Source organism: Thamnophis sirtalis, unplaced genomic scaffold (genome assembly GCF_051295495.1).
Source record: "Thamnophis sirtalis isolate CommonGarterSnake01/CBP01778 unplaced genomic scaffold, rThaSir2_p1.2 scaffold_5, whole genome shotgun sequence".
Taxonomy (NCBI): Eukaryota; Metazoa; Chordata; class Lepidosauria; order Squamata; family Natricidae; genus Thamnophis; species Thamnophis sirtalis.
The window spans coordinates 104,005,496-104,127,391 of NW_028261385.1; the positions used below are offsets into that span (position 1 = coordinate 104,005,496).

At 39.5% G+C, this 121,896-nt stretch overlaps 1 protein-coding gene across 2 annotated transcripts; it reads left to right on the top strand.

Moving 5' to 3' along the window:
• Nucleotides 1-19,622: 19,622 nt before the first annotated feature.
• TNKS (tankyrase) lies at nt 19,623-118,523 on the top strand. Of its 2 annotated transcripts, XM_087716379.1 has the most exons (27): nt 19,623-20,193; nt 24,084-24,308; nt 29,762-29,857; nt 60,840-60,876; nt 61,483-61,558; nt 74,552-74,646; nt 75,430-75,496; nt 76,522-76,708; nt 79,124-79,245; nt 80,421-80,512; nt 80,603-80,681; nt 86,021-86,192; nt 89,491-89,570; nt 90,833-90,978; nt 91,977-92,142; nt 94,478-94,697; nt 94,842-94,951; nt 95,832-96,020; nt 97,749-97,986; nt 98,811-98,893; nt 99,736-99,856; nt 100,390-100,487; nt 102,670-102,744; nt 111,603-111,708; nt 112,885-113,071; nt 113,783-113,939; nt 115,320-118,523. In XM_087716379.1, exons 1-27 carry the CDS (start codon nt 19,638-19,640, stop codon nt 115,404-115,406), a joined length of 3,867 nt encoding a protein of 1,288 aa, XP_087572505.1. In that variant the 5' UTR covers nt 19,623-19,637; the 3' UTR covers nt 115,407-118,523. The 2 variants fall into 2 exon arrangements, with proteins under 2 accessions (XP_087572505.1, XP_087572506.1); XM_087716380.1 differs by lacking the exons at nt 19,623-20,193; nt 60,840-60,876 and having other exon boundaries at nt 24,282-24,308.
• Nucleotides 118,524-121,896: the final 3,373 nt, after the last annotated feature.

A 121,896-nucleotide genomic window follows, 5' to 3' on the forward strand; every position in this document is an offset into this window, starting at 1 on the left:
CCTCATTGTCAGAATGGAGTTCTGTCTCATATCCATTGCCTCTTGAAATTGCTATAAATTGTTATTGCCTGCTGGCTCTTTAGTCTGAGTGTCTGCGTGGTCTGCCTCTTCAGACTCTGGCTGAAGCATTCAAATGAGATATACTAATGTTCTTCGGTTGCCATATCTTCTGGGTTCATTCAATATGTTGGTTTTCACCAATGAAACTTTATCTGCCTTTGCACCTGCTATTCATCATCTTTCCCACTAGCTTGGCTGATATGTGCATCTTGAGAAGTACTGTTGACAATTCCTAACTTCATGGCCTGAAAAAAATGGGGTTCCCCATATTATGGAGTCAGACCCAGTTTATCTCTGTCTAATGCTATCAAACCCAGATTGACTCTACCTGCTCCCATACAAAGCCTCCTGAAATCCCATCTGAAGCAAAGATTAGAAGTCTCCAGTTCACAGTACAGCTCGGCAGCAGCTCTTACAAGAAATTGCAGGATAGAAACCCCAACATTTATTTATATTGCAATGATCATTGAGTGCCTGCTTTACAAGAAAGAGGGCTTCTGAATAAGAGTAGTTGCAATAAATATGGTTCCTGTCCTCAGTGTTGTCTTCCTTCAGACTGAATTCATAGTATTTCTTTAGACTAAACAATCCAGGGGCAACTTCTAGAAAACTGAATCATAGGAGATATATTAAGAATACAAACAAATTCAGGAAAACTTTCAAAAACATCCTACACATCATGCAGTAAACATTGACTGCTTTTCTTACTCATTTTATTTCTATTGTCGGCATATCAGTATATTCTGCATTTCCTCGTACATTACTATGATTGGGATTAAGAGGTGGAAGATGACAATAACACCAGCTATTGGGAATACAGATAATACAAACCACTTGATACCTTGCAGATTCTGGAGTGATATTCAGTGAACTGAAATGATATTCATTGAGCATTTTATCCAGCAAGGAAAAATAGCATTGGCACAAGAATAGATCAAACACCCCCACCCCCCGACATTCTGGATTCAGAGGAGTGGGTAGGTAGGTGAGAAATCACTCCAGCAATTGGAACGCATCATTATATGATGGCTGCGGTGGCACAGTGGTTAGAGTGCACTACTGCAGGCTTCTTCTGCCGACTACCATCAGCCTGCAATTTAGCAGTTCAAATCCCACCAGGCTCAAGGTTGACTCAGCCTTCCATCCTTCCAAGGTGGGTAAAATGAGGACCCAAATTGTTGGGGGCAATATGCTGACTCTGTAAACTGCTTAGAGAGGGCTGTAAATCACTGTGAAGTAGTATATAAGTCTAAGTACTATTTATTTATTGAATTTATATTGCTGCCTATTTGCCCATGGCGACTCAACGCGGCTTACAGAATATAAAACCACATTTAAAACAACAAAAACTAACAAAAAAAATCAAATAATTGCTATTGCTACATGGAAAATCCTAAATCAGGAGAGGAAAGAACACCTGCCTTATGTGATTCAGGGAAATATATCAGAACATATTTAGGGAAATCTTTGCTTTAATAAAATCTTTCTTATTCTATAGGTTTAGTACCTTTTAAAAACATTTTAATGGGTAGTGTGAGATAGGATTGCAAAAGAGCTCATTGCTTATGAGTAGTCAGTGGAGATAAATTTAAAGAAATTTCAAAAAATGCAATCTAAAATGGAGGAAGTACAATGCAAATATTGCTGTAGACTAAGTATAGTTTCAGGTATTAATATCTGCAGGTTTTTTGTATTGCTACCATAACTTTGTTCACTTCCTGATAAGGATCTATACCAGAGATAACTTTCCAAAATACAAATATAGGCACATGGCCTGTTTTAGAACATGACCAAGAAGAAACCACTAACCAGAGTAGGAAATGCTAGAAAATCTATTAATATAAATTCTGCAGGTTCTTTTGCTGCTGTGTATGAGCAAAGATCATTTTTAATTTCATTTTGCATCAATTAATGTACAAAGGTAGAGTTTATTATTCTTTTGTTCCTCTTCATCTGTTTGAATTTTCTAAGAAATCAATGCAAATCAGCCTGTAAATCCACCCATATAGAATATAATAATCATGGGTGTTTCTTACTCATTTCCTTGGTGTTCCACACATTTTCTAGTGAATTTTACAAGCAGATTTTTCCAGAAAACTTTCACTAGTCATCAGTTTTATTTTTAATTTCTTATTTAGTTTCACAATAGCATTTTTCCTAGTTTGACAGCTTATGCAAGGAAAGTTTATATTCTCCTATCATTGTTCCCCAAATATAACTGACAGTATTATAGCTTTGAAACATCAGAGGGTGGAAACTGTAGTTGTACAAACAGATCAGTTGCAAATTGGAGTTGGGAGAAATGGATTGTTGAGGAGCAGCAATATCAGAAGAATGTATTGCTGTGACCTCTTGAAGTAAAGACAGAAAGTAAACCTAACAAATATGTTTGGGATATGAACAGTGTGTTCCAGAAATAAAGCATTTGTTGCTGTGTTTTTCCTTTGTCAAATGCACACTCTGCCCTGTTCCCAGTTAAAGTTGAACTTACCTTCCTATAATTACTGTCCTGAACATAAATTTTTTTTCTTGTTTATTTGACATTATGGTAGAGCAAACTTTTTCTCCCTTCAGTAATACTTTGAAGTGTTTTGTCTATTGCTTTTGCCCTTACCACATCGTAATTCTCAGCTACTGAGGCACAAGTAAGCTCTTGCTTAAGATCTATTTTAAGCTAAGCTAGAGAAGGTATATAATAGTGATGATGAATCTTTTCGGCACCAAGTACCCAAACCAAAACTTGCATGCATGTATGCGGGCCAGAGCACCGAAAATCCAAAGACCAGCTGGCTGGTGTGCATGCGTGCACCGGCCAGCTGGTGTTTGGGTTACCAGCATGCAATTGCGCGCCGGCCAGGTGGTCTTTGCGCATGCCAGAACACTGGAAACCCGAAGACCAGCTGGCTGCCGTGTGCACATGACTGGTTTTTGGGCATTTTCCAGGCTGTTTTCAGGCTGTTTCCAGGCTGTTTTCCAGCGCTTCGGCACCCGTGAAGATCAGCTTCCAATGCACCGGAAATCAGAAGAGCAACCGGTGGCAGCGCGCGTGCCCACAGGGAGGGCTCTGCGTGCCACCTATGGCATGCATGCCATAGATTCACCATCAGAGGTATATAAGCATGCTTATTAATGAACCTGATTTAAATCTTTTTACTCAAAGGGTACTTATTTTCATTATCTTTATAAATAAATGGAGTTGTGGTGGGGAGGGGAATTATGCAAAGTAATAAAACATATTTCATGATGCAAATTTTGGTCTTGTGTTGTAACAACTTATAGTATGTGAGTACCTTAGGAGCAGAGCTTGCATCATGACATGTTAAATTTGCTCTTGCAAAATTATGAAATATATACAACATAAATGTACTGAAAACATGGATGGAGCACATATTAATAGTTTATTAGTGCATGTACGTCCGTGAGCAGCAGAATTTTCAAGCTGAAGGTCAGCAGGACTGGAAGCATCATAGAGTTGGCTACATACTGGTTGTAGGGGATTGGTGTGCACCTTACAATTACTTGCACCTTTCAATTAAAGTGTCTGGCTCTTTTTCAGGTGTTACACCTTCTGTTGAGAAGTAGACAAAGAGTTTCTTTAAAAACTCTGATCCAAAGACTTGCCAAAAAACAAAGCTCAAAACCCAATATGGGTGGACTATATAGGTGAAACTCAAAAAATTAGAATATTGTGCAAAAGTTCATTTATTTCAGTAATGCAACTTAAAAGGTGAAACTAATATATGAGATGAGACTCATTACATGCAAAGCAAGATAGTTCAAGCTGTGATTTGTCATAATTGTGATGATTATGGCTTACAGCTCATGAAACCCCAAATCCACAATCTCAGAAAATTAGAATATTGTGAAAAGGTGCAATATTCTAGGCTCCAAGTGTCCCACTCTAATCAGCTAATTAATCCATAACATCTGCAAAGGGTTCCTGAGCCTTTAAATGGTCTCTCAGTTTGGTTCAGTAGGAATCACAATCATGGGAAAGACTGCTGACCCGACAGTTGTGCAGAAAACCATCATTGACACCCTCCATAAGGAGGGAAAGCCTCAATAGGTAATTGCAAAAGAAGTTGGATGTTCCCAAAGTGCTGTATCAAAGCACATCAATAGAAAGTTATGTGGAAGGGAAAAGTGTGGAAGAAAAAGGTGCACAAGCAGCAGGGATGACAGCAGTCTGGAGAGGATTGTCAGGAAAAGGCCATTGAAAAGTGTTGGGGACTTCCACAAGGAGTGGACTGAGGCTGGAGTCAGTGCATCAAGAGCCTCCACACACAGACGGATTCTGGACATGGGCTTCAAATGTCGTATTCCTCTTGCCAAGCTGCTCCTGAACAACAAACAACGTCAGCAGCGTCTTACCTGGGCTAAAGAAAAACAAACCTGGTCTGTTACTCAGTAGTCCAAAGTCCTCTTTTCTGAGGAGAGCAACTTTTGCATCTCATTTGGAAACCAAGGACACAGAGTATGGAGGAAGAATGGAGAGGCACACACTGCAAGATACTTGAAGTCCAGTGTGAAGTTTCCACAGTCTGTGTTGATTTGGGAGCCATGTCTTCTGCTGGTGTTAGTCTACTATGCTTCATTAAGTCCAGGGTCAACACAGCTGTCTACCAGGAGATTTTGGAGCACTTCATGCTTCCTTCCACAGACGAGCTTTATGGGGATGCTGACTTTATTTTCCAGCAGGACTTGGCACCTGCCCACACTGCCAAAAGCACCAAAACCATGTTCAATGACCGTGGGATTACTGTGCTTGATTGACAAGAAAACCCACCTGACCTGAACCCCATAGAGAATCTATGAGGCATTGCTAAGTGAAAGATGAGAGACATGAGACCGAACAATGCAGAAGAGCTGAAGGTCGCTATTGAAGCATCCTGGTCTTCCACCTCAGCAGTGCCACAGGCTGATAGCTTCCATGCCACGCCGCATTGAGGCAGTAATTGCTGCAAAAGGGGTCCAAACCAAGTACTGAGTACATATGCATGCTTATTCTTTTCAGAGGTCAGATATTGTTCTATGTACTATCCTTGCTTTATTGATTGCATGCAATATTCTAATTTTCTGAGATGGTGGATGTGGGGTTTTCATGAGCTGTACGCCATAATCATCACAATTATAACAAATCACGGCTTGAACTATCTTGCTTTGCATGTAATGAATCTTATCTTTCACATTTTAAGTTGCATTACTGAAATAAATGAACTTTTGCACAATATTCTAATTTTTTAAGTTTCACCCGTATAATTCTTGAGAGTTAAGATCAATTCAAAGGTCATTTTATTTTGTTCTGTCCTAAGTTTTCCAAAAATTCTTACTGATGTTAGGTCTGGGGCATTTTTTTACATTTACTCCCAAGGGTTTAACTGATGAGAACTAACTTCTCTGATGGACCCATTTTGTACTACATGTCTTCTGTTAATAATGGTTATTTATTTATTTAATTTCTATAGCTGCCCAATTATGCCAGACATCACCTAAAACTGATATTCCTACGATTCAGAGCTCATATCTGGGTGCTACATGGGCTACAAATTGCCTAACTCAGCATATGTACTCACACATACAACACATTCAGACATACAGTACTTTTTATGGTGTGGTTTTCAATGATGAGACACAAGCAAAATAAATATTTAAGTTCCCGTTTCCTAATTCACTGAAATAATTTTTCAAAGTTTCCATGACAAGCATCTATTTTGTAAGTCCAAGATAACAGCAAAAAAAAAAGTTACTAGCATGTACACTGACATGGAGATGTATGAAGCAGATGAACAGTTTGGCTATCTATTCAATGAGCCTTTGGTTCCGAAGGAAAGACTGATGTAGCAAGAGATTAAAAGGCAAGGAGAATAGGAAGTCTGTCTGAGAGACCAAGACAGATGTCACATTTTAGAGTACAGAGGATTCCTCTTTGTAATGAAGTTATCTATTGCTCATTTTCAGAGGGAAAACATAGTAGTCAAAATAGCAATCTTTAGTTTTGAACATGTTTAGACTGCTTTTTTTTGTCCTAAAAATATCATCCCAACTATTGTTTTCAAAAAGAATAGCAATCGAACAAATAAAATCACAAAAGAAATAGTCATTGAATAATGTTCAGCAACTGAGCCTCGGGAAAACAGAAGGATAGAATAAATGTAAAGACAAAAATGGAGATTCAAATACTTTTTCAAAATGAGAATTCATCTTACCCTTTCAGATTATTGGCATTTCACATAACATTGGGATTGTCATGCAACACTGAACATACATAGAAACATAGGGTTTGAAGGGACTTCAGAGATCTTCTAGTCTAACACCTTGCCCATGGCAGGAGATCTTATACAATCCTGGTAAAATGGTGGTTCCCGTCTATTTTTGAAATAGTGCACTCACAACTCCAGGAGGCAAGCTATTTCAATTATTAATTATTCTCATTGTCAGATTTTTTTTTACTTCTTCGTTGGATTGCTCTGACAGTTTCCCACCCATTACTGTAGATTGGGACTGCTAGAGAGAAGCTATCTTAATCCTCTTCCTGTCACCCAAACTTTCAAAAGTCTGCAGACTTTTTGCCTTCTGGAATGCAACTTCTCTATCCTGGAAATCCAGACTACATTCTACCACAGAACGTTATATTCCTATTGTTTCTTTCTATGTCTACTTCTATTTCTCACAGGCTCATGTTGCTAATAGGGCTGTACACATTACCAGAAACATTTGGAGGAGATGCGTCAGCTCAGTTTGATCACTTTTTCTTTATTATAGCAGCTCCTTTTTTTTTTTTGAGATTTCTGTTTTAGATTGAGAAAAAGTGCATTAATTAAAATTAAGAGCAATTCATAGAACAGCTAAAATTCTTTTTCGGGCTCAAACAGAAACAGGAAAAAGTAGGAATTACTTTAACTAAGAGCAGACAGATGAGTGAATTGCCACCAAGTAGTTGTCATAAGTAGAACCTTCCTATTCTGTAATCTCAATTAGAAGGCAAAACTGTGCAGTGGGAACGGTAAGAGTTTCTTAGGTATCATTAATACAGAAGTAGAATCTTAATGTATAGGGGTGCATAAGTTGAAAGTCTACATTCAGCATCTGCCTAAAGTGAACATATAAAGTAAATTTGGGTTTTATCCATTACTTGGTGCACATTTTTTGTGATGTGAGGTTTTTTTCCATTTTAGCAGTTTTTGTGAAATCAGCTCTTTACGCATCACTGCACATTGTACACACACTCAACATGCACACACCCAACCCCCACACACCCAACTCCCACACACGTACACAAAGCTAAATTGCAAAATAATAAAAAGTATTTCAGATCATAAACTGCTGAGAGGTGCATAGGAATCCACTCCCACTAAATAACCTTTTGATCCTGAAGTTCATTGAGATTGATTTCCTTTCTTCAGCTGACACTCAGCTTGGTAAATATTTTTTCTGTGAAAGAAATGGAATAAAATAACTTTCCTTGATAAAAATTGATTGGTACACTGAAAGCCCAGCTTACAATAAGTAAGCAGTTACAATAAGTACCCTTGGTGAGGAGGTTTTTCAACCTATACTAAATATTTTCAAGGAGGCAGGGTTTTCCTCACAAGAAAGTAGAGAGATATAGCAGCCCTTTATTAGAACTGAAAACACTCCTTTATTAAAAAAAAAACTCAATTAAGTGGAGAAAGAAACTACAGATGCTGTCCCTGACTGTAGATTTAATCATCTTAACAAAAACTGATAACATTAGATAACAGGTCTGTAATTAATATTGTTCTAATTACTAGAAGACTGGCCAGCAGATAGGCACATTGCTGCTTGAGTCCAGCAATATCTACCCCATGAATTTTTAAATTGTTTTTCCCCCCCAAAGGAAACAATTCCTTCTCACAAATATGGATTTAAAAATAAACGAATTGCAAGTTTTCTTCTCTGGGTAGATCAGTCATTGTAAGGCCTAGTCTTTGATTAAAAACCCAAAGTTCAGGAGCAAATATTTCTTATAAGCAAAAGTAGGGAAAAAGAAATTGTGTTTTTATCCTGCATTTCAGTTGTTAGAATGGCTTAAAGACCACCTCTTCTTTAAACAATGGAAATGAAAAATTATAGCTCATGGAAGTAACTGCCCCTCTTGTGGACAACTATGGTGATGGATCCCAAGTTACATGGTTATACAGAGAAACTAGGTAAATTTGTAGAGGATTTATTGTTGGCGCCTGCTAGTTTTGATGGCTATTTATAAAATTGATGTGAAACATATCTGATCCAATTTGAATTAATTCAATTTAGAAAATTGTGTTGATTTAATTTAAATGTTGGTTTCATAGAACCAGATAAGTTCAGTTTACCTGACTGATTTGATTTGAAAAATGTTTTTTGTAAATATGCAAATTGTCAAATAGATTGAGAAAGTTAATTTGGAAAATTGATTTAATGTAACAGTTTAGCAACTCAGTTACTAGTACTAGTATAAGCTTGGTTATAGGATGGTCTGAGAAATTAAAAAAACTCTCAGGAGGCAATGGTAAATTACCTGGGTACTATTGCCAAGAAAACTGCATGGATATGTGCATGAAATCAATAGGAACCTAGCTCAACTTTATCTGAATAACAAGAAGCACACCAGAAAAACAGTTGTAAAGTAGCCACAGAAGAAAAAGAGCATCCTCTTGCCCTTATGTATGAATTTCCTAAATTTATTTGGTTAGTCAGAGAAGAATACAGTATGTTGGATGGAGTAAGTGTTATGAATATAATCTAATGGTTGGGTTGGCAATATTTAAATCATGTAACAATGCTATACCTGTTTCTTTAAACTAAGGTGACCAGATGTCCCGATTTTGGTGGGACAGGCACAATTTATAACAATTTGTCCCATGTCCCGGGGCGTTTTTAAAAAGTCCCAATTTTCTGGCTTCATGTTGAAAGCGCAGTGGATTTGCTTAATAAATCATAACCTGGGCAAGACAAAAGACATTCTGTCTAAACCCTCTCTATGTCTCAGTACTTTCATTGAAGATAAAATGTTAAAGCAAGAAAACGGACCCACTCACCCACCCACCCATTTTACTTACTTTTATAAGAAAAGATGACCCAGTACCATAGAGCTCCAGGAAATACTTGGCTAGAGAAGTCACGAGTGTTCCTTCCTGGATTTTCCGGAGGGGAGTGGCACGGAGGTTGGAGGTCAGCTCGTGTGGAAAAAATGGTGGCAAAGTTTCTTTGAAAAATATTTCCCTGACTAATTTCACCATTTTAATTTGCTCAGTTCTTTGTATTAAAATCTACATCATTCTGGATTGACTTGGAGTTCCTGCCTGCTCGTAAGTGAGCTGGGTTTTTTTCTTTTATTTTTTAAATGTATTTTAAAATAATATTTTATTTATTGTGCATAGGATTTTTAAAAATAGTTTTATTCTGTATGGATTCTTTTTTTTTTAATTGTCTTAGACTATTTAAAAAAAGATTCTATCCAAAATAAATTGAAGTGAAACCATTTTTAAAAATTCTATGCACAATACTTTGAAATATATTGTGCATAGAATTTTTAAAAATAGTTTTACATCAATTTATTCTGTGTGGAATAGTTTGAAATGTTTTACTTCAATTTATTCTGTGTGGATTCTTTTTTTAAATTGTCTTAGACTATTTAAAAAAAGATTCTATCCAAAATCCAAAATACCAGCTGCAGTTATTCACTTAAGAACTGTGGCAAGAAAGGTGGTATAATGGGCTTAGTGACCAAAGTTACAATGGCATTGAAAAAAGTGACTGATGACCATTTTTCACACTTAGCAACCATTTTCACACTTAACGGCCGTTGCAGCATCCTCATGGTTACGCAATCAAAATTTTGATGTTTGGCAACGGATTCGTATTTATGATGGTTTCAGTGTCCTGGGATCATTTTAATTGCCTTTTGTGGCCTTTTGACAAAGTCAGATGGGGAAACCAGATTCACTTATGTTACTAACTTATCAACTGCAGTTATTCACTTAAGAACTGTGGCAAGAAAGATGGTATAGTGATCAAAGTTTCAAAGGCATTGAAAAAAGTGACTGATGACCATTTTTCACACTTAGCCACCATTTTCACACTTAGCGACCGTTTCAGCATCCTCATGGTCACGTGATCAAAATTTTGATGTTTGGCAACAGTTACAATTTATATTTGTAAATTGTAGTTATGTTGAAATAAAAAAAAAATTACAATACTATTTTTGCATTGTATGAAAATTTTTGTTGCTCCGTATAAAATTTTTAATCAAGCCCCTCCCCCCCCCAGTCATAAGTGTCCCTCTTTACCAATCTGAAAATCTGGTCACCTTACTTTAAGCCATACTATAAAATGTGATTGGTTACTGTTTTCCTCAATCAGCCATAAGAGGGAGCCAGAATGACTGTTAGCTCTTTGTTCATTAGATGCTGGGCTGATCTGATCTGAGTGCCGTGAGTTATTCTAAGTTTTACAACTGTTAGCAAACTTTGTGTACCGGACTGTTTATATGATACTGGACTATGTTATTTGGATTATCCCTTAACTGAAAGACATTGATGACTGACTGTCTTATCAAACAGACTTGGACTGTTTGATACCTCTATTTCCACAAAAGTAAAAGCCTATTTAAACTGCAGTGTCTCTGTATGCTGGTTTGTGGGTTCTCCAACAGAACTCTCACAACGCTTCGCTGAACGTACTCACTCTCCCAATGGGGAGTTTATCTAACAGTAAGTTAATACCCACCCCTCTCCTAGAAAAATGAAATATCCTAGGAAATATTGAAAAGGCAGAATATTATATTTCCCTGGATAAGAAATGGAGAAACATGTTTTTAGGTAGGCAACAGATTCACTCTTAATAGCCACCTTTCTTTGTCAATGGGCCATTAAAAGGCCTGAGCCAGTCTATTCTATGTAACAAAGAACTCCCCCCTTCAGCTCCAGGGTGATGGGATTAAAGCATGATCGTAATAGCCCTTTACCCATCTCACCACATGGCACCTGGGAAGAAGCAATGCTCAACCAAACTTGGATTCAAAACACAGCCTAGAGAGTTTTCCCTGCACGGCCCATGGGAGTCTGACAACCAATCAAAATACAAGATCAAGATCAAATCCTAGAGAGGACATAAAACCAGGTGTTGTGTATTTGGTTACATGAGAAAGGGCCAGCAACCACTTTGCTGGGCCCTGTTTGGTCAGGAGTCATTGGAGGCTGTTGCTAGCCTCCATGAAATACCTAATCTGCCCTGATTGGCCGAGGTACTGCACCAGCAGTTGCTGTGCAGTACCCGGCCCCTGATTGGTGATTGTATTGTTACATTTCCTATAAATACCTTTGGCGTTCGTTCTGTTCTTTGAATCGCTAACATCTTAATAAACACCTACTTTCTGAATCCATGGCTCTTGCGTGATCCCTCGAACTTAATACATAAAACTGGCGACGAGGATGGGATTCGGCGATTCCACGCAAGCCTAGGTTTAAAGACAGAGAGTTTATTCCAGCTAGCTGCTGTAAGTCGCTGTCCGCGCCAGCACCGAACGCTGAGGAAATTTTTCCTGTCACGACTTCAGTCCATCCGCTCCTCACAAGTCAGTTTAGCCATGAATTCATTGCCGCCTTTCGCTCCTTTCGGCTCCGCCGGCGAATCCTGGGAAGGATTCATGGAGCGCTTTGAAACATATTTAATCGCAACTAAAAATCAGGCTCAAACGGATGAGGAGAAGTGCAGCTTTTTCTTATCATGCTGCGAACCCTCAATGTTTGCCTCAGCCAGAGCCATGGCTGCTCCCAGACCCGCATACAAATTGGGCTGGGACAATTTGATGGCCAAATTAAAGGGGCACTATGCCCCAACGCCATCCAAAATTGCCCGCAGTTTCGCATTCAGGAGGCGGGTACAGAAGCCGGGGGAGACGATCAGTCAATTTTTGGAAGCCCTGCGCACTGTGGCGGCCCAGTGCGATTTTTCGAACCTAGAAGAAAACCTAGTCGAACAGTTTGTGTGCGGTGTGCGGGATGTACACTTAAGAAGCCGCATGTTCCGCCACCATGACATTACGCTGCTCCAAGCAGTCGAGATCGCCAGAGCAGCTGAGCTCTCGGAGCAATCGACCGCCGATTTGGAGCGGCTACAGCTGTCAACTAACCCGGCACCGGCCTCACAAGTGCATGACATAGACTATGATGATATAACCCCTTGTGAGGACCGGGAACCAGACAACATCGATCAAGTCCGCGCACAACCACGGCGGAAGCCACCTGCTCAATCCACAGCCGCACCGCAAAACGCCAGGGTGCCTTGCCTTAGCTGCGGAGGCCGCCACGACCGCCAAACGTGCCAATTCAAAAATGCGATCTGCCGCCGCTGTCAGAGGCAGGGGCACCTCGCCCAAGTGTGCCGAGCCTCCTTGCCGGCCCCTGCCTTCTTCCAAACTTCTGAGAGGACCAAGCAGCAACAGCGCCGCCAGCAGAGACCACCTCGCAGAGGAGATGACTGCCACACTGTTTCCGAGCCGCAGGAAGTGGAAACTTCCATCAACCAGGCCTCCTCAGGCAACCGCAAAATCACGGCCAATGTCCACCTGGCAGGTCAGCCTTGCCAGATGGAGGTGGACTCCGGCTCCTCCCGATCGTTATTATCTTGGGACATGTTCTCAAACCTCTGCCCTACAGTTCCTCAAAATAAGTTAGCCCCATCCCGGGTACTCTTAAGGGACTACCAAGGGAAGTTGATCCCTGTTCTGGGATCCTTTCCTATCCCTGTTAGATATGGCAATTTCAAGGGAGAGCTGCCAATCATAATTGTAAAACACAATTTGCCGGCTCTTCTTGGCCTTGACTGGTTTAAGACACTGGGACTGTCCATCGGGGGGGTCCACCAAGTTAAAACTGCGACAATTGAGGACGTCCTGCAGGAGTTCTCTGATGTGTTTGATGGACAGCTAGGGTGTTATAAGGGAACCCCCATCTCCCTTAGCTTAGATCCTCAGATTGCTCCTATTAGGCTGAAAGCCCGCAGGGTGCCTTTTGCCTTAAGGGCCAAGGTTGACGCCGAACTTGACAAATTATTGGCGCAGGGTGTCATCGAGCCAGTCGATCATGCTCCATGGGAGACTCCCATAGTTCTTCCGGTCAAGCCGGATGGCTCGGTGAGAATCTGCGCCGACTACAAGTCGACGATCAACTTGGCCCTTCAGGCAAACCCCTATCCAGTCCCTGTTGTGCAACACCTGCTCCATTCCCTGGGGCAGGGTTGCATATTTGCCAAACTGGATATGGCGCAAGCCTATCAACAGCTCCCGGTGGATGACGATGCGGCGGCTGCCCAGACCATCGTCACCCATCGTGGGGCTTTTCGTTGTCGCCGCCTACAATTCGGCGTATCCGTGGCCCCGGGGATCTTCCAAAGTCTTATGGAGCGTCTGCTCCATGGACTTCCGGGGGTAGTTCCATATTTCGATGACGTTCTGATCGCTGCAACGAGCCGCTCAGAACTCATCGAAGTATTAAGGAAGGTCCTCTGTCGTTTCAGGGGCGCGGGGTTAAAATTAAAAAGCAGCAAATGCTCATTTGCTGTCCCTAGGGTAGAATTCTTGGGCTTCTTAATAGATGCCCAAGGCATTCACCCTACACCTTCTAAAATTGCCGCCATTAGGAACGCCCCTGCTCCCACCTCCAGGGCGGAGCTACAGGCGTTCCTAGGGCTGCTCAATTTTTACGCCCCCTTCATTCCGCACAAGGCGTCACTAGCCGAGCCGCTGCATCGGTTGCTCGACCGATCCGCGGCCTGGCGCTGGGGAAGCCGCGAAGCGCATGCGTTCGCGGCTGTCAAAGAGACGCTGACGTCATCGGCAGTCCTCATTCAATATCATGATGGGTTGCCTCTGACGTTGGCGTGTGACGCCTCCCCATTTGGAGTAGGGGCTGTCCTGAGCCATATCCTCCCTAATGGCTCAGAAGCCCCTGTGGCCTTTTATTCTCGGACGCTCTCCTCGGCGGAGCGCAATTACAGCCAGATCGACAAGGAGGCTCTGGCTGCAGTGTCCGGGATTAAGAGGTTCCACGATTACCTCTACGGTCGGCATTTTACCCTTGTCACCGACCATAAGCCACTCCTTGGGCTTTTGGCGGGGGACAAGCCGACCCCCTCCATTTTGTCCCCCCGTATGACTCGCTGGACGGAGTTCCTCGCAGCGTATTCTTATACGTTGCTGTACCGTCCAGGCAAACAGCTAGGGCATGCAGATGCCCTCAGCCGTTGCCCACTCCCGGAGACGGACACCGCCCCCGTGCCCTCTCTCTCAGTCCTCTCCATTGCCGCCTCCGGGTTCCCACTCTCTGCCACGGACGTGGCGGCCCACACGAAGGCCGATCCGATCTTGTCCCAGGTCTCTTCCTGGGTTCTAAGGGGATGGCCAGCAGACAAAGTGGCAGAGGGCTTCCAGCCCTTTAAAAATCGCCAGGCTGAGATCTCCCTCCATGGGGGTTGTCTCATCTGGGGGGATCGGGTGCTGATCCCCACCGCACTCCGGCCACTGGTTCTGGATCTGCTCCACAAGGACCACCCGGGCATAGCACGAATGAAGGCATTGGCCCGTAGCTATGTCTGGTGGCCCTTGCTGGACACAGAAATAGCGGCCCATGTGGGCCGCTGCACGACCTGTCAATTATCCAGGCCCAACCCCCCAGCCGGGCCTGCTCGTGAGTGGGAGGCTCCGAGAGGCCCATGGTCTCGCCTCCACATCGATTTCGCCGGTCCCTTCCACGGCCAAAACTTCCTGGTAGTGGTGGACGCCTACTCTCGATGGGTGGAGCTAGTCCTCATGGGCTCCACCACAGCCGAGAGTACGGTCAGGGCCCTGCGGAGGATGTTCGCAACCCACGGGTTGCCGGACTTGGTGGTCTCGGACAATGGGCCACAGTTCACGTCCACCACCTTCCAGGAGTTCTTGGCTGAGCAAGGGATCCGGCATGCGCCCATAGCCCCGTACCACCCGGCCAGCAATGGCCGGGCGGAACGGGCGGTCCGCTCAGCTAAGGAGGCACTGAGCCGCATGGACCGGGGCGACTGGCAGGCGAGGGTGGCGGCTTACCTGCTAAGCCAACATTCCACCCCCTGCCCAACTACCAACAAAAGCCCCGCGGAGCTCTTGATGGGCAGGCGCCTGCGGACTCCCCTGGATAGGCTTCACCCGCTCTATTCAGGGGATCAGCCGAGCAATCTGGGGGTCCTCCCTCCCCGGTCCTTTAAGCTAGGGGATCCAGTGTGGGCTCGGTCGTTTACGGGGGAACCAAAATGGGTGCCGGGTGCTATCGTTGCCCTGACTGGCCCATGTTCTTTCAGGGTCCAGTTGGCTGATGGAACCCAATGGAGACGCCACCTGGATCAATTGAGGAGGCGTCTCCCGTCGCAGGCTGGTGGCCGCGAACCCCTGAGCGACAACACCGCAGCCCCGGGGTTGCAATGCGAAGCCTTCGCCACTCCAGGCCTCAACCTACACCAAGCACAAACCCCTCAATCCGAGAGACCACATCCAGGGGCCTTTGCCACACCAGGCCCCCTCCTGTTTCAACAACAGCGTCCTCAATCCGGCAGTCCGCAACCGAGGGCCTTCGCCACACCAGGCCCTGCTTACCCAAGCGCCGCCCAAGGGGACGCCAATCCAACAACTCAATCCGAGGACGCACAGAGAATTCCCCCCACGACAAGTGACGCGCCCCCACGGCTACACCTACCGTTGCAGTTGAGCCCGCCTTCTGGGCCTTCCCGAAAGGGCGTGCCTCGGAGCTACACTCCCTTCGGGGAGGAGCTACCACGAGGAGGTCCTCCTCCGCCGACGACTTCTCCTGCAATGAGAAGATCTGGGCGGGTCCGGCGCCGCCCAGCATATCTTAAGGACTACGCATGCTCCGTTTCGGGCATGCGCAGAACTGGGGGAAAGGGGTGTTAAATATTGGTTAATTGTTCTGACTGTCAGTAACATCCTCTGAGCTCTCTGATTGGCTGAGAGCTCCAGAGGGTGTTGCCGACGCACTGTTATTGTTGATTGGCCGAGGGACTGACGTCAGCAGTTGCTGTCGCGTCCCCGGCCAGTGATTGGTTAAACAAGAATATAAATACCTTGGCGGGAGTTTGCCGTCCCTTGAATCGCCTTCAACCGAATAAAGAGTTCTTCTTGTTTGAACCCTGGCTGTGCGTTGTCCCTCCGTCAATACACAAAACTGGCGACGAAGGTGGGATCTGGCGATTCCGCAGGGCCTGGAATGAGGAGAGAGCAGTCGCAGCGCAACACCAGAGGCTACCTGATTAAACTACAGTTGGAAGGGCTCGTGAAGGACCGCCGGACCCCACGGCCAGCATGCGCCCAGCTGAAGCAGTTACCAGCACTCGAGAGGCTTCAATTTGCGAAAGCCAGCTGGAACTGTCTGGGCCCGAGGTCGTGGGGCTGCCCCCCATGGCCAGCATGCGCCCAGCTGAAGCAGTTACCAGCACTCGAGAGGCTTCAATCTGCGAAAGCCAGCTGGAACTGTCTGGGCCCGAGGTCGTGGGGCTGCCCGTGCACCTCACGGAGCAAGCCAGCTTTTCTGATCGCCCAAGCCGCGTCGCGATCCAGAAACTTAGCCTGGCTGCGGAAGCTGCCTGCCAGCCAACCATTAAAGCCTCGTTGCATACAAAAAGAACTGCTTGACCCGGAGAGAGAGAGAGAGAAAGAAGGAGGACTGACATCCGTCTCCTGCCTTCCTTCCTCGGCCTCCCGTCGTCTCTCCGCCCTCCCAGAAGGGCCCCGATGTCTCCGCGGCCTCCTCGCCTGCCTCCTCGGCCTCCGCGCCCGCCTCCACGGCCTCCCGTCGTCTCTCCGCCTCCCAGAAGGGCCCCAATGTCTCCGCGCCTGCCTCTTCGGCCTCCTGACGCCTCCACGGCCTCCCGACGCCTCTACGGCCTCCGCGCCCAAGAGCCGCTCCGTTCCGCCGCCTGCGCCCTCCCCGAGCCTCGCCGCTGTGCCTCTCCTCCGGCCAAAGCCTCCCGATGCTGGGAGGGAAGCTGTCATTCCCTCCTGTCCTGCCTGCGAACTCCGTTCTCTGCCTGGAGGGAAAGCCGCCCCTCCCTGCCTCCCCGTGAGCCTGCTTCCCAGCGGGAAGCCACGGAGCCTCTCTCAACGCTCCTCCTAGCCTCCAAGACCTCCGCGCTGTCTTGCCTCAGCTGTTTTAGCTGCCTTCAGGGGCCTGAAATCCCTCCTGCCTGCCTCAACGATCTCCATGCTGCCCGGCCAATCCACACCTTCTGGAAGGCTATCAGCGGGCCGCCAGCCGCCTCCAGGCCCGTTCTGCATGCCAGGACTGAAAAAACTCTTTGGGTCTGTTGGGCATGCGCAGTAAAGGAGGGGGAATTTTAAATAAATAAAAATGTGTGTAAAGCAACTGGAGGGAAAGGGGAGGAATGTGAATTGAGAACTTGGGTAAAGTGAGCTAATAAAGAATAAAGTGTACTTAGCTGGAGGGAAGGAGAAACGTAACGTAATGGGAATAAATTACTGGAGGGAGGAGAAATGCAAATACGAATAAATGAGCTGGAGGGAAGGAGAAAGAAACAGAATGGCTTCTTAAAGTGAACCACACACACACACATGTAATTGTAACACTCAGGGAACTGTTTGAAATTAATTAATAAAAATGGGGAAACTGCTTGAATGAATTAATAAAAATGGGCACTTAACCTGGGGAAAATGCAAATGGAAATTTTACAATGTTCTTGAAATTTCAAAGTTGCTAGTTATGATTTGTGGGTCCACCCCCCCCCATCAACAGATCTGGGGGGAAGGGGTGTTGTGTATTTGGTTACATGAGAAAGGGCCAGCAACCACTTTGCTGGGCCCTGTTTGGTCAGGAGTCATTGGAGGCTGTTGCTAGCCTCCATGAAATACCTAATCTGCCCTGATTGGCCGAGGTACTGCACCAGCAGTTGCTGTGCAGTACCCGGCCCCTGATTGGTGATTGTATTGTTACATTTCCTATAAATACCTTTGGCGTTCGTTCTGTTCTTTGAATCGCTAACATCTTAATAAACACCTACTTTCTGAATCCATGGCTCTTGCGTGATCCCTCGAACTTAATACACAAAACCAGGGACTTTCAGCATCTGTCTCTTTTTCTTCTTCACCCAACATCTGGAAGTATGTGATCCCCCTTTTCTGTTTAGGAGCTCAAGCCATGTGATCCTGTCCACCATTAAACCATCTTTCCAAGCAGCCTCCATGTTTCCAGTGTCTTTTTCCCCACTTGAAACTGAACCCAGAAGGATATTTCTTCCAACAGTATTAAATGGACCTTTATTCTAATTCTGCAGGTTTTAAAAATATGTTTCTAAATCCTACAGTTTAGTAGAAAAGACTCAGAATATATAGTTGAATAAATTTATTTCAAAAATGCACGATTGCCACCTTGTGGTTATTTCAGTAACTTACTATTCTGATAAGGTCTCTTCTATTTACTTGGGAGTAACCACAATTGAGAACAGTTTATTTCTTAATAAGGCACGCAGTCTGAAAGATATTTTAAGGTATTTTTCCAAACAAAAATATTTCAAGACGTTTTTCTTCCCTAGCCTCTTTTGAGTCAGTTAAGACTATGGTACGTAATGCCCCAATACTGAACCAATTGTGAATGCCTCATAGTTTTATGAGATGTAGTGTTTCATGTAGCACCTTATTGTTAAGCAGACTTTGAGGTTTTAGTACAGAACCAAAAAGCAAACAAACGCTTTTCCTTTAGACATGCGAATGGATTCTTTAATGTATTTTAAATGAATTTATTAAATAATAAAACACTGTCAAAATGTGACTGTAACACTGAAGATGCTAATCTAATTGCCATTTCACTTTGAGGTACTTGTATAAACCGTCTTGTCTGGTCTCAAATCCCCGTTTTTGTAATTATGTAGCTCTGGATTATTTAGAATAGTAGAATAAATAGAGCCGGAAAGGACCTTGGAAGTCTTCTAGACTAGCTAGCCATTGTTTCTTGTCTTGCGTTCTAGTGCTTTGGAGAATAGTTTATTATAATTTAAGAATAATTTAATTTAAATAATTTAAAATAATTTTCCTCAATGAACCAATAAATTAGTGTTTTGAACTCCTTTGTTCAACTGTTTTTTTTTAAATCTAGTTTTAGAACTTGGGCGGAGAACAGATCACATTTTCAGTTTTATGTTTATGCAGAAACATTGAAAATTCAAAAGGGTTTACAAAACAAACACCACTGTAAACTGGGCAAGATCTGGTTAATAACACTAGATTAGAATTATGACGAGGAGAGAAAAAAATAACCGCTGAAGAAAGCAGCGACAAACTATTCTCTTGAAAGCCAAACGGAGGACTCAATTGAAAGCACCAGCAATACAACAGTTCACTCCTAAAGAAACAAAACACCGACGCTCCGAGGAAAGAGTTCCGCTTTCGTCTTCCGTCATCTCACTGACCTTACGTCACTTCCGCCCCGCCGTCCCAAGATTGGCTCCACGGAGCCGGATGCGAGGGCGGGCAATCTTTCCCCGTTGCCGCAGTGACAGGACCAGAGCGCTCTCGGAGCGGGGAAATGGCGGCGGCATCATCGTCGTCGCGTCGCTCGCAGCAGCATCATCATCATCACCCCGCTCACCCTCCAAGTCATCACTCAGTCCAGGCGCCCGTGTCTCCGCCTCGCAGCCCCAACCTTTCCCCCACGGGAGTTTCCTCTCAGCAGCGGCCCACTCTGGCCGGAGTTGAGGGCGAGGCCCCCGCCAACAGCGGCCGGGAAGGGACGGCGGGAACGGAGAGGCCTTTTTCTCCAGAGAGCGCCTGCGAAAGCTCCGGGCCTCCGCCGCCGCCGGGCTCCGGGGCCAGCAGCGCCGCCACCACCAGCAGCAGCAGCAGCTCCGGGTCTTCGTCTTCCTCCTCTGCCGCCTCCAGCCCGGCTGCTCCCGACAGCCCCGATCCGCCCCCTCCGCCGTTGCAGCCCCTTCCTCCCCCCGTGGGAAGCGGCGCTTTCCGGGAGCTGCTCGAGGCCTGCCGCAATGGGGACGTAACCCGGGTCAGGCGCTTGGTGGATGCTACCAACGTCAACGCCAAAGACATGGCCGGCCGGAAATCCACCCCTTTACATTTCGCGGCAGGTGAGGGTCCTGTGGGGCGGGCGGGTAGGGAGGGAGCTCCAAAGTATAGCGTCGGACTCCGCCGTTTGGTTGGGACGCTTTGCCACAGCTGAGGTGAAGAAACAGCCGCCCACCGTGCAAGGTCTCTTAAGGCCAATGGCCCCAACTGCCTCGACCAAGAAAGAGGTGGTAGTAAGCCATAATTGGCTTCAGGCTTTCCATCCTCTGCATGGAGCAAGGGAAGAAGTCTTGCATAGGAGGCAGCAAAATGACTTAGGTCCCCTCTGTGGAAACCATCCTCTCTGCGCTTTGTCTGAGCTCTGCTGAGGGTTAAAGAGGGTTTGCCTTGCTCAGACTGGGTCTTGTACTGCCCAGTGAAGAATGTAGGAGGCTTTTCATTCTTTCTGGGGCGGGTCAGGAAAGAGATAAACAGATAAATCAGGGAAGGGGTAAAATAATGTATCTTGAGGGAGCAACTGCTGTGTCTGCTGTTGCTTTCTTAGCAAAGCATTGGGAAAGACGATGCTGTTAGAGCAATGTAGGCTTGCACATTGTATTAAATCATAAAATAGTTAATTGGTCAGATTTTGGCTTAGTCTGTGACAGTGATGGCGAACCTTTTCGGCAGCGAGTGGCCAAACCAGAACATGTGTGCACCTGCTGCACTGGAACACTGGAAAACCAAAGACCAGCTGGCTGGCGCGCACATGCCTGTTTTCATGCTATTTTGGGGGCTTTTTCAGGCCAAAAATGACCCGGAAAACTCTTTTTTGGCTATTTTCTGGGCTGTTTTCCGATGCTCTGGCTCCCGCGAAGACCACTGGAAACCAGAAGAGTGGCTGGAGACAGCGCTTGTGCCCACAGAACGGACTCTGTGTGCCACTTCTGGCACGCGTGCCATAGGTTTGCCCTCATGGGTCTATGATGTGAATCCCGCCATTGTGTTAATATTGTGAAGGAACCAAGAAAAGTATGAGGGTTTGGCTCAGAAGGGCTGCTGGAGAATGCCCATTCTGTATGGATCCCTTGATAAGGAAATGTATAGTTCATAAGGATGAGAAGGAATTCTTGGAAAAGGATTCTCTATATAACTTAGAATCATTCCTGGGGAGGTGAATGGTCCTGTATCCCTTACTACAGCATTCATTTAAAGAATAAGGGATGTAGAGTGTTTTAGGATTTTAATCCCAATTTAGCAATAGTTATTTCTAAGACTCACTCCTCATATTGTGTTTTTCAGTCTATGGCTTTCATAAAAGGTCCAGTAACATGAACTTCTAATTATGCAGAAAATGCATTGCCAGAAATTTTTATATGTTGTCTCAGAAAACACCATGTGGTATAGTTTCATGAATTAGAGTTGCTAAAATCAATTGCATATGAAATTATTCCATTGAGTGGTCTATGTAATATGAAGTAACAAGAGAAATTAATTCGTTTGCGATTTCACATTCCAAGAAAGCAAATGACAAAAATAGTAGAAAAGCATTAGAAAACTTGAAAGTGTGATTCTTGGAATAATTTTACTTAAACAATTATTTATGGAATTGAATGGTTGATTTTGAAGAGCTAGCTCAAAGACTGGTTGATTACATAACTGACATTTTTAGTTTTGTTATATAAAATGTGAGGCACAATATGCACAGAAATAATGGTTTTCTCTTTTCAAAAGCACTGTTTATAATTATAGCAAATGTTTTAAAGTTTCCAAAAGAGGGACTTAAAGGATAGGTCACATGTTTAAATCAGTTTAATAGACACCCCCCCCCCCCTCCTCAACTGCTATTTCAAGTATTCTCTTGGAAAGGCATTTTGGTCAGTATGAAACAAATATAGTATTATTTCCACAACCACATTTGGTACATAACTGGGAAAAAATCCTCCTATTTATTTCTCTGTGGACCAACAATATGGAAAACACATGTTTATATTTGAATGCAGACTATCCAGAACCAACTGTTCTCCATTTATTGGTAAAATCCCACAACTTTTAAAAAAATTGTGATGCTTTTCTGAGATGCAGAAATTAAAATGAGGTTAAGCTATTTCAAATTACTCCCATCATCTCCCTTCCTGTTAGCCATATATTTCTGATTGTCAGCATTTTAAAGAAAAACTTTATGGAGGTTCTAATATTTATCTAGTAACGTAGTGTAGTTTAGTTGCCCTAATAGTTTATCCTGACTATATAGGGGTGCATAGATGCATTAAGAGGGACGGTTTGATGTAGTGATTGTCAGGTTAAAAACTGGGAGACTTGAATTCTAGTGCTTCCTTAGGCACAAAGCCAGCTGGGTAATCTTGGAAAAATCACTTTCCTCCAATTCTAGAAAGGAGACAATGGCAGACCACTTCCAAAATACCTTTCTGAGAAAATTGCAGGGACTTGCTTATCCAAGCAGTCATTAGGAGTCAAAAACTGGCTTGAAGGCATGAACACATAATAAATGCATTGGAGATGATGCTCTCAGTTTGTATGTAATATTGATTAAGTCCCACCTGCAATAATTTGCATGAAATTCCACCCAGCCTGCATCAAATAATTATAGGTTCAGTAATAGGGCATTGATGTGGGAATTATTTTCTGACACTAGTCAGCAGTGCCATTGTATTAAAAATTATTTTAGAGGAATAAATAATATTAGATTCAGGAGTGACATGACTTAGGTTAGATTCATACCGGTAATACCAAGCAGTAAAATGGTGTTTTTGACTTTGATGTGAGAAATGATGTAGGATTACACTGTAATTCTAACCCATGATTTCAGAACCTTTACTCTACAGAGATGTAGGAATAAGCAGCTGAGAGAATAAAATAAACCAGAAATTAGTCAAGGAAGCAAGCATTATTTTATTTTATATTATATTGTTTTAATTTGCATAAGTGATTAGAAAACCCAAACATTCATGAAGCACAGAAAATATAACTTTCAAAATGAATCAAGAATTTTTTTTTACTCCAATTCTAAATTGGAGTAAAAGGAGAATTTGGAAAATTACTTGATATGTCAATAAGTGCTTTTGTGTCAACTTGTGGTTATAACATTTCTATTCATTTTTGTATATATACTTTGAGTCTTATAGAAATATTTATGTTGCTATTGAAGTTTTGATTGAAGGAATTGAATTCTGTTGTACACAATAATGATACATAGCAAGTAGATTTAAATCTGTTTATTAGTTGGTTTGGATCAGAGTGGATTTGATTTAAATCAACTCGATTTAAAACATAATTTTTAAAGAGCAACTGTCATCTCTGTCCTGCAGCAGCTCCTCCTGACCCCGCTGTTGACTCACCGACAGTCCCAATATTGCAGAATATACAACCTCATGCTATATAACTAAGCTCCATGCTGAATAAACTAAATTATTAATGTATGTTAAATACAAAACTATCTTTATATAGATTTTTACTCCAAAAGCATTTATTAAAATAAATTTGGTAAAAATAAAAAAAATCCAATTTAAATAAAAAAAAATCCAATTTAAATTTTTAAAATCCATTTTTTTTATTTTTAAAAAAAATCATTTTTTATCTACCCTGGTTTGGATATTATTACTGTAGATGTGCATTTTGGTATATAACTGTTGATAACAACTCTAGAAAGTTTTGATCTGAATTAAAGTAACAGGCCAGTAAAGTAGATTAGATTATCTTCTATATTTTAACACCGTTTGCTGTGGAAAAGGATTTTAGCAAGAAAGAGGTTTAAAATATTTTTGGATTGGCATTTCTAAACTTTTTAAAAAAACCAACAAAGTGCTATAATATTTGCAGTATATTAGCAACAGGGTAAATTATAAATACAGTAAATTATAAATTTATTTTAGAGTTTTATACTCCTGTGTGCCATATACAGTGGTAATATTTATGCATTCTATATTGCATTGATTCAATTTCTTTTCACTAGGTTTTGGAAGAAAGGATGTTGTGGAACACTTGTTACAAACAGGAGCTAATGTCCATGCTCGTGATGATGGTGGACTGATACCTCTTCACAATGCCTGTTCCTTTGGCCATGCTGAGGTAGTTAGCCTCTTGCTGTGTCAAGGAGCAGAACCAAATGCCAGAGACAACTGGAACTATACCCCTCTTCATGAAGCTGCAATCAAAGGGAAGATAGATGTGTGTATTGGTAAGTAAAGCTTTCTTCAAAACACAATTGTTTTTTTATGTTAAAAAATTGGTAAGTATCAAAAGCTCATTTAGAAAATCCATTGAGTAATCTATACAAATAATCTAACTGCATTTTATAACTCATAATCCATCGTTTTTACTGTGTAATACAAAAATAGAAATAGAATGAAACTTAATCAGCCAAAACAATGAATACATTCAGCACTGCCAAATTTAATTTAAATATAAAATGCTGTCAACTGTGGAATGAAAAATCTTGATATTTGATTAATAGAATATTTGTGAATAACTTACAACTTTTCTAAATGTAAGATAAGAGATAGCTGTCTATCCTTACCATATGTAAAATTTAAGAATACTTTCTATAATGTTTTCAGCAGGTTTTGTACCTATGATGCTGAATTGCCATTATCATAAGACAGTAATGTGCATACCATGCACATTACATAATGCACATGCACATTGCACATGCACATACCATGCACATTACATGCACATTTTACATAACCATGTAAAAATATATTTGATTGTAATTTAACCTTTATATCAGTTAGGTTTTGATATTAAACATAATTGTCATTTCCTTTACTGATTATTAAATTCTTGACTTGACAGTTTTTTCCCAAAGTAACCAGAAACATTCTAAAATAAATCAAGTAGTAAGTACAGTAAGTTTAATTGTAATCATAGATCATAAAATATAAAACATACCATAAAATACAATATAATAAAATAACAGTGGAATACTGTTTGTATTATAACCGAAGTTATAAAGCAGTATTGGATGTAAAAAAGTTAAAACAAGATAAATCTGAGGCTACAATAAAAAAATATTTCTAAGTTTAAATTACAGTGCAGCAAAAGTATCAATTTGGAAACACAATTGCATGAAGATAGTTGAGTTGTTTGAGACCTGAACTCTTGAGGTCATCTACCAATTAAATTAGATAGAAAAATATGATACCTCTATAGTTTATAATGCTTTTTTTATTATTTCCTCCTTCCTTCCTTCCTTCCTTCCTTCCTTCCTTCCTTCCTTCCTTCCTTCCTTCCTTCCTTCCTTCCTGAGTTTCCACAGGAAAGGTTAAGGGGAGGGAGGCTTGACCCAAGTGCCAGTTCAACATCCAGTACATCCACTGCCTTTCATTTTTTGTTATATTTTGAACAATAAAGGACAAAAGCAAGGTGCAAAATAGATACTGGCTATTCCCATTCTTTTTCCATTTTTCAACTAACTTGCCATATTTAATGTGAGAACCTGAATCAGATATTCTCACTTTCCTCAAAAAAACAAGAGAGATCCCAATGATCTGCTGATATGTAAACTTTATGTCAAGTTGTGGGGCGCAAGGAGCCTGGGCAGCATGTGGGCATCCTGAAGTAGTATGTTTTTCACCCGTCTGTTGAAGAAAAACTTTTCGACAAGGTTAGCTTTTAGAAAAAAGTGTGTGTATGTCTGTTGTTAAAGGTTATAAAAGTGGTATCCAGACTCAAGTTTCATTAAATTATAATATATCTTTTATATAATAGTACAGCCTGTTAATGACAGTAATTGGAATTTGGAACTCTATCACTAAACAACACAATTGTAAAAAACACAACATGATGATGGCTGTTTTAGCCAAAATCCCACATGGATATTAGGCACAAATGTTACATAATCACAATTTGTAATTTCTTGCCAGTTTACCCATTGACTTTGTTAATTGGAAGCTGGCAGGGAAGGTTGCAAATGATGATCATGGGACATTGTAACAATTCTAATTGCAAGCTGGTTGCCAAGCGTCTGAATTGTGATCACATCTCTGGGACTGTTACAATGGCTGCAACTTTGAGGACTAGCTATAGTCCTCAAAGTTGTTCAGCCGTGTGATAACTTTAAATAGTCACTGAAAAGTCGCTGAAGAAATGGTCATTAACTAAGGACTACCTATAGAAGCAGTTTCAGTGTTCTTAGGATCTTCTTTGTGAAACAAATCTGCCCTTATATGTCTGCAATTGATCTAAACATAGTTTTTAAGACTAATATTTTTGATATTAAATGCGTAGTATTTCACTGAATCATTCTCTGATGCAAAAACTATTTTTTTAAATAAAAACTTAATTATATTGCATATTGATTAAAACTGACAAGTGTACCAAGAGTATATCAGATTAATTTCACATTGCTGTGCATCATTCAAATAATTATACAACATTGCTTCTAGGTTATTTAAGTCTAAAATATGTATTTAATTTCTATCAATCAATCTTGCATCAATACTGCATGTATAACAGATATTATCAGACAGCCAGTTTGTTACAGTGGTTAAGGCACCAAGTTACAAACCTGAAAGCTGGGAATTCTAATCCCACTTATCTTCAAAGCCAATTAGGTGATCTTGGCCCATCTTCTTTCTGAGCCCTAGGAAACAGGCAATAGCAAATTGTTTCTAAAGTCTTGCCAAGAAAACTATAGGTACTTGTCCAAGCAGTCATTAAGTAAATAAATGAAATTGCAACACTACTCCTCAAAAATGCAATATATGTGCAGTGTTTTTACTAAAAAACAAATAAGAAATTTATAGCTCTGACACTCCTTATTTTCTAGGTTTTCATGACTTGGAGTTCCTCTGATAATGGCTAGGATTATCATCTCTAAGTGATGCAGTCATGTGACATTCACATTTTATGACTTCATTGCTAGTTAATGGCAATTCCCATCTCAATTGCCATTGTAACCTGAGGATTACCTATATTGGTGGTCCCTAACCTTTCCCACTTTGCAGACCAGTAGAGAGGAAGAGGAAATAGTTCCATGTGAATGGCAGCTCCATTTCTGCGGGGGGCAGGTACTTGCGTGCACACACACACGAAGCTCCATTTGTATGAGTGGCGCTTCATGCCCGTGCACTTCATACCTGCCAGCCACAGCCTGATTCCAAAGGGTCCTCAGCCCAGTACTCGGCCACAGCCCAAAGATTGGAGGATCCTGACCTATATATAAATTATTTAGATTGCTTTCCATCAAAAATTAGTATCAACTTCTTCCTGAAATGTTTTTACTACAAAGGCCTGTGAACAAAATATGTTATTCTTGGAATGTTTAAAAATTAGATTCATTATTATCCAAATTCACCCATCTCATTCTTAGTGGGATATATATTGGATATAGTATTTTTTCAAAACAATTATTTGATAAACATAATCAATTTAAAATTTATATTGTAATGGTAATTTAACTGATGCTTTTAAATCTACAGTTATATTTTGAAGAATGTAATGGTTTTACATAAATATTAGTGTCAACTTATTACATTGAAGAAAATTTGCTTCCCCAAATTTTTTTTAGCTTACAATGTGATTTATTTCACTTTCTGTTAATTGGAACATTGAGTTGAATAATTAGTACATTTGGTAAAGAATAAAGTAAGATTATGCAGCCTGCTCAGAATAATGTTATATGAAGAATGGGGGTTATTAAAGTGGAAATAATGAAATATGTAGGCAGTATATGTTCATTTTTTAAAAATTAATGTTGCTATAAACAACTACCTGTCTCAGGTTGCCCTTTATCCCCAGTTTTGTTTGCATTGATGGAGGTTTTGGCAAATGCAATTAGGGAAGATTCATTGATTGAAGGAATTGGTGTTCAAAAAAAACCTAAAATATTATTTGCAGACAATATATTATTAACATTTCAAAATCCTGTAGTTATTATAGAGCATTTACACCTGAATGAATTTGGGAAATATATTGGATTACAAATAAACTGGGGAAAATCAGAAATGATTTTATATAACCATAGTAAAGAAGAAGTGGATGTATTGAAAATTGAATAATTGAATTAAAAAATTGAAAGGAAAATATAAATTAAAAATAGTAGATAGCATTAAATATTTAGGTATTGACACCCCCAAAATATTCAAGAGTTAAAGAAAATGCACTATGAAAAGTTAAATGAAGATATAAAAGATAAAATAAATAAATATGAGAAAGTAAAATTATCATTGTTTAGAAGAACTTCAATGATAAAAATGAAGTTTTTACCAAAAATTCATTTTTTGTTTTGGATGATCCCAATTAAATTTTCGGATCAAGAATTAAAGCAAATACAGAGATTGCTGGAGGCGTATTCTAATGGAGGTAGAAGAGCAAGAATAAGTAAAGCATTACAGTATGAACCATTAAAAATAGTGGGCTGGGTCTTCCAAATGATAGAAATTACTGGGTAGCGAATCAATTAAAGGTGGCCCCAGATATTATAGCATTGACTAGAGATGGAGGAATGTAGAGTTAAAATAATTAAAGGAAATAGGTAATTCTATAGAAACATATTGGTTTAAAAAGGATATTTTAAAAAATGCTAGGAGGATTCATTATCTCTTTTTTTTTAAATGATAGAATTATGGAACAAATGGAGATACCAGTTAATGGCCGGAATTTCTCCTTTAACAACTAAAGACCGTTTTATCAGATATTAAATTAAATTGGTTGAATTTAATACAATTAGAGAAATGGATAAAAGTGGAAGAAATATAGTTATCAAAATTTGAAATGATTATAAAAGAATGTGAGGTGACTGAAGAATATATAGGTAAAGGAAGAACTGGGAAAATATATTGAATATTAACTGAATTAGAACAGGCAAAAGGTTTAAAATTAATTTGGGAATCAAATTTAGGAGAAATAAATGATAATGATTGGAAAAATATTTAGAACAGAAGTGTATATAAGAATATATGCACTTATATTTAGTTAAGAGTTAAGGAAAATGGATATAAAGTGATATAGAGGTGGTACCTAATGCCATATAAATTAAATCAAATAGATGATAAATATACAAATATTTGTTGGAGGTGCAAAAAAGAGGTTGGAACATATAAACATGTGGTGGGATTATGATAGCGCACAAAAATATGGGACATGGTGCTCAGAGAAATTAGAACACTTGAATGTAAATTTAGAGATTTCACTGAGGATTGCATTTCTGTTGCTGGTGGAAAAACAGGATATAAATGAAACAAAAAAGGAATTGATTGTAAATTTGATAATGGCAGCTAGATTAGTGATGGCTAAATATTGGGGACCAAATTGGAATATTCAAAGAAATTCATGAATAATTTATTTATGTGGATGTGTTCATGTCAAAATACTTTTTGAAACTTTACACCAAATATCAGTTAAAGAGATAGAGAATGTGCTCTGTACATTCATGTCATTTATCTATTGTCCATAATTAGTTTATTTGCAGCCTAATAGTAGATTTATGGGTCTAAACTGTTCTGTGATATAAGGAGGGATGTTCACCCTTGAGGAAAAACTAATCAGTAGTTGAATAGTCTATTATAAACAAAAGCAGATTTCTGGATTATGATCTTTGTTGGCAGCATGATCAGTGTATGTTTTATTGGCAGTTGCATTTATTCTATATGCCAAATGTTTGAGAATTATTATTATTTCTTTATTCAGTACTGCTGCAACATGGAGCTGATCCAAATATTCGGAATACAGATGGAAAATCAGCTTTAGATCTTGCAGATCCTTCTGCAAAAGCTGTACTTACTGGTGAGTATATATGATTGTTATGTCACATATAATTAGCCTTCTAAAGTTCTGTCTAGATTTCCTGGGATAAAAACAGAACACTGTATGTGTTGATTTACTGTATGTGCTATTAAGGGATCAAAATTTACTTTGCTTATTGTGCTTACTTTTAGGCATATGATAGGACTTGGAACTTGTAATTTAATGATTTTGGTTAAAGTTTACATAACTATAAGTACTCTTTAAGAAATCTGCAAAGGTTTAGGATGGAAATGACACAGAATTGTACAGAAATGACATTAATTGCACATGTGGATACGTCTGTGATGTGAGTACAACCCTCATCTGTTGTGTCTAAGACATCTTAGTGTCTTTCCATATTACTATATCCTGGGCTTTCCTGGGTTGGGAGTGGAAGACTGTGAGTTGCAGTAGTTTTGCTTCTTGTTGATTCAAATTGGTGATGATAAGGGAAAAGTCCATTTCATTACTCCTTAATTGTGGGGTACCATAGCGATCAGGGCTCTTTTCTTTCTGCAAGAAGCTCTCAAAAAATTTCATGAAGCCCTGGGTGAGGCCATCTTTCAACACAAGTTCTAATGTCATCAATATATTGATGATATTTACTTTCCCATTTTGACTTTGGGCCAAGCATGTAATACCATTGAAGTTTTATGGGCCTAGTCCTGTTTCTTTGTCGACTGGGAGGAGCCCCGTGTGTTCATCGGACTGCTCGAGGATTATTGTTACCAAAGAGGAGGTGGGTGATTCGAACGACGCTGAATGAGACAAGGCAGCTGGCATATTCCCTGCTGCCACAGTCTCTTTAGGGCCCCCCGCCTCTGCTCGGCAGTTTACGTTGCTTGGTGTTCCTGGCATCCCTTGACATCCTTGTCCCTGCTTTTTGGAATCCTTTGGACTCTGCTGACCGGTTTCAAAGAGGGGGTTAGTCGGTTTGATATGGTGCTGTATAAGACCAGGCAACTGGCCTCGCGGCCGCTGCCACAGCCCCTTAGACTCCCCCCCTCCTCCATCTTATTTGACTCGGCCTCTCCCTGCAGTGCGGCCTCTCCTTCTCTGTTGGCCCTCTGTTTGCCCTCACCCATACAGGGTTTTTGTCATCTGGCTTCCCTGCTCTCGACTGCTGGATGTTGGACTTGGCGATCTGGTCCCGTTTGGTGTGACCACTGCCGCCCGTCGATGCCAAGGGACGCCATCTCAGCCCCCCTCTGGCTTTTTTGGACCCCCCCTCCCATTTCTACACCATCTATCGCACAAGGAAGAGGGGAGACGAACTTTCTTTCTCCCTCTATACCTCCGCTAACTTCCATCGGACTGGACTTTTGTGAATCCACCTACAGACTTTACACGAACTTGCACATTTTCTAACAGTTGCGCAACTTTTCTTTCTTGTATGGGAAGAGTGTATGTGGTATGTATATGTCTGATTGAATGATCCCACACTTTTAATTTTACGTATTTTATTAGTATTTTATTGTATCATTGTATTTTAATATTAGTGGGGTATGCATGTGGAGAATGCCTGGCCGGTATGTGTGGGAGGATTGAGAGCGTGGCCTGGAGCCCCCTCCACTGAGTGCAGAAGTGGATGGGGGCCTGGATCCGCCTCTCATCCGAAAGTGAATGTCATGAATGGCCTGCTGGGGAGAACGGAGGCGGCGGGATGGGAAGAGGGGTCTACGGTGACGGGGACGGGCCGGAGCCTCCCGGTTATGTTTGGGAGAGGCAGGTATGACGGGAGTTACAGGGCTAGCCATTACCGGGGAAGGAGGGTTCGCTACGTTACAGCAATCCCTCCTTCCGGCCCTGATAGCTCAACTCTAGAACCAGGTGGCAAGAGATGTCAGGGCCCTGGTCTCAGGTTGCTGTTGCTAAATGCCAGGTCTGTGATTCATAAAGCTCCCCTCGTCCGGGACTTAATATTAGACGAGGGGGCAGACCTGGCATGTGTTACTGAAACCTGGCTGGGCCACGAGGGAGGAATCCCCCTCTCAGTAATGTGCCCAGAAGGGTTTCAGGTGCTCCACCAACTGCGACGCCAGAGAAGGGGTGGGGGAGTGGCAGCCATCATCCGAGAGTCATTAGGTCTTCGTGGGATCCCTGCTCCGTAGATTGTCGGGTGTGAGTCCCTTCTGGTGAAGTTGGACTTAGCCGGTCAAGTGGGCTTGTTTCTAACGTACCTACCTCCCAGCTGCATTACAACAGCCCTGCCTACGCTCCTTGAGTCAGTAGCCGGACTGGCGGTTGAGTTCCCCAGACTGATAGTACTGGGGGATTTCAACCTGCCATCTCTTGGCGAACGCTCGGATGGAGCGCAGGAGTTCATGGCTTCCATGACAACCATGGAGTTGACCCAGATAATTCAATGTCCGATTCACACAGCGGGTCACACGCTCGACCTCGTGTTTCTCTCGGGGCAGTGGAGACGTGATCTGGAACTGAAGGGCATAGAGATCTCGCCCTTGTCATGGTCAGATCACTTCCTACTGAGGCTTGACTTTCGGAAACTACTCCCCCACCGCAGGGAGGGGGAGCCGATTAAGTGGTTCCGCCCCAGGCGCCTGATGGAACCTTTGGGATTTTAGATGGCACTTGGTGAGATACCTGACTCCCTTGCCCACAATCCGACAGAGTCCTTGGTCGCGGCTTGGAATACAGCGGCGGCTGAGGCACTGGACCGGATTGCGCCTTTGCGGCCTCTCCGCAGCAGTGGATCCAGGAGGGTGCCTTGGTTTACCGAGGAACTCCGGGAGATGAAGCACCAAAAGAGACGCCTAGAGTGACGTTGGAGGGCTAGTAACTCCGAATCTGACCGAACCCTACCAAGAGCCTTTATTAGGACTTATTTAGTGGCAATACGGGCGGCAAAATGTGCTCATTTTTCCGCTCTTATTGCATCCGCAGAATCTCACCCGGCCGCCCTGTTTAGGATAACACGCTCCCTCTTGAAAGGGAGGGATGCGAGTGAACCCTTACAGGGTAGAGCCGAGGAATTTGTTCAGTTTCTGTCGGACAAAGTCGCTCAGTTTCGGACGGACCTGGACTCCACTTGGGCAGTTCCTGCTGAGATGCTGGGGGAGGGCCTTGATCGGACTTTGTGGAGCGAGTTTCAACTTGTCGCTCCTGAGGAAGTGAACAAGGCCATGGGAGCAGTGAGTGCCTCCACCTGCCTACTGGACCCGTGTCCCTCCTGACAGGGAGGTAACACAAGGCTGGCTCCTGATGATTGTCAACGCCTCTCTACGGGAGGGATCTTTCCCGCACCCACTAAAGGATGCGGTGGTGAGACCCCTCCTTAAAAAGCCTTCTTTGGACCCAGCTATCCTTAACAACTATCGTCCAGTCTCCAACCTCCCCTTTGTAGGGAAGCTTGTTGAGAAGGTGGTGGCCTTTCAACTCCGACGGTCCTTGGATGAAACAGATTATCTAGACCCTTTTCAGTCGGGTTTCAGGCCTGGTTACGGCACCGAAACTGCTTTGGTTGCGCTGATCAATGATCTCTGGCGGGCCAGGAATAGAGGATATTCCTCTATCCTGGTGCTTCTTGACCTCTCAGCGGCCTTCGATACCATTGACCATGGTATCCTTCTGCAGCGGTTGCGGGAGGTGGGAGTGGGAGGCACCGTTCTACGGTGGTTCTCCTACCTCTCAGAAAGGTCGCAGTCGGTGTTGGTTGGAGGACAGAGGTCGACCCCTAGGCCCCTTAAATATGGGGTGCCGCAGGGCTTGGTCCTGTCCCCCCTCCTATTTAACATCTACATGAAGCCATTTCCATGAGATCATATGCCGGCACGGGATCAAATACCATCAGTATGTGGACGATACTCAACTCTATCTGTGCCAACTCAGCGAAGTGGTGGAAGTGATGTGCCAGTGCCTGGAGGCTGTCAGGGTCTGGATGGGAGTGAACAAGCTTGCACTCAATCCAGACAAGACCGAGTGGCTATTGATGCTGCCTCCCAAGGATAATCCAGATATTCCATCCCTTAGCCTGGAGTGTGAAATTTTACACCCCTCAGAGAGGGTCCACAACTTGGGTGTCCTCCTGGATTCGCAGCTGACATTAGAACATCATTTGTTGGCTGTGGCCAGGGGGGCCTTTGCCCAGGTTCGCCTGGTGCACCAGTTGCGGCCCTATCTGGACTGGGAGGCACTTCGAATGGTCACTCATGCCCTCGTCACCTCAAAGCTCGATTACTGTAATGCGCTTTACATGGGGCTGCCCTCGAAAAGTGTTTGGAGTCTATAGTTAGTCCAGAATGCAGCCGCACAAGTGATTATGGGTGTACCTAGATACACCCATATTACACCTATCCTCCACGAGCTGCACTGGCTTCCGATCAGTCTCCACACACAATTCAAGGTGCTGGTCATCACCTTTAAAGCCCTACATGGCTTAGGACCTGGATATCTGGGAGACCGCCTCCTGCCACATACCTCCCAACAGCCGATAAGAACTCACAGACTGGGCCTTCTCCAGGTGCCGTCGACCGGACAATGCCAGCTGGCGGCTCCTCGGAGGAGGGCCTTCTCTGTAGCTGCTCCGACCCTGTGGAGCGACCTACCCATAGAGATCCGGACCCTCCCCACTCTCTCGGCCTTCCGAAAAGCCACTAAAACCTGGCTATTCCGGCAGGCCAGGGGCTGTTGACTCAGGAATGAGGTCCAGCCCCAATCAGATTGAGTGTATGGTGTCTTGTTTTTAAATTGTTTCTTTTTAAATTGTTCCTTATTTTTAACTCTTTATATTTAACTCTTTATATTAACTTTATCTGTAAGCCGCCTGGAGTCCTACGGGATTGGGCGGCATATAAATCTATTAAAAATTAAAGTTAAAAAGTGTTGTATTGATATCTAGTGGCTGATATAGTCTGAATACAGAGAAACAGGATAATGCTTGGGTTTGGAAGCTCCCAATTCCAGAGAATTATCAGCTTTACTATTGAGTGAAAACACGCTCCTTCTTATGGAACTGACCTGTAAAAGGGATACTTCTTGTCTTTTAGCTTCTGCTGGTTGAGTAAGTTACAGTTATGTCCAAGAAAACTTTGTACAATTACATTTATTGCAACTCCACTGATTGGCTCTAATCATAGTCATGCCTTATTTGCTGTTTTTCTTATATTTTGTTTCTCAAAATATTAACAGCAAAAGCTAAATAAAACATTGATCCTTGAAAGTTATAAACTAATTAATATTAAGTAATTAAAAATTGGTCACTAGAGAGAATTAAATATTTTAATTAAATGATTAGAATATACAGGCCTGATTGACAGGAAATTAACTAAGACTTAATAAATGATGCAAAACATAAAGTGAAAGTATTGAAGGACACGGAATCAGAAGTTGGTATCAGCAGTAACAATAGCAGTGTTTGCTTCTATAGTTAGACTATGTCCAAAAGATGTTATGGAAGATATAGCAAATGAGAAACAAGTTTTATTCGACATGATAGAGATGGCATTGAAAATGGATCTATAAATGATAGGCTACGAACATGACATGGAAAATAACGTCTCACTGGACATAACAAACTGGTTGATGTTTCAAAAATCAAAAGGAAAATACAAATAATGAACAAAGAGAGTGACCTGAATAATTTTTATATTAATTTACAAAAAAGGATTGTTAAATCTTTGAGAAGAAGAGATAAAGAATAAATGAAAAGAAATCATATTCTATTTGTTTGGATTAAAGATTAAGACTGTTTAAAAAGAAAATGAAGTTGGTCTAAAATAAAATATATTGCTATTTCTGATAAATCTTAATTAACTTTCTGGTGTTACCAAGACTGAATAGATCATGCTTTGTGGATTTGTCTATAGAGAAGAGATGGAATATGGGTGAAGAGATCATCAATTGTAAATCAAGAAGGAATGAGGAGTTACTAAAATTATTTATAATTGTACTGAAGGTTGTAGGTCACCTTTTTTTTCTTGTTATTTTTTCCCCCATTTTCTGATTTTTCCTTTTGTACATTCCACTTATTGCGAGTTTAACTCCCAGTACATTATTAGACAGATACTGTACATGCTTAAATGTGGGATAGGAGTTGCTCTAGTTGAGAATTCCAAATTAAGTGAACTAGTGAACTTGCATGTGCTACTTTCCCATTCTTTAGAATGGCATTAACCTCCCAGCCTATCCAATTTTGGGTCAGTATTGAGTATTAGTAAGTTATATAATAGAAACCTTAATGGAAATTTGCTGATTGGTTCTGGTCTCTCATGTAGACCTCACTATGTCACCGGTGATTTGAAAGCAGCCTTTGAATCATTATGTAGAGATAATTTATAGAAAAAGTTGATGCATACACCTACAAATTATTACTAATTAGTGCTTCATAAAAATACAGAAATGCAGATCAGATGTGCCATTATTTGTGACCTGGAGAAACAATCTGAAATTGTTTGCTTCGATACCTATTCTAAAGCATGCATTCTTGCTGCTCATTTTTTGGGATTTTATGTGTCATATAGCTACCAAAAGAGACCTTTGAAGAATAGGAATGTTGTCTCTAATTCCTCCTGGCCAGACTGCTTAAAGAGAAAGCTGTTCAGAGAAGCTCTTGATGATGTCCTAATAGAAAACATGAAGAAAGCCATGTCCTTAATCACCATCATTACCACCAACAAAAACAAAATAGTGTTAGCAGAATGCCTAGTTATACCTCCCATTCTTTCATCTTTTCAACATTCATACATATCTGCAGAAGAGCCAAAAAACATAGGGGGGTAGGTGATGGTAGAAATCCCAAAATAGATTATACCAGAATGTCAGGCAGAAACCTTATTCACCCACAGAAGGGGGGGGGGGAGTATCAATTTAGTGAGTGTCTTAGCTTCCCTGTGTATAGAAAACTAATGAAATTTGCAGACATCTAGATTCATATGAAATATCAAATGCATGGGTCACAAAGATACATTTCAAATTCGCCATACTCCTTTGACATCTCAAGCCCCAAGTTGTCATAAGACAACCATTAACAGCAGCAGATCCTGAAGATCATAAACCATATCCAAGATGTACAAGCTATCAGATAGGTTTAAAGAAGCAAGAACTTCTCTGATTTATACTCCATATTCCCAAGAATAGGATTATCTTAGATCTCAAGCAAATAAATCACAATATCAAATACAACAGAATAGAGGCCCTTAAGAAAAAAAATATGCCATGCTCTTGGTGGATTTACTGGAGACGGTTTATACTTTTCTGTCCAAGCATCCCACCTACATTCTTTTATGACCAAGGCTCCCCTGGGCTAATTCACATCTCCTAGTTTTGCTGTTATTACATCCCAAAGTATTAATGAAAGGATCTGAATTTCAGAAACAAGAGATGAACATCCTTTAACTGGTTCACACCCTATAGTACTTCTTCTGGACAATAAGGGAGACCTGATCTCCATGCCAAAAGAGAGGAAGTAGATTATATACACTATATTGCCAAAAGTATTCGCTCACCCAGCCACATAATCAGTTGTGAGCGAATATTTTTGGCAATATAGTGTAGCTGCTGATCTTTTCAGGCTATATCAACCAAATTATCAGGACCTGCATCAGGCAATGGTCAAATAAACTTGTTTCACAGAGCATTTCCATGTCAACTGGTCTGATTTCAGAAAAATGCTCCACTCGACCATCACGGATTTCAATGAACATGAACATGCGCACACATCCCCAATGAACATTGGTAAAGTTTTACCTGTGGAGGTCCGATAAATCCGAACCGAACCGAGCACTCTTAACAACCTGCACCAAGGATTACATCAGGGCACTTAGGGCAGCAAAGAGATCTTATATTGCCACCTTGGTTGCGTCCGCCGAGTCTCGTCCAGCCGCCCTGTTTAGGATAACCCGCTCCCTCTTAAATAAGAGGGATACGGGGGACCCCTTGCAGGGTAGGGCTGAGGATTATGCCCAGTTCTTGGCGGACAAAGTTGCTCGGTTTCGGTCGGATTTGGACTCCACCTTTGCAGAGCCAGCAGAGGCACGAGAGGATGATTTGGTCGACCATCGCTGGGTTGAGTTTCAGGATGTTACTTCCGGGGACGTGGACAAGGCCATGAGGGCTGTGAGTGCCTCCACCTGCGTACTGGACCCGTGTCCCTCCTGGCTGGTTGCTAACAGCAGGGAGGTGACACGGGGCTGGATCCAAGCGGTTATTACCGCCTCGCTTCGGGAGGGGCACTTCCCCGCCGCACTTAAAACGGCGGTGGTGAGACCCCTCCTGAAGAAACCATCTTTGGATCCAGCCGTACTTAACAACTATCGTCCAGTCTCCAACCTCCCCTTTATTGGGAAGGTTGTTGAGAAGGTGGTGGCCTACCAGCTCCAGCGGTCCTTGGAGGAAGCCGATTACCTGGACCCCTTCCAGTCCGGCTTCAGACCTGGTTACAGCACAGAAACCGCTTTGGTCGCATTGACCGATGATCTCTGGAGAGCCAGGGATGGAGGCCACGCCTCCATCTTGGTTCTCCTCGACCTCTCGGCGGCTTTCGATACCATCGACCATGGTATCCTTCTGCGACGACTGCGGGAGGTGGGGGTGGGAGGCACTGTTTTACAGTGGTTCTCCTCCTACCTCTCGGACAGGTCGCAGTCGGTGTTGGTCGGGGGTCAGAGATCGACCACGAGGCCCCTATCATATGGGGTGCCGCAGGGGTCGGTCCTGTCCCCCGTACTATTTAACATCTACATGAAACCGCTGGGCGAGATCATTCGGAGGCACGGGATAAGATACCACCAATATGCGGACGATACGCAGCTGTATCTGTCCGCCCCGTGCCAACTCAATGAAGCGGTGGACGTGATGAACCGGGGTCTTGAAGCCGTTAGGGACTGGATGCGGGCTAACAAGCTTGTACTCAACCCAGAAAAGACCGAGTGGCTGTTGTGTTTCCCTCCCAAAAATTTGGCTAGTGTTCCAACGATCAGGCTGGGGGGTCAAAATTTACACCCCTCAGACAGGGTTCGCAACTTGGGAGTCCTCCTGGATCCACAGCTGACTTGATCACCACCTGTCGGCTGTGACCAGGGGGGCATTTGCCCAGGTTCGCCTGGTGCGCCAGTTGCGGCCCTACCTGAATCGGGAGGCTCTCACAACAGTCACTCGCGCCCTCGTGACCTCTAGGCTGGAATACTGCAACGTGCTCTACATGGGGCTGCCCTTGAAGAGCATTCGGCGGCTTCAGCTAGTCCAGAATGCGGCCGCGCGAGTGATCGTGGGTGCACCTCGGTTCGCCCACATAACACCTATCCTCCGCGAGCTGCACTGGCTACCTGTTGGCCTCCGTGTGCACTTCAAGGTGCTTCTTACTACCTATAAAGCCCTTCATGGTAGTGGATCTGCGTACTTGGGAGACCGCCTTCTGCCAATTACCTCCTCCCGACCCATAAGATCCCACAGATTAGGCCTCCTCCGAGTGCCATCTGCCAGCCAGTGTCGGCTGGCAACTACGCGGAGGAGAGCCTTTTCTGTAGCAGCTCCGACCCTCTGGAACGATCTCCCCGTGGAGATTCGTACCCTCACCACCCTTCAGACCTTCCGCACAGCCCTCAAGATCTGGCTATCCCGCCAGGCCTGGGGGTAAAGATCATAGTTTGCCCCCGCCCGAATGTTGAATGAATGTTGTTTGATCTTAACTACACTTTGTTTTTTATGTTATTGTATGTCTTCCCCTCCCATAAGTTGTTAGCCGCCCTGAGTCCCCCCAGGGAAAAGGGCGGCCTATAAATAAACGCAACTGAACTGAACTGAACCTTTCCTTCCAGAGATATAAAAAATTTAGCCTTTTTTCGAGCCGCAATAATTTTTGGCCAACTTTGCTCCAAATTATCTAGATGGAGATAGCTTATGAGAATGTTTTTAATATTTTGTTTAATAGAGCACAAACGTTTGTGCAAGATGGTCAAGTCTTGCTTCTCTCAACAAAATATTGCCAGAGATATTATGCCTCAAAGTTGTTGGAACCTCAGAGTCATACTGTAGAAGGCTGCTGTGTGGGGTCACACAATGACTATATCTCTGCAAGTATTGCATCAGCACATGTAATGCTTTACCAATGTTCATTGGGGACATGTGTGCACGTTCACACAAAATTTCATCGAAATCCGTGATGGTTGAGCAGGGAGCCCCAGACCACTTGATATGAAATGACCCTCCATTGGAAGTAAAGACATCTTGACTGTTCTCGTTCTTTATGTCCTCTGGCAAATATATGTAAGGTTGCTTATTTCTTTGGAATTGCTCTCTGGTTTATCAGTCTGAAATGGGGAAGGGAGTTATCCTTTTCCATAAGAACTAACATCAGAATGTCTGTCAGTGCTATAGGACTTTCATATTAAGTCTACTTGAACCATTTCCATACTTAGATGGCATATTTCTCTCTTTTAAATAGACCTGCTTTTATTCTTTTTAGATATACATCTAAATTTACATCTTATTTGTTTGGTTTGATGGGGTCCCACTGTGTTTTAGCTTTTCAGTCATATCTATTACAGCTAAAAAAGAAAATTGTCATATTGTGAAAGATGAAGGGAAACCTGCAAAAAATATAATTCTGACTTTCCATTCACCATGTTCATCTGATATGGAGGTAAATGTATAGCTATATGAATTAAGTTAAAGTAACACCTATGTGGAATATGAAATAATTTATTATGCTATTCTTTATTCTATTGAGTATCAGACTGATTGATTTTGGAAAGAGTTGTATAACATCTATTGTGATAGCATAGGAATATAGTATTTTGTAGGGAAGACAAAAATGAATTGGGAGACACCAGCATCATTCCTTCTAATGGGTGCTTCCAAAGGAAGCTCTCCTTGACATTTAGAATCAGCAACTATGGATACTTTTTGATTTTCCTGTAGTTTCAGCAGGAGGGGCTACAACAGGGTTTAGTCACAGCCTGATTGGTCCAGAGACTGAGGGATTTTTCTTAAGTATCCTCCTTTCCCTTTCGGCTCCCAGTTTCCCTCAGTCTTTGGTCTAAGCACTAACTGTGGCTCCAGTGAGGTACGATTAAAGTATTGATTTGATTAATTGGATATCCTAAATTTGATTAAAACAGACTGTGGCCAAAAGAAACTGTTTCAGTCTCATGGAGAAAGAGTGGGGGGGCTTGCCTCTTACCCTGCAGCTAGTCAGTAAACTGCTGGCTCCTTCAGCAGTGGCAGTTTCTCAAGTTACAGTCTCTGCAGCTCAAGCTCAAGTTCGTCTTTCATCAGAACGTCTGACAAGTCTGCAAACCTTGGCACGACACGTCCGCGCAAGTCAGTCAGCTTCCATCCTGACCTTGGCACAATTACTGGGCAAGATGGTGTCGTGCATAGGGATCATCCCGTGGGCCCGCCTACACTCCAGAACACTTCAGTGGATGTTCATTCCATTCCAACGACAGTGGAAGAGCAACTCCCCATGTTCTATTCATCTACCACTGGGCCTCCGCTTTTCCCTGAGGTGGAGGTTGTCCCCGTCCTTGAACTGCGGGGCCGAATTCTGGGAACCAGACCGCATCTCCATCACGATGGACGCCAGACTCTTTGGCTGGGGAACGGTGATGGAGACCAGCCTGGCGCAAGGACGATGGTCAAAGTCCGACCTTCGCCACAACATCAATTGACTGGAGCTGAAGGCGGCCCACCTAGATCACGGCGAGTGGCAGCTGGCTCCAGAGATATTTCACAAGATCTGCCTCCGTTTCGGCGATCTGCTGATGGACTTGTTCGCCAGCCTGACCAACACCCAACTTCCCTGATTCTTCTCCCGCTTTCCTGCACACAATGCGGAGGGCAAGGACGCTCTCAGGAGCCCATGGCCCCCTGGTCTCCTTTACGCCTTCCCTCCCCTTCCCCTCATCCAGGGAACCCTGAGGAAAATAGTGTTGGAATAGTGTTGGCCCCGTTTTGGCCGAGGCAACCTTGGTTCGCGGACCTAGTTCAACTATCCATCTCTCCACACTGGAGGATTCCTTGGGAGGAAGTCACCCTGTGCCAGGGGGTCCTGGTTCATCCAGAGCCCCAGTGGCTCCAGCTGACCGGCTGGCACTTGAGCAGTGCCTCCTGAGGGATGCTAGCCTGTCCGCCAAGGTTATCTCCACCGTTGAGGCGGCCAGGTGCCCATCGACCACTCGAATTTATAATTCCACATGGTCAACGTTCATGCCTGGTGCGGGAGGTTCCACATTGCCCCGGCTTCAGCCTCAGTCGCCCAGGTCCTCAAATTTTTACAACATGGTCTGGACCGTGGCCTCTCTCATAACACCCTACGGAGGCAGATGGCTGCCCTCTCTTCGGTGTTAGCAGGGGAGGGTCATTGGTCACTAAAGCACTGTTGGTGAAGCATTTCCTCAAAGGGGCGGCAAACCTATGTCCTCCTCCCGTATACAGGTTCCCTGTGTGGGATCTCTCACTGGTTCTTAGAACCCTTACTGGGGGGCCCTTCAAATCATTGAGGATCATACACCTTAGGTTCCTAACCCTGAAGGTGATCTTCCTTGTCGCTGTCACCTCGGCTAGATGGATTTCTGAATTGGGCGCCTTGTCGTCCAAGGAGGATTTGTGCCAATTCCACCAAGACAGGGTTGTCCTGAGGCTAGATCCGACCTTTCTTCCAAAAATTAACTCCCTGTTCCATAGATCGCAGGAGGTTGTTCTTCCAAACTTCTGCCCTTCCCCTTCCCACAAGAGGGAGGTCCGCTGGCAGCGCCTAGATGTCCGCCACGCCCTGCGCATTTATCTGAGGTGTACATCTCCTATCAGGCGTTTAGAGGCCCTGTTCCTGTCCTTCCAACCTAGCACGCTACGTGCTAGGGTGTCTTCGCCCACCATAGGCAGGTGGCTGCAACAGGCCATCATGGAGGCCTATCAGGCAGTACACCAGGTCCCACCGCAGGGCATTACTGCCCACTCCACTAGAAGCGCGGCTACCACAGCCGCATGGGCTACCAGGGCTCCGCTGGAGGATATTTGTTGGGCGGCCACCTGGGCCTCACCATCCCCCTTTATTCGACACTATCGCCTCAATTGTTTCGCTTCGGCGGACGCAGCCTTTGGCTGTCGGGTGCTCCAACAGGTGGTGACCCCCCCTCCCCCGGAGTCAATGGTCCGCCCAGGGACTTAGCTTGGGTATGTCCCTGTTGTAGCCCCTCCCGCCGAAACTACAGTAAAAAGACCGTTGGTCCTTACCTGAAAGGTTTTTTTCTGTTGTAAAGGTGGGAGGGGCTACTTTCCACCCATAGTTGATCAGATGGGGTCGGGGTGGTCGATGTGTTTTTCTCTGTATGTGTGGTGTTTCTTTACATAATGCTGTCAGCTTCTCCATTCAACCTCGTGAAACTGGAAGCCGAAAGGAGGATAGTTAAGAAAAATCCTTCAGTCTCTGGACCAATCAGGCTGTGACTAAACCCTGTTGTAGCCCCTCCCGCCTTTACTACAGAAAAGAAACGTTCAGGTAAGGATCTATTCTAATCTATTAGTCATAGCTGTGTATATTCCCCCCAGTACCAACAAGAATGAAGCCCAATGACTTGCAAACCACATACATGTATACACCCGAACTAGACTCTACTATTTCTGTGTGTCATATAATATGTGGCTATATGCATAATTTATGTTTGTTTGTCATGTTTATATAGTGTATATTGGGAGTGGTGACCCTTTGAGAGCCGAACGCAACAAAATTTCATTTTAATTTATGCTAATTAGTGTACATTCAAAGTGACAATAAAGTTAGTCTAAGTTTATTACATGATTAGTTTACCGGAAACATTTTTGTGATTACTTTCATTTTGTTTTTCTTGAAAAAGTAGTGCTCATGCCCATTGAAAATAAGGTAGTCCTCGATTTACAACCATTCATTTAGTAAGTGTTTAAAGTTACAACAGCACTTTAAAAAGTTACTTATGACCATTTTTATACTTACGATGGTTGCAGCATTCCCATGGTCAGATGATCAAAATTTGGATGCTTGGCAACTGGCATATATTTATGATGTTTGCAGTATCGCGAGGTCACATGATCACCTTTTGCAATCTTTTGACAAGCAAAGTCAATGGGGAAGCCAGATTCACTTAACAACCATGTTAGTAACTTAAGAACTACAATATTGTTGCAATGTCTGCTGTGCCTGACCTGATTTTTCTCCTCTTCTCCCTACTACACCAAAGAGATTGAAGAGGAAAGAATTATAAAAAAGTAAGCAGGAACACAATGAGGAATATATATTGAAAGGATAGTATGATGGCAGTTGGAACTACCAGAATTGCTTTCTACAAGGTCATGTGACGTTACACTTTATGATCACGTTGCCTAGTAACAGAGTTGCTAATCCCAATTACTGTACTTAAGTACAACCAGTAATTATATGAGCACCAGGGTGAGCGTTCCAAATGGTTGGGAATAGGGACAAAGGAAGGCTGAAGTAAAAGTATAAGCGCAATCACTGTCATGTGATTTTTCTTTTTTACTTAGTGACTCCATCACTTACTGGCTATGTTGCCCATCCCAGTTTTGGTTGCTTAACAAGGAATATCTGTAGTTGTTTGAAATATTTCATTCATGTGTTACTCCAGAGAATCTAGATAGTTCCCAGTTATTCAGCTCTATTTTAAAGTATAGAAGCAATACTATAGCCAATGTGTGCCAAACTCAATCGTGTCACATGATGTATTGTGATGTGTCATGGCATTTTTTGTCTTTGCGGAGCTGGGGTGGGCGTGGCCTGCACATGATGCATCTGGCCCCGCGGGCTACCAGTTTGATAGGTCTGCTATAGCCTTTTAACTCAGAAAAATAGCTAAGGACTGTTTATTCTTTTTATGTTAGATTTATATTCTGCCCTTTAGGAGTTGAAAATGGGATTATTTTTTTCTTATAAGATCATTTGGGGGTAAATGAGGCTGAGATTCAATGGCTAGCTGAAAGTTAAACAGTAAGCTGAAAATCAGGCAGTAAGCTTCCTGACATCTAATGTTAACAGTTAAAGTTATATAAGTTATATTTGGCTACAGGCCCTCAAAAATAGTCTGGAAAGTCAATGTCTTACTATTTTATAAGTTTGACTTCTTCCTAGATTACATTTTATTTAGCAAAATTAAATATTATGCTATATGAATTTACTTGTTTCCATAGAATGATTTAGGATATTGCCATCATAGGCTTTCCAGTGATTTTCGTTTGAAAAATGAATAATAACAACAGCGGCGGCAACAACAATATAATTTTATGTAATCTGACAAGAGTAAAGATTAGACATGGTTATGATTAGTGGTATTAACATAAAGCTATCTTTCTGGATTTAGGAATCTGCAAATATTAAAAACTAGGGTGTAGCTATGTGGAAATGTATATATGTGATTTTTGTTACATCTGCCAATTTTGCTGCCAAATTTTCATGGAGCAGGTCAAAATACTTTGAAGAAGGAAGCAGAAATGGGATGCTAGAAATGGTAACTAGTTGAATTATTCTTTATCCTCTTGATCAGCAAATTTCCCCTTAGAAAATTTAGGGATATTCTAAAGCAGAGGTCCCCAACCTACCCCTCCCACAAAACTATCCCCTATTTCGCCCCTCCCTTCCTCTGGGCTGCAACCTAAAAAGGTTGGGGAACTCTGCTCTAAAGTATATTTTGGGAAACGAAGAGAGCAAAATATGCCATGCTAATACAAGTTTCCTCATAATGAATGTTACCTTATAGCCATGATGGCGAACCTATGGCATATGTGCTACAGGTGGCATTCGTTAGGGCACGTGAGGCATTACCCTGTCAGCTCGCTGACTTTGACCCTCTTTTTCAGCTGTTTTTTGCCCTCCAGAGGTTTCTGGACTTCTGGTTTGCATGTTGGGCCATTTTTTGAGTTCCGGAACCTTCATGAAAGACTCCTGAAGGCTCTGGAAGGTGAAAAAATGGTCCTACGGACAAACTGGAAGTAACTTCCGGGTTAGGGACTTTTTCACCCTCCAGAGGCTTCAGGGAAGGCTCCGGAGGGTGAAAAACAGCTGTACTGGCAACCCAGAAGTTTGGAAACGGCGACTGAAGGCTCCAGAGGGCAAAAAACGGCCCTATGGACAAACCGGAAGTCACTGTTCCCAAACTTCTGGGTTGGCCGTACGGCTATTTTTCACCCTCAGGAGCCTGAATTCAGGGAAGCCGCCTGAAGCCTCCGGGGTGGCGGGGGAGGCTGTTTTCGCTCTCCCCTAGAAAGCCTCTGGAGCCTGGGATGGGCAAAAAATGGGTCCATCGCGGGCCAAAAGTGGTGGTGGGGAGGTTGCATGTGTGCAGGGGGGGTTGCACATGCATGCGAGGGGCGTGCACATAGCATTATGAGTGTGGGCATGCCTGTGCATGACGCCTCCTACGCTCCCCCCGCTTTTGGCACGCAATCTGAAAAAGGTTAGCCATCACTGCCTTATAGCTATGTTTTGGATTTCTTTGATTTGTTTAAATGCCTCTTAAAATACTTTGATGCTTCCTAATTTACACGTTCAACAATATTGGATATTTTTTTTAAAAGTTGCATATTTTGAATCCATCTTAGCCAGCGGTCAAGAAATATTACATAGAAATCTGAATGAAATCTGCAGCATTCCTTTCACTGATGAAATTGTTAGTTTTCAATAGACTCAAGAGGTGTACAACTACACTGCCATCTGCATTTTCCTATTGCATTGGAAGTCAGTGCAGCTTATGTCTCAAAAGGACAACAGCTGCCTTGTTTGGGCATGCCTGGTCAGCAGTGAAAGGAAGAAGATGTCAGTGGGTATTGGTGACCATCAGGGATAGGTTGCAGAGGCACAGTGCAGGATGGCCAAAAGGGCACAAATTGGGGAAAGATAGGCAAGTGGGAGGAATTGAAGGAGACCATAGCAGGGCAGGAACGGTGTGAGATGCTCACCTAATGATGATGTAGTCATTGCCTAATTATTGCCTAATGATCGCAGTCAGAGTTTCTAGAACTGCTGTTCCTAAGTGATTTTGTCATGTGTCGCCTAACAACAGCCTTTCTGGAAATTCCAGTCCCCATTAGAGTTTTTAAGGAAGGATTATCTGTAAGGTATAATGTTTTGCAGATGATGTGCATATTTCTGTAATTTTGAAGATGCATTTATAAATGTATTTGAAAGTAGTAATTATATTCATTTCTGCAGATGCAGAAATAGTACCTGACCAATCATAATCACACATTAAATGGCTCTAACATTTTATTAAACAAGATCTGAAATATTAAACTCCTATTCTCCCAAATTATATTTGCAATAGGAGCAGTCCATGGTTAGTGGATCCAACAATAGTTTTTATAATTTTCAGATTTTGTTAACTGTAAGAGAGACACAAGGCTAAATTATATAGTCTTACAAGTTATGTAACCGGATCTAATATTTCGCAGTACTGCTTCTTTGTATACAGAAACTAAAACAAAAATAAACATTCTTGGTTTTTTAAAATTGTTTTATTTTGCTTTGAGGAATAAAACAATGAATATATTTGATTTATCCCTGCTGTGAAAATTGATTGTGTCTAAAGAAACTTTGGCTTAAAACACTTGAATGTCCACCAAGACAACCAAACTTTTCAAATCATTAGTAAATTCATGAAATGGTTTTGTAAAATGAGAGCAATTTATCACCTAATATATGAGAATATATGGTTGATTTCTGTATTGCAATCTATAAACCTTTCAAGTTCAAGCTAGGCTGGCTGAGCAGGACATTTTGATCATATAATGTTTTACACACCTTTATTTGATGATAATGTTACTGTATGAGAAGAAGCAATAGCTCAGATTGTCATGTATATTTTATATTAATCGACATATTACAATTCGACATCATAATTAATTTCATCTCTCTCTTTGGAGTATCTAATTAGCTATTTAAATCAGTGGTCTGCTTTATCAGAAATAAATCAGAACTAGTTTTAAAGTTAAAAACAAAAGCGGCATATATAACAACATATCAAAATTTTTGAATTGGTATCTAAAGAGAGAATTTTTTTCAAAACTTAAGAGCAGCCCCAGAAAGTAACATTTTCTGGAATTCGATATGGAAGCATTACCACTGGAAATCCTATCATTAGTGGTAATTGGTCTAAATGGTAGTCCAGAAATAGGGCTTCTGTTAATCTTCAAACATGAATGCATTCATCAACATAAATCAGTTTTACATATCCTTCAAATAATCAGCTATGATGTCGTTTAAATATTTAATGGCTGAAATGAATAAAGTGGATATGGAAATAAAGCAACTTTCCAGGATTCAGATATTTCCATTTGGGAACTGAACTTTCCAAGTTCCCTTCAAAATATGTTCCATGCAGAATAAATTACAGAAATTAGACTTAAGTTCATGCATCTCTGAATTTAGATAGGATCATATTTGTTATATCAACCAAAGTTAATAAAATACACACTACACTGATGGCTACCACTGCCATCTGTAATTCCACGCAAAAAATATGAAATTCATCTAGTTACAAATCTGGTTCTTGAGAAGTAGGCAACTCCATCCAAATTAGGAATTCTGCTACCAAGATTTTTTTCCATTATTATTTTTGATTGCACAGCCAGATGTTCAGATTGGATTTGGCATTTGTGTCCACCTATCAAGTCTTTCCCAAGGACCTGGAATAAGCAGATTTTTGTTGTTTAATGGTACAGATAGTTCTTGAGTTACGAATGTAATGGAGCCTGCCAATTACATTCGTAACCTTAGGTTTCGTTGGCATGAATTACGTAAAATGAACATGAAAACTCACTGCTTTCACCCACACATTTGATAATCAAATACATCAGATGTTAAGTGCACATGAAATGTTTCAGGATGGGGAAGGCCAAGGGGTGCCTAGGGATGGAACAGTCTACCTGCTTAAGACCACCCAAAGTCTCCCCTGACCCACCGAGATATCATACAATTGCTTTCCCCCCATTCTGATGCGCCGGGTCAGTTACCTGGTGAAGATCTAGTGAGCTGTCTCCTCTCCAGCCTCTTTGCAGCCCAAGATCATGAAATTGTGCTGCCTCAAAGAATCCCGTTGGCTTGCAGACATTTTGTGCCAAGAGTGAAATGTTCTGGCGTCATGATCTCGTAGGACTTCAGGCCATGAGATCATGGCGCCAAGAACATTTCACTTTTTATGCACGAAAAGTGTTTGCAAACCAATTGGATGCTGGAAGCAAAATTGTCCCGCTCTCAAGGAAATCATGGCAGAGAGGACAAATCTTTGCAAGGTAAATGAATCCAGTGTGGCAGGATGGGAGGGGGAAAAGCAATTTTGGGGAATCGGATGGTGGGATAGGCAGGGTGAATGTTGCAGTGCCTCTGCTGTCATTCATAAGGGTGAACAATTACAGTGGTGCTGCAACATAAGTTGTTCCAAGTAAAGTTGCTTTTTGCAATTGATAGGTGAGGATTTTGTTAATTCTGGTGGTGTTCAAGTGATACTCCAGATGTTTTGGGATTATATCTAAGGAACCTATTACTGTTGGTATTACTTTTGCTTTCTTGTGCCACAGTCATTTTACTTCTCTTTGCAGGCCTTTATGTTTTGTGATTTTTCTCCTTTTTCCCTTTCTTTTTCTTCTATTCTGCTGTTTCTAGGTATTTCAGGTAATCCCTGAGATACAATTCATTAACAACCATTCAAAGTTACTATGATGCTCCCCCCCCAAGTTCTTACAACCAGTCCTGAAGTTATGAATGTTACAGCACCAAGGCCGTCATTCACCCTTACAAACAACCGTAGAAGCACTGCAACATTTGTCCTGCCTATTCCCTCTCACCCATTCCCTCGCCAAGTCTCCATAGGCAGGCTGTGGAGGCACACTTATCTTTTGAAGATCTAGTGAGCTGTCTCCCCTCCAGCCTCTCTGTTTATTTGCCTGCTCCCGGGGAGAGCAGGACGAGTGCACCCTGCTTCGTTTCTCTGACACACCAAGGCTGCCTGCTGCTTCTGGAGCAGCCTCGCTGAGTCTCCTCCAAAAGCTTCCAGCCTTGGTGTGGAAATGGGTGCCTGAAGTCCCCATCTGCGCTCTAACATGTTTCACCTGGACAGACACTGGAAGCTTCTAGGGGTCATAGTGTTGTGCAACTTCAAGCACCCATCTGCTTTTTCAGAGAATAGGTGCCTGAAGTCACATAAGATCAGGGCACCCAGAAGCTTCCAAGTTTCCAGGGAGAAAAGTATTTGCATACCAATGAGAGACTTGAAATCAAACAAGTTTGCTGCCCCAAGTCCTCACTTTAGCATGAAAATACTTTTCTGCGCCAATCCTGAAAGCCTTTGGAGGAGACTCAACGAGGCTGCCTGCCACTCCAGAAGTGGCAGGCAGCCTCGGTTACTCAAAGAAGTTGAGCAGGCATGCTCATCCTGGTCTTCCTCTGCTCTTTGCCTGGAGCAGGCAAAGAAGCAAAGAGATTGGAGGGGAGACAGCTCGCTAGATCTTTGAAAGATATGGCAGAAAGCAGGGGGAGGGAAGCAATTGCATGAGTTATTTGTGGGTCAGTGGAGGCCTTGGGTGGTCTGAAGCAGGTGGCCTGTTCCATCACTAAGCCCCACATGGCCTTCCCCACCCTGAGATACCTCATGTGCACTTAACAACCCGCGCACTCAATTAGCGAATGTGTGGGCGAAAGGTGAAAGTGACCACGGTCAAGTTATGCAATTCACTCCTATGAATCCTAGGGTTACAAATATAATAGGCAGGCTCCATTATATTCGTAACTTGAGGACTACCTGAACAATGTTTATATCCAGACTTTTTGATCTTTCTTATCAATAGTTGTTCAGCCTGGGGTGATATGTCTATTTGAATTTTAAAGTCCCATAGCACTTTAACTTCTTCATTTTCTATTACTTTACTCTATTTTGTCATTTGACCAGTTCCTGCTTGCATTCCAATTTGCCGTTGCTACTTTTTAATGCGATTTTTTAAAATCAGTCTGTGTGACCTGCTTTGCAGCAGCTAACTAGATGGTCCACTATTCTTCAGCTTTTTTGCAGAGATAACATATGCTATCTATGACTGTCTTCTTAATTCTGGATTTATATGCATTTGTTCTTTTTTTTTTCTTTGAAATTTTTTTTAATTGAACAAAAACACAAAAAAGAATCATCCTTCATTACATCTTGTAGAAAGCGTGTTGATTGGCTACAGATAACTTTCATGCATTTCTTCCACAGTCATTACTTATAGTTCATATTAGATTATACACTTTAAGTCAAAAATCTTTGTATATCTTACTATCAATGTACCACAATTCTCATTTGACTACAATTATTTGAACATGCTTTTACCTCAAATCATTCATACTTAAAGACACAACCACATAATGGCATTCATTAGCTATTTCAAAAAATCCTCCAATAACAATACACCTTTATAGCATCTTTTAAGTAAAAGTCAATTGATAAAGTTTCTAAGCCTTCCCCCCCCTTTTTTCCAACTCACTGATTAAAATTTATATCCAAGTTACTTTTGCCAATACCATAGCATGTATATATTGTTAAACAATGACCATTAATATTTCCTTGTTATTATAATTGGCTAAAAATCATTTACTATTTATGTCCTATCTCCTCTTGTCAGACTCCCCCAAAAAGAAAAAACCTTATGCCTTTATAACAAGATCTAAATGAAAATTTGTTAATAAAATTTATAGGTCTTTTTCCCAAGTCACAATTTACAATTTATATCCTATATTTCTTTTACTAAATACATGTATATATCATTACACTGTATCCATTATCATTTTGTTATTATTATTTATGGTTAATTAATTGTTAGTGAGTAAACATTAACAATCTAAAACAATCTAAGAGTTACAAAATTCCTACTTATTAATCACCAAAATCAACTATTTTTTTATTATCAACTTTCATTGTCAACCTGTATCTTTCCAATAACAAAACAGTCTTATCTCTCTTGCCAATTGTGGAGTCAGTCTTCTTTTTATTTCCTTTATAAGGTTTTTATAGGCTTCTCTCCGCACTTTGTTGCTTGAAGGGTCTCTCAGATAATCTCATTGCCCACCAGTTGCTACTAAAATTAACTTGTCTTTGGTTGTCAATCTTGCTTCTGAAAAAAATTCTCTTATGTCTATCATCATTAGTATTTTTTTTTCTTCTGTGTCCTGGAATCTGGGGTAGAGCTCCAATTTGTCAAATTCCCTTTTCTATGTTCCCTTCTTTCCACTTTCACCCACATTTGCTCCATTAATAAATTCATCTATTGTCTTATCTTTATCTTCTATAACTTCATTCTCCCCTTTAATTTTTGGAGCTCCAACCCCATCATCTTTTGCTGTGAGGAAGACTAGTCTTTCCAACTTCTTCTCAATTCTCCCATATCCTTCCAATAGATTTTGAATTCCAGCCAAGATATTTTGGAATTTTAAGGTTTCCTCATCTAAGTATTGATCCATGTTTCCAAAACAGAAGAGAGAAAGAAAAAGAAAAAAACTAATAGCGACTGCCATTCTAGCTTTCTAGGTCTCTCTTATTTATTTATTTTTTTAAATTAACTTGAACACAAGTTCTTTTATGCTCTTCAAAGGGGAAGGTTTCTATTTCCCCCTCTTTCTTTCTTTCTTTCTTTCTTTCTTTCTTTCATTCTTTCTTTCTTTCTTTCTTTCTTTCTTTCTCCGCCAAAATAGTTATCAGACGCACCTATGAAAACAGTTCGTGCCCTTGGTTCTTTATCAGTTTCTGTAAACAAGTTGCAAACCTTTCAGCTGCAAAGTTAGTGAAGTCAAATAAGAAAAGAAGAGAGATGTTGTTTCAAAAATCCCAGCTTCTGACCTTCGAGTGGCAGTTAATTTTCACCTTCTATAGGGAACAAAGTTCTTTAGATTTGTTTTAGTGTGGTTTAATAACAAGTAGTAGGAAGAATTGTTAAAATAAAAAAAGGTTTTAATCAAGTCAAAAAATAAAGCAACAAGAAGCAGAAGGAAAAAAAACCAATCCGTTCACTTTAAGAAGAGAGATGAAGAATGTTACAAGCATTTCAATCCACAAAAAATAGTTACAAAGAAAAAAAAACTTTCTACAGCGATCCCATTAGGATTATTTTCGCCGCTCATTTCTTTTGTTTAAGGATCTAATTTGGCTTTAAAGAAACATTTCTTTGGGCAGTCTTTAGCAAAATAGAAAAAATACCTCACCAGATGGTCTTACTTTCTCTTTTCACTTCCTTCCTTCCGGAGCGTCCCGATTTCATCAGCCATGGGGCTGCCTGTTTACCACCGACTTGAAGCACTTCCCTTGGGTCTATCAGGGATTTTGCGATATCCCTGAGACCAGCAAGGCTTTGTCTTCCTGATCACCATCTCTACGGGACGGTTTAGGTCTCAATCGACCCTCCAGCGGCAAAAGTGTCAACGGCGGTCTCGGAATATCGAGACTGCATGTTGTAACATCGTGACGTGGCTCCTCCTTCTCTCTATATGCATTTGTTCTTAAGGCTTGATCTTGGTAGCCAGAACGAACCCCTCTACCTCTTTTTTCAGTATTCTTGCTACATGTCCTTGCAAAAGTTACCTGCTGTTATCTGCTTTGCTGGTAGAGTTTTTATATATAAGGAGGAGCCTCTTAAAGAAGAAGTTACAGGTCTGTGAGAGCCAGAAATTTTGCTTGTTTGAAGGTGATCAAATACTTATTTTCCACCATAATTTGCAAATAAATACTTTCCAAATCAGACAATGTGATTGTCTGGATTTGTTTTCTCATTTTGTCTCTCATAGTTGAGGCCTACCTATGATGTCAATTACATGCCTCTCTCATCTTTTTACGTGGGAGAACTTGCACAATTGGTGGCTGACTAAATACTTTTTTGCCCCAGTGTGTGTGTGTGTGTGTATCCAAGTGATTAATTTTTCTGCAAAACTACTCAAATCTGAGAAAGGAAGATGAGACACAGAATAGCAGTTGTCCTAGATGTTTAAATTAAGGTAAATGGTTTTTTAAAGGAGATGTGGTTATTGTTTTCACCTAATAAAGCATCTGAATCAGTTAACATCATTGGCATCTGATGGTGGAGGAGAGACATAACAAGAATAGCATTGTGTTGACACAGTGTAAACTTTGTCCCTTTTGTGCATGCATTGTGATGTTTATAAAAGTGAAGAAGCTCAGTGTGACAGTGCCTGATTAAACTATTAGGTCCTTGGATACCTATAACTATCATGCTTGCCAATGAACTCTTCTTTGTATGAAAGAGAGAAAAAAAGGGAAGTATTTGTGCACAAATCTTGAATATATAATAGATACCATAAAGCTGGTATAGACCACTTTTTGGTAACTTTAGAATCATAGAATCATATGGCTGGGATGGAACTTGGAGGTCTTCAAGTCCTATCTCCTGCTCAAGACAGGAGTCTTATATTACCCCATTCAAATGTTGTCCAGTCTATTCTTCTGTGGTATCCTAGAGAATGTTAATCCCTTCTTCTTTGTGGACAGCCCCTCAAGTAGTGGAAGATAGTTATCATGTCCCATCAATCCTTCTTTATGACAAGCTAGTTAAACCTAGGTCTCTCAAATCATTCATCATATGATTTAATACTTTCCAGGGTCTCAACTTTTTTTAAATGTTGTGATGACCAGAGTAATTTTATAAATAAAATATAAAAATTGCAAAAAGAATTTACAAAATATTCACAGGAAAAATAAAAACAATCTGCCCTTATTTTTAACTGGTCGCATTAGATTTGAACAGATATAATGATAATGATATGAGAGTTTAGGACTTTAAGAACTAATCAATTGACAAATGAATAACAACTAACATAAATCTCTAGCAATTAAGAGTCTGAAGCAGTCTATCCTTAACTTTATAGCCAATCAGGTAAAGTTTCATCTTTTAAAATCTTAAATTGAAAGAAATCCTCTGTATATGGTAGAAGACTCTCTGTAAATGTATTGTCCATAAAATGTTTCTAAATTAAATTAAAGTCAGCATCAGGCTTATTTTTAGATATGAAGTTATTTTTGGCATTGATATATACTCCCAAAGCTTACTTTGCCAGGCCTCTCCTGAAAGAATTTATTGTAACTTTCAATGACAAGCATAGGAAATCCTGATAGTGGTTATTTGTAATATATGTAAAGCTGTAAGTATGCTTTATAGAAATATAAGGCTTGGTAATAGAAAAACAGCTGACCAGAAAAGTAAATCATTATTTAGAATTCATCTTATGAAAAACTATGTTTAAAAATTGGTGAGCTTTGTGATACAACCATCAGATATGGAAGAATGATAAAATCTATGAAGATTCTAACAGGTTTTTGTTCTGTTTGAATTCAGTATTACTTAATCATGAATCTCAGATTTCAATTTCTGAATCAATAAGAATGCATAAGTTCTAGCAAGTGGCCTGAATTTTGTGTTATAAACATTTCAAATTCAGTCAAGTCTCTAAATATGTAACATTGGTTTTATAGTTGTTTTTGAAAAGTTTGCTTATTTTAATATATTGTTCTTTTGTGACAGAAATCTATTTATCATTATTTTGGCTTCTTGATAATGATAAATAATCTATAGCCGTGAGAGTAAATTCTAACTGCAATTCATATTCCTCAAAGTCATAAATATGAAAGGCCATTTCAGTTTATCAGAAGCTTTCTTCATATCATGAATATTTGTGAATACTTTACTTACTACTTTTCTGGTTGAATTTATCAGTGGTCAAAATATGTCTACAATTCTTTCAAATATCTTTGTGATAAATTCATTCTGAGCAGGATAAATTACATTTCTATTAAAAGACACAATTTTTCTGCGAGAATCGTCATGAAAAGTTTCATCTATCTTCAGTAAGGAAGTAAATCACATGGCTCTAATGGGTTGGATTGTCCACTCCTTGTAAATTAGAAACACATTTGAAATCAAAAGTACCCCTCCACTTTTTCCTACAAAATCCCAATTTGCAATGGAATAAGTTGAAATTTATGTCATCACCATTCTTTGATGTATAACTTAACATATTATTGTAAATAATAAAACAAATGAAAATTGTATGAATATAAGAATTGGTACCTTAAACGTTGAAAGACATTGGATTTTAGTGATCTCTCAACCAGACTATTTTAATTGGTATCACAAATGCCTTCAGTCTCATAATCAGTCACTCAGCCAATGTGAATGGAGAGGAGTACTGAGGCATTTTGTATCATTGTGTGCAGGTCAATGATCATGGATAAGAGAAAGAAAAGCAGTTGTCTGTGGAGGAAATGAAGAAAGTAATAACCAAACACAGTAAAAGCTTCAAAACCATCTCCAAAGAGATTTACATTATGTGACTACGATTATTAATATTATGAAGAAATTTAAGATCCAGGGGACTGTAGCCAATCTTTTTCAACATAGCTGCAAGGGGGGAGATATCCCCAGAACAAATAGAAGGTTAGTTGAAGTAGTAGAAAAAAAACTAGGAAGAACTAACTAAACAAGGTATAACAACATCAAATTTCACTACCTATCATTGTTGATAGATTTCTAGGTGAAAGTCCTAAGAAGACCCCATTGAATGTTGACAAGCCACAGTCCTTCCCAGCCAGCTTCCAACAGGCAAAGTCAGTGGAGGAAGCCAGATTTGCTTAATAACTCTGTGGTTGCAGTGATTCGCTTAACAACCATGGCAAAAAGGTCATAAAATTGGGCATCACTCATTTAATACCTACCTTCCTTGGCAACAGAAATTCTGTTTCCAATTGTGGTTGTAAGTTGAGGACTACCTGTACCTCAACCTAGAAGAAACCTATCCAACCTAACACCACTGGAGCAGTTTGCTCAAGAAGAATTAGACAAATTGCTAGTTGAGAAGGGTTGTCTTATTCAGAGTTATAGGAAGTGCTTGTCTGCAGTTATTGCTCAAAGGGATGTTTCCATGTCATTTTAATTTATTATTTAGAAGAAGAATATGTTAAGTCATACATTATGAGCAAGGCACTGCTCTTTGGACTATGGAATAAATAATGGTAGGTGTCATTTATTTTTATTAATTTCAAGTTATTTCATAGAAAATTTGGATTCTTATGAAAGCGGGTACCAATGGTTTTTTCCACATTTGTGGGCTCCTGCAGTGAAGGAAAGAGTACTTGATGTTGTCTTACCTTGTTCATTGCCTTAGTTGATGAAAGCCTGAAGTGGTTTTCATTGACCTACCTGCAGCATATGACACTGTTAACCATGGACTATTGCTACACAAGTTAAATAATATCACCAGAGATGTTAAGCTTACCAGGGTCATTGGCAGCTTCCTCCAGAACAGAAATTTTATGTGTCTCTGAATAAGAACAGTGACCATAACAGAGTTTGAAGGGACTTTGGAGGATACCTAGTCCAACCCCAGGAGATCGATGATGCAGAAGAACAGGATGCCACAAGGAAGTGTATTATCTCCAACATTGTATAACTTATGTACAAATGTTCAACTAGACTTCAATACCACTAATCTATGCAAATGATAGAGCAGGGCTACACAAGAATCAACTTTTGATGCAGTAGCTAGGAGACTTATGGCAACACTTGAAGAATTAGAACATTATTATACCATCAATCATTTAAAGCCCAACTCAAACCAGACCCAAATGTGTGCTTTTCACCTCTGAAATTGAGATACAAGGGAGGAGTTTGATGTTATGTTGCAAGGAGAGCCGACTACAAGACTATCCAACACTGAAGTATCTCTAAGTAGCACTAAAGCTAAAGTCAGCTTGAGGAACAATATCATCAGGCAATTGATAAACTACACTTGGGTGGAGTTCAACCATATATGTTGCACAAATTAGCTTTGGTGTTGAGCATCTCTGCAGCAGTGTATGCTGCTCCAGTCTGTGGCGCACCTGCACATGTGAAATAAGTTGATATCATCCTTAGTGAAGCAGTACGCTTAATGACATATCTCAAACCTACTCCAGTGGAGAAAATATATCCTCTCACTGGCATTGATCCAGATCAGGAGAGAAGTAGTAGCAGATACCAAGAGAACTAAGCAAGAGAATGATCCTCAACATCCTCTGAACGGATATATGCCCCAAGCCCACCGACTCAGATCTAGGAAGAGCTTTATGGAAAGAAGAAACATTCTTGAGGGTACGCAAGAACAAAATCGAATTAAAAGATGGACGGAGGAGACTAGAGAGCAAGGAATAATATTAAAGGAAAATATGGCTGAAGGACCTCCCTTACACCATTTGGAGACCCTAAATAGGTTGAGAGTTGGAGTGCCTAAATGTCAAACCAATATTCTCAAGCGGAAGCTCTTGCTGGATAGCAATACACTATGAGAATGTGGAGAGACACCGAGCCTGGTTCATATGCTGGTATGTCATGTACTACCAGAAACATGTACCGATAATAACTTATTTTTGGACAACGACAAAGCCAAGCATGTACCTTCATTCAGGCAGTTTAAAGTTTGATCTAGACATGGGGAAAAAAGAACCCTAGTTAATGGTTTCATCAAACTTAATTTTTAAAAAAATTCACTGCACAAAAATGCAGTAGAAATGTATCTGGTCTTGGAGATTTAGTCAATTTTTAACTAAAGCATTGCTTCCTTTGTTTCATTTTGTGTAATACTGTAGCCTTGTTAAATGATTCCTTTTGCTGATGTGTACATTTCATAATAAGCATCTGAGTACTCTGCAATCTCTTCAAAATTTTATGTTGGTTTTTCATATATTTGAGAATTAAATGTAATAAAATTCTTTATCATCTCATCAGTAGTTCCATAGTGAAGTGACTCAGTGCTTCTCACTGAGTAAAACAACAGTTTCTCTGATATCTTTCTTGAAATTCATTTTTTTATAACTTATTTGCTTCTAGCAGTGTATAAATCATTTTAATTGTTTGTATAATATCAATCATTGGTTTCTGTTCTGCATTGATTTTGATAGTTTTGAATCATTTATCTGTCTATCCATCCATTTCCATAAAACAAATATAAGAGAAGTATATCATAAAGCAAAAAAAAAGTGAACCCCACAATAAAAGAGCCCATTAAAATAAAAATAAAAAAGATGGTGACATTCTTTAACTGACTAGAATGCTCTCTTAAGTTTTCCTTTCTGTTTAATGCCAAAGAAATAAATAATCCTCTCAGAAATGCTTTCCTGGATTTCCATACTGTGAATAAAGAAGCATCAACAGCTGAGTTTATTTGGAAGATGCTTATAATTCAGGTTTACACTTCAATTTGATAGCTTCTTGTAATAATAAAAGGCTATTCAATTCTACTTTTTCAAGCTAGTGATTCTTTGGTGCAATATTACTTTTTGAATTACCGTAAGCATTGGCAACTTCTTTACATTTAAGTAATAGCGAATTAAACATCAAGTGCATATCTATTCTCAAATTAATGTTAAGAAAAGGGGAACAATATGTATTTTTTTTCTCTAAAGAGTATTTATGTCTTTAAACATCTAAGGAATTAAGTAACAACATATAATCTATGATATTTTTGGCAATTTGAAGAACTCTGATTTGAACCAAATTTATTGACATTTATGTAAAGAATCCTGTCAATATTGCCAGGAATCAAAAAATATCTTGCAATTTCAAGAAGAAATTGAAAAAATCACAAGTTATTCTCTAGTTATCTTTTAAAGCATACATTGAAGCAATTGTAATTTTCCATTGTTCAGTTTGAAACCTTAGTAATAAAAATATTTCTGTTTCATCTGGAATTTTGCGCTTTGTGATAAGTTCCTAATATATAGGAATATATATAATATAACAACTCTGTTGTTCCCAAAACATGATTTTGACCTAATGTTTACATTCTAACACATTAATACAATCTTTTAAAAATTATATTTTATTAATACCTACGATCTGCATTCTCATTTTTTCTTTTCTTTTCCTCTTTTGAATGTGCTATTTAGTCTCTTAATCTTTGTTTATTTTTTTAAAATTTAATCCATGAAGTCAGTGATTTTGTTATAAACATTTCAAATTCAGTCAAGGGAAGAAAAATGTGTGATCTAATTTCTGTCTGTTTCCATTTTTTTCTTATTTTCTTGTAATTCATGACTGAAGCATTTTCTTAGCATCTTCTGTGGAGAGTATAAAAGCTTTGCCATTCATAAAGACCCACAAATGAAATGGAGTAATCAACCTGCATTTAATATTTCTTTCTTGGAGACAGGTTGCCATTATAAAGACTGTTCTATTTCATTGAATTCATAACTTTTACTCTGAAATGTCTCACCATTCCAAACAGAATAGAATGCAAAATTATCTACTACAATTATAAAGATTTCAAAGACTAAAACATTAAAACTTTCAATGGCAGTATTCTTCAGATATTTAGTGGAGGACGTGGTAGTGAGATAGAGTTAAATTTCAGGGTATAAATTTTTCATTCCAAAAGATACAAAAACAGACTACCATTTTAATGGCCGATTTTAAAATGCTATTGTCAGAATACTTTTGTCTTTCCCACATGTTTTATTATGGTGTACTGGTTTTCTTAAGGTTATAAACATATACTTTGGACACAATTTTAATCATCTCTGAAATAAATCTATTGCAATGTAATTGTGTGGCTACATATACTCCAGACCTTATTATGTGTACCTTTAAAAAAATAGTCTTGGGGTGTGTCAGTGCCTTTATGCTATACTAGTGTGCTAAGAGACTGAATAGGAAAAATGGGGGAGGAGACACTGTACTCAGCTGCCATGCTGTTATCAGAGGGATTGTTTCTGGACAGAGGTTCAGCATTCATTGGTTGTCTGAAGAAAGCCATTTCATCTGAGGATTGGATAAGAAGCTGCGTCAATTTGCTGCCCGTCTCCAAGGCACTGGTGATGCTGCCTTCACAAGCTGACTAACGTCACAGCTCCATCACCCAGCGGGGTGTGGGCTTGCTTGTCGCCCCCCCTCCTGTTCTCTGTTTAATTCTGTATTTGCTTCCTGCTGCATTTCTTCATCTGTCTTCTGCCAAATGCTAACAGCATGATATTTTGCAATCATTTAGGTGAATACAAGAAGGACGAACTCTTGGAAGCTGCTAGGTAAGTGCTGTTCAGAATACAAATGTATTGTTTTTGAAGAGAGATGGTAGAAATCAGGGTGAAAATGGTTTTTTATGATCTGTCATGTTGTCATTATCTTTTTATAAAATTGGGCAGATAAGCAGTCCTTACCATGAGACTTTTGGATTTAACTACTTGCAAAAAGCTAAATAGTTGCTTGTAATTCTACGATATAGTTACTGTTGAATTTAGACAGGATGTATTTCAAATTCTGTTACGTTTAAAAAGCAATTTTGAATGAGAAATTATGTAGGGATTTTTTTTTATTCTCTACCTTATGAATTAAAGGCACATCCTTCATTTACATATATGTTATAGAAAAGCTCGAGCGAGAGGCTGGAGGCTATTTATAGTGGCTTGAGGAATATTGCAACAATTTGGGAAATGTATATTTATTACATTTAAAATGCGATAAATTATTCTATTATATATGTTTATATAGTCATATTTTAAAGGCACTAATTCAAGCAAAAAATTTCTAAGTCAAAATGCACACAAGGTGGATTGTGAACATGATGTTAATGTGAAACTCCATTTCATATATTCTATAAGGGTCTTCCTCTCCCTTCCATTTCTTCTTTGCAGGAGTGGCAATGAAGAAAAACTAATGGCTTTGTTGACACCTTTAAATGTGAATTGTCATGCAAGTGATGGGCGGAAAGTAAGTCTCTGTAAATATAAATTTGTTGTAATTTTTTTGGCTGCTGGTCAGCATTTCTTAGCAATTTAAAAATCTGATAACTAACCAGTTTTGTGGATTGTAATTTGGGTCTCATCACATAAGATTGAATGATGTGTACAATATGGACAGCTTCACAGAGATAGTGGAACATACAGTTGACTGACTGCATTTTAAATGACAGCCTGGCATTGTGCTTTAGAATGTTTGTTAATAAATATAAATTGTGAGTTTGGGTTTGTTAATAACTGTAAATGAACAGTTTTCTCTGTGTGAATGTTCTGGCTGTGAAAAATAGGGTTTCAGTACTCTAGCTTGTTATAGCCAATTTCAGATCAATTTCATTAATCTTGTTGGATATTCATTCCAAATTTTTATAGTCTCACTTAATTGTCTAACTGCAGCTTTACATAATGGGGTATTAAAATATATTAAATCAGTATGAAGTAAGAAAAGGAAGAAGTTATACATTCAGAATTGTAATTAGATGTTTCATTAATTTATGTATTATTATAATCTGAGGTAATAGATTGTAGTCTCATAGTTTACCTGAGTTCACACAGCATGGTTATTTTGTCTGTTAGCGCTTCTTAGGATTCATCAATTCTTAATAACTGTCTGAAATGGGTAATCAGGTACTTCAGCCTCTGTGACTGAAATCTCCCCAGGTAATTTGGGGGGAGGACATGAGAGATATAATTTGGGACAGATTGTGGTTTGTATGCTGCCAGCAGATTCTTTGGGGTTTAAATTGTTCGAAGAATTTGATTAGTAATTCAGTGCAGTGAAGATTTAAAATAACATTTTGGATGCAATTCACATCCTAAACACATTTTTCCATAATTCAATAGCTCTTATTCTCATATATGTTAAGTATGATTGGTTTAATTATGGATATATATGTACATGCCGGTATATATCTCCTATTAAATGAAGCAGAATTAAGTAATTGACACTTAGCCAATTTTAAACTTCGTATTTCTTCTTCCTTTAAAATAATTGACTGGTTGTCTTAGTTTTATTTTTGCATAGATTAAAATAACCATCAGTTGATTGATGCCAAAATCATGAGTTTTTAAACTGTGTGGTTCAACTCCTGGGTATTTCAGTTTTGCCACTAGGCAAAGCTGGGCTCTGTTACATCATATTTTTGCTCTGGCTTGACAAACCAATTGTCCATTTTGTTATCTGGCCGGTCATTTTTTTTGTTGTTGTCACAGTGATTGCCCCTGTAAAAGGTGGTCCCTACACTTCTTAGTCTCTCAAGCCTGTCACTGCCCATTTTGCTCACCTACTCTGTCTACCACCACCGTCTTTTATTCTTCCTCCAGCAGAGTAGCAGCTAAGGGCCCAGAGTTTTGACAGCAGTCAAAGCAGCAGAAATAGAAAGGAGGTGAGCAAGAGTTCAGCTTTTTCATACTTGATTATGCAGTGTCAATTGCTTACAAGACCAGTTGCTATTGTAGATTGCTGATATCTGAAGTTCCTGGGATTTTGCTTATATTAATAATTGCTAAATGAGATCTAGAGCAGCACTTAATCAAGGACAGTATTAGTTGTTCAGTAATCAATAACTAGCACAGTTGAATGTTCTGAAATGCACAATATTTAAATGAGGAAAGTGTTTAGGTGTTAGACTGTTTAAAAAGTGAAGTTGTAGCAGAATATAAATAGATCTAAAATTTCTGCCAGAGAACAGAAATAGCTTAAAAATTAATTAATGGATTTAATAGATTAATTAAAAGATTCAACTAATGGGTTAAACAGTTATTGTTAAGAACTTTTAACAATGTATAAGTACGTCACTGGACCAGTAAGGTGAGTTGCCATATCCCATGATGGCAGTTCTAATGATCTGATATGTTAGCTAATGATTATTAATTTGACTTTTTAAATTATCATTATGAGAGCAACAATTGCATTTTATTTCTTCGATTACTAACATTAAAGCTGAATTGGCTCTTTCTATTGCTTAAAACCATATTGTCCATGCAGATTTTGGATTTGCTCATTTGATTCCATCTGCATAATGTTTGACCTATGTTTTGTCAAGGAGAACTCTTTTGCTATATACATGAATGTCCATTTGTAATGGACGCTCATGCATAGTCTATTCATTTTATTATAAGAGTGATGTTGCATATATTGAAGAAATATACATTTAAGGGAATTGGTCTAAACACAGTTGGTGCAGTGATGTCTGTAGTATATGAAAAAGTTGTGTGGCTTTTTACCCTGTTTCCCTGAAAATAAGACTTCCCCGGATAATAAGCCCAATCAGGCCTTTGAGCGCATGTGCCAAAATAAACAGTCCCCCCAAAATAAGCCCTTCCTGAAAATATTGCAACACAGCAGCAGCCATGAGGTGACCACGCTTGCCACCTTCTGCACCTCAAAAATAATAAGATCTCCCCAAAAATAAGGCCAAGCGCATATTTCAGGGGTCAAAAGAAAATAAGATCCTGTCTTATTTTTGGGAAAACACGGTAGTTTGTTGGTTGAAGGCAAGAGAATGCAATCCACCATTTTTAGTAAAAGACTGCCTATTTGTAAGTGTTGATTGTCTACGTTCCATAAGTTGGCCTTTCTTAACTTGAGGACTACCTGTAATCATTGGGGTCCAACATCAAATATCTCTCAGATCTTATAATAGAACATGCGAAAAGCAAAGTTACTTTTACTTTCAGATTAAAGATAGAGTACCTTTTAAAAGTCCATAGTGGAAATGTGGCTGCTAATAATAAAATAATAAATGTAGAAAATGATTCAGTTCAATGAAACATGTGATACACAAGGTGTTGACTTTTGGGTACCACAATAAAGAAAAAATAAAATAAACGTTCAAATTGTTACTAAACTAAATAAATTAAAATGCTGCATTGAAATAAATGTCCCACCCAGTAAAGAAAGGAAGGGTGGCTGGCTGGCTGGCTGGCTGGCTGGCTGGCTGGCTTGCTTGCACATTTGTTACACATATGAGAGATTTTTCTTAGACTTCTGGCTTGATTTTCACACCTTATCACTTAAATGACAATCATATATAAATGTTTTCTCTCCCTCTCCCCTACAGAGTAAATCTGTATGTATAGAAGAAGCCTTGTCTATCAGATGGCAACAAGCCTTGAGGCCTTCTTCTTGATACCTAGAATTCTATGCCAGAAGCATTGATTCTATGAGTTATATTGGTGTGTTAAATTATGCATAGTCTTATATGTAGTCTCAAGTGATTTGATTAAACATGGGTTTATTATTTAAAGCTTTTTAGCCACTAAACTAGATTCCACCCCACACACTACTACAGACAGTAAACCTGCAAATCTGATTATTTTGTCTACTTGCTTTACCTTTCTGAAAAGTATTTTTCTCATATTACTGCACAGTGCTAGAAATTAGAAAATAAAAGCAGCTTGAAGCACAAATGAATGTTCTTTTCATGCTGTATATACTTAATAATAATGTAAGCCCATTCATATAGCCATAGAGGACTAGAGCAGGGGTGGGTTTCGACCGGTTCGCATCGGTCCCTGCGATCCGGTTGGTCGCCGAACCCGGAAGTAAGTAACTTCCGGGAACGGCGAAGCCCCCGCGCCCGCGTGCGCCCGCACACCCGCGCCCGCTCCTTACCCGGGTTTTTTGAATTTTGCGCTTTCCACGCATGCGCAGAATGCCTGCGCGATCATCCAGGAGCAGCTGGAGCATCGCGCAGACGCTAGTACGCATGTGTGCGCCGCATGCGTGCGCGCGCGCCACGTGCGTGCACATGCGCGCCGCCGGCCTCGTTCCAACCGATCCGGTTGGAACAGGGCAAGAAACCCACCCCTGGACTAGAGCCACCCCACTCCAATTTAGCACCCAAACCTCTCCTTACTTTCTTCAGATGAGCAGTGGATCTCAGTTCAAAAATTCCTCATTGTTTTTCTTTAACTATTATTTGGGAAGGGAAAACTATTTCATCTTTCCTCCATTACCAGATAATAATTAATTTAATTTCAAAATATCACTATCATGTGAAGTACTAACTATTGTGATTTTATTTGAATGGCCTTCCCCATGTTATATAAATACAATTTATTTTAATTTTATTTTCTGCATACCATAAGGATGCTTATGAAACATGGTGGAAAATATACAATATATTGAACTTCTCCTTCAGTGAAGATATACCATTATTATTTGTGTTGCATAAACATATGCACTTGGAAAACTAGAATAAAATTACACATGGGCATAAGGACATACTGTATGTGCAAAATATACATACCGGTATTTTGAAAAAATGTAAGGCAACGGACCTGATTCTTCTGCCATGCAAATAACACCCCCCCCCCCCCCAAGTCCCAGCTCAGGGCTGAGGTTTTTAGTTTTAATCTTTCAGTCTGTGATGACTCAGTGAATTTCAGGACTGGAAGAGTAACAGAGTAACACAGTTGGAATGGACCTTGGAGGTCTTCTGGTGCAACCCCCTAATCAAACAGGAGACCCTATAGTATATCATTTCAGACAAACTAGTATTAATACACTTTACTGATTAGTTTACTATATCAAAGCAAGAGCATCAGCCACATTAATATACAATAAATGAGATAAGGTATGATATACTGAAATGTGATAATATAGCCTAGGATGAAGTAAAATAGACTAATATATGGTAGATAAAGTAGGATAAAGATAGAAGAATGCAGGTAATCTTTGATTTACAACTGTAATTGACCCTGGGATTACAGTCGTATGACATGTGGTTGTTAAGCAGGTTGTTACAACCATGCCCAATTGTCAACGTTTTTTGTAATGGCCATTAAGCAAATCTGATGATGCAGAACAAATCAGTTCTCTATTGTGGAATACCCAGATCTGAATGTAGCCTGTTCGTCCACTAATATATTCTTTGCCCAATTCTCTATTTTCTTCAAGAGATACCTTGCATACATCTTAACTGTTATAATCTATAAGGCTTATGGATGTGTAATTTTGGGAGTCTTCCTTGTCTCCTTTTTTGTGTACAATATGGAAGGAAATATGGTGGATAGTATCCAGCCTCCTGGAAAATAAGACTAGTGTTGTCCATATATGTAAACAACCTGCCAGCAGGGGAGTTCGCCAGTCAATATGAGTCCGAAAGAGTTGTGGGGATAGCAAATCTTCACCAGGTGTCTTATTGGGCTTCAGTAATAAATGTAATTTCTGTCATTCACACTGGTGGCTAAGGAGGAAGATTATAAGAGATCAAAAACTTAGTAATCATATTTTCTGGATGATCCTTGTTTGGATTGGCAAATAACTTAGTATAAAAATCCTGCCAAACTATTGCTGAGATAGGGATATTAAGTAGCTTTACACCCCTTCAGCAAGCCAGACATGATGTTCCAAAATACGACTGAGTTGAACCCTTTTGCTGACTTTCTAACTCAGACCACACTGTAGTTATGTAGTGAGTCTTCTTGGTGTCTCTATTAGTTTCTTGTAATTGTGTCTCGGCTTTAACATCTTGGCATGATTGCTTGGTGTAAGGTTTCTTGGAACCAAACACAGCTGCTTTTAGAGTCTTTCTTGACCAAGAGCAATCAAGGACCAGCAATTTAGATCTTGCAGGCTGTCAGTTCCTAGCAGGCAATGCTTCTATTATGTTTTTTTTTAAAACATGAAACATACATTGGCAGACCCAGTAAAAATTGCATTTGGATCTTAAATAGTTGTAACACTATTTTTACCCAAGGCTGGTCCCTTTTAAGAGTTCATAAAGCAGGCAATTGCCTTTGAGCCTCCTTGTTTGTCTCATTTCAGGTGGGCAAATAAACTCTTATTGGATGATACAGGTAGTCTTATATCAGAACTGCCATAAAAGGTACTGCAGTTAATTGATGGTTGCTGCCCTCACATAAACTTGAATGTCTAAGAATAAGTTCATTTTGTCTGTTCAAACACAATGTTATCCTAACATTTCCAGTATGGAAAATAAAAACATATATAAACAACTGCCTCCCGGGATGTGAAGATCACTTACGTAAGTCAAGAAGATCAGTTTAGAACTCATATTCTCTGGAATGGCAGGGTAGGCCAGCTGATAAATTAGTCTTCAGGTATGATGCCCAAATGGGCATTATCAAGCAAACTAATACCCACCCTAGCATTAAAGTCTCCCAATAGGACAGCAGTTTTAGTTCTATAACTCTCTTTTCTAATTGTACCCAGATGTCAAGGGAGAAGTAAGAAAGACTAGAAATAAGAACCTGGGATTCACCAATCCTGATCTGCTACTAGTTTTAACCACATGCTGGTTAAAAGTCATAATTCAGATATTGTAACTGATGAGAATGAAAAGATAAATTTAATATACAAAACACTTTGTATAAAGGTGTTATAAAACTTAATTTTTAACGGAAGCAAAAGAGAGGGCCCATTCCAAACATTGTCAGTGGGTCATGTTATTCTTCACTGATTTTTTTTTTACTGCGATTCAAGATTCAAGAATCCTGTAAAATAGTCCTTATTTTAGTCATCAAAGAGGTAAGATGATGTAATGATCCTAGTCATGATTCAAATTTCCAATCAACCGTGTAACATTCTGAATGATCTTGAGCCAATTACTATACAGTATCTCAGATCTGCCATAGAAGATTCTTTGATGAAATAATTGGAGGAGATCTGGAAGAAAAACAAGATATAAATGTTATACATAGAGGGCCTTTTAGTTCAGGCAGGAAAAATTGACTTCTTGTTTTCATTCATTCATTCATTGTGGTATTTCAAGTCTTATCTGCAAAGTACAAAACTTGCTAATTTATACCAGTTATTTTTAAAATAATAATTTGTATAACTTGTTGCTGGCAACTTCCCAGTAAAATACTAATTAAATTTTTTCTTTTGTTAAGCTGATCCTGTTTCAATTGTGATTCCTTAATTTGTGTTCATTATTGTTTGAGTCCCAATTATTAATCTGTGAATAGAGGGGAAGGCAGTTTTTTTGCTTATTCTCCCTACATCTCCACAAAAACTACTTGGAGATTTGGAGAAATATGTCTGAGATGGTATTAAAGGCTGCAGTGAGTAATGGAAACAGGTAAAAATATCTGTTCTTTCAGCCAAAGCTTCAGCTGGCTCTTGATCGCTTCCACTAATAGATTTTTTTTTATTTTTTCAAAGTTGGAGAAAAGTTGTTCAACAGCCCCTTTTATCAGGCAGTTATTTTGTCCTGATGCAATTTTTCTGAAGAAGGAGGTTTTCTTTTTTACTATTGATGTTAATAGCATACTATACTCAATCTAGTGTTCTTGAGAAGTTTTAGAGACTAATCTGATAATTCAGTTATGTTGTTTTATGTTGGTAAAGTTGAATTTGCACGCATCATACCCTTAACTGAAGTTCTCTAGCAGTTGAATTCCAATTCAAATGGCCAGCCAGTTCAGTCCACAAATTTATTTACTGCTCCTACATTTTTCCTACATTTTTCCTCTGCTTCCCCCCCCCCCCCAGATGAATGCATTATCACCTGATGTCTCCTGAGTACACAGGATCAGTTTACTCAGGGGAATTGCTCTCTAATGTACCTCTTGTGGTCCCATCAGAAATCTATTTTAATCTGTCAGTAATCTTGGTATTCAAACTGAGTTGCTGTAACAGATGGTTATTCTGTTAGATTTATATTCTGTCTTTCCTCCATTTGGAAGGGTAAGTTGGGTTGAATGACTGTAAATCGGGGTTGTCAAACTAGCAGCCCGTGGACCAGATGCGTCATGCGCTGGCCACACCTACCCCCATTTTAGCAAAGGGGGAGAAAGTTGCAATACATCATGTGACAATGTGTCATTGCGTGTTTAACACCCCCGTTGTAAAATATTTGCAGGGATTACTTGATCACACCTGTTTAGGATCATGTATTTTTCATTTCTTGTCATTTGCCCTAATATCCTACTTTCATCTGCTTCAGATTGAAAAGTTACATTCTGTTATTTTTAAAATTATTTTTCTACATATTTAGGTTTCTTTATCATGGTATATAGAGTTGGAAGGAACAGTCTAGTTCATAGACGATGTTGAATCTCATCCTCTGTGCAGATATTTAAATAGCAATAGCAATAGCAGTAGACTTATATACCGCTTCATAGGCCTTTCAGGCCTCTCTAAGCGGTTTACAGAGAGTCAGCATATTGCCCCCAACAATCTGGGTCCTATTTTACCCACCTCGGAAGGATGGAAGGCTGAGTCAACCCTGAGCCGGTGAGATTTGAACTGCTGAACTGCTGATCTAGCAGTAGCCTGCAGTGCTGCATTTAACCACTGCGCCACCTTGGCTCTTATCAGGCTCATCCAGTCTCTACTTGAACACGTCCGGTAAAAGATAGTTTCAGATTGCCCTTTCTGAGTAGTTGATTGGCATATCAGCTGTCTTTTACTGTTTTCCCCCCCCTAACAATCAAGTGTTTCTCTAAAATGATTGATTTCTTTCAGGTCCCGCATCTTGGGACAGTAGAAAACAGGTTTTTGGTTTTCTTCTATATAGCATCCTTCAGGTATTTGAACAATGGAGTGAGGCAAAGGTTGCATGCCACCTATTCTGACTTAGGCTTCCTGAGAAAGCGTAAATCATAATCTTAGTATCAAAAACCCTTTTATTTAAACAGCTGTGAATTATGGACATTCACAGCTCATAATGATCACAATCAGTCTGTAAAGAGTCTGACAGATATCTGCTCAAGTTGCCTCAGTCTTTCAGGGTAATGGTAACTACCCACCTTTATCTCCCTTGAAACGCTGCCAGAGACCTAATTGCCAATTAGTTTTACAAGACCAAAGTAGCACAGAGAGAGTCAAATAGGACTTCTCACAGCTTGAACTGACTATATGAACTAATTGCTTTCTGCAAAGGCTCACATCCTCTTTTATGTCTTATGGGAGGGGCCAATCATCTCCAAGCCTTACTCCTGTGTTGCCCTTTTTGTCTTAACTGCTCTTGTTAAGTTCTGCACATGCAAACACTGGGAACAGGCTCACATTGTTGTTCTGCCTCGCTGATGTCAAAACTTCAGAGATTTTGGAGGCAGCACGTAACTATCAGGTGGCACTGGCCCCCTCTCTGCCTCCAATGCAGAGCCCTCGTCCGAGCCTTCCCCAGACTCCAAGACTGGCCCATGTTCCTCCCCAACTTCCTCACTGTCCGACTCTGCTGCCAGCTTCACAGGCTGCCAGCGGACCACAACACCACATTACAACTTTAAGATATTTATTTGTTACAAGGACTAAAAAGCTTATATACATATGTGGCACATCAATTCACAAAAGTGGAGGAGTGAGTTAGCCCAAAGCAAAAGCCTATTATTAGGAAAGATGTGTGCTACAATAAAGCATTTTGTAGTTACCTTTTATACTATGGTGTTTCCAGTCCTTGGAAAACAAAGAATCATTACATTTTCCTTCATTAAATGTAATTCTTTTATTTTCTCTGACTCATCAAAATTGTTTCACTTTGCTTTATTTTCTGGGATTTGGCTCCAGATGAGATGTGTGCCCTTTCTACTTCATTATGAAAGTCAGTAAACATGTTAGAGAATATTGGGCTGTGGACTGAGTCATGACACATTGCACTCAGTAATTCATCAATATGTTATTGTTGATGAGCAATCTTTGAGCTCACTTTTCAGATATATTCAATTAAATGTCATATTCTCATCTCATGATTTATTAATCTATTAATAAGAAGGTTATGGGGTATGTAAAATTGTACACCATACTCAGTACAGACAACATGCGCATGTGTACACACACACAGAGTACACTATTAGCACAGATTTGTTCTGGACAATTCCACACAATACAAACTTTTCAAGATGAGGTAAGACTTTATTATGGTCATAACTCAAAAAAAGAAAAGATTGCTATAATAAAACACTGCCCTTTCAGCCCTCACAAAAGGGTAGAATTTGCACACACAGTATAATAAAACCTGACAATATTTAAGGACATAGAATTGGCTTTGTTATCTGATGGGTAATGTGAATAAAATAAATTAGACTTCTCTGGGAATTTAGAGAGTAGAGTCCAGATCAGTTGTAATCAGGGGTCCCTATAGAAATGGCAATATAACCAGCAGTGCATGTCTTCTCATATGTGCAGTTTTCTAGACCATCCTTATCATATTTTTGAAGAAAGGCACACCTGTTCTCCAGGAATTTTCAAATATAATTAAATAAAAATTCAGCGACATCATCACCACATCCTATTAGCGCCTTAAGATTCATGAAAGAGATCCATTAAACTTTGAACTCAGTCAGTAATAATTGTATTTCCCTGACCCTAATTCTGTCGCCTTAATCCATCCCTTTGGTGTGCACAATTGTTTGGTAGAATACCAATCTTATTTTTTGAAGACAGAGCAAAAATGGATCAATTCTCCCTTTCATTATTACCTTTTAAGTTTGTGCCATCTTCACTGAACATATGACATCCTTTTTTACTGTTTTATTTTGAACATAATTAAAGAAGCCTCTTTTGTATCCTTTGTCAACCATAGCTCATTCTTAAATATCAGTTTTTCTGAAACCATTTCTGCATTGATTTTTCTCTTTGTAAATTCTGTATGTATCTTTTTAAATTGTTTTATTTATAATACCAGACGCATCAGTGTTCCTCCCGCCCCCACACCAAAAAAATAATAATTCTTTTTTCATAGCAGCCACATTGGCTTTTCTAGTGTTCTATTTTCCTCTTCTGGGAATTAGTTGTTGTTCTGCTTCTAGTATCTCCTTTTATAGGAACTCCAGTCCATCTTGTGCTTCTTTCACCAATAACTTTTTCTTGGGCAGAATGTTCCTTAGTATTAATCTATATTTACTTAAATCTGCTTTTCTAAAGGCAAAGATAAAATTTTACTTATATCCAAGTCTAATTTAAAGTCAAGAACTCAGGCATTACATAATCAGTTTTCCCAACATTTCTGATCTTTCCAATTCATTGATTTACCATTTACCATTAGCTAATCAATGATAATTGTTCCGAGCCTTCTACCGTCTTCTGGAGGATAAAGTTATCAGCAAGAGAGGTCAGGAAGAATGATAGAAGTGCTTCTTTTAAATTGTCTTAGAGGCCTCAATTATTTCACTACTGCTCTTTTGAGCTCCTGAGTCTTGTTTGTGTTGATTAGAAGAAACAGTAACATCTGGAGTTGTGTTAAAATGGACAGCTATATTGAAGACTGGAATGATGGGAAGGAAAGGAAAGGGAAGGAAAGGAAGAAAAGAAGAGAAGCGAAAGGGAAGGAAAGGGAGAAAGAAGGAAAGTTTTCCTCTTCCTTGCCTATTCTGAAGTGGTTAGCACTATATGTTAATGTTGCCTTGAATTAATTATTTATCCAGATAATTACATTCAATCAGAAAGCAGAAAGTGTTGAATGATGTTTATGAAATTAATTTTATTACTTTTCTATGGTGTGTGAATAGATTTCTAGTTCTAATTAGGGACATTATATTACAAACACCTGTGATCTTGTTTAGTTTAGAAGCTTTGTAAAAAGAAAAAGAAAAATCTCATCCCTGCTACTCGATAAAATTCTCAATTTAGAAAGTTTTGTAGTTCTTCTCCTAATCCTAATTGTGTGCAAAAGATAAGGCCCAATTATGATCCCAAAGTCCAGAAACTTGTGATATAGAATTCCTTTTCTGAAATTATAATTTATTAATTTGTGCTTAAATATTTAATACTATAATTGAAAGATTTGTCAGTTCATTTATTCAGTTAACATATAGACTTACATTTTAGGGAACTGAATATAAGGTGAAATTGATCATTGTTTCTTTCAGAGTTGTGTCATCGGCACAAATCTAAATCTTTATGGATTCCACATTTGCTATGTGCCACATTTATTATGAGAATGATCAATAATCAAGTCATAGTTTAGCTTTTTTTCCAAGAGGCAAAATCCTTAAAGACAAGACCCCTCAAAAACATTAAAGCATTAAAATGGAAGAAATACTGAAAATTGCAGCTTCTTGTTAAAGATTCCTGAAGTCGTTTCTGTGGCATTGCTTGGCATGGCAGCTCTATAATTTTGTACAGCCTGAGAGGAAGAACTCACATGGAAAACCCAGTGTTATCGTGATCCCGGTGTCTTGAGTTTTTATACAGTATGTTGGTTACAGAAGCTATTTTAGTCTTGGTGCCAGAAGCACAATACTGTACTTGCCGAATAGGCAAAAGGCGCCCTCAGAGGATAATAGCCGAGTAGGACGTATTGCATCTTGAATTGCAGAGAAGAGAGAAGTTTATATTACCCCCAAATACCATAAATGAGGCACAGAAGACTGTCTGACTTGATTGCCCTGTAATTGAGTTTGTTTAGGGATCTTCTCCCTAGTCTTTCTGTAGGATAACCCAGAGAAATAAAGCCTGGTATTCTGGAGAAACCTGGCAAAAGCAAGAAAGAGAAACCGCAAGAAAAATATTGGCTACCATAAAAAAGCAGACAGGATAAATTGTATGTATAAAATATATATTTTAACCTGTTTTTCCATATTTAAACTTCATTTAGTTGATCTAAAGATTGTAAAAGCCATTTTTAAAAAATTAAAAGGATTTAAACTAAGTTCATGTTATTTAGTACTAAGTGCTTAGAATTTTATTCTTCAGATTTTTTAATTTATTGTTTTGAAAACAATAACAGAAAAACAGGAAATAGTGCAACCCCAAAATAAAAATACACGGATAAAGAAAAAAACATACATAGGGGTTTTTTTAAAGAAAAAAAGTAAAAAAATACAAAGAAAAAAGAAAATAGTATTATGTACTTCTAGCCTTGATAATTCCCCCCACCCTGTTTTGTTCCTTTCAAAAATATTTTGTTATACAGGATGAAAAACTGCAATTTGAGTTTATTCTTATAATACATACTCAGCTTGCATTGTTACTTGTAATTATTGTATGTCAATATAAAGATTTGGTTTAGCTTGGAATATGCTTATGCTCTTTAATTTCTGTTTCTTATTACAGTCTACCCCATTACATTTGGCTGCAGGATATAACAGAGTTCGTATAGTCCAGCTTTTACTTCAGCATGGTGCTGATGTCCATGCAAAAGATAAAGGGTAAATAAAATTGAATAATTTGGTTTTGATATGCTAATATGATGGAAGATGAATATGGGTGAAAGCACCTTTTCAGAAGGACATTAACAAATTCATGGGTACTATTTTGAGGCCAGGCAAAATTCCCCCCCCCCAAAAAAAATCCTTTAAATCTGGTTGCTTTTATTTAAATTTTGTGTATATTTGTAATTTCTGCTTCTTTCATTATTCTGATATTTTTTTGACTTCCATTTTATTGCAGTGTATATTTGCATGAGTAATATTCTGTGAGCTATTCAGACAAATCCTGCTTGTTTATCAGTAAAATATACAATAGTGATTTGGTTTATCTGAAAGTTTGAACTTTTTCCAAGAAGCAAATCATGTTTCGCTTTTAGATGGAATATCACTATTCTAACTTGTTTGAAACTAGTTCATATAAGTTGTCTTATTTTACTCATGTTTTTTTTATATCTGAAATTCTGAGTGGAATAAAAATATATAAACCTATGAAATAGTCCTTTAAAATATATGTAAAACATGTCCTTTAATGACATATATACACACAGCCGTAAAATAAACAATAAGCCCAAAATAGAGAAAAACAAAAGAACCCCCAGGAAGATACCATCCCTACACTTATGCAGGCAGGAAACATTAGAACTGTTCAAAGCTTTAAAAATAAACAATTTGCCAAATGCATTAGCCCAAGCAAAATATTAAAGCAGATAAAATATATCGTGCAGTGTAGTGAATAATTATTTTTCTGAATAGCTAAACAATGTTTTTTTCCCTTTGTTATAGTGGACTTGTGCCGCTACACAATGCATGTTCCTATGGACATTATGAAGTTACAGAATTGCTGTTGAAGGTGGATAAGTTAATAATTATGTAATTATGTAAAGACTGTCATTAATGCAAAGGGTTTTATTCTGTTTACAAATTATAGGTTGTATTGCATGTGAGATAATTTGCATGCTTTTGTGATGTTGATAAAGAAAATATTTTAGAGACCTCCCTGTTCCGTTTTTAAAAAGGCCACTTCTTATTTGAAATAATTCATCACTATATAGAACACTTAAAGCTGTCCCCAATTTTGCTAAAAAAAATTTTTTTAAGTATCTCTTTATACTCCGGTTTAATTTTACTAAGTCAAAAATGATTACATTCCTATTCTATTTTTCTCATCTAGATTGTAGGACAGATGTATTTATTTAGAAAATTTACAGGGCTGCCTAGCATAAGTGAAAAACTATTAAAAACAAGAATGAAATTAAATGGAATATAAAGAGCCAAGGTATTTTGCAAGTAACTCACAGCCCCCGAAATACACATAGTGGATTTCTTTAGCAGACATAACCCGTGAAAGAAAAGCCAGGCTTTGATGGCCTTTTGCAACCCAGCAAGTCAGGACCATCCAATTTTGGTGGAGGAGTGGAGAGGAGGTCAAGGGGGCTGTTTCATTGGGCAGGCACCATGACAGCAAAGGCATGCCTCCTAAATCCCACAAGATGGCACTGTTTCATAGAACAGGCACTTGCCCCAAGCCAGTCATCAGGTTTGTATTATTTCAAGTTGAGAAATCAACAAAGGACTTTCAAGTGCTATTATATCAAGATTTATTGTAATTGGTCTGTTATACCAATCAATATTTGTAAACAAATCTCATGTGTAATCTTGCTCTTTCAATGTCAAGCATAATACATTTGTTCAGATAATGAAATGAAATGATTAAATTACTTCATATATGTTAGCTAGAAATTCTAATGTGATTTCCATCACATAAGACAGATAATCTAACCTAGTGTATTTAAAACTAAAATAAATAAATAATTATAATGTTGATGCAAGATAAAATGCCCATTGTCTTTTCCTCCTGATACATTTATTCCTTAGCATGGAGCCTGTGTTAATGCAATGGATCTCTGGCAATTTACTCCATTACATGAAGCCGCTTCCAAGAATCGCGTGGAAGTTTGTTCTCTGTTACTGAGCCATGGAGCAGATCCAACATTGGTCAACTGTCATGGCAAGAGTGCTGTTGATATGGCACCGACACCTGAGCTCAAAGAGAGGCTCACTTGTAAGTATTACTATGTGCAAGGTGTTATCATTCTCAGCAAGACTACAGAATTCATTCTTTTCTACTATATTAAAAATGATATTCTGTTTTTTTAAAGGAAGATTGATCTGGTATCTCACCATCAGTTGATGAATTTTTGGTAACATCTGAGAAATTTAAAAGATTTATGCTTATGTATTTTATTTTATTTCATCTTATTTATTAATCCAAATTTAGTTATGTGGCCCCCCCATCTCCAGTACTAGGACTTCAGGAAGCTACCACAAATGTAAAAAATACAATGTAAGAAAAATATATATTAGGACCAACTAAAGCATAGAGGGCTACCAAAGGTACCACATACCAGCAGTATTGGCTCAATTGCTTTCTCAACTCCTGTGCCCAAGAAAACAGCCTGGTCTTCAAGACTTTCCTAAAAGTGAGGATAGTCGAGAACAACCTGACCTTATCCTCTAGAGATGTAAGGTTTTAAATTTATAGCATAATTCCCCATCGCCATCACTTCCTCATTATTGGGAGCAATACAACTTACGAAATAAATGCCTAGGAACTTTTAAGATGCTTTTGGTCCAACTGACCATTGCTCAGTCATTGCTAAGCCTATCAGTATGAGCAGTTAGCACTGTTCTGCCTAATGTTTTCAGAAGTGCTATTTTCTCAGATACTGGACCTAATATTTATAGATACTATAACTAGTACTCATTGAAAACATTAATTTTCCATGAATTTGTCCTTCAATGCTTTTCCAGCTGACTCATTTAGGTATCGTTACATATCTGTGTGACAATTTCCATAATTTCCTAAAGCACCCAGTCTGGTGATATTTCTTTTGTCAGTATTGTGTCACCTGCTCTTGGTGATCCATTTCTATTGTTGTTTTTCACCATTCAGTACATAATTGTGTATATCGATGTTATAGCCTCCATATATTGTTTACAATTTCCATCTTTTCTGACCTAAAAACTCCCAAATGAAAAATTTGCTGATAGGATAGTTCCACCATCTCTTTCCACCAGCCTGGAAATAGCAAAAGACCAGCCCATGATGCCTCTGGCAGTCAAAATGGGGCACGGGGTGGCGTGTGGGCTCCCCATGCCCCATTTTGGCCAGCAGGATGCTGCAGGAGGCGTCTGTCCCATATTCCAATGACTTGGGCATTTAAGCAAAATGATCACTAAGTGATTGAGAGAGAGAAACTCTGAAAATCACTATTTTCTGCTGCTATTTCATTCAGATAAAGTTCTCTTGTATAATATCCATTATTCCCCTTTTTCCTTTCCCCTTGATTTTTAATATCATATATTACTGTAGTTTTACTATTGTACTTATTACTTTATTTTTATATTTGCAAATGGTTGCTAATCAAAGTAGCCACCAAATGAGGAATGGCTGTATTTAACACTGTGAAAGCTGTCTTTGAAATGTATCAACTATTTTAAACGTGACAATGGAATAGAAAGACATATTTGTAGTTTTTATTTTCATTCTTTTCCTAATGAATCCCCAATGTGGGATTTGCCTTTTTCATAGTTTAGCTGCACACTGAATTTTAGATGTTTACTGTTTACTACAGTCTCAAAATTCTTTTCTAGATTAGAGATCTATCTAACCTCAGTCAGGTTATATGTGAAGATATTGTATTTTTTCTTTCTTTTTGGCATTTGCATACCTTGAGCCACATTTGCAATTTTAATATCTCCCTTTCTGTTTTAAAATTCTTTGCCATTCATTTTTGTTTTGACTACCTTATTTACTTGGTGTTGTCAAAAGAATTGAAATCTCCTTCAGAGACTATCAGAGAAACTGTATCTGCAGTGTTATTTTGCACTGAAAACTATTTTGATTAAAAACTGCCTTTACCTCTTAAATGGTTTTATGGTTTATGGTTTTATTAACGTTTGTAGGCCGCCCTTTTCCCTGAGGGGACTCAGGGCGGCTCACAGAAAACCAAGGGAAGGGGAATACAACATTAAGACGACAACATATAATAAAATCAACACCATACATTCAATATTCGGGCGGGGTAACGGTCCTTATCCCCAGGCCTGACGGGCGAGCCAGTTCTTCAGGGCTATGCGGAAGGCTTGGACGGTGGAGAGGGTACGAATCTCCACGGGGAGATCGTTCCAGAGGGTCGGGGCGACTGCTGAAAAGGCCCTCCTCCTTGTAGTTGCCAGCCGACACTGGCTGGCCGATGGAATGCGGAGGAGGCCCAGTCTATGCGATCTTATAGGTCGTAGGGACCTATAAATCATGGGCGTTTTTCTGTCTTTCACAAGCATTATTTGAGAGAATATATTGGGACAGTCCACTAGAGAATTTTTCCCTTCTACATTATTTTTCTGCACTACTGTTATAAATCTGGTTTTACAACAAATATTTATCAGCCACAACTATGTTTTTTCCCTTCTGCAGATGAATTCAAAGGACATTCCTTATTACAAGCAGCAAGGGAAGCTGATTTAGCCAAAGTCAAGAAAACACTTGCCTTGGAGGTCATTAATTTTAAGCAGCCACAATCTCATGAGACAGCACTGGTGAGATCATGGAGTCACTCTTCCTGCTTTAGCTGTGTATACATTTAAGATTTTCTGATACAGTCATATCAATAGTTATACATAGAGCTTCACCTATTGAAATTAATGCTTGACCTGCTATTGATTTAATGCCATATTAAGAAAATAATCTGAAGGAAACATCTCTAGTCCTTTGACCCAAAATGTTTTTTTCTGTTTTCTCTGAAATATATTGTGCAGTCCCTTCAATATTTTATGTCTTCTGTGAAAGTAATCTATTAAAATGTAATCACACTATAATTAAAATATTGGAATAATGTTGAGGAAATCCAAGTCTAAGGCTACTTTTGACTATGGAAATTCAATGGGCAGTTGAATTTCCATAGTCCCTGCACAAACTACTGCTATGAGATTTTGTTATAAGATAAAATTAAGGGAGACATCCTTGTCACAGGGACCTATAGTCATTTGAAGAAAAAGTGGGATAAAAACATAATGTTGTTATGATTAGTGGAAGTAATGGTAGAGAAGGTTATCTCTTTATAATAGTTCTTTGATTCAGTACATGAAAAAAGGAAGGAGCTGAAATGAATATTTTATCTCTCATTCTCTCTGAGTCGCAAATACGGTAAATTCCGATTGAAAACTTGCTCCCTCAGATACAAAACCTAACAGATTAGCTCCTCTCCAGAAAAAAATATAAATAAAACCAGTCTAGGTAGTAAGTATTAGACCTATTCTAATTTGTTCATAATGCCTTTGAGGACTGCTGACTAAGTGTATGTGGGATTTTGGTGTTTATTCTCTTGTGCTTATTCAATTTTTGGGTTTTACTGCTGATATCAATGGAAAGATCATAGATCTACTATTTGTGACATGCAAGTCAGGCTGAAATCAACCAAGGATATTTAATGAATTGACTGAGAAAGATTTGTTCACATGGTTCATGTGGTACTAATTTTTGAGGAAAGGTAGTAGACAGCTTAGAATAAGGGAAATCATGTAAATTATGCTTTACTAGTGCCATACTCTTAAGTTACATGAACATAACTTCATTTTGTTTATGTATTTATTTACTTATTAAGTTTCCATGCTGCCCATCTCACTAATACAGCAACTCTGGGTGACTTACATTTTATTATATTATATATTACATTGTATTACAATCTTCTCATACAATGCTGTCTCTTTTGCAGCACTGTGCTGTGTCTTCTCTTCACCCTAAACGGAAACAAGTAACTGAATTACTGCTTCGGAAAGGAGCCAACGTCAATGAAAAAAACAAGGAGTATGTTTATTCTTTGAAATTACAATATTTGCATTTAGATGGAACAGGCAAGCTTTGAGAGCTGTTAATCTTATCTCTCTTCCAATCTAGTTTCATGACTCCTTTGCATGTGGCTGCTGAACGAGCACACAATGATGTTATGGAAGTTCTTCATAAGCATGGGGCAAAGGTAAATATTGTTCTGTATTCTAAGTAATGCAGTGGATGGAAAGAGCGGTCTTATGTGTAATCTCTCTTCTGATGTATGATTCCTGCTTATTCTAATAGTAACATGGATACCTCTGGTCCTGGTGACCAGATTGGATTGAGTAACATGGATAGCTGTTTCAGGAGTGGTTGCTCTGCATTTTGCCTTGTTCCTTACAGAATACGAATATATAGTCTTTGAAAATATTATATTGTATATATTTCCTGGTCAGATTTATTTGTCGTATGTGTTTCTGAAATCTTCTGCTATGAACTAGAGATGTGGGTTTTAGGGAGACGAAAAGGTCTTTAATTTTATTCCATCTCTACTTGATACAGAATTAATAGAAGTCTATTTTGATGTAAAAGAATTAGGATAAAACATTTCTTTTATTTTTCTGCTAAATTCATTCATAATGCATTAATATGATTATTTTCCTGATGTTGTCTTAGCAGTGTTTGATACAATAATATAGAAAGAGCAATAGTACATCTTCATCATAGATTCTAACCTGCTCCCATTCCTGACATTTCTTTCCTGACATGCCTTTCTGTTTTAATCAAGCAGTATGCTAAGTAAATATTAATGAAATCTCTGGGTTCATGCGATAGTAAGACTTTTTAAAAAATGAAATGTGTGGCTATAATTCTCATTGTGAAGGTTGTTACCCCTTTCCTTTTAATACATTTTAAGTGAAATTCAATAAATTAATCAGTAGGATTCTCAAAGTCAAATATATGCCTAAGATCTGGTATATAACTCCTGCCATTATTCATAACTTGGAAAATATGCAGAAGCTAGTGCACTTATATGCCTATGCATAGTGAAGCACCTTTAAATCTTAAGACTTGCCCAGCCCTATTAGTCAATAAATGCTTATTTATTCTGTTAGATACTTGGGACAACATATTAGAAAAGAATATTTTTATTCAGTTAATGAGTGGATTTTTAGATAAATAGTTCAGTTTATCATATTTATAGATGTATCCTTCAGAGGAATTAAATATTATTTCATTCATTAATTTTGAACCAAGTATAGGCTTGCTAACAATTCTTTCTAATTGAATTTAATTTGAGGGTTTAAATTGTTGTTAGATATATGGATGCTATAATTGCATTTATAGTAATCATGAGAAAAAACATTTCACAGCATCACCTATTTTACGTGCTCTTAAATTTCTTCAATCTTTTCTAGAAAGCTGACTTACTCACAAGCCATATTTCCATTATGTTCAGATTATTATTTGAGATTATATATAAAGCTTGAGTGAGATGCACCAGGATTTAGTGATGATATCTAACCAACAAGATGTTAGATAACTGAAAGGTCTTGTGATAATTCCTAGTTCTATATTAAAAGTAATGTGCTTAGCTAAGATTACAATTCTTAGATACAGTTTACTATGCATGAGATTATGATAAAGTAAAACTGTTACCTTGGATTGTAAATGAAGGAAGAGAATGCGCAATTCAACAGTGTCCAGAATGTTTGCAGTTTGCATATAAAATAAGTGAATTTGTCTATCCAATATAGCTTATTAGAGTTTTAACTTCAACAATGTTTTAACTGTTTGTAAGACAGGTGCACTACAATTTAGGCATGTTAATTATACAAGTGCTATTCTCCAGCAATGTAGATATTGTTTTAAGCAGGTTTTATAGGACCATAAAATACTTTGATATAGACATTTGCAAGTGTACTGGATTTCTAAGCATCTGTTCCCTTTTTCTATTTTTCTGTGGGGAAGCATTTTGGGAAAGATTCTTTCCACTTATTTAAATGGCAAAATGGTTCTGTAATTGTTCATTCAGGTTGTTAATTATAATGCGTTTCCCAAGTGAGCTTCTTGCTGATTGAATACTGTGTCTAGCCACTGAATATTTAACTGATGACAGTGAATTTGTATTTATAGTCTCATTAATATAAAAGATCACAAAATTGATTCACTTTGTGCTAAGTGAAATAGTGAACAAATTCAAATGGTCATAACATCTAGTAATTAAAATACAACAATATTTTTAAAATTGGAAGGATATCATATGTTTTAAAAAGCCAGGCAAATTAGAACTTTGCTTAATGCCAAAATGACAGTGCGGTCCGGTCATACGATGACTCAAGCTATGACCATAATTCTGAACTCTATTATGGACATAAGTCAAGGACTACCTGTAAAGGAAATAGTCCACATGCAGACAATCTTTTTGCATCCAGACACTACATTACCTGCATGCTTGCTTATTACTGGCTATGGGAAGCAGTAAGCAAAGCAAATGGGAAAAGATGGAACTTATTGATGTATAAATATTAGGGTGGAAAGGAGAAATTACTTTACATCTTGAGGCCTAGTGAGGACACACACATTTTTCATCTTAGCAGAGGTTGAGATAACCGAATGCCAATATCATCCCCAGGAATCCCTAAACATGGAACAGTGCTTTTACATATTGGGAAGTCTGGTTTCATTCTTTTTACACTGATAGGAACTTGAAATTGTGATGTAAGATTTGTAGTATTTTGCCATTTTTGTTTGCTTAGCTTTAATAAGGTCACGTTAAATTTCTGTTGGGAGGCTGCAATATATAGGGAGAGTTGTGCATTGCTCTTTTTACCTTCCTCCTTAGATAACTGTCAATCATTTTTTAATGTCTTCAGTATCCAAAAGAAACTTCCAGCACAACTTCTTGTCATTTATCTGAGGAGAAAATACTTGAGAATTTCTCTTTATATCCTCATCTATAGAAAACAAATAATTTGGAAACTGTTGTTTCCACTGCTAAAATGATACAGATGTTAACAGAACAGATTGCTATTCTGCATACTGACTGTTGCATTGCTGCTGAATAACATACAGATTGGCCAAGAATTTTGGGACCTAAATGTTAAACACATCTTATAGGCACCAGATTGGAGAAGACTGCTTTAAATTGTGTATGTTATCATAAGAAAACCAATGGGGCATTACAGACATTTTCATTTTAGACAAATGAATGTGACCATGTTATCCCTCAATCTGTTTTGCTTCTGTTAGTTGGAATTTTAATTTAATATCATCTTAAGTGCTGAACTAATTTTGAAATAGGCAAAATGCAGAATTAATGTATATATGAACAGAAGTGTCTTTTTAAAAAGTTAATTCAAGTTTATGTAGACAAATAGCTTTAATTGGGATATATTCAGCAAGAGGCACAAAATAGTTTTGCACTATCATAAAATATTTTTATTTCCCACTGTCCATTTCATAGCAGTTGGACAGTGTTCAACTATTACCAGTAGTATTGTAATTGAGAACTCATATTTTGAACATTTAAATATATAGCAAAAATATTCTTTATTGCTAACAAGAAAAAGCAGAAATTGTTTTTGCTTTCTTTATTTGGGTATAGAATGATAGAAAACAATTGTTTGTTTCTCTTTTTCTTCTCTTTTTTTTTTCTTCCGCTAAATGGAAATTTAGAAAAAACAAAATCAGAACAATAAACAACAATGGAGAGAATGATAGCGCCTATTGCCTTTAGCAAGAAAATTACTGCCCAACTTCCTATTTTAAAGGCACATAGCTCTAATTTAAATATGCTTGGCTTCCAGTTGAAAACAAGCTATCTGCCTTAATAATACAGTATCTCCTTTTTAGACATAAAGTTAATGATTTGTGTTATATTCCTGACAGGCAGATAATTTCCCATTTAAAAAAAAAGAACATCATATCATGATTTTTTTTAAAAAAAAAAACTCTTGATTTTTGCTATGTACCAAAGGCCAAAAAAACTTTAATGGAATACACTTAGAGTAAGGTCCCTTTAATATATGGAGGCCTAATGCAGTGCTTGGAACATTTCAGTTTTCATTAGAAATATCTGATTTTTTATTTATGAAAAATGAATTCAGTGGTAGGAAAATATAATATTTGTATTGTAAGAAAACTAATTTGAAATACGAAGATTCCCCCCCCCCCCGCGTTATTTTATGACATCCTCTAATATATAACTGGAGTACTCTGTGTTTAAGTTATATATTTTACGATAGTCATATAGTTTTATGCTATATTTTTGTATCTTATAGCTTGCCTATATTTTGACTGTCATTTTCCTATTATATTAACATCTTTTTGTTTAGAAAAAAAGCAAAGAGATAAAAAGCAATATAGTTAAGAAGTTTTAATTAGAAATCTGGTTTTCTGTTTTCTAATTCTGTTAAGTTAAATGGAGTGATGGATAATAAGTATCAACAGTTTGTGTTTGTAAGTCTTGTGTTCTGTACACATCCCTGATATATTTCATGAGTACCTGATTTTGAGCAATCAAAAAGGCTAACAAGCAAAAAAATGAATGCCTTTCAGCTCTGACACTGGACGAAACCATTGAGAATACCTTGATCTATGAGAAGACTGTCAATCAATATCGAATGAAGTAAAAAACAGCTGCTCTCAATGCACTGCTTTGTTACATTGTTATTCTATAGTATATCTGACTGCTACCATACTTTTTTAAAAAAAATATTAAATTTGTATGTTGCCCATCTAACCACAAGGTAACCCTGGGCAGCTTCCAATATTAAAAAGAATAAAACAATATAAAAACATGTATATAATCAAAATAAAACACTATAACATACAAATTATCAACTATAACTAAAAGATGAGGAAGGAGGAGGAGTTTGGGTGTGAGGGGACAATCTGTTGCTAACCACCTCCAGCATTCTGCTTCACCATTAGCGCACCAGGCCAAGTGGCAGGAGAGTGGGAGCTGACCTGATTCCAGGTGGGGGGTGGGGATGTTCCAAAGGGCAGGAGCGAATTCAGAGAAGGCTCTTTTCCTGGACCCCAGCAGATGTAATTCCCTGGCTGATTGCGCTTTCTGCATGTATAAGACACATATCTAGCAATCTGAAAAAATCTGTTCTTGAAGTTTTTTTTCAATAAGATTAGTCTTTAGAGGGGTGAATTTTTCTTTTACACATGATATTGTAGTTGCCTTTTTGTTTAACTATAAATAGTTTTTAGTAGCATCATTATTCCATTACTAACAATCCCAATATTTCGCTTTTTGTGCATGAAAGAAACACTATCAAAGTAGTATAGGTAGCAGCAGTACAATCATTTACAAATGCACAATCATTCCAATCTTAAATGAGTTACTGCAGCTTGAGGGCAACTAAATGAGTGTCTTGTATAATAATCTCATTTAAGTTAGTTTCTGTCTATCACACGTAGCTTGTGAAGTGAAATAAAAATAATAAATAAACTTGCAGTAGAAAATGTTATATAAATTCTCCAAATTAACCCATATGTATAAATGTACATATTATTCATTTTTCTCCTTAGATGAATGCATTGGACACACTTGGACAGACTCCTTTGCACAGGGCTGCTTTGGCAGGTCACTTGCAGACATGTCGCCTCCTGTTGAATTACGGTTCCGACCCCTCCATCATCTCCTTACAAGGTTTCACAGCAGCACAAATGGGCAATGAAGCAGTGCAGCAAATACTGAATGGTAGGTATTTTTTTTGCTTGATAACAGAAGAATAGTTTTGCTTTTCAGAAGAAAGTCTGGTTCTAATTTTATTTTTTTGAAATTCATTTTAATTATCCTGCTCTGCATTTCTGAAAAATTATTAGTAATTTAAAAGTGCGAAAAAATAACTTTAAAATAAAAATATGAGTCAATTGGTGGGCCTTAATTTCTATTTTCGTAAATCTGCTTATGTCCCTCAACTTCTATAAAACAACAAAATAACGTTAAAAATCTGGACAAAAAAATGTGCCTGACTGTTTCCTGCTGGTTGTTATTTTCTGCCACATAATTTCTCTTTTTCGTAAAACTGCTAATGTCTCTCATCTTTTAATATTAAATAACAAAATAACAATAAACATCTGGATATAAAATGTGTGTCTGTTTCCTACAGCTTGCCATTTCCAGCTATTGTCCTTTTTAAATGCATGGTTCTGATTATATGATAGAGGAATACAAAAAAATAGACAATCAAATGAACTGTTCTATTGTTAAGATTATTACAGAGAGTGAGCTGAGAATTTTTTCCAGACCAGGAGTCCCCAACCCCTGGGCCGCGGCCCACTACCAGGCTATGGGCTACCTGCAACTGGGTTGTGCAAATGGTGGGCCGTTGCTCACACGAGTTGAGCTGTGCATGTGTGCACACCAGCCCTTCACACATGCAGCCAGGTTCCCCTCCACCCCCTCCCCACCCGGGCTGCCAAGCAGCAAAGGTTGGGGACCTCTGTTCTAGACCACATGTTAAGCATGTAGTGATGCATTTAATCATGTTTTTTTATTTGGAATTAGAGATCTTGTTCATTATATTTGGATAGCCTGTTGTGGTTATTATTGCACTGTTTTATCTACCTTAAGGAAAAGGAATTCCTAAGAAAAAGGAAAAAGACCATTTTTATTACATCTTTCAACAAAATGTATATTCACACAACTTTATCAAAAAAGTGCCTGACCATTCAGCTCACTACAGCACAACATAAGCTATGAAAAAGATAAAATTATTAGATATCAAAAAAATCTCAGAAATAACCAACTGACTATTGCAAACACACAGCATCACCGTAGTACAGAAACTAACAATCAGAGCTCTCCAAAACAAAAGACCTGGTAGCCCAAAAAGTAGAAAAAGGGAGTCATCTACAACATACTATATAGGACTTCTGGGTGGAGGACTAGCAGAACGCATCCATGAACATCAAGTAGCAGTCAGAAGATAAAGTGAAAATCCTTAATCTTACAATACATGGTCAGATTCAACCATAGTTTTAACTGGGAAACCGTAAGCATACAAGATCAAATTAAATTTAAAATGCTAGGGAATTCCTGGATGTTTGACGTTCAGACAAATCAGCCATGAAAAAACATATACAGGTAAACCACATTTACAGACCATTCAAAAGGGACAATAAACAGCTAACAAATAATAAACAATAAACAGGAAACAAAAAACTCGGAATGCATCTTCTCCAGCAACCAACAGGAATTAACACCAGACAAACAATCAAGCAGTAAACAATACTCTAATTAAGGAACTACCAAGAGAAAACCACATCTCTGCCAATAATGACAGACCTAACTATTTTATATAAACAGGGAGCAAAAGCCACACTCACTAGCACTGAAGATGTTACCTAATCAGATAATGAAACATCTGCAAGCAAACAACCTTTCTCAGCACCACAGTTTAACTTTGAGTTACATATGTTCCTTTCTGTTGGAACCAGTAAAAATAATTCAAAGTAAAAGTGATTCAGTTTTATTGGGATGAAACAAGTGAAGGAATTTGATTACTTGTTGTCTCCAGGGGGTTATTGTTTTTACTTTTCGTATATTGGGTTTTTACTTTTTTGGAAGCCACCTAGAGGCACTGAAAGTGGGTGGGCAGCCATATAAATTCTCTAAGTAAAATAAAATACCAGTTTTCTTCTGGGTCCAATTCAAAGTGCTCATTTTAACTTTTACAACCCTTTATGGCATGGGACCGGGCTATCTAAGGGACTGCCTCTCTCTGGTTATATCAGCCTGCCTCATTAGATCTGACAGAGAGGCATGCTGTTAGGTACCATCCACTATGAAACTGCATTTGATGCATCCCAGGAGGTGTGCTTTCTGTGATGTGACACCTGCCTTATGGAACATTCTTCCTCCTGAGATTAGATTAGCTCCATCCCTTTTGACATACCAGAAGGTCTTCAACACCTGGTTATGTTACCAACCTGTGGATCCTGAGGAACTACAGACATGCTTAGATGCTGAGCTGGTTATGCTTATCCTCTCTTTGTCTAGGATTTATGAATCAGTGCATTTTATAATATTTACTTTTTAAAATTATTTGTATTTGTTTTTTATATGTGGTTTTACCTATTTGTTATACATACAGTCACCTTGGGTGAAATCAGTGATTATGTAAATTAGATAAATAACATGACAGAAGGAATATTTAGAGTTTTGAAAGTATACTTGTGCTATTTCAAAGAGTTAAAACTGAACAAGTGCTAAAAATTTTGGTGTCCAAGAAAAAAAATTATTACAAAGTTATAATTGCTGTAAGAACATTGAAAATTGGTATGGTTGTAATTATGAATATTAATTATAACTGGAGAAATATTAAAATATGAATGAGCTTGTTTTATAAAGAGGCTGTGGGATATTACTATGCATATGTGAAGAATGTGTCTGTCTGACAATTAGAAGAATGTGATTTTTGTTTCACTAAAAAAAGGAAAAAGTGTGAATGCAAAAGCTACAGGAGATTAGATTATGTTTGTCTGGGAAGTATTTGGTAGAGTGTTGATTACAAGATTGCAAAGAGGTGCTAATGAATAAAAAATTGGGAAGTGCAATGTGTAAACCTCCAATTTACACATTTTCCTACAGGTAGTACAATGAAGTTGTAAATAAATTTAATTCAGTTTCCTTCTTTTTTTCCAAATGTGATGCCCTTCATTTCTTAACTTGCTGTTGTTCATCTGAAAAGGAATGACATGGTTGTTGCATAGAGCGAGAGAGAGAGAATTAAATGTTTTAACTATTAATAAGTTAGCACTATTAAGTCCTTTAATGATACTTACTTTGATCTACAATATTGGGTGTGATGCTAAGTCCATGAATTTATGCATGGGATGAGATTTGATCTGTGAAGGTTCATATATGTAGCTCAGTTATAACCACAATGCTAGAAAGAATATGCTGCTGTCCTGAGCATTACTAATAGTTTCTAACCGGAATATGTCCTATAAAGCCACGCTACTTACTGGTTGTTTTTTTCATCTTTAAATAGAAAATACTCCAGTACATACTTCTGATATAGATTATAGACTGTTGGAAGCATCTAAAGCTGGAGATTTAGAAACTGTAAAGGTATGTTGGATTATAAGAAATTTAAGATAAATATAAGGCCATTTTAAATGAAATGATTTTTTTTACAATGATAGTCTGTAGTGATCATACATGCTTCTGTCCTACAATTTTTAGATTGTTAGAAATTTTATTTGTTTTTTTTCCATTAACACTAATTAGTATTGCATTCCTGCCTTATACCCTGATTAGTCTTAATTGTGCTTAACTGTTACTTTAAGTTAGGTTTTTTTAAGTAGAAATAATTAAATTAACTACAATGCACCATCACTTTGGGATAAAATGATAAACCATAATTAATGAAAACAGAAAAATCAAGCTTAAAAGAAAGAATAATATTTTGTGCTAAAGCAGTCTTTGACATTAAATATATATGTAGTAGTTAATATTGTGAAAAGTAATACTGGGTTTAAAATTTTTCTAATTGAAAAATATCCTACTCTTGAATAAATGCTATTTAATTGAAGCTGAAATAGAAGCATGAAACATTAATTTTTAGCGAATTAAATTTAGCAGCAGTTCTTTTTAATGTAATAAAATATAGAATTATATTACACATTATTATTTTTAATAAGATCCATAGCTGTATAGAAAGAGTTTTCTGTAGTACCCCATATATTTATAAGATATTCTGCTTCCATATTTGGACATTTTTCTGACAATATTAGCTAGCCTTATTTCACTATTCAGGACAATTCTACACCTCCTTGCTGCTATCAGATACCAATCTTCCTACAATATACAACGTTGCTAGATTCTGTGCTGCAGCACTTAAAATATGCCAGAAGATTAAATATGCCAGAAATCAGTTTTATTATAGTTTTGTATTCAATTTGTAATATTATTTGTTTAGATAGCCATGTTTTTTATGTCCATTCATTGTTTTAAACCCTCCTGTTAGCTCATTAATGGAACTACAGATTTTAAATACTTTCCTATAAAACTCCAAATGATTAATTTTTCATAGTAAAAATAAAACATGACATATTGATGGATTTCCACTTCTTTGCACTATTTTGTATCAAATTCAAAAGTGCTATATTAGCTTCACGTTGGATTTTTTAAAAAATTTCTGGAAAATACTGTATGGAATCTTAGTTATTTTATTGTAAGATAACTTGCACCCAGACACTTACCATAATTATTTTTTATATTGTCCAGGGATTTTTCTTATTTTTGCTATAATGTCTTGATGTGTAGAAGACTATTTGAAATGTCTGTGGTGAATTCTATTATGGATGTTTTCCTTTCTCATTTTTACACAGCAACTTTGCAGTCCTCAGAATGTGAATTGTAGAGATCTGGAGGGACGTCATTCAACCCCCTTGCACTTCGCTGCAGGTTATAATCGAGTTTCAGTAGTTGAATACTTGCTTCATCATGGAGCAGATGTACATGCAAAGGATAAAGGGTAATTGAGACCATGCAATTTACTATTTTATGTATGGGTAGAATGCACTCTTTCTCATCTTTGGAAAACCTCCTTGCTCCAGCTTATTTCTTCCCTACAGAGACAAATCAATTACAATTTGGTATACTACTTCCAGCAATATCTGCTCATTAAAACCTTGGTCAGATCCAAGCAGAAGATCAAGTTATCTAATCTGATACAGCCAGTATCTATGCCTAGTTAAGGCAACAGGCTAGAAACCAAGAGATTGTGAATTCTAGTCCCACTTTAGGCATGAAAGTTGGGCTGGTGATTTTGGACCAATCAAACTCTCTCAGCCCAGCTCACTTCATAGGATTGTTGTTGCGGGGAAAATAGGAAGAAGTTAGGTATCTTCATAACTTTGAATTATTTATAAAATTTATAAAGGTGGGATAAAACATAAATAATAAAATTTACCATCTGTGCTGTAGTGCAATTTTCCTTTTATCCTGGACTATCCCTAGATACTTTTTAAATATTTTATAAGACCTAGATATATATATATATATATATCTTCCTGGCAAAAATTGATGCTGTTCCCATTAAGGTGACAACTGGCAGATATACTGTCCTTCCTTCCTAGAGCTTTTAGTTGCAGTTTAAGACTTCTTCATCCATTGTGTTTTTTTATAGCCAAAAAAGAAAAAAAGTATATTAAAATCACATCTTTTTAATCTTGCTCAATATTAATGTGTGCAGAAACTGAGATTGCTGTCCCTCCATCTTATTCATTTATTCTTATTCATTTCAACTTTATCCTTGCAGTAGTATCATTAGATTATTGCCACATTTCTCACAGTTATGAAAGTTGATTCGTCTTCCCTGTAAAGTGAGCTCCTGGATGTAGACAGTTTATAACCTCAGTTAAAATAACTTGAGTAAAGCAGAAAAGCAAGATGGCAGCTATTTTGAAGGATAACTATATTTTTTTGCTTTTAGATCTTGATAAATACTCTTAATTTTTTTTAACTTATCAGTGGATTAGTACCTCTACATAACGCTTGTTCATATGGACACTATGAAGTTGCAGAGTTATTAGTGCGACATGGGGCCTCTGTCAACGTTGCTGATTTATGGAAGTTTACACCGCTACATGAAGCAGCAGCAAAGGGAAAATATGAAATCTGCAAACTCCTCCTCAAAGTATGTACTTTAAATTGGGGGTTGTTTTTTTTCAAAGAGTCTTTGTTTACTTCAGACCATGACGCATAATAACATACGCAGCAATTCTGTGTAATTTTCTTCGAAAAAGAACTCTTCTTGGGATAATAATAAACAGTTCTATTGTTTTTTAAGGAAGGCATTGTACTCTAAGTTTAGATTGCAGTATAGCTATATTTCTGCAAAGGAATTGTTTGCATGTGTGCTGAACAGTCTACTCAATCATCTGCATATCAATGCTGGTTTGTAATCTGCTACAAAACTATTAGTAACAATTAGGATACAATGCTGCCAGTAAATTTTTCAGGTTGGAGAGACAGGGAAGCAAAGCCGGCTTCAGTCTGCCATTGCTTCTCCAGAAATCCATAAAATTGCTTTTTTCTAAATGCTCTAATTTCTCAGACTGTCAATAATACTGTTGTCATGAACACAACCAGATTTATTGTCAATTTCTCTATCCCACTAACAATTTAATTTAGCATTTCATTTCCCCCACAAAATGTTTCAAAAGGTGGTTTTAGAAGAGATTTCTGCCACATGATACTTTAGACTAGAGATCAAAAGACAAGAGGATTGATGGTTGTCATAAAGGCTAAGAAGGATTTCTTGATTTGCCAAAAAAACAAACCCTTTTTAGAGAAAGCTGTTGTGAGAATTATTCTTAAGATAGGATGTTAAATTTGATGAATTCTGGGCCTGATAATTAAATGTGGTCTGTTATTTTTTAACATTTATTCAAATACAGCCAAAAATATATTTTGTGTGTAATTTCATTTACCCTTAGAACTTTTAAATATTTTCCTTAAAACCTTTTTAAAAATATATTTTTCAACTGCTTATACAGAACCATGCAAAAAAGTTAAATGTTCTCATCATACAGTATGAGTTACCAGAATTTGATGTCATGACATCAGGAAGTACTTCTGTGATATTAGAGTATCAACCAAAAATAAATATTCGGGAACACATACACATAGCTTCATTTTATACTTTAAATCCCCTGGCTCTAAAAGAACCAAATATATTCATGAAATATATTTATTTAGAAATCCTTGGACATTCTTACGCAAAAGCATTTCTCAGAGGAGGAATGCCACTTAGGTCAACAACCAAATCGCCACCTAGCGGCAATCCTAAGAAAGGCTTTAAAAATAATTGACCGTGTGGTGATGCTGAGGCTGGAGAGTCGAGGCTGGAGACTACAAACCTTCTCTTCCTTGGACTTTATATCTCAGTCTTGCGGCCTGCTTTGGAGTAGTGGACTAAATAGTTCCTGTGGCCACCAAAGGCGATCAAAACAATAGCCTTTGATTGGTATCGAAGTAAAAAAAATCATGCCTTTGTTTTCCTTACCCTAAAATACCCTTCTGCAACACACACACACACACACACACACACACAAATATACAAACACACATACGAAGTTTATGCCTAGCTCTTCAAAGAAATGCTGAGTAATTTGGAATAATTTGAGCATTCTTAAATTCTGGAGTCGTCATGTAACACACTGCATTAATGGGACTAAAGCTCTTCTGTTCTGTAGAAATTACAGGTAGTCCTCCACTTATGACAGTTGAGACCAGAATTTCTGCTGCTAAGCAAAGCGGTTGTTAAGTGAGTCATGCCCAGCTTTATTATCTTTTTGCCATGGTTAAACAAATCAGAATTAAATAATAATATTAATCTTATAAAATAATATTAAATAATAATTTAATAATTAAGTTGTTAAGTGAACCATGCAGTCATTAAGCAAACCTGGCTTCCCCCATTGGCTGTCGGAAGCTGATTGGGAAGGTGGCAGATGGCGATCATGTGACTCTGCAACACTGCAAACATTGTAAATATATGCCTGCTGCCAAGCCCCTGAATTTTGATCATGACTGTGGGGATGCTGTGATGGTCTTAAGCATGAGGAATGGTTGTAAGTCACTTGTCAGTGTCATTGTAATTTTGAACGGTCATCAAAAGATTTTAAGTTGAGGACTACCTGTAAATTGCCTGCAGAGGTAATGCATTATGGGGCACATTTTCAAATAAAGATCCGATCCTCAGCATATTACTGCCCTTTGGAGAATGAATCAGAAGAGTGTGAAATGGAAACTGCTTAAAGTTAGATATTAGTTATAGCATAGTATTTGTTTATACCTTTTAAATTGGAAAAATACATTCTTAAAACAAGTGTCTTATTTGCTTATATTGTTTTTAAAGCACCTTGATAGTCCTATATGACCCTAAAACATAAATGGCATGGGTACTACGTTTGGGGGCATGGAGGATAAAGTTTTCAACTGTAAAGCAGTAGACATGTTGTTTGCAGCATGGAGCAGATCCTACCAAAAAGAACAGAGATGGCAACACCCCTCTGGATTTGGTGAAAGAGGGAGATACTGATATCCAGGACCTGCTGCGAGGTGACGCTGCCCTGCTGGATGCTGCTAAAAAGGGCTGCCTGGCACGAGTTCAGAAATTATGCTCTCCGGAAAACATCAATTGTCGGGATACCCAGGGCCGAAACTCCACCCCATTACATCTTGCTGGTAAGAGAGCGATTGGGTTAATTTATTCATAGGAAATCCTCCTTGGAACAGATTTAAGAAATTTTTAAAATTTCTTACTGTATTTGGTCTATGATTCCTTCATTGCCGAGTTTTCATTCATGCTGTGTTTCTTTTTACACATAGCTGGCTATAATAATTTGGAAGTTGCTGAGTATCTTTTAGAACACGGTGCTGATGTTAACGCTCAAGACAAGGGAGGATTAATTCCACTACATAATGCGGCATCCTACGGGGTAAGCATTAATTAATAATCTCAATGTAGTCAAGACATCCAGCTTGTATTACACGAACAAGAATAAAACAAGTAGAAGAAACCAGAGCAACCAAAAGGGAATAACAGCATAAAATTAATTTTATTTCAGTCTACAAAATGTTGCTGAAATATGTACAAGGGGAATTGTAAGATTTGTACCAATTGATGAGAATATTTGTAACTTGGGGTTGAATTGAAGTCTTTGCTGTTCTCTGAGCTTGGTTGTTTTCTTGCAGACATTTCATTACCCATCTAGGTTACAGGACAGACCAGTTGTATATAAACAGAGCAAACTCCATTCCCTTCTAGCACTGATGATTTTACTTCATTGGATAATGAAGCTACTGCAAGAAAACAACCAAGTTCAGAGAGCACCAAGGACCCCACAGTATAAGCTCTGTCTTGCTACTTGGCAAAAAACAAACACATAATTGTTTTAAATAGTATTGTGAATATCATGTTATCTCTTGGTAAATATTTCTCTATTATGAAGGTGAAAACTAAGACTAGATTAAATGACGTAAGAATCAAAACTTCTCTCTTCTATTTTCTGTTTTAGTTGTAATTGGTGTTATGTTTTTCAATTTTTGCATAGAAAAATGATAAAATGCAACTCCCATACTAAGGAAGTTTAGATCGTTGAAGAACTGAAAGATGTATATTTTACATATTGGCTAACTAGTGTGCTTGTTACTCATAGATCTCTGTATAGAACTATCTAATTATATCAATTATTATATTTACAATGCTGCATACATCCAGCTGTCATAGCTTTAAGTGTGCAGCAAATCATTTAACAATGTTTGCTTTTCTCCTTTTAAATTGGGATTTTTTCCTATTTTTCCCCATTTTTTTCTCAGCATGTGGATATAGCTGCTCTATTGATTAAGTATAATACCTGTGTAAATGCTACAGATAAATGGGCATTCACGCCATTGCATGAAGCAGCACAAAAAGGAAGGACACAACTCTGCGCTCTACTTCTAGCTCATGGAGCAGATCCAACAATGAAGAACCAAGAAGGCCAAACCCCTTTGGATCTTGCCACAGTAAGTTGGTTTTTAAAAAAAAAGACTCTTATTTCAGTATTTAGATCAGCTGACTACAGCAATAGTCATTTATTTCCTTCATTGACCACATTTATATAGTGAAATATCTCAATAAAGGTACGGAAATGGATTTGACCTGAATCTGTTTCTTTAAACATTTTGAGGAGCTAAAGTTGTTTGTACAGTGTGCTCTAGAACACCACACAATTTATTATACCACATTGGTACAATATATATTGGATGTTTGGTAAGGCATGATATGAAAATACTTTTGGTTTTCTGCAGATTGAATGCCTGATTTTTCAATCCATTGCTTCATTCAGACAACTTATAGTGTGCAATGTGGTTGCAATTATTATTAAAATGTTTTATCCCTTTCATTTTTTATTCTTGAACTTTATCTGTAACTTCCAAAACAAAGTGCTTTTTTAAATGCTTCGCATTTGTGAACACCTACAAAATTTATGAGTACCGTATTTTCACGACCATAAGCCGCACTAAAAATCCTAAATTTTGATCCAAAATCGGCAGTGCGGCTTATAACCCGGTGCGCTTTATATGTGGAAAAAGATCTCCCAGCTGCTTTGCTCCTCGCGACTGCAATAGATGTCCAGAAGCGGCCCCTGGGGCCAATGGGGACCGGACCCCCAGCTCGACAGCCCCTGTCGCCTCTGGACGTCCACCGCAGCTGTGAGGAGCCGAGGAGAGCGCGGAGAAGAGCGCGCGACGGCCCCCGGCGCTCCGGGAAGCGGGAGAGGCGCGCGGCCCGGCCTCTCCTCCCTGGACGCCGCAGCAGCAGCCCCAAGCGCACCGATCCCCGCGCCCTTCGCATCGGGGCATGCTCTTGCAGCACGCCCCGATGCGAAAAACACAGAGATCGGGCGACGTCCAGGGAGGAGAAATCAAACCGCGCGCCTCTCCCGCCTCCCGGAGCGCCAAGAACCGTCGCGCGCTCCCCTCCACACTCTCCTCGGCTCCCCACAACCACAACAGACGTCCAGAAGCGACAGGGGCCACCGAGCCGGAAATCCAATCCCCACCAGCCCCAAAAGCCGCTTCTGGACATCTGTGGCTCCCGGCGCTCCAGGAAGCACCGAAAGCAGCTGGGAGGGGCGCGCGGCTTGGTTTCTCCTCCCTGGACGTCGCAGCGGCGGCCCCGGGCTCACCGATCCCAGTGCCTTTCGCATCGGGGCGCGCTGCAAGAGCATGCCCCGATGCGAAAAACACAGAGATCGGTGAGCCCGGGGCCGCCGCTGCGACGTCCAGGGGGGAGAAACCAAGCCGCGCGCCCCTCCCAGCCGCCCTCGGCGCCCCCCGGAGCGCCAAGAACCCTCGTGCCGCTCCTCGCGATGTCCAGAAGCGTCGGGAAATGTGCGGCTTATAACCCGGTGCGCTTTATATGTGGAAAAAGTTAAAAAAAATAACGTTAATTGATACTGCGGCTTTTAATCCGGTGCGGCTTTTGGTCGTGAAAATACGGTACATACATGAGTTTGAGGGTAAACTATTTTGTAACATTTCAAAGTGTTGTGGAAAATAAACATCCTTTAAACTCTGTTACTACTTCCAAAAAAATTGTTCCAAAGATTGATAACTTGAATATTTGCAAATATTCAGATAGTCTTTGAATGTTTGCTTTTGAGTATAGAGATAGTTACCTTGTTTAAACTATTCCTTTAAAAATGATTGGTTTGGGTTTTATTTTTTAAAACACCATTTTATTTCCAGGCGGATGATATCAGAGCCCTGCTTATTGATGCAATGCCTCCTGAAGCCTTGCCAACATGCTTTAAACCTCAGGCCACTGTTGTTAGTGCCTCTATCATTTCGCCAGCATCCACTCCATCTTGTTTGTCTGCTGCCAGCAGTATAGATAACCTTGCAGGACCTCTGGCTGAAATTGCAGTGGCGGGCCCATCTAATGCGGGAGATGGAGCAACAGGAACAGAGAGGAAAGAAGGAGAAGGTACTCTTCCTGATTATAGGAAATCGTTAAAGTCGCAGCCCTAAATGTGCATAAAGATGGGAAATCATCTTTAATCCTAATTTTGTGGAAATAAATCTGTTTAGATCATGACGTCTAAGGCTTTGTAAAACAAAATCTAACACAGGAAGAATATGCATAATGGGAAATCATGTTTTTGAGGAAATAAGTCTAAAGGTCCTTATTTAGATCATGATTTCTAAAGCTTTGTCGGGGGGAAAAACCTTAATATTTGAAGAAATAGATAAAACAGATTTTTCCTTTGGAATAACTATTTTTCTGGACTTTGTCTTTTTAAATTTGGGACTTTAAATTAGTGAACATATTTCACCTTTGAATAAGCTTGATTGATATAAGACATATATAAAACTGTAATCAAAATTGTAAAAACTGTAGGATGATGGATGTTTGGAGGGAGAAATATCTTTTGGTGTTTGTTGTGCTATCAACCAGCATTGGTAAGTTACTCATTAAGTTATATAACATTCAAGAATGAGTAGGTGGATAGAGCAGAGAAAATGGATTGTGCAGATGGTAGCTTTATCTGCCACATGTAACCCTTAATGCTCACCAAAAGAGATTTTATTAATAATGAAAATTCACACTATCTCCCATAAAAAATGCCATACATGTCTCTTGTTTATTCTTTATATATTTTTCTAGTAAAGATTTGTTTTCTTGTAGAAGATGCAGTAAGAGGAAGTATTTCAGATTGAAAACATTACAGTTAAAGGACTAAGGATTTAAATGGAAGCTTGATGGGTAGTTTGTTTTGATGACTAACATGAAGGATATTTTTATTGTAGTTGTTGGTCTTGACATGAATATCAGCCAGTTCTTGAAAAGCTTGGGTCTGGAGCATCTCCGGGATATATTTGAAACAGAACAGGTAAAAATGGTCCTAAGCTAGTGTTGCATTTATTCTTCTATTTCAGTTCAATAATGTGCATGAAATTGAAAGATATAATGGCTAGCATCAAAGAAACTCATAGCTTAAGTTTTCTGTGAGAGATATTTGGTTTTTTGTTTCTAAATCAATGACATACTTTATGGTAAATTGACTTTCAAATAAAGCAGATGATAATATGGTGTGAACCTGCTTTTGTAGAGACAAAGTTAAAATGAGCTACTGAGAAGTTATCTGGAATCAGCTATTTGGTTAAATTCAGTTTTACTTAAGCTGAGCAAAGCAGTTCAATCTGTTTATTTCTTTTTCAGCCCTATTGCCTTCTTTAAAAAATTCAGGTATCAACATCTTGTATTGCATTAGGTCTGCTTTGTTTCTTTTCATTTCAATTAATGTACAAATAATTTGCCTAAGTTCTATCTTAAAAACAAAAAGGAATACATCTTGGTGCTTTTGTTAATTACTTAGCATTTTTCCATCTATGTTTCAGCAAGGGAAGTTCAAATTACAGTTTTTAAACCCAAAGCAAACATGAATAATTATGTCCCCATTTCTGCTCTCTGTAATTATTCTCTATGCTGGGGACATGAAACTCAAATTGCACTGGAAGTTGAAGAGAGAGAGAAATGCTTGGTGCTTGCTACCAGTTATTCTTCTCCTGTCTTCAGCTGCTCCCAGTACAATTTATCTGACCAGCCAGCTGGGCCCTTAATCTTCTTAGATTGCCTTTCCCATCCCTACTTAAAATATATTGATGCTGTCTTTCCTAGGTTCAAGGTGACTAATGAAAAATGCTACTCTTTCCTTCTGTCTGTGCTGTTCAGATTACCTTGGATGTACTAGCAGATATGGGCCATGAGGAGCTGAAAGAAATTGGCATCAATGCCTATGGGCATCGTCATAAGTTAATAAAAGGTGTAGAGAGGCTTCTAGGTGGGCAACAGGGTAAGTGTTGTTAATCTACTAAAAATCAATTTGAGATTCAGCTAAGAAGTAAAGTCTCCTTTATATTTGATAAAAATATTTGATAAATAAAATGAAATGAGAACTCTTTTTTGCATACTCTGAATCATTGTCCATTTTATGCTATCCCATATTTAATATTCCCAGTTGTGTGATGGTTCCACATGTGATCAGCTTCTCCGATATAATATAGCTCTTCTCACTATCCAGATTCAGGAACATTGATTTAGTCTTTCAAGTTTAAGGAATTGTCATCCTGTTGTTGTTTTTTTGAGACTTATAATCAATTATAATGAGAGAGTACATTTTCTGGGTACTCCAAAATCTTAGTTCTTGTCTAATCTCTATGGACAGAGAGATTGCAAATCTTAGAAAATTACTAATTTGACTTACTTTTTAAAATCCAGCAATTTTTAAAGGATGGCTGTGGACAGTATTCCATCAGTCCTACTTTTATAGTTGGTTCTTCTTGGTGAATCTATGTGCATACAAGTTTAACATATTTTCCTTTTCAGGCACCAATCCTTATCTGACTTTTCACTGTGTCAGCCAAGGGACAATTCTTATAGATCTTGCTCCTGATGATAAAGAATACCAATCTGTAGAAGAGGAGGTAAAAAAATAAATTTTAAAAAAGCTTTGAATATAACAAAATTGTTTCTTTGTTTACAAACATTTCTGTACTATGCAGCACCCAGATAGTCAAGAAATTCTAGATAACATAGTAGAATTTATACATATGCAATCTACCTTGCAGGAGACATGAAAACTCCTTAATTTCACAAAACATGTATATGCTTAAGCTTGTTTCAGAGCTTTCTAAAGCAAGTTAAATCCAAAAAATGCTAAGGAATTCCTGGATGCTTGACATTCAGAGAAATCAGCCTTCGAAAGGCACATAGAGGTAAACCACATTTACATACCATTCAGTAGAGAGAGAAAAAGATAAAAAGGAAACAAAAGCAGAACATCTTACCAGCAATCAACATCCTGATAAACAGGGATTAACACTAGACAAACAGTCAAGCAGGAAACAGCAGCATAACCAAGCAACTACCAAGGAGAAAGCAATACCTCACCAACGTTGACAGGACAAGCTACTTTATTTATATACTAGATTTAGATTTGTAACACCTTGGTGTTACAGCAACTCTGGGTGGTTTATAGGATTTTTTTTAAAGGGGGGGGAGTAGTACAAAACACTTAAAATTAGAAAGATTAAATAAAAAACAAAAATCAAGAGGACAGATGACATATGGGGATTGGGAACTTTTCTCTATCCCACCAGCTACTGCCAGTCTAGAACACTCCTATAAAACCCACTCACTTCTAGCATTGGAGATCTAGTTGGGTAACTAAATGTCTGCAGGCAAATAACCAAGGTCAGAAGAGCACCAAGGACTCATCAGTTGACTACTGAGCTGCAGGCATTTTCTCCTATTGGTAGCATAGTCCAAGATACACAAAGAGTGGAAATCTAAGGGTGGAAGTTAATTACATCTTTGAGTCACTTTCATACTAGAAAAACATTATTTTTTCACATAGGAATATATTTTTGCTTATATGTATTCTTTGCATATTGCTAGAACGAATGCAGCATCATGATTTATTTCAGTTCCTCTGCCTAAAAAGGCTTTGCAGCATGAAAAGTTTAGAATTTTATGGAAGTATTACTTTCCCTCAGTTCTGAAGAGATCTTACATGTCTCTTTCTACTTCCTGTACTTAAAAAGAAACGCTTATTAAGGATAGTTTGCATTTAGGATTTAATACAATAGATATCATTAAATGTCTACTGAAAACAGATGGGAAAACTGGAAATTTCAGAAGTAGCAGAGGGGGAAAAGTTTAAACATTTTTCTTTAACATCTCAAACCCACTTACCCAGTGATAGTTCTATTTAGAAGGACTTTATCTTGTATGATTTGCTTTTTCCCTAAAATCTTTATATGCTGATAATAAATTATGTACAGATAGTCTTGCCAGTTGACCAGGTGTAGAAATAAGTCAGGAATGAAGTATTGCTATTGCTGACTAATCTCATACAACCCAAAGTTTGAAAGAGTCTCTTTCTTTATGAGTCAGAAGGTGGCAGCACCCAGCTGATGTCCTCTGTACTTGTAAGCTAAGCGAAGTCAGCCCAGGCTGGCTGGTCCTTGGACGGGAGACTTTCAAGGAATATTAGGACATAAGCTAAATGTGGAGGTGAAGAAATGTAACAGAAATAGTTTCTTATTGTAATCAAGAAACATGCATGGATTTATACAGAGGTGTGCTGAATTGGAGCTTGCAAAGCAGCCTCTTGCAAAATATATATATATATATATAGTTTGATAAAAAATAAACATTGGAACCATGAATAGTTTTGGCAAGGTGAAGTAGAAAGCATATGGGAAGGATTTGCAGGGATGAAAGAGCCTAAGGCAGCTCCCACAACAGCCTCTGTTAGATCCCAAGGGGTTGTGACCATTTGAGGAATACCCTAGAGAGGTTGGGCTGATGCACTAGCAGCATTAATCACTCTTATCTCTCTTGACTGACTTGGTTCCAGATACACAGCAGGAAAGAGAAAGCAAGACAAACAGGATGCCTTTGTTTTTCCAGATCACCACCAAGTGAAGACTGTTCTCTCTACCCCCTCCCACTTTTCCTCTCCACTAGTTAATTTATTGGCAGCCCATCTATACTTGTCCATGACCTCAGTAAACTGAATTGAATATTGGTAGCATGCACCTAGACTTAACCAACTAAATAAGATTTTACATTTATTGACTCTACCATTTGATTGTTTAACAGATGCAGAGCACCATCAGAGAACATAGAGATGGTGGTAATGCTGGGGGGATCTTCAACAGATATAATGTCATTAGGGTAAGTTTCAAAGGCTTTATATGCCTAGCTCAAAAATTATTGATGGAAACATCAAATCAGTTGATCCCAGCAGAAGGAAGTAGCGATGGTACTGTGTTCAGTTTCTTGATTTTGAAGTTCTTTTGACTGTCATCTAGGGTGGGCAAAGCATTTAAAAAAGATGCTTAACAAAGTACATTAGTAATGGCATTTTTTGCTGAAAATGAATAAAAATGAACTGGTGAATTGTGGATTTACCAATGTAAAAGGGCTGTATGGGGAGAAAGGAAGCTACGTTATGTAATTTTGAAGAGGGGAAATGATGTCAAAGTATATCTTACTGCTATAAATAAAATTAGAAATCACTTTATTCTTTCTCCTTTCTCTTTTTCTTTGCTCCCAGTTGTTTTCAATACCTTTCTCTTTCTCTTTTTTCTTTCTTTTATATTTTTTGTGTCTATCTTTTAGCGTTGTAAAAAAAATCTTTAATAAAAATTATGTGTATAAAAAAATACAAGTGCCTTAGTGCAAGCAAAGCAAGTCTCTGTGAAGCACCAAAGCAACTTCACCCTTTGCATGTTTGTACAGCTGCCGCAAAGGCTGTTCTTACATGGCTGCATGTGCATGCACAGATCATACTTCTGTGGAGCCGGGCAGCCAATTAAAGAGGCTGGAGGCAGCTTTTGAAACAACTGCACCAGCCCTTGCAAAGGACCAAGTTAAGTTCACTCTTGGAGGACAGCAGCTTTGTTTATACTAAAATCTACCACCGCTTGGAAGTCTGCACATTTCAGCTCCCTGGTGGCTTTAAAATATTAAGACTTAAATTACTAATTTTTACAGTAAATATAATATACATATGTACATTATGTACACATGTAATATATAATTTTTATTACATTTTATATTGTCTTCTTTAACTGATCAGAATTTAAAAAGGATATGTGTATGGGGATTTCTTTACGTAACTGCCAGGCTATCAAATTTCTAGTTCAGGTTCTCCCTCATTTTTTTTTAATAATTATTTTTTTTATTTTTAATTTAAAACAAACACAACATCCTTCTTTACATGGTGTAGAAAGTATATCAGTTGGTTACAAAAAGACTTTCGTGCATCTCTTCCACAGTCAACAAACATAATTCATATTAACTCAAGCATTTTAACTCAAATATTTATACATGTCACCATCATATCTCCATTTTCATTTGACTATAATTATTTAAATGTCCTTCATCATAAAATATACCAAAATTTAATGTATAACCATATACTGGCCTTTCAATTACTATTTCTAAAATCCTCCACTAACACTAAATCCTTATGTCCTGTTCTAGCTAAACATCCGTAATATTTAATAATAAAGTTTTCTAATCCTCCTTTCCAAATCACTTTAAAATTTACACCCAGTCTCCATATGTTATACCCATATCTATATATATGTTGTTATTCTTATCCCTCCTTTATTTGACTATATCATAACATTTTCCCCCTAATAATCAAAACTTTAACTGTATCTAACTTGGTTCTTTTTATTATTATTAACCTTTATGTATAATCCAAAGGGATTTCTAATCTTCCTTACATGGGTACCATTCAATATTCATATCCAATTATACTCATCATAACACTATAGATTGTATACATTAGTAACATTATCAATTATTTATTTAAACTATATCTATTGTCAATAAATTTCACTAAGTTTAACTAGTTTTAAATTATACTCTTCCATCTATCAACCTGTATCTTTCCAATAGCAAAACAGTCTCAAATCTTCTGCCATTTGTGGTGCCAGTCCTCTAATCATCTCCTTGATCAACTTTGTATGGACTCCTCTTAGCAACTCCTTGCTTATAAGATCTCTCATGTAATCTTGATGCCCTTCGTCTATTTCCTTAGTCAGCTTTTCTTTGATTGTCAGTAGTGTTATCAATGTTATTGCTAATAATTTTTCTCTCTTTAAATCCATAGATTCTTTGGTTTTTTCTTCTTCTGTATCTTGCCCTCTAGGATAAATTTCCCCTCCATTTAATTCCTCTTTCAGTATTCCACTCTTTCCATTTTCAGAGACAAACCAATCACCATAAATATCAGCAAATTTAATCTCTTTATATTCATTTTCCACTTCGATTTTTTGAGTTTTAACCACCACATTTTGCATTTGATAAACATCCTCAACTACTTCATCATATTTTGCTGTTATATGCTCTAAGTCTTCCAGCTTCTTCTCTATCCTCTCATATGTATTTGATAATTTCTGTATTTCTGAAAATATCTTTTGCAAGCTTAAGATTTCTGTTGGCTTTTGAACTTGTGCCATTCTCTCCAGCTAACAAATACAGCTGCTCCAGCTTGCAAGGTTAATAAAATTAAACATAGATTCATGGAAACGTTTTGTTTTCACTTTTTTTTGGTTAAAGATATACTTCAAAGGGACATCTGTATGCTTCCCTTCTTATCACTCTCTATAACCAAGCAGTGAGACCTTGTAGTGTCATGCCAAAACAATCAGTAAAGGGAAAAAAAGTGTTCCATTTCCAATACACAAACTCCAATACACAAATCTTCCAGCCTCCGAGTAGCAGTGTTATTGTTGCAAATTTCCTTATTTCCTTTGTATCTTTTTTGTATTTTAAGTTAGAAAAAAGAGTCCAATTTTTAAATGGGTTAGAAAAACACCCACAGTAATGAAAGAGGAAAAATTTAGACCATAGGTTACAGAGAATAATAAAAGAAAAAATAGAAGAAGAAAACTTAGTCCATTCATTTTAAAAGGCTTGCATAAATTCCATCCATGAAGATAGCATTTAAAAAGTAAGATAACCACTGTCCCAAACCATTCCAAATTTAATTCCGCTGCTTGATTCTTCTGTTCTCCAATTTAAATTAATTTTAAGTTTTTTATAGGCAGTCTCTTTTTAAAACAGTAAAAGTTCCTCACCAGCTGGAAACACTTTCTCTTTCCATATTCTTTCGTTTTGGAGGTGCCCCAACTTCGTCAGCCTTGATTAAATTTTTTGTCGCCAGGTTGAAGACTTCTCTTGCAACGATCAGGGACTTTGCGATGTCCCTGAGGTCAACAAGACGTATTCTTCCTGTTCACCGTCTCTTTGGGACGGTTTAGGTCCGATTGGACAACCCAGTGTCAAAAGTATCAGCTGTGGTCTTGGAGCATCAAGACCACACATCCGTATCGTCGTGATGTTGGCTCCTCCCCCCTATTATTTATTTCTTGTGGTTCCATAGAGATAGAATAGGAGTGCATTTTGCATTGGATTCTGTTGTCTTCAAAGAGTACAGTAATGTTCCATTCCCCTACTTACAAAAAATTCTGCTCTATTCTTTTGAGATGGCAAAAATTATGTGCAGTTTTACTCAGCAACAAATATATTTTACTCCCAATGAGTAAGTGAGCAACTTAATTTTATCTAAATTGTAGAGTTCGTAGTGCTCTTGAGTTTGTTATTTACTTGCAGACATTTTGTTACCAGATTAATTAATATCTTCAATGCTAGAAGGGAGTGGGGGTTGCTCTCTCTTCTAGCACTGAAGATGGTAATGAAACATCTGCAAGAAAACAATCAAACTCAGAGAGCACCAAGGAGTCCACCATTCAACCCTGAGCTGCATATATTATTTTCTGTTTATTCTCTTCTGTCTATCCCAATTCTATTCATGTAGTTAATAATCTGCTAATTTGAACTTTATAGGGAAGGATAAACAATATATATTACATTTAATTAGAATACAGTAAAGATATAGTGCATAAAATACAGTTTTAAAAGGATAAAAGAAAGGTTTTTGCGCATGCGCGGGTTTGGAATGGCGACCGGGTTTTTCGCTCCATATCAATCTGGCGAAAAAAGCTCCGGGAAGCCTCCAAACGGACCGCAAAAATTGTCGGAAACAGCTCCTGGGAGAGCCTAAGAGCTTCGGAACCCACAGGACCCGCTGAAAAATCGGAGGCTCGTATCCTGTTATAGCGGCAGCCCGGGCCACCCAGCTGTGTGAGGAAGGTGGCGACGGCGGCGCGCGGCGGTGAGAGCGGCGCGCGGGCGTCCGGAGCCCCCCCCCACCACTTTACCACCTTTTGGAAGCCCCTGGTGCTGCTGGTGAGCCCCCTGGCCAATTACCTACCGGCCCCTGGTCCTGGGCCACCCAGCTGTGCGAGGAAGGCGGCGACGGCGGCGCGCGGCGGTGAGAGCGGCGCGCGGGCGTCCGGAGCCCCCCCCCACCACTCTACCATCTTTTGGAAGCCCCTGGTGCTGCTGGTGAGCCCCTTGGCCAACTACTTACTGGCCCCTGGTCCTATTAGCCATCCCAGAGCAGCGGAATAGCAGCTGCTGAAGCTGAAAAGAAAAACATTGTGGAGGAAAGCATGGAGGAAATGGCGGCCCCAAACAGCTGACTCACAGCGTTACATTTCTACATCTTCCTTTTCAGCCAGCCTACTGACTTCATTGGAGCTGAGTGGCTGTGACTGTGACTGTACGTCTGTGAGTCTTGGTGACTAGTGAGCTGAGAGGGACTAATTTTTGATTTAGCTTATTTTAAAGAAGGGGGCTGTCGGAAGCCGTTGGAGGCTGCATTGAATCCACAGATTGAAGGGCTGTGCTTGCTACTGCCCCAGACGCCCCCCCCCCCCTCGGATCTATCTCTGCTCACTTTACTATTGGTTACCTATTTTATTATTTGTCATCTGCGGCTTTACTATTTACCATCATTGTAGCCCCCTCCGGACCTTGCTCCCTGCTCACTTAACCACTAGGAGGAGTAGGATTGTGGCCAACTGGCAGGGAGCGATAGAGGATGGCGGCTACAGGGACAAGGATTGAGCCCCGAAAATACCAGCATTTTTTCCTCCATTTGCAAGAGCGGTGCAAGTCAGCCTCGAACTCTGGTCCCCTATATTGGGGGCCTTATATATCCTTGGGAAAGAGACTTTCGAATATACAGCCCGCTAACCTCCACCAGTGGGACAAGACTATATGGGAGCCATTTACGAACTCTGGAGCTCTATACTCAACTTTGTTTGTCTACAGCCACCTTACATACTACGTACTTTTGACGTGGTGGCTAAGGACATCTCCCCAGGACATAAGAAGGGAGAGGAGCAGACCATCGCTTCCTCCACTGTTTCCATATTATTATTATTATATATTATAATTGCGCAATTTTAAATAGAATGTTGAGTGTATGGGAGTTGTTTGGAATTGAATGAATGGCCCACTTTTAGTAATTGTTACCTTTGTATTTTATATGTTTTAAATTTTACGTGGGATTTGTTAGAGTGGATAAATGAGAATGTCTGACTCGGAGGACCTGCTGGGGATGGCGGGAGGAACCGGGGTGGTTGGGGGGACCATGGACATGGGAGTGGGTCGGAGCATAGCGGTCGTGACAGGGAGAGGCAGATATGGCGGGGACCTTAGGGCTGGCCATTACCGGGGAAGGAGGGTTCGCTACATTACAGAGATCCCTCCTTCCGGCCCTAGGAGTCCCACTCCAAGACCAGATGGCGCGAGTAGTCAGGACCCTGGGCTCAGGCTGTTGTCGCTAAATGCCAGGTCTGTTGTTCACAAAGCTCCCCTCGTCCGGGACTTAATTGTTGACGAGAGGGCAGACCTGGCATGTATTACTGAAACCTGGCTGGGCACAGAAGGAGGAGTCCCCCTCGTAGAGATGTGCCCAGAGGGATTTCAGGTGCTTCATCAGCCGAGAGCCCAGGGAAGGGGTGGCGGTGTGGCTATTGTAATCCGGGACTCTCTGTTACCTCGTAGGGTCCCTGCTCCGGAGCTTGTCGGGTGTGAGTCTCTGCTGATAAAGTTGGACCTCAAGGGTCAAGTGGGTTTGCTGCTAACGTACCTGCCTCCCAACTGCGTTGCAGCATCCCTCCCCTCGCTCCTCGAGTCAGTAGCCGAGCTGGCAGTTGAATTCCCCAGACTTATTGTTCTGGGGGATTTCAACTTGCCATCGCTCGGTGAACGCTCTGACGGGGCGCAGGAGTTCATGGCTTCCATGACAGCCATGGGCTTGACCCAGGTAATTCGGGGCCCAACCCATGCAGCGGGTCACATGCTCGACCTCGTATTTCTCTCGGAGCAGTGGATGTGTGATCTTGGTCTGAGGGGTAATGAGATCATACCCCTGTCGTGGTCAGACCATTGCCTACTGAGGCTTGACTTCCGGAGGCCAAACCCCCACCGTAGGGAGGAGGAACCGACCAGGTGGTTCCGCCCCAGGCGACTTATGGACCCTCAGAGGTTCCAGACGGAGCTTGGGGTTATTCCTGATACCCTCGCCCACAGTTCGGCGGAGACTCTGGCTGCCGCCTGGTACTCGGCAGCGTCGGAGTCTCTCGACCGGATTGCGCCACTACGGCCCCTCCGGGTCGGTGGATCCCGGAGAGTTCCCTGGTTCACCGAGGAACTCCGGGAGAAGAAACGCCGGAGGAGATGCCTAGAGCACCAGTGGAGGTCCGATAAGTCCGAGGCAAACCGAGCACTCTTAACCACCTGCACCAAGGACTATGTTCGAGCATTAAGAACTGCAAAAAGATCATATATTTCTTCCTTGGTTGCGTCCGCCGAGTCACGCCCAGCCGCCCTGTTCAGGATAACCCGCTCCCTCCTTAATAGGAGGGATGCGGGAGACCCCTTGCAGGGTAGGGCTGAGGATTATGCTCAATTCTTGGCGGACAAAGTAGCTCGGTTTCGATCGGACTTGGACTCCACCGCAGTAGATCCAGCTGAGACACAGGAGGATCATCTGCCACATCAACTCTGGGTTGAGTTCCAGGAAGTTGCCTCTGGGGATGTGGACAAGGCCATCCGAGCTGTAAGTGCCTCCACTTGTATTCTGGACCCGTGTCCCTCCTGGCTGGTGGCTAACAGCAGGGAGGTGACACATGGCTGGATCCAGGCGGTTGTCACCGCCTCCCTTCGGGAGGGGCACTTCCCCGCCGTACTCAAAACGGCGGTGGTGAGACCCCTCCTAAAGAAACCATCGTTAGATCCAGCCATCTTAAACAACTTTCGTCCTGTCTCCAACCTTCCCTTTATCGGGAAGGTTGTTGAGAAGGTGGTGGCCTTTCAGCTTCGACGGGCCTTGGAGGAAGCTAGCTATCTTGACCCCTTCCAGTCTGGCTTCAGACCTGGTTACAGCACAGAAACCGCTTTGGTCGCATTGACCGATGATCTCTGGAGGGCCAGAGATGGAGGCTATGCGTCCATCCTGGTTCTCCTTGACCTCTCAGCGGCTTTCGATACCATCGACCATGGTATCCTTCTGCGACGACTGCGGGAGGTGGGAGTGGGAGGCACTGTTCTGCGGTGGTTCTCCTCCTACCTCTCGGACAGGTCGCAGTCGGTGTTAGTCGGGGGGCAGAGATCGTCCCTGAGGCCCCTAACATGTGGGGTACCCCAGGGTTCGGTCTTATCCCCCCTACTATTTAACATATACATGAAACCGCTGGGCGAGATCATTCGGAGGCACGGGATAAAATACCACCAATACGCGGACGATACGCAATTGTATCTGTCCGCCCCGTGCCAACTCAATGAAGCGGTGGACGTGATGAACCAGGGTCTGGAGGCCGTTAAGAACTGGATGAGTGCTAACAAACTGGTGCTCAACCCGGATAAAACCGAGTGGCTGTTGTGTTTCCCCCCCAATAATTTGGCTAATACACCAACGCTTAGGCTGGGGGGTCAAATTTTATACCCCTCAGATAGGGTCCGCAACTTAGGAGTCCTCCTGGATCCACAGCTGACTTTTGACCACCAGCTGTCAGCTGTGACCAGGGGGGCATTTGCCCAGGTTCGCCTGGTCCGCCAGTTGCGGCCCTACCTAGATCGGGGGGCCCTCACAACAGTCACTCGAGCCCTCGTGATCTCTAGACTGGAATACTGCAATGGGCTCTACATGGGGTTGCCCCTGAAGTGCATCCGGCGACTACAGCTAGTCCAAAACGCAGCCGCGCGAGTGATAGTGGGCGCACCTCGGTTCGCCCACGTTACACCTGTCCTCCGCGAGCTGCACTGGCTACCTGTTGGTCTCCGGGTGCGCTTCAGGATACTAATGACCACCTTTAAAGCACTCCATGGTAGTGGATCTGGGTACTTGAGAGACCGCCTTCTGCCGATTACCTCCCTAAACCGACCAATTAGATCGCACAGACTAGGCCTCCTCCGAATCCCATCAGCCAGTCAATGCCGACTGGCGACCACACGGAGGAGAGCCTTCTCTGTTGCTGCCCCGACCCTATGGAACGAGCTCCCCATGGAGATCCGCACCCTCACCACGATCCAGACCTTCCGCGCAGCCCTCAAGATCTGGCTCTCCCAGCAGGCCTGGGAATAGGTTTCCAATCACCCGCCCGAGTGTTTGATTGCTGAATGAAAGTTGTGTTTTATTAATTTTCTTTTGTTCACCAATTGTTTTGTTTTGACCTTGCACTTCCCCTCCCCTGTGGTTGTAAGCCGCCCTGAGTCCCCTCAGGGAAAAGGGCGGCATATAAATCCCAATAAAACCAAAAAAAAAAACCAAAAGAAATTGGAGTGATATGAAGTTCTGTGGTAAGTATGAATCTTAAATAGTTAAATCATATCCATTTCATAGTTCAGAGAAAAATTGAGCTACTTGTGATTTCCTGAGATGTATTAACTTGCGTTTGTGATACATTTCTGAGCCTTACTAACAGAAGACAAAGCTGTGAAAAAAGAAGCAGCAAATTAAATTAGCCTTTAATTATTTTGGTCATTACTAAGTTTTTTACGACCACAGAAACTATTTTTAAAATGATGCAGCTTATAGAGTCATACTGACTCAGGCTTTTGTATGGTCTTAATGTTTTGTTTTGTTTTTCATTCTCCCATAGATTCAAAAGGTTGTGAATAAAAAGCTACGGGAGAGATTTTGTCATCGTCAGAAAGAAGTCTCGGAAGAAAACCATAACCATCACAATGAACGCATGTTGTTTCATGGTACGAAAGGTGATCCTCTAAGAATGCATCATTGCAGTATAACAAAATTGGTTAAATGTACAGTACTTAATTTGCACTTTAATTACTAATTCTGCTGTTTGATTTGATTCTGAATTCTGGGCTCAGCTGCAAGAAATCAAAATGGACCTCAGACTGATTTTTCATCCCTTATCAGTACAGATGTGCTACTCCACCTCCTACAAGGCTCTAGAGTCTAGAGTATTTCCCAGCTCCCCAAAGAAATGGGAAGGAGTTCGTGAATGAAAGGTCCTGCTATGAAAGCAGTGTTCCATTTGGAGGCAATTCTTTCCCAACCACTGTTTTGTCAGGTTTTTTTTTAATCCAATTGCATGAAATGTGGTAGAGATGCAGGCCAAGAAAAGAACAAGAGAGGCATGCCAGGCAATCCATAGATAGGATGGAATCTAGCACTCATTCAGAGAATCTTTAAGCATTATGTTGCTTAGCAATAAAAAATGAATATGTTCATAGATGTTAACTGGTGCTGCAATTGCTTCCTATTTGGGGGGGGGGGCACACAAGTCATGGCTGCTCTCTTTACTTTGTGGAAGGAATTGAACAAAGATTCTCTCTTTTCTGAGAAACCCAGCTCAACAACTTCTCCAGTATACTTAATATTAACACATGTCACTAAGTACTGATGCTACCTCAACCCTTACAATAAGTTAGGTTTTTCTGTTTTTTGAAAAAGATTAAGAGTGGGAGGGATGACATTTTCCTTAGATATATGGAAATCCTTTTCTTGAAAATCCATTGAAGCTTCAGAAAATTCTTTCAGATTGTTCTTGGTTTATATCAGGGGTCCCCAACCTCTGGGACACAGGGGTGAAAGAGGGAATGGTTCCGTGCAAATGGCCATCAAGTATGTGCAAGTGCACAGCTCCATTCACGCAAGCAGTGGGGAGTGTGTGCACCCTCCATTTGTATGAGTGGTGGGTGCATGTGCACGTCGTTCGCGCAAATGGAGCTGTGCACTTGCACATACTTGACAGCCGATCACAAGGAACAATCCCCTCTTCCACTCCTCCCCCCCCCCACTGGTTGGGGAATTCTGGTTTTTGTGATTGAACATGGATTGATTATTTTGCTAATTTGATGTTAAAATGAAGTTACAATTCTTATAGTACATATATATGTATTTTTTGTTTGTTTTAGGATCTCCTTTTATTAATGCTATTATTCACAAAGGATTTGATGAAAGGCATGCATACATTGGAGGGATGTTTGGAGCTGGGATTTACTTTGCAGAAAATTCCTCTAAAAGTAACCAATACGTATATGGAATTGGAGGAGGCACAGGCTGTCCTACACATAAAGACAGGTCCTGCTATATCTGCCACAGGTGAGTTCTTGATAAATTGGAGTATCTGGAAAAACAGGTACAATGCTTCCTTAACTGAAGGAATGCCAAATGAGAGGAAAAATTGGAAAAGTGGCAGGACACATTTCTTAGTTTTCTAGCTTGGAGAGATGTGAATGCTGAAATATGGATACTCCAGAGACTCTAGGAGGCTTCTGTAAAATCAAACATGATTAAAAAAATGCAAGAATAAGGCACCATTTTTATTGCAAGGCATTATCATTGAACAGCTTCTGAGTTTGTTTGCAGTTTCTAATGACCAAAAGGAAAGTTGAAATGACAAAAATGACCATAATAAGTCTGTTCTTTTAGTATGCAAACTGCAATGCCTTGAGAACCAATTATTTGCAGAAAGTATTAATATTCTGCTATCACTTGCTTAGCCATCCATGCATTTATGGGGAAATTGTTAATTTTTCTGAACTAGCTCCTGAACTGTCATTAATCTAGTTGAAAATGAGAGAGGGAGGGGCAGGAATCATTAGGACTTCATGTTCCAAATTGGGGCGGGTGGGGGAAGAACCATAGTAACATGGTCCTAAGAGCTGATGATTAAGCAAAAACGAAAATTGACCCTTTAAAATTGAAAATTGATAGATTGTACAAATTTTAGATCTCTGACAAGATGTATATGAAATGTTTTGCTGCAACTGAGTTCACTTTTTAAATTATTTTCTTCCTGTCTTCTTTTAGACAAATGCTTTTTTGCCGTGTGACATTGGGAAAGTCCTTCCTGCAGTTTAGCACCATGAAAATGGCCCACGCTCCTCCCGGACATCACTCTGTAATTGGCAGGCCAAGTGTCAATGGGCTCGCCTACGCTGAATATGTCATCTATAGAGGGGAACAGGTAGGTGACATATGAAAATGGCATCTGTCTTCTTCATTGGCTCACTAAAATCTTTGCCCTAGGTGTACCGAAAGGTGTTCTGGAGAAAATATGTCACTTCATATTTTTATTGATAAAGTGTGGTTGGCTTCAGCATCACACCTAATTACTGTGACAAACTACAGGAGGTTGCATGATTCTTTCATGCTTTACAGTGCAAACTGCCTTAATTAAGGAGCAAATGAAGACTTGCTTTGGTCTTCCTGCAGTCTGAAGACTTCCCCAAACCTGTTTAAAAAGTTTGATTAAGTAAATACTACCTTCTGCTGTCTGCAGAGACATAATTCTCTAACACTAATAGATTTCACTATCCATAAAATAAATATATTTTTGAAGACACATTCAGATACTTTGCATAAGATCAGCCACGCCTTCATGTTACTAAAAATATATCATTGTATTAAAAAATCCAAGCAGGATATACACCGTGTCAAAGGTCTATATGCATCCACTGAATTTTTCTCCAGAACAGTATGCATCTATGGTTTGTGGTAGACTTAGTCCAGCAATACTGTACTCTGCGAAAAGTCGTGACTCCTGCCCTTCAGAAGGACATCCTTAACACTTTTTGAAAATTAGAAAGTGGAGTAGTTGTACTCATTAAAATCTAGGAGGGTAGTTAATTGTTTATATTTTATACTATATCATACATATGTCATACTATGAAAGGATCTTAATTAAGCTCCTGTTTAAATGTTCTTCCCTTGATTTCATGAATAAGATAGTGACTGATGCTTCCAAAATTTCCATCACTTTTCATGCAATCTCCTTTCTGCAAAAAAGGAAAGGAACAAGCATGGCAGAGAAGAGTGTAGTAATACTTTGCAAATGGATATATGTCCACATCAGGTACACAAATGTTGAGTACAATCTGGCGTAATTCCTACAATAGACTTAAGAATAACAATACTTCTTCCCAAAAACCAGACCAAAAAAAATTGTTTCCATCAATTACACAACATTGTCTCATCTACTGTGGCCTTTGCACTCCCTAGAAGAGTTCAGTGTAGTTCCTGGTTATCGGGAACCTTCAAACAATATTTATGAAGATTTTAGATGCTGACCTTGGCTTTTATACATCTCTTCTGCCTCATTAGAGTATGCTATTTGCCCCCAAATGAACAAAGTAAAAAGGAAGATTTTATATTTGAAGTCATGGAAAAGTATCTGTTCTATGTAACATGATGGATATTAAATGGATTGTGTTTGAAGCAAAAATATTAGAAAACCGTGGCTCCTCAGACGAAAATAATATAAAAATTAAATAAAATGAACTTTTTCTGTGTTTTTAATTATTTCTGTATAATGTAGAGTAATTTGAGTATATCTGCTTATTCGTAGGCTTACCCTGAGTACCTCATTACGTACCAAATTGTAAAGCCAGATACTCCCTCACAGACAGCAGTGGCTGCGGAACAGAAGACCTAGTAGATGCTGGTTCATTGAAGTAGATTACGTGACTTACGGACTGGATGGTTGAGATTAGTTTCAGAACATCAAAATTATATGGAATTCTCATCATTCTGGAACTGCTTTATGTGTTTTATAAAGCATTGTTCTGTAAATGAATCTGAGTAACTGATATGTACTCAACTGCTACTATTCCTTTTGAGGAAATGTTTACAAAGATTTGCCTTTTAACATCCTATCTCAGGCTCACTTTCCCTGCAGTTGCCATGTTTGTAATGAGAGCATCACTGCTTCAATGTGGATATATGGAAATGTAAACTCTAGTGCTGTGCTACAACTCTTTTGAAAGGACAGCAGCAACAGCTGTAGTGACGTGCAGAGCCTTTATTGAACCCATACCATACTCTCAACATTCATTTTTTTCCTTTTCAGAAGTCTTTAGTCAGTTATTTATTTGCATTTTATTCTTCTGTTACAAAAATGAGCCAGACCCTCCTCGAGGATATTTTTGCACAAAGTCAAGTTGACTAAAATCACTTAACAATGCAATAGGAATTTCTTATCCAAGAAGATGTTCGAGATATAGTTCTTTGGTCTGGGATTCTTTTTGCACTTTTTATGAATTCTTTCATGTTACTAGGAACATAATTTTAAGATAGAAGTCCCGCTTTTTCCCTATCAAGTTTCTCGTCCTTTATAAGATGTTCATACTAGCATCCATGTAGCAGCTTCTTTGGAAAATGGTCTCTGTTCCTCTGTTTTGCTTTCTCGTTGCTTTATCTTGTCTAATATTCCAGTAGCACAGTTTGGATGTGTCTGATAAAATGCATAGGAAACATTTGTTGGATGAAACTGAATAGAGAGAGGTTCCTGTTTTCTCTCTGCCCTTCCTAGGTGAAGTTGTAAGCAAGTTAGTGAAATTCCTCAAGGAATTGGGTGTCTTTTGTGGGTATTCGTTCTGGTTTTTAAAAATATTTTCATCAGATAATGAACAGCAAGGGAGCAGAGGTGTGAGCCAGAAGCCTAGTCCAGTTCTCACATTTGTGTGTAAACTCCAAAAGGACCATTTTTCCACAAAGGGCCTATTAGAGTATAAAAGTTAACTGTAAAGCTTGCTTGAGGTCCTTTTTCCTTCCATAGGAATATTATGGTATTCCTTATATTATGTCTGGATTCATTCATAGATTGAACTCCATGCAAATATCTTCCAACACCTTATCCCCAGTAGGCTAATTAGACCAGTTAGGCTGGTTATATCAAGGAGTTTATATATACAAATATATATATTTGTATTATTGCAGAAGACTGCTACTTAGTTTCTAATTGATGTCTATCCATTAAATTCATCCTCCCAGATTTTCTTCATGGTGAATCCACTTACATATCATCGTCATCATCATTAATATAATATCAATACCAATGAAAACAATCTCCCTGCCCCTCCCCCAAACATCATTTTTAAAAATTCAATGACTTTCAGGGAAAAACTAGTAGTAGTAGAGATCTATAAGTAGAATATATAATGGAGAGAGACTGCAATATTGCTTTGCAAATCTTTGGTAGTTAAAACAGCCAAAGAAAGTTTGCTTATAATATAATTCTTCAGTGGAAGTTTTTTATTCCTTAAAAGTAACAGTATCGTATTATGAAATCTACTGGCATCTGCTTGGAAATGGGCAACAGCTGATGAACAAAGCCACTACCAAAAATCTTCCTCCAAAGACATTTCTAATATATATTAGAAAAATGCATCTAATACATATTAGAATAATGTACAGTTTACAAGAAAAATCATGTAAACATTTGTCAGATTCAGCACTTGATCCAGGAGACAAAACAAGGTAACTTGCTGTGAATCTTTCAGTTTTGTTTCTGTTGTTTGAGGTCACTCAGTCTGCCTGGATTTCTTGGCACGTGATGACATAAGGCCCAAGCTCATCAAGATCATTTACCTGTAAAATAAATATCTACGTTTGGAAAGGATCCAGATGATGAACATTCACTCAGAAATGTTTTTAAGCATAGCTCTGGACAAAGTGCTAACTATGGTTGAGTTGCAAATAGATGTGAAAAATCTACATTTTGACAACTTTACATGGATATGAATTAGGACTTGGCTGTTTTTCACATTTAATCCAAATGGTTAACAAATGGATGTGGAAGTAAGAGAAAATATTGATTCTGTGGTTGTCTTTTTCCTCCAGTGCGATGGTTAACCTAATGGGTAATTTAAATCCTAAATTTTGAGAATCTCACATTGCTCCTGTTTTGTAACATGTTTTGTGTAGACTAAAAGGTGCTGTCCAAGGAATTCCATTTTCAGTTACTTGTGTCTTGTAGTAATGTGATTTCTGTTATTCCTTTTTGATCAGACTTTGAAAAATATACATGCACTCAAGTCTTCTGAGATCTAAAGGCCTCATAAGGGGCATCCTAAAAAACAATTGCAAGCGTAGCATTTAATGTCATTCATTGTAACATAACAGTTAATGTTCCCACATACAGAGGTTGAGGATTGCTGCAAAGGACTTGTACACTTGACTCTGAAATATATTTCTTTGGGATAAGACAAACTAATATATGCAGTAGATTATCTCTCAATATGTTCTGAATAGAAAACCTGATAAGTGCTTTGGTCATATGTACGCACAGTCTTCAAAATAACAAAAGTGGTGTTAGCCTTAAATAAATTACATTTGGGGCTTCCTTCAACCCACTGAAGTGAAAAATCACAGCCGCATCAAGAGATAATAAGATGCCATAAATATAGTGCCATTCATTGGTTTTGTCCTACTCCGAGAGAGATTTATAGGTTGAGACTTTTTCAGAAATTAAAGTTGACAGGCTTAATGACACAGTACAATGTTGGATATAACCATAGAACATTATCTACAATACGTGGGCTTGATTCTACCACTTGTAACCATAATTAGGAATTTTAAGTACCTCGATCATTTGTGATGGTTACACCTAGAAGAAATAGCAGTAAATCTGCTTGCAGCAACATTTAGTTTTGAAAGGGACCCGACAGCCAATTAATTGATGAATATGTTTATATGATGTATGTATTTGCAACAACATATTTGTTGTATTACATGTTTAGGTACATACCTATAAATATAAATTGGTGAATAATTTGTTGAGCATTTTTTTTAATTATACTCCTGGGAGTTGGGAAATAGGGGTTGCAGTTACAATAATGTCTTTGGCTATTTTTGGTTGCTCTAATGTCATAGTGATGAGAGGAGAAAGGAGGAGAAATTGGGTAAGCTACTTTCTGCTTTGTTTGTTGCCAGGATTAACAAAAACAAATAGATGTAGAATTTGGCTTTGTCTCTAAGTTAATCATTTCATACAAGAAACAAAATGGGGTGATCTCATAGTTGATCTCTCACCAGACTATCATATAAACTGGAGGATAGAAGTGGAATAAAGAGATTTTTTTTAAATAGCCATCAATTGAAAAATACAGCATATTTTAAAATTTCCATCCATTGAAGCCTCTGAATTCTCTGAATATATTATTTATAATTGGAGTGCAAAATATATTACAGCTTTCTTTAGAAATCTCAACCCATTTAGAAATGGTACCTTATGAATAAAATATCTTAGACTATTTTTATGTGATTTCCAAACCATGGGATCTTTGGTTTCAAATGTTTTGCATACCTTTGATTTAAGTAAGGTTAAATCTTTCTCCACAAGCCTCGACAATTTGATGCAGAGGCTAGGAAGTGCTAGGAATCTGGAGAATGGTCATTTCTCCAGTGCACTGCTCAGAGAGCCCAAATGCTGGGTTAACACAGCCTATCTGCCCTTGGACTGAGTGATGATTTTCTTGACCACGCCTCCCTTTGCCTGCACATGCTCAATTCGAAAACTCAGTCCGCCCGAGTTAGGGCTGTTTTGGGAGAGCTCCAGTCTAAGAGCAGAAAGGCTGGAAAAAGTTTCCCAATTTGGACCACGTTTAAATTCTCAGATAGAGGAAATCACGCTTCTACATCAGGTCTGTCTATTTGCCTCCAGTGAGGCTTCCGTCGCTTTAAGAGAAGGGCTGCCGGTTTTTCCCTGCTGTTCCTATTTGCAAGCACTGCAGGGGGTTGAAAAGGCTTGCACAGCGGGGGCTGGCTAGCAAGGGAGCAGTTAGTGGGATAAACCAAGTTCCCTGTTGGAACAGGGGCGTCCCAGGGGGAGGAAAAATCCAGCAAGACTCTGAGAAGGCTCTAAAGCAGGTGAGCCGGATTGCTAGGATTCCCTCGCCTGCTCCATTTTGCCCGGCAACAGCAGCGACGGCTGGAGTCTTCGCACACCTTCAGGGCTGGAAAGAGCGGGAAGCGGCTGCGTGCGCACCCCCCGCCATTTTGGATCGCTCCGACTCACCGGGCAGAGCGGCAGAGCTCAGAGCGTGCTAGGAACAAGGCAGCAAGAAGAGCCCAGCCAGCCAACGGAGCTTCAGCGAGCCCTCAACGACTGCAGAACGCCGCGGGGAGGCTGGGGGCTAGTCTGGGAAGCCAGCTAGCCTCTCCCTCCGGAAAATAAGCTAAGTCTCGGGGAACCGAGGGCGGTGGGAGGAAGGAAATCCGACCCCAAGGCGGCCCTTCCCTCCTGGAGATTCTGCCAGCGCTTTTGGACTGCAAAGACCAGCGCGTGCCCATCCCAGCTCCAGCTATCTCCCAGGCCTCGTGGGGACCTGAAATGGCTGAGGAATGCAGGGAGGCCTTAGGGGATCAGGTGGGGCCCTCCAGCAAGCGCTGCAAGCTGGATCCCTCTGTAAATAAAGGCAAAGGGCACAAAGGCTCACTTGAAAGGTCTTCTCCAAGAGCCACAGTGGATCCCAGGGAGGTTTCAAGGCCCCTTCAGCCAGAACCTAGCCCAGACCGTTGCAGCAGGGAGTCAGCTTCCCCTGATCGTGAGGCCCAATCCCCCGGGGACAGTGAATTCTTGTCTGGGGATAACTATGCATCCAGGGATCCATCTCCTGAAGCATCTTGGGGGTACCCCGACTCCCCTAGCTCCTCCATCGGAGAGGAACGAGATTCTGTCCAGAATTCCCCCCTTGGGAAGGGTGGATCCAGCTCAGGCAGGCCTAGCCAGCGCAGGCCCAGTAAGCAAAAGAAAAAAAGGGGGAAAAGTTCTGCTCTCTCGGATGAAATGAGGGAGGTAATTGCCTTAGCCATCTCCCAAGGGATAGCTGAAGGCATTAAGCGCAAGGGCTCTAGCAAGGGCAAGGCCCCAAAGGAGAAACGCAAACCTAGGGCCTCCACCTCTAAGGAGCCTGTATCCTCCTCCCCATCTTCAAGCCCCTCTCACTCTGGGTTATCAAGTTCTGAGCAGGAAGAAGGGGAGATTTTCGCCCTTTCTGAAGACGAAAACCCCACCCCTGACAAGCCAAAATTCTCTGGCCTGTTTCAACCGTCATTATTCAAGTCTATCTTGCACAAAGCCATGACGGCCACAGAGTTAGGCCCCACTTCCAGACCTGAGGCCTCTCAGGCTTCCACTTCCAAGGATCTTAAGCATGGGTTGTTCAAAGAGACAGTAGAAACCCCCGAGGTTATTCCTGTGCCAGACCTATTTATGGACGCGGTACAGCGCCAGTGGCTACAGCCAGGCACCCTGACCAACCCCAGTGGGGGGGATAGAACTCTATATGCAGTAGAAGATAAAATGGAGGAAATCCTCAAATTCCCAGAAGTAGATGCCCCAGTCGTGTCTCTAACTTCCAATTCCAACCTGCCAGCTGAGCTCCTAGAGGGACTTAAGGCAGAAGATAAGAGGTCAGAAAAGGCATGTCAGAAAACACACATGGCGTCTGCCTGGGCCATCAAGGCATCCACCTCTGCCTCCTTTTTTATTAGGGCCACCCTATTCTGGCTGCGCCAACTCAGGTCCAGACCCCCGCCAAGGAAATCTAGGTGGCGCCATGAGCTAACCAAGATTATTACCGCTGTCGAGTATTCGGCGGATGCCACCTTGACAGCAGCAAAATTCTCTTCCAGAGCTCTAGCTTCCAATATCACCTCCCGCCGCCTCCTATGGCTCAGGCACTGGCAGGCCGAAATGAAGGCTAAATGGAAGCTGGCATCGGCCCCATTTAAAGGGGGCTTTCTGTTTGGAGAGGCCCTGGACAAGTTTGTCACCGAAACCAAGGACAAACGCAAGATCCTTCCGGCAACCTTTAAAAGGGGTGACCGGAAAGGGGCGGGGTCCTTTCGTAAGAGACCCTACAGGAGCCAGGAAACAGGGCAATCTTCTCACCCTTCCTCCTATCAGAGGCCCTTTCAGGCAGGGGGGGATAGGCACCAAGACAGATCCTTCGGGGCTCGTGCCAACCAATCCCAGTCGTCCTTTCGGAGACCATTCCGAGGAGGAGGAAACAACAGTGGTGGATCCCGGCCCTTTCGTAAGGGAAAGTGACGGTCACAGGGATCCCCCCATCGGGGGTCGGCTACGGCTGTATGCCGACAGGTGGGAGGAGATAACATCGGACAAGTGGGTCCTCAACACC

Coding starts and splice junctions, on each gene's coding strand:
- TNKS (XM_087716379.1), top strand. CDS start 19,638: ATGGCGGCGGCATCATCGTCGTCGCGTCGCTCGCAGCAGCATCATCAT. Junction 75,497..76,521: donor TTACAGAATTGCTGTTGAAG/GTGGATAAGTTA, acceptor TTTATTCCTTAG/CATGGAGCCTGTGTTAATGC. Junction 99,857..100,389: donor GCTTCTAGGTGGGCAACAGG/GTAAGTGTTGTT, acceptor TTTCCTTTTCAG/GCACCAATCCTTATCTGACT.